The 117,888-nt window shown below is 37.3% G+C and overlaps 1 protein-coding gene and 1 non-coding gene across 6 annotated transcripts; both read right to left on the bottom strand.

Annotated features, from left to right (window-relative positions):
- Positions 1–28,528: 28,528 nt before the first annotated feature.
- On the bottom strand, positions 28,529–28,700 carry LOC114509032. The gene has a single exon (XR_003685599.1). It is a non-coding gene; the product is annotated as a U1 spliceosomal RNA (small nuclear RNA).
- Positions 28,701–30,851: 2,151 nt separating this feature from the next.
- NAA16 (N-alpha-acetyltransferase 16, NatA auxiliary subunit) lies at positions 30,852–110,991 on the bottom strand. Of its 5 annotated transcripts, none has more exons than XM_036011314.1 (21): positions 110,658–110,711; positions 106,414–106,498; positions 104,750–104,854; positions 102,676–102,833; positions 97,875–98,009; positions 91,949–92,102; positions 87,111–87,230; positions 85,533–85,559; positions 83,866–83,961; positions 74,429–74,535; positions 57,547–57,619; positions 55,252–55,421; positions 54,761–54,913; positions 50,676–50,804; positions 44,657–44,870; positions 43,394–43,587; positions 40,142–40,250; positions 39,210–39,308; positions 38,734–38,877; positions 33,017–33,114; positions 30,852–32,215 (listed from the first exon to the last, which is right to left on the bottom strand). In XM_036011314.1, exons 1-21 carry the CDS (start codon positions 110,709–110,711, stop codon positions 32,018–32,020), a joined length of 2,622 nt encoding a protein of 873 aa, XP_035867207.1. In that variant the 3' UTR covers positions 30,852–32,017. The 5 variants fall into 5 exon arrangements, with proteins under 5 accessions (XP_035867207.1, XP_035867210.1, XP_028382318.1 ...); XM_036011315.1 differs by lacking the exon at positions 110,658–110,711 and adding an exon at positions 107,221–108,197 and having other exon boundaries at positions 32,018–32,215; XM_028526517.2 differs by lacking the exon at positions 85,533–85,559 and having other exon boundaries at positions 30,921–32,215; positions 110,658–110,979.
- Between the last annotated feature and the right edge of the window lie 6,897 nt (positions 110,992–117,888).

Genomic DNA, 117,888 nt, shown 5'->3' with positions numbered 1-117,888 from the left:
TGGGTGGATTTTGGCAGTGATAATGGCAACTCTAAAGATCAGTAGAAAATTAGAATTGTAAAAGACTTATTAGCAAAGATCATTTAAATTTCAAACAATAGTAGAGACTATAGATGAAAGAGAACAACAGACCAGACACTGAGAACTGTGGGATCTTTAGCTGTCTCCACAGAGCCCTGTATTTGGTGTGTGTCTACCTCTCCCTCTCTTCATTGTAGCAGCACCAGGATGCTCTGAGAAATACAAAGGTGCAGGTTTAGGACCTTCTGGCTTGAATTTTCTAGGCTGGCTCCAATTTGAAATAATCACATCCTGCATAAAAACCTAAAATCTGTACATCCTTACCATAAAAGAAAACTATAAAATATCACCTAAAGTCATTGAATTTTTATCCTTTGATAACCCTTAAAATAAATATCCACAATTTTAAATAGATTTTATGGGATTTAGTCTGGCTCTTAGTTCAAGAAACACAGTCACTGCATCAGGAACAGTCCTCACCCAGGGAACTTCTGGGCTGTGGGTGGAGCGAGCTGGAGGCTGTGACTGCAACTTCCACTTCATGTGCAAAGAACTTTGAAGAAGCAGGTGCCTCTTTGAACTCATAAATTTTCACCAGTTACCTTGCAGAGAAATAAAAAGACAAGGCCCAAACATTTACTAAACCAAAGCCATAGCCTTCGTGCTAGGCAGGCTGCAGTCAGACGAGACCTCACAGCAGCCAATGAGGCACAGTGGACAAATGACTTGTCCAAAGTCACCCAAACTGAAGGGCATCACTAAGCCTGTCTTACTCCAAAACCTGTGTTTTTTCTCAGTGCACTAGCCTCAGATCATGTGCTGGGAAGAAATTTGGGAAGAACTAGGAAGATGTTCTCAAGAGAAGCCATGAATCCCCTCCTGTGAACCTCTGGCTACTTCTGGCAGCACCGTCAGCACAGGCTCTGTGGCTCTTCGTCTCCTGACGGGCCGTCTCCCAGAGCACAGGACCTCAGTTCTAAGCTAGTTTCCTTTGTTTCTTTGGAGAGCTTCCAAAAATTGACAAAGGCCAGCCCTCACTCAGATAAATTGAATTGAAAGTCTCTCAGGTGACTTTAATGTGCAGCTAAGGTGGAGAACCACTGTCCCAAAGCCAAACACAACAGGTCTCTGCCTGAGCTGTGCAGATTTTTAAAAGAAATATTCTCCAGCTTCCATCCCAGGCCAGTGAAATCTGAATCTCTGAGTGTGCAGTCTTTCAGACTATACCACTTCACACTGTAGTATAGGGTGTTGTTGGAATTGCTCTACTTTGTGTATCTGTCTCCTTGACTTGACTTGTGGGATATATTTAGACACTGATAATTAAAAAAAAAAAAAGAATCTCTGTGAGGGGTCTGGTATAGCTTTCTTAAGCTCCCCACATGATGGCTGTGGGCGTCAGGTAGGGGACTTTGTCTGGGAAGCACTTTATCTGCCCTTCCACTGAATGCAGAGCTGTTTCCTTAAGGGGAACAGAGAACAGAGGGCTCAAGGTCCCAGGAGAGGTGTTGGCCACAAGGCTCCTATTGTCTTGAAAGAAATTCCTCAAGGCACAATGGAAAGCCACCTTATTCTGTGGAATCCATCAGAAGCCTAAGTCCTGGTAGGAAGCCCCAGCAAGGTGCTGCTGGAGATAAAAAATATGAATAACAGCAAATACTGATATGGCACTGACTTGTTCAAGAATTGTTCTAAGTGCTTTGCATGTGCACTCATTTAAAACTTGCTGCAGCCCTATGAGGAAGTTACTATTGCCCCATTTTATACATGAGGAAACTGAGAGATCAACTAACTTGCCAAATATCATGCCACTGCTAAGTGGCAGAGTAAGGATTCAAATCCGGGCAGTGACACTCATCCCTGGGCACAAGGAGATTGCAGTCCAGTAGTGGTGATGAGACAGGCATCCCAATAATGTCCTAGCAAGGTGGAGTGTGATAAATGTGGTATTTAAAGAAGTGCCATAAGAGGACTCAGTGTATGTTTGGGACAGATTAGCTTCATTGGAGGAACCAGGGGAGCATTCCGGAAGGTGGTGGTACGAGAGCAGAGTCGTGAAAGGTTAGGGCAAGGGCCCTTGAACTCTGTTCCTGAGAGCTCTGGATGTGACTTCAGTTAGATGCAAGTGGTTTGCCACTAAAATGAAACACTGGCGAACTTATTCCATTAAGTTCGGGAAATTAAGCAACTAAAGGTATCTTTTCCATTTCAAGTGTTTCTGTCACAAATTTTCCTAAATCTTTGATGCCTGCCAATATGTACATGCTCATAAATGAGAAGAGGAAAAAAAAGAATATGTAACAAATGAATATAAAGGAAAATCACATCAATCCTGCCTAATTCTTCATTTCTTTTGTTGGTTGTCAATGGTTGCCACTTCCTGTTATATAGATAAGACAGTTATCATTTCTGCTAATCAAAGGATCCCCTTTGTAAGTGTAGAATTATATAGACCAGAATCTTATGATGCTCTCAAAGTGTTCCTTAACTCCAGGTTCCTCCCCATGATTTGATGAGAACCTCCAACGTAGGGCAGCATGCTGCTGATTAAGCCTCTCCCCTGTCAGTAAAAATGGAGATGACATGAGAGCACCTAAGAATCTAAGTTACTCAGTCACCCTGGTGACAGTGACTAATGAACATCTCATTTAGAAGAGGCTCACATGACTCTCAGGTCCCCTGGTAACCATGGGTGAAGATGTGCAATTGCACTGTGACAAGTTGCAGCAAAGTTTAAAGGAAGACCTGTGGGCACAAGGAGAGAACCTGGAATCCTCACATGCATAAGCACAGGCAGCTAGATTCATGTACAGATAGAGTTCCTATTGTATTCTAATATGTGGAACAAGCTGGATTAGTGCATTAAAATGCTTAGTTTACTTTTGTTCCACACTTAAAACTCCGGTTGTCTATACTTCTGAGCCAGGAAAAGGACTGATTTGACCATATGGTGCACAGAACCATGACTGCTTCTGACCCTTTAGTGAGGAGAAGGTTGCTGAAGCATGTCTGCTCATGTATTCCTGTATTCTCTGGGGATTTATTCTGTGCCAGGGACGGTAACTGTGGAGTAAGTAAAATAGGTCTGACACAATCCTTGAAGGTTAGGGCCTTCCAGTTTGAGAATACAGACTCATGAATTCTGGTCAACTGGATAACCTTCCTCCCTCTACATATAAGCAAGCCCAGGGTGGTTGTGACCTGCATGAGATCAGTGCCCATTTTTCAACCTTAGATCAGGGATCTCTCACGTACAAAACTGTACCACTTTGAAAACCACTGAAAATGGGCTTTATACTTAACAAATCTGCATACGGGATTTTTTAAAAATATATTTTATTGATTATGCTATCACAGTTGTTCCATTACGCCCTGCATTCCCCTCCACCCTGCACACCCTTTCCCACCCACATTCCCCCCCTTTAGTTCATATCCATGTGTCATGAGTTTTTTGGCTTCTATATTTCCCATACTATTCCTGCCCTCCCCCTGTTTATTTTCTACCTACCATCTATGCTGATTATTCTCTGCACCTTTTCCCCCTCTCTCCTCCTCCCACTTCCCTGTTGCTAACCCTCTATCTGATCTCCATTTCTGTGGTTCTGTTCCTGTTCTAGTTGTTTGCTTAGTTTGTTTTTGTTTTTGTTTTAGGTGTGGTTGTTCATAATAATGAGTTTGCTGTCATTTTACTATACATGATTTTTATCTTCTTTTTCTTAGATAGGCCCCTTTAACATTTCATAAAATAAGGGCTTGGTGATAATGAACTCCTTTAATTTGACTTTATCTGGGAAGCACTTTATCTGCCCTTCCATTCTAAATGAAAGCTTTACTGGATAGAGCAATCTTGGATACAGGTCCTTGCCTTTCATGACTTGGAATACTTCTGTCCAGCCCCTTCTTGCCTGCAAGGTCTCTTTTGAGAAATCAGCTGACAGTCTGATGGGAACTCCTTTGTTACTGGATAAGGTTACTGTCTCCTTATCTCTTGCTGCTTTTAGGATTCTCTCCTTCATTTTTATCTTGGCTAATGTAATTATGATGTGCCTTGGTGTGTTCCTTGGGTCCAACATCATTAGGACTCTCTGAGTTTCCTGGACTTCTTGGAAGTCCATTTCCTTTGCCAGATTGGGGAAGTTCTCCTTTATTATTTGTTCAAATAACTTTTCCACTTGTTGCTTCTCCTCTTCCCCTTCTAGTACCCCTATAATTCTGATGTTGGAATGTTTCAAGATGTCCCAGGGGTTCCTAAGCCTCTTCTCATTTTTTTGAATTCTTGTTTATTCATTCTTTTCTGTTTGGTTGTTTCTTTCTTCCTTCTGGTCCACTCCATTGATTTGAGTCCCAGTTTTCTTCCCATCACTCTTGGTTCCCTGTGCATTTTCCTTCATTTCACTTATTGTAGCCTTCATTTTTTCATCTAATTTGTGACCAAATTCAATTATTCTGTGAGCATCCTGATTACCAGTGCTTTGAACTGGGCAACTGAGAGGTTGGCTATCTCTTGGTTGCTTAGTTGTATTTGCTGTGGAGCTTTGATCTGTTCTTCTGTTTGGGCCATTTTTTTTTTTTTTTTTTTGTATTGTCATGCCTGTTATGTATGAGTGGCAGAGCCTTAGGTGTTCACCAGGGTGGGGCAATCCAGTTGCTGGTTTGTGATGCTGTCTGTGGGGTCAGGTCTGGGAGGGAACAATGGTGCTTGCTCCACTCCATCTTGGACTCCAGTCCCTTCTGCCGCTTCCCCCAAGCAAACTGGGCCTTTCTGGTGCTGATTCCCGTGTGGGTGGGCTTGTGCGTGTTCTAGGACCCTGTGGGTCTCTCCAATGAACTCTTCTGTGAGGCTGGGAGTCACTCCCAGCGCCTCAATCCCCACAGGTGTTTTCAATCAGTGCCCTGAGGCTCTATTTCCCTGTGCTGGGACCCTGGGTTGTGCACAGTGCCTTGCTTCACAATTGCACCTCACTGGGTCTGCCCGTTGCCACCTGGCACCCGGGGTCTGCCAGTCACCTCCTGTGCACCCAGGGTCCACCTGCTGTGGTCTTGCACTCCCAGGATGCCTTATGCACCTAGTCCCTCTGCTTTTTGTGCCCCAACCCCTCTCCACTCCACTGCCAGACTCCACCCCCACTACCGGTCTGGATGAACGTGTCTATTTTAACTCCTTGGTTGTCCGACTTCCATAGAGTTCAATTGTCTGTCAGTTCTGGTTGTTATTCTGTTTCTAAATTATTGTTGTCTCTATCTTGGTTGTGTGAGGAGGCACAGTGTGTCTACCTATGCCTCCATCTTGGCCGGAAGTTTGCATATGGGATTTTTAATCTCTATGGAGGGCAACTATCAGGATATACTGAATCACAAATTTATATATGACACAACTTTCAACACATGGAAACAATTTCATTTCCCTGAAACAATTAAAACACAGAAAACACCTCAGGCCCATGTATACAGTGTTTTTTTTAATTCTTAAGAAATTAGAAAAGTAAGTAAAATTAACTTGGAAAGCTTGCCCTCCAGTGGGGAAACAATGAACTAACCACATACTTCAGAGTTTCAGATAAACAGTTACTGCACTGAACTACATGTATTGGGTTGGCCAAAAAATCTGTTTCATTTTTTCCATAAAAATAAAAGACATATTTTTCATTTTCACCAATAACTTTATTGATTTGGATATTTTGAGTACCAGCTATCTTCCATGTGGTATAACATTGATCATTCTTAATTAATGTCTCAATCTGATTGCCATCAACTTCAAGTGGTCTACCTGACTGTGCAGCATTGTCCAGCTAGAAATCCTCACCATGAAACTTCCAAAACACTTTTGACACATTCGTTCAATCACAGCACCTTCACCATACACTGCACAAATCAGGGTTTTGGTTTGTTTTTGGGTTTGGTGGGTTTTTTTGCATTTCAGTTGCATTTTTATCCTTCTTGAAATAATAAAGCAAAATGTGCTGCAAATGTTGCATATCTTCTTCCATCTTCAATATTAAAATGGCTGCTCGAAAATTCACCAATTTTGATTCATTAGAACTTCCAGCCAAGATGGAGGCATAGGTAAATCCACTTTGCCTCCTCAAACAATCAAAATAAGGACAACAACAAATTTAAAAACAGAAAAATAACCAGAACTTCCAGAAAATCAAATGGTATGGAAGTCCGAAAACCAAGGAGTTAAAGAAACATATACCCAGACTGCCAGAAGGGGTGGAGATAGGCAGCCAGGGAGGAGAGGACTCACAGCAAGGCAGTGGCTGGAGGACCAGGTGAGGCAGTGGCTGGCAGAGTGGGTGGCCCCACATTTGTGTGCAGATAAACCAGGAAGAACTACTGGGGAGCAAGACTACACAACCCAGGGTTCCAGCTTGGAGGAATAAAGCCTCAAATCCTCTGACTGAAAAAACCTGTAGGGGTTGAGGTGGCAGGAGAAACTCCCAGCCTCATAGGAGAGTTGATTAGAGAGACCCACAGAGTCCTAGAATGTACACAAACTCACCCACCCGGGAATCAGCACCAGAAGGGCCCAATTTGCTTGTGGGTGGTGGAGGAACTGACTGAAAGCTGGCTGAGTGCTGAGCAAGTGGCATTGTTCCCTTTCTGACCCCTGCCCCATGTACAGTGCCACCACGCAGAGATATAGTTTGCCCCCACCCCTGCTAATACCTAAGGCTGCGCCCCTTACTACATAACAGGCACACTGAGACAAAAAAAAATATATGGCCCAAATGAAAGAACAGACCAAAGTTCCAGGAAAAATACAACTAAGCAGTGAAGAAATAGCCAACCTATCAGATGCACAGTTCAAAATACTGGTAATCAAGATGCTCACAGACTTGGTTGAGTATGATTGCAAAATAGAGGAAAAAAATGAAGGCTATGAAAAGTGAAATAAAAGAAAATATAGAGGGAACCAATAGTGACAGGAAGAAAACCAGGACTCAAATCAAAGAGTTGGAACAAAAGGAAGAAATAAATATCCAATCAGAATAGATTGAAGAAACAAGAATTCAAAAAAATGAGGAGAAACTTAAGAACCTCCAGGACATCTTTAAATGTTCCAACATCTGAATCATAGAACTGCCAGAAGGAGAAGAGAATGAGCAACAAATTAAAAACTTATTTAAACAAATAATGAAGGAGAACTTCCCCAATCTGGCAAAGGAAAGAGACTTCCAGGAGGTCCAGGAAGCTCAGAGAGTCTCAAAGAAGTTGGACTCAGGGAGGAACACACCAAGGCACATCATAATTACATTAGCCAAGATTAAAAATAAGGAGAGAATCTTAAAAGCAGCAAGAGAAAAGGAGACAGTTACCTACAAAGGAGTTCCCATAAGACTATCAGCTGATTTCTGAAAAGAAACTTTGCAGAAAAGAAGATGCTGGAAAAAAGTATTCCAAGTCATGAAAGAGGAAGACCTACATCCAATATTACTCTATCCAGCAAAGCCTTCATTTAGAAGGGAAGGGCAGATAAAGTGCTTCCCAGATAAAGTCAAACTAAAGGAGTTCATCATCACCAAGCAATTATTATATGAAATGTTAAATTGACTTATCTAAGAAAAAGAAGAAGATAAAAAATAGTAACAGTAAAATAACTCACAACTGTCAACAACTGAACCTAAAAAACTAAAACAAAAATGAACTAAGCAAACAAATAGAACAGGAACAGATCCACAGAAATAGAGATCACACAGAAGTTTAACAGTAGGGAGGGAAAGGGAGAGAAGGGGGGAAAGGAATAAAAAGCACAAATGGTAGGTACAAAATAGACAGGGGGAGGTTAGTAATAGTATGGGAAATGGAGAAGCTAAAGAACTTATATGTATGACCCATGGACATGAACTAAGGAGGGGGAATGATGGTGGGATGGGGGTTCATGGAGGAGGGGAATAAAGAGAAAAAATGGGACAAATGTAATAGCATCAGTAAAATATATTTTTTAAAACTTAATAATTTGATAAGTTTTTTAATGCATGCTCTCATGACAGCTGTCATGATACAATCTAACAAAGTTGTTTCTAGGAAATAAATATAACTTAGAGAAGGAATCTGAGTACTGGCCATGGACTTACCCTGGACCCTGACCTCAAGGAACTGACTGTACTGTTGAGACAGACTAAATAGATGCAAGGTCAGCCCAGTGTGTAAGATAGTACACGACTAATGAGCCTTCATGACAGAGAACAAGGAACCCAATGAAAAGCTGAAAAAAGTAGGTTTGGATTCTGCTCTGCTTTTGAGAAGCTCCATAACCGTGGGCAAAGCTTGTATCCCTATTAGTTTAATGTCATATAAAATGAGGATGATAATAATACCTCTCCCACAGGGGAACTGTGAGGGTCACATGAGATTAGTGACAGAACTTAGTGACTGTAAGCATTCATCAACAATATCATGGATACTTACTTTGTGCTGTTCTCATGCTTCATGTTCAAGACAGACCAAATTGGTGGCCTTAGGGAGCAAACCAACAAGCTAAATAAATGGAGTACCCAAATAAGTGGGTGAGCCCTAGCACACATTGCTGCCTTGAAGGATTTTAAAAAGGCATCCCTCTGGTGGACCAATTAGAAAAAGATGTGCCTTGTGGGAAGAGCCATTAGACGGATGTCACTAGCATGGTAGCCAGTATCCACCTGTGGCTATTTAAATTTAAATAAAATATCATTTAAAATGCAGTTCCTTATGCAAACTAGCTACTGTTAAAGTGCTAAATAGTTACATGTGTCTGGGGCTACCAAATTGGACATTGCAGCCTTATCCAGTGTGGCTCAGTTGGTTGGGTGTCACTCCACAAGGTGAAAGGCTGCTGGTTGATTACAGGTCAGGGTACATGCCTGGGTTATAGATTCACTTCCTGGTCGGAGTGCATACAGGAGGCAGCCAACCAATGCTTCTCTCTCACATCAATGTTTCTCTCTCTCTTTCTCTCTCCCTTCCCCTCTCTCTGAAAATAAATAAAATCATTTAAAAATAATTGAACATTGCAGGTTAGACAAATAGTTGGTAGGTTAGATTTTTTTGGTCTTCTACTCCTTTTTATTAAATTTTCACCCAAGAACATGTTTATTGATTTTAAAGAGAGAGTAAGAGATGGAGAGAGACACAGAAACATCGATGTGAGAGAAACATTGACCAGTTGCCTCATAGACACAACCCTGGCCGCAGATCAAACCAGACACCTAAGTGTGCCCTGACTAGGGATCAAACCCACAGCCTTTCCATGTATGAGATGACACTCCAACCAACTGAGCATCTGGACAGGAATGGTCTGCTACTCTTTTTTTTTTTTGTCTTCAAATAGAGTATTCCAAATTCCTCCCTCACAGCTCTTATGACATTGTTGTTACTCATCCCACTTATCCATGTGCTAAATAATCCAATATATTGTTGTTGTTATTTTGAAAAAGTGTTATCTGTTAGATTAACTAAAATAAGAATTACAAAATAATAAAGAGCAACAATTAAGAATAATAAAATATTTTATATTACCTTCATTTATATCATCTGTAACACTCTTCCTCTTTTTATGTAGATCTGAGTTTTTGTAATTATATTTTATTAATTATGCTATTACAGTTATCCCATTTTTCCCCGTTTCCCCCCTTCATCCAGTACCCCCTACTGTCTCAGGTAATCCCCCACCATTGTTCATGTCCAAGGGTCATGCATCTAAGCTTTTATGCTACTCCATTTCCTATGCTGTACTTTACATCCCTATAGCCATTCTGTAATACCAATTTGTATTTCTTAATCCCCTTACCTCTTCACCCATTCCCCAACACCACCCCTTCCCACCTGGCAACCATCAAAATGCTCTCCATATCAACAATTCTATCCCTATTCTTCTTGTTTGCTTAATTTGTTTTTTAGATTCAATAATTGATAGATATGTATTTATTGCCATTAAATTGTTCATATTTTTTATTTTTATTTTTCTTAAAAATGTCCCTTAACATTTCATACAATAATGGTTTGGTGATGATGAACTCCCTTAGTTTTTCTTGTGTGGGAAGCTCTGTATCTGCCCTTTCATTCTAAATGGTATCTTTGCTGGGTAGAGCAATCTTGGTTGTAGGTCCCTGCTTTTCATCACTTTGAATATTTCTTTCCAATCCCTTCAAGCCTGCAAAGTTTCTTTAGAGAAATCAGCCAACAGTCTTATGGGAACTCCCCTGTAGGTAACTAACTGCTTTTCTCCTGCTGCTTTTAAGGTTCTCTCTGTATCTTTAAACTTTAACATTTTAATTACGATGTGTCTTGGAGTGAGCCTCTTTGCTTCCATCTACTTTGGGACTCTCTGTGCTTCCTGGACTTGCATGTCTATTTCATTCTCCAAATTAGGAGTATTCTTTCATTATTTTTTCAAATAGATTCCCAATTTCTTGCTATTTCTCTTCTCCTTCTAGCGCCCCAATGATGTGAATGTTGGCATGCTGGAAGTTTTCCCATAGGCTGTTTACACGATCCTCATTTTTTTATTCTTTTTCCTTCCTGTTTTTCTGATTGGTTGTTTCTTCTTCCTTATGTTTCAAAACATTGATTTGACTTTCGGCTTCATCCACTCTACTGTTTTTTCCCTTAAATTGTTCTTTATTTTAATTAGTGTATCCTTCATTTCTGATGGGTACTTTTATGCTGTTGAGATCCTAAGTTCCTTGAGCATCCTTAAAACAAGTGTTTTGAACTCTGCATCTTATAGATTTCTTATTTCCATTTTGTTTATTTCTCTTTCTGGAGTTCTGATCTTTTCTTTCATTTTCTTCCATGTTTATTTGCCTCCTTGTTTTGACAACCTCCCTGTGTTTGTTGCTATGTATTAGGTAGAGCTGCTATGACTCCCTGTCTTGGTAGCATGGCCTAATGTATTAGGTGTCCTATAGGGTCCAGTGGCCCAGCCTCCCTATCACCCAAGCTAAGTACTCAAGGAGTACCCTTTGTATGGGCTAAGTATACTCTCTTCTTTTAGTTGAATCTTGATAAGTGTAGGCAGGTTAACAGAAGGGATTTACTTAGGCCATCAACTGCAGGGACTAGCTATGACCACTGACTACGAACCTCTGCCTTCCATGAAAGATCACCTGTGCACAGGCAAGGTGATGGTATTCTGACATGGGCTGTAGCTGTCCACTGAGTACACAGTATGGGGGTTGGGGGCTCACTGAGGCTCTAGGGTGTCCCAGGTAATGCAGGCCAAAGTCAGCCCCCACTCATATTCTGCCTGTGGCCACCCTGCATGACCTATAAAGCAGTCTAAGATGGCTTCTACTTGTGCTGGGCTTGGAGATTCCCAGGTGAAGCCAAGCTGTGAATCTAAGTTGACTAGTGCTAGTGCTAGATCTGGGGTCACTAGCAAGAGGTATAGGGGCTGGAGGCTCACTGAGGCTTGTTGTTGCTTGTTTGATAGGATTTAGGAAGTTGTGAAGCATGAGCTAAGACCAGCCATTCATGTGGAAAAGTCTCTGTTAATAGCTTGGGTGATCCTGTAAGTTGTGTGAGATGGAGTCTGAGGGAATCTCCAGGTGGGGCAAACAGTCTTAGCCAGGTTGATGAAGCCTCAGATATGACACCTGTCTGCCAGCTCTGTGGCTCTGTGGGGAGAGGGTTCAGAAAAGGGACAATGGCTTCTGTCTGCCTTTCTGTCTGGGAGAAAGCTATCTCCCAGCTCTCACCTTGATGCAAGGCAGTTCACTTCCTCCCCATATACCCCTGGTGCCTTTCAAGCTGCTATCACAGTGCTGAAGCTCAGATGGAGTAAGTCTGAGTCAGTCTGTGTGTTGGCTCTTTAAGGGGAACTGCTTTGGACTTCAGAAATTTCTCCCACCAACTCAATCCCCACTGGTTTTCACAGCCAGAATTACGGGGACTTATCTTCCTGGCACTGGAATTCTGGATGGGGGGCAGGCCTGGAATGGGCCTGGGACTTCTCATTCCTGAGATATCCCTCCCCAATTTTTTTATCACAAGGTAGTTTTATTTACTTGCACAAGTAAAGGAGACAGGGTATTCATATTAAACACTCTGTGTCCTGAAAGCCCTCCCAAAAGGTTACATACTACACATGGGTGTGGGATCAGCCCATTCCATCTCCTCCCCTCCTACCACTCTGGATGGATGTGGTTTAATTCTGAACTTGTCAGACTTCCATTCAACTCGATTTTTGACAGTTCTGAGTGATGGCTGTTCTACATTTCAGTTGATATATTGATGTGGATGTGCAAGGAGGTAAGCTATGTTACCTATACCAACATCTTTACTGGAAGCTTCCAGATCTGAGTTTCTGACCTACAGAATTTTTCTTCTCTCTGAAGATTTTTTTTAACATTTCTTGCAAGATAGGTCTACTATTTACAAATTCCCTCAATTTTTGTTTGTTTGAGAAAGTCTTGTTTCTTCTTCAGTTTTGAAGAATACAATATTTTTCCATGTATAATGCACAATTTTTGCCCAAATTTTTGAGGGAAAAATAAGAATGCACATTATACATGGGTAGTGCCTGAAACACCTTATATCTGTTCTTCTGTTTTGTAATTATTTGTTACATAAAATTTCTTATACCATAATATGTTAAAAAATAAATGCTAAAATTCCATTATAATACAAAAAACAGGTATCTAAATACAAATTAACAAATAATTGAAATTAAAAAATTTTTTCCTGAAAGTTTTGGTAAAAAAATGTGGGTGCACATTATACATGGCAAAATACAGTATTTTTCTGGGTATAGAATTCTTGGGTGGTAGGGTTTTTTTTCAACCTTTAAATATTTCACTCTACTGTCTCTTACTTGCATGATTTCTAAAGAGAAGTCTGATGTAATTTTACCCTTGTTTCATTATAGATGTGTTTTTTTCATTTCTCTTATTCCAAGATTTTCTCTTTATTTAAATGCTGCAATTTAAATATAATATGCTTAGGTGCAGTTTTCTTCATATTTACTCTACTTGGTGCTCTCTGAGCTTCCTCTATCTGTAGTTTAGTGCCTGTTATTAATTTAGGAAAATTTTTAAAACAAAGGATATGGCCAATGAATAGAAAAGTTATAAATATGGACAATATTAACCCAGCTATATCAATAATCACTTTATAAGCATTTTGTCTAAATACACTAATTAAAAAGAGACTATTAGAGTAGATTAAATAAATAAGACCCAACAATATGTCGTCAACAAGAAGCCCACTTTAAATGTAAAGACACAAATAGTTTAAAAGTAAAGAGATAAAATATACCATACTAACAGTAGTAAAAAAAAATAAAAGCTGGAGTAGCTACATTAATTTTAGACAAAGCAGACTTCCAATCAAGAAAAGTTATCAGAGATAAGGTGGGGTGGGGGCATTACATAATGATAAAGAGTAAATTCCCCAAGATGACATAACAATCCTGAATGTGTATGTACCTACCAGCAGAGCATCAAAATACATGAGACACAGGCTGTGAACCAAAGTGTCGCAGGTTCGATTCCCAGTCAGGGTATATGCTTGGGTTGCAGGCCATGACCCCCAGCAACCACACATTGATGTTTCTCTCTCTCTCGCTATCTCCCTCCCTTCCCTCTCTAAAAATAAATAAATAAAATCTTTTAAAAAAAGGTATCCAAGTAGACTTAAAAATTTAAAAAAAAATACATGAGACAAAACTGATAGAACTACAAGGAAAAATATACAAACCCACTGGTATAGTTGGAGACTTCAACATCTCTCTATCAGTGATTAACAGATCCAGCAGCCAGAAAATCAGGGTATAGTTGAACTAAACATCATCATGAATTGAATAGATCTAATAGACATTTATAGATCCAGTGACAGCAGAATACATGTTCTCTGAGTTCACATGGCATATTCACCAATAGAGATCATATTTTGGGTCATTAAACATATTTTAACAAATCTAAAAGAATGGAAATTACAGAAAGTATGATATCTGACCACAGTGGAATTAAATTAAGAATCAGTAACAAAAAGATAGCTGGATCCCAAAATGTTAAACAACACACAAATCAAAGAATAAGTCTCAAGAGAAATTTTTAAATATTTTGAACTAAATGAAAGTGAAAATAAAACATCAAAGTTTATGTGATGCAGCAGAAGTAGTGCTTATAGGGAAATTTATACCAGTGAATTTCTATATCAGGAAAAAAGATCTAAAGTCAGACTTCCGGCCAAGATGGAGGTGTAAGTAGACACACTGTGCCTCCTCACACAACCAAAAGAAGGACAACAACAAATTTAGAAATAAAAAACAACCAGAACTGACAGAGAATCAAACTGCATTTAAGTCTGACAACAAAGGAGTTAAAGAAGAAGCATTCATCCAGACTGGTAGGAGGGGCAGAGAAGAGCAGCAGGGTGGAGAGGACTCGAGGCAAGGTGGTGGCTGGTGGGCAAGCTGGTGGCTCATGGACCAGGCAAGGCAGTGGCTTGCAGACTGGGTGGTCCCACATTCGAGTGCAGATAAACCAGAAGGAACAACTAGTGAGCAAGATAGACTACGCAACCCAGATTCCCCTTTGCATGCTATTTTCATTTCCTTGATTGTACCTAAAATGTAGACAACAATATTCTATATAATAGATAATAAATCTTTCTCTGATGTAAGTCCCGAGAAAAACAATAAAAGCCTGTCTAGGCAAGGGTTGGGGTGCTCTCCTTTTGAGAGAGTGGCTGAGGCACTCATAGACACTCTCCCCTTGAGAGAGTAGCTGTGCTGTCCCCCTTTTCTCCACAGGATTGCTGTCTCCTATGCATTTATTTTCTCTTTCAGCCACAACAGGCAGATGCTGCTGGCTGGAGTCTGCCACATAAGGTAATACATTCAGAGTTTCCAAATATTAGGACATGGATATCCTTTGGAGGAGTAGCTACTCATAAAGATATTATTCAGCCTACAACACATACCTCCTGAGAGTGAGGCAAGAAGGCCAGGCTAAATAGTGGAGAATTTTCAAAATTAACATTGAATGAGCCCTGCCCAAGTGACTCAGTTAGTTCGAGCATCTTCCCAATGTGTCAGGGTTGTGGGTTCAATCTCTAGCACATTGAACCACAACCCTGGCACACAACCAGTGTGCCAGGGCACATACAGGAATCTACCAGTGAATGAGTGGATGGGTGGACAAGCAAATCAATGTCTCTCTCTCCCCTCTCTCACTCTCAAATAAATACATTTTTAAAAAGTTGGGAAACAAAGAGTGGACTCACTGAGGTTGGAGCCCAGTAATATATAGGCTTCAGTGGCTAAAGAACAAGTTGAACTCAACCAAAACTGGGATTTTTTTCCTTGGCATACAGGATGAAACAACAATGGAATAAGAAAGTTGTTGACAGGAGTTTTTGATCTGATGGAACTTTAAAATCAGGAAAAGGAGATGTGAATAATTGAAGACCGGTGGTAAAGCTAATTGGGAGAAAGTCATGGGAAGTTTTTATGAGATTCAACAGCTACAAAAGGAATGACCAAGTAAGCAAGTTAAAAGAAACACACTGTCAGAGTGGCTTTAATTCATTATTTCAAAAGTAAAAGTTCCTCCTGATAAAAAGAAGTGGATGTGGCCAGGGAGCTGGATAGTTGATTATGATGAAGATGAAATTATTGAAGCAAGGGCAGTCAAGGAACTGAGAACCCAGTATTGAATGGGTGCACCAAATAGATGTTAAACCCAACTGAATTTCAACATGGTTGGAGAGAACAGAAAGTTCGTGAGTCAGAACAGTATGTAAATGACAGCAAGAGAGGGGTCTGGGGTAGTACATCCCAGTGACATTAACTCAAAGAAGCACATATTTTTGTACAGTGGGGGAAGAGTAATGGGCTAGAAGCAGTGGTTGGCAGTGAAGATATTATGAACCTTCTCTCCCTACACATGGTGAGAAAACAAACAGCCTTCAACTGAAAGGGCTTCATAATGAGTGGAGACCTCAGTTAAGTTTTGACCTTAAGTTAAGGTCAAAAGATAAAGGGAAATGTTGAGGAAAGAGACTGAAGATGTATAGAACTGTGATAACAATGGAGTAAAATAGTTTCACAGCATAAGTTGCAAAGAATATAAAAAAGAGGAATAAGGGGAGGGTATGACTAAGGAAGAGAAAACAGAGAAGGTTAAGATGAGAGTATGAGACAGGATAAGCAGCCAAAGAAGATTATGCCTTAAGCAGTTACTAAGAGACTGACCAGGGGTCTGCCAAGAGTATACTTCCAGTAGATCCTTGTTAGATTAGATGAGGATAGAGTATCTTGAGCACTTTTAGAATTCAGCAATGACTGAGACAGAATACCTTTCAAAGGCAGTCCTAGCATCTCATGATTAGAAAAACTCTAATCAGTCCTAAATCAGCTAGGAGGTGGGCCAAATACTTGGCTGTAGGTTCAGAGGCTCCCAAGAGCCAAAGGCAACATACAGCCCAATTCAGGTGCTATGAAAACACTTTAGCTAGTGGAGATAAAGAATATTCACTTATCACAATAGTTACCTAAAATGCAAACTCACAAAGTACAGCTAAAATGTTAACAGAAATTTGTGTTCTAGAATTAACATCTACACATTCAGGGGAAATAAGATTGGGCCATTAGGCATACGATGGTGACTAAAACTATTTTCTTTAACAAACAAACTGTTAAGAACCAAATCTATTAATGAAACTACCCCCACATCTAAGCAATTTCACAAATAAAACTTTTCAGACCTCATTAACTATCTTCTCAGAGGACAGGAGTCATTTGGCACTGAAATTGCTTTAATTATGTTTTAAACAATTTCATTTATTTATTTTTAGAGAGAGGGGATGTGGGGGGAGAAAGAGATGGAGAGAAACATCAATGTGAGAGAGAAACATTAATTGGTTGCCTGTTGCACACCCCCAGTAGGGAACCTGGCCCACAACTCAGGCATGTGCCCTGACCAAGAATCAAACCAGTTTGATTCCTTGCAGTTTGACAGATGACACCCAACCCACTGAGCCACAACAGTCAGGGCAAAACTGTTATAATTCTTATATTATCATATTTTGCCATGTATATAATGTATATTTTGCCCAAATTTTTGAGAGAAAAATAAGGATGTACATTATACATGGGTAGTACTTGAAATATCTTGTATCTGTTTGTGTCTTGTAATTATTTGTCACAAAAAATTTCTTGTACCATAATGTTTTCTAAAAACCTAAAATTCCTTTATAATAAAAAAACACAAGTATCTAAATATAAATAAATAAGTAATTGAATTAAAAAATTAATACAAAATATTCTTTTCCCAAAAGTTTGGGCCAAACACATGAGTGCGCATTATACATGGCAAAATACAGTAAGCTTCACAGTTACTTAAATCTACACCACCCTGTTTTTATTCTACAACACATTAAAGAACTTAAATACCCTGTCACCTAGTCATCTATTAATCATTCTCACCTCAAGACCTTGTGCGTTTAATCCTTCTAGAATGCTCATCCCCCTAATATTTGATCTGCAAAGTTTTTCAAATGTCATCTCATTAGAAATGCCTTCTTGGCCCATCCTACTTAAAAAAACTAAACCCTTTCTAATCATCCTATTTCGCACAGGGTTCTATATGCCAACTAGCTAACGCTAATGGTAACTTTGTCTTGAATAACTGCTTTCTTCTTGAATTTCAGTCAAGTTGGTGGAGTAAGTAAATGCTGTACTTGCTTCCTCCCGTGACCACATATTTTCCCATATGGTTGGTTCCCTTTTCATTTTATTGCTCTTTTCTTTAGCTGTGCAGAAGCTTTTTATCTTAATGAGGTCCCATTTGTTTATTCTTTCCTTTATGTCCCTTGCTCTATGGGACATATTAGTGAAATTCTTGCTGTGTGGAATATCTGAGATTTTTCTGCCTATGTTCTCCTCTAAGACTTTCATGGTGTCATGACTTATATTTAAGTCTTTTATCCATCTTGAACTTATTTTTGTGTATGGTGTAAGTTGATGGTTGAGTTTCATTTTTTTTTTTTTTGCATGTAGCTGTCCAGATCTCCCAACACCATTTGTTGAAGAGGCTATTTTAATTACATTTTCTGCGTATGACACCTTTGTCAAATATTAATTGACTACCAGTATTACAAGACATTTTAAAGGAGCCTCTTTAGGAAGAAGAAAAAAGATTAAGTTATAAAAATAAAATGGCAATAACTACACACCTATCCATAGTTACTTTAAATGTAAATAGGTTATATGCTCTAATTAAAAGACATAGGTGACTGAATGGATAAGTAAACAACACCCATACATATGCTGCTGACAAGAGATCCACTTCAGATAGAAAGACACTTTCTATCCACTTACAGACTGAAAGTAAAGGGATGTAAAAGATATTTCATAAAAACGGAAATTAAAAAAAAACTGGGGTAGCAATACTTTTATCAGACAAAATGGACTTTAAAACAAATGCTATAACAAGAGACAAAGAAGGATCCAGCAATTCCACTTCTAGGTGTTTATCCAAAGCAATGCAAAACACTAATTCCAAAAGACACAGGCATCCCTATGTTCACTGCAGCATTATTTACAATAGCCAAAATATGCAAGCCATTTAAGTAAGAGTCCATCAATAGATGAATGGATAAAGAAATGGTACATATATACAATGGAGTGTTACTCAGCCATAAAACGAGTGAAATTTTGCCATTTGTGACAATATGGATGGACCTCAAGGGTATCATGCTAAGTAAAATAAGTTAGAGAAATACCATATAATTTCACTTATATGTGGAATCTAAAAAACAAATTAAACAGACAAGACAGAAACAAACTCATAGATACCAAGAACTTTTTGATTGTTGCCAAATGGGAGGTGGGTTGGAGAGAAGGGTAAAAAGGGGGAAGATGTGCAAATTGATTGCCAGTTATTAAAAGTCGCAGGGATGTAAAGCACAGCAATATAGTCAATAATATTATAATAACTATGTATGGTGTCAGATGGGTACTAGACTTATCCAGGTGATCATTCTGTAAGTTATATGAATGTCTAATGACTATATAATATTGTATATCAACTGTAACTGAAAAATAATAAAAATTTAAAATTTTCCCTGCTAGATTTTTCATCTTTTTTGAGGGGGTGAAAGGTATTTTAAAATCTCCAAGTACAGTTGTTGATATTTCCATTTCTTTAGTTGCCTGTTTTTGCTTGATATAATTTAAAGCTATGTTTAGTGCACGTGAGTGGAAATAGATGTTATTTTTTGTACTTTTTGATATAATTGACATATAACATTAGGTTCAGGTGTATAACATGATTTGATATATTATATATTACAAAATATTACCACAATAATGCTAATTAACACCCATCACCACATAATTACAAACTTTTACTGTTAATTTACCATATAATTTTTACTGTTAACATTTTTTTAACCAATGTGCAGTAATTTCTCTCTCGTATTTTGCATTAAATTGTATTCTATTTGAACTGCTTCATCTTTATTCTCATTCATATTAGCCTGTTGTATCTATTTACATTTTTTTATTTCAAGTTTCCTGTTTTTTGTTTTTATTGAACCTCTATTTCAGTCTAATGACAGCAGGTTTGCTGGGTGATGTCACCTTTTTTTTAAAGACTTTATTTATTTATTTTTAGAGAGGGAAAGGAGGGAGAAAGAGAGAGAGAAACATCAATGTGCGGTTGCTGGGGGCCATGGCCTGCAACCCAGGCATGTGCCCTGACTGGGAAGCGAACCTGCGATGCTTTGGTTTGCAGCCCAAGCTCAATCCACTGAGCTATGCCATCCAGGCAAGTTTCCTGTTCTTAAGTGAGTTTCTTGTACAATCTTTAATACAATCTAAAAATCTGAGTCTTTTGTTAACTTAATTCATTTACACTTTTTGGTAATCAGTGTTATATCAGAATTTCTGCCATCTTATTTTCCATTTGCTGTAATATTTGTTCCTCCTTTCTGCTTTCTCTTAGATAAACTGAGTTCATGTTTCATTTGTCTTACATTTCCTTCTTATGGTAGTTTTTATAATCATAGTAACATTTATTCAATTTCTTAATCTTTTCCATCACTGTAACTTCCTCTTAACTAGAGAAGCATTTTAGTTCTCTTATGTCACAGTCTATATTTCCAACTCCAATCTGTGGGTGAAAAAGGGGTTCTATGGAGGGTAACCTCACAGGGTGATCTGATCATAAATTCCTAGCTGGGTAGGTTATGATGGGTAGTCATGCCCCAGGCTTATAACTTTAGTGAAAAGTTTTAAGCCAGTTCTGTCCATTGTTCTTGTGCAACTGGGTTAACACACCTTTGAAATACCAGAATACCCCTCAAGGGAAGGTATTAATCCTCAAGAAAGGACTTACTTTTGTTATTCTTTGTTGGGAACTGCCCTGCCTGGTTTCAGAAGCTGTGACCCCCCACCCCGCACCACCGCCCCCCCCCACCCCTCCCGCAATGGCTAAGGCTGAGTGAGCGACCTTCGGACCATAAGCCACTAAGGAGACAAAGCTTACCTCCCTGGCAGGGGCGCCACCTCTGCCCCTTTTACTTCACTCTGCCTGGCCCCCAGTGCATGATCAGTTAGCCAATGATGGGTAAGATTCCTCATGGGAGAGATGGCTTAAGACAGGCATGATCACAGGGGATCCCCAGGAAAGGACTTGGGGTGCTACATCAAAAGGGGATGATGGACCCTCACCCCTTGGCTTTGACATAGCTTGAGTGCTCATTGTGTCTGCAAGAAGTCTCCTAATCTCTTGGCTGACTTACATTCCCTGCTTGACTTAAGCCTGAGACAATGCTGGTGGTGGGTACCGCCTTGTGCTGGAAAAGTTGGGTTCCCTAGGGCAATCAGGCCTAAGAAAGAATAATTAAAATCCTGTGAAACCTGCTTTGTTTAGAATGTTCTCAATTAAATGATAAAGGTCCAAGCAAGAAGTGAGTTTGTTTCTCAAAGTTTTACAGCTCTGTAGCTATCTGACCCTGACTCAAAAGAGGCCCTCAGAGTTCTTGTTATCTATTGTTTGATCCTTACTGCTTGACAATGATTAACAAGCTTTACCTGTATTCCTGTGCAAAATGAACCCAATAAAAGCCCATTGAGGAAAAGGCTCTTGACCCTTCTCCTTTGAGAGATTGTCCACCTTTCCTCCCCAAGCAGACCCCAAGCAGATCATGTCTTGGTAGACTTATTTTCATCTGTGGCAGCTGGGGGGGGGGAGGGCATGGACCCTGTGGGCGGAGCCTCCCACAATTCTTTAGGAGCGAACAGCAATTTTTAACCAGTGTGCCACACAAACTTTCAAAACATGAAATATCTATTTAGTCAGGGGCATTGATCTCTTTCCCTTCGACTGTCAAATTAAAAAATTACAACAGCCAACACAACAACAGCCATCTGGGATAAATGAATCAAATTTATACCTAGGGTCAGAGTCAGTGGGAGATTTGAAAAGGCTACACTGTTGCTTTTAAAGATTGCAGAAGGGAGACCAGAAACCAGAGAATTCGGGACCTCTAGATGCTGCAAAAGGATACATTTTTGTCTTATGCAAGGACATGATGTCCTGAGGAGTGACATCAGAGGAATGGCAGCATGAGGAATACCCAAGGTCTCTCCTGTTGAAGTTTCAACAATTTGAACAGCTATAACTCAACAAAGGATTCCCTGCTCAACACACAAATACACCTGAGAGATCTGCGCATGAAACATCTAAAGGTGGGTAAGTGGAGCAAAAGGGGGAGGTGAAAAGGAAGAGGGGGGGATCTGGTTGTGGCTGACACACCCTTCGGTCAAGAGGAGCAGAGAGACTCAGCAGGCACTGCTGCAGGAGTGAGCAGTACAAGCGCAGCTGATCCTAGAGACCTGGGCAAGGACACACAGCACAGAAGTCAGGTAATCAGCATTTCAGAGAAACAAAGCCATTAGCCACCCCTTAACCTCCCAAGGCATACCTCCCTTTGCCCATGGTGTTGGGTTGCCGATCATCTGCTAATCTGAGAACTAGTACTACTGAATTATATTTCTCCTTGAGCAAAGGGGGTAAGGGTGTAGAGGGGGCTCCACAGAGGACTGAGGTCACCAATACTGGAGGGAATGAGGGAACAATAAAGAAGCTGGCAGATTCCCCCAGACCTCCCAGCACCTACATATCACAGCTACACTGATGGCAGTCAAAGACAGTGGATCAACATTGGGATTTCATAGAGGAAAAACAAAACAAACAAAACAAAACAAAACAAAACCAACTTTGTGATTCAGCATCACCTATTGGAAAAGATCAGAAAGACATGTTTGTATTAATCTGTTGGAGAAGTGCCACTCACATATTGATGCCTAGTCAGAGAAGGAATCCATCAAATACCTGAATAACCAAGGTAGCAAGGCAGATCAAAAAAAAATTTTAAGTCACCTGAAAACAAACAAGGACATGGAAATATGGGACATAAATAGCAGAGAATTCAAGATTGCAGTTCTGAAGATACTCCATGAGATGTGAGAAAACACAGAGAGGAAATTTAGAGAGTTCAGAAAACAATGAACAGAACAAGTACTTCACCAAGGAGACTGAAGCTTAAAAAAAAACAAATAGAAATTCTAAGGATGAGGAATTCAATAAAAAGAGATCAGGAATGAACTAGCGAACATAGAAAATAGAGCAAACCAAATGGAGAAATGGATCAGTGATATTGAAGATAGAAATACAGAAATGATGAAGAGGGAAAAGGAGACCTGAGCACTGAAAAAATAAAAGAGTTCTATGAGAATTATCTGACTCCATAAGTGCAGTATACAAATAATAGACATACCAATTCAAGAAGAGAGGGAGAAGGAAATAGTCTGTTCAAATAATTGATGAGAACTTTTCAAACCTAGAGAAAGAACTAGATCCTCAAATCCAAGAACCAAACATAACACCTAATTCCCTCAATCCAAAGAGACCTTCTCCAAGTCACATTGTATTAAAACTGTAAAAAATTAATAAAAAAAATTCTCAAGGCAACCAGGAAAAAAAGGAAAGTAGCCTATAAAGGAATGCCCATTAGGTTATGGGACTGCTCAGCAGAAACTCTACAAGCCAGAAGAGAATGGAACCAAATATTCAAACTATTGAAAGAGAGAATTTACCAGAGAAGAATAATACCCAGCAAACTAATCCTATAAATATGAAGCAGAAATAAAGACTTTTTCAGACATACAGAAGCTGGGGAACTCATCAACAGAAGATTTCTATCACAGAAAATACTCCAGCAGGTTATCCTACCTGAAACAAAGAACAAAAGGCCACAAATCTATGAATAAGATGACCAGCAAAGTTACAGTGAAAACATGAATAATTTGTGACAACAAAAACATAATAGGGGAGGGAGAAAACATCTAGGGAGGGAGGACAGAGATCAGATGCATTTTAAAAAAAGCACTAGTGTATATATGAAACTTTCTTTTCCATAAATCTAATGGCAACCACACACACACACAAAAAACAAACTGAGACACACAGCATAGGAAAAGAGGAGACAGAGGAATGATGTATGGAATACCATCAAACAAAAACAATAGACAGAAACACAAAGGAAAAGAATGAACAGAGGCACAGATCTATCAGAAAACAAAAGCTAATATGGCTATATGAAATCCTCATAAATCAATAATTACCCTAAATGTAAATGGACTGAATTCATCAATAAACAGGCAGACAGTAGGAGACTGGATCAAAAAACAAAACCTAAACATGTCCTGCCTTCAGGAAACACATCTAAGCTGCAAAGACAAAGGTAGATTCAAAATGAAAGGGTGGAAAATGATTCTCCCAGCAAACAAAAGACACAGAAAATCATGATATTTTGTCAGATGTAAGTAGCCATACTTATATCTGACAAAATAATTTCAAGATAGCAAAGGTAACTAGATACAAAAATTGACATTTTAGGATGATAAAAGGGGCAATGCATCAAGAAGACATAACACTTCTTTATTATACACACACACACAATCAAACAATCAGAGAGCACTGAAATATATATATAAAGCAACAATGAACAGTAATAAAGGGAGAAACAGACAAGAACACAATCATAGTTGGGAACCTTAATACTCCATTGACAAGTCTAGACAGATCATCAAAACAGAAATCAAGAAATAGCAGCCTTAAATGACACTTAGGCCAAATGGACATCATTGACTTTAGAGAGCCTTTCATCCCAAAACATCAGATTATACATTCTTATCCCAGTGCACAAGGAACATTCTCTAGAATAGGCACAGTTTGAGTCACTAAACTAGCTTCAACAAATTCAAAAAGACTGAAATTATACCAGGCATATTCTCAGACCACAACGCTTTGAAATTAGAAGTCAAATGCAAAAAAAAAAAAACAAAAATAAAACACACACACACAAATATGTAGAGATCAAACAACACACTACTAAAAAATGACTTGATCAAAGAAGAAATAAAGGGTGAGGTCAAAAGATATATATAGACAAATGAGAATAACTATATCACATACAAAAACTTCTAGTGTGCAGCAAAAGCAGTAATAAGAGTGATATTTATATATTGCAGGCCTATTTCAGTAAACAACCTAAGATTACATCTTAAAGAATTAGATAAAGAAGAACAAAAGCAACCCAAAGTTAGCAGATGAAAGGAAATAATAAACATTAGAGCAGAATTGAACAAAATAGAGAAAAAGACATATAAAAAGATTAATACAACAAAGAACTGGTTCTTTGGGAAAAAATTAATAAAATTGACAAACCTCTGGCTATACTAAGGGAAAAAAAGACTAGTGTAAACAAAATCAGGAATGAAAGAGAAGTTACCACAGATATCACACAGATGCAAAGGATCACACTAAAATGTTACGAATGCCTATATGCCATCAAATTCAATAATCTGGGGAAAATGAGTAAGTTCCTATAAATATATAACCTTCCTAAACTGAATCATGAAGAAATGCAAAACCTAAATAGATTGATAAACAGTGAGGAAATTGAAACCATCAAAACCTCCCTAACAGTAAAAGTTCAGGACCAAATGGCTTCACTAGGGAATTTTACCAAACATTGAATGAAAATTTGATACCTATCCTTCTCAAACTTTTACAAAAAATTGAAGAAGAGGCAATACTTCCTAACACATTTTATGAGGCCAATATAACCCTGGTACCAAAACCTGGCTAGGATGACACTAAAAAAGAAAACTATGGACCAATATCTCTGATGAATACAGATGTAAAATTCCCAAACAAAATACTAGCAAATCAAACACAACAATACACTGAAAAAAAAAATAACACATTGCAATCAGTGGGGTTCATTCCAGGGGCACAAGGATAGTTCAACATACACAAATTGATCAATGTAATACACCATATTAGTAAAAGAAACATAAATATCATATGATCTTATCAATAGATGCAAAAAAGCATTTGATAATATACATCCCTTTTTGATTAAAACACACAATGAAATAGGAATAGAAGGAAAGTACTTTAACATAATCAAGTCCATGTACAACAAATCCTTAGCTATGATCACACTCAATGGTGAAAAACTGAAAGCATTTCCTCTAAAATCAGAAACAAGACAAGGAGGCCCACTCCTACCACTCTTATTTAACCTAGCCCTAGAAGTTCTAGCCAGAGCAATCAAGCAAGAGGAAGAAATAAAAAGCATTCAAATTGGGAAGGAAGAAGTAAAAGTGTCATTTTTTGCAGATGACATGATTCTGTATATAGAAAGCCCTACAGACTCCACCCAAAAACTATTAGGAAAAAATAAATACAGTAAAGTTGCAGGATACAAAATCAGTGTACTAAAATCCATTGTTTTTCTATTGGATTAGCCAAAAAGTTTTTATTTTTTTTCTGTATGATGGCTCTAGTAGTGTTTAGTTGTCTTTAACTTCATTTGAAACAATTTTGTTAGACCATACTGTGACAGCCGCCATGTCTGCATGCATTTTTTAAAAAACTTATCAAAATTGGTGAAATTTTGTGCAGCCATTTTAATATTGAAGATGGAAGAAAATATGCAACATTTTTGGCATATTATGCTTTATTACTTCAAGAAAGGTAAAGATGCAACTGAAACACAAAAATAGACTTATGCAGTAAGTGGAGAAGTTGCTGTGACTGATCAAATTATGTCAAAAGTGGATTGCAAAGCTTCTTGGTACTACTGACATTTTTGCCACATAATTCTTTGCTGTAGGGCTGTCTTATGCATTGGAAGATGTTAAGCAGTACCCCTGACCTCTACCCACTAGAAACCAATAGCAGGAGACAGCTGACATACTCAAAATATCCAAATCAATAAAGTTATTAGTGAAAATGAATAATCTGTCTTTTATTTTATGGAAAAAATTAAATGGACTTATTTTATGGAAAAACTAAAATGGCCAAAATGGGCAACGCAATATATACTAACAGTGAAACTTCAGAAAAATAAATGAAAAAAATTCCTTTTGCAATTGCAGCCAAGAGAATAAAATACCTAGGAATAAACTTAACAAAGGATGTGAAGGATCTATATACTGAAAACCTACAAACCATTATTAAAGAGCTTGAAAAAGATACAATGAAATGGAAAGATAGTCCATGTTTATGGACTGGAAGAATCAACATAGTTAAGAAGGTCATCATTACCCCAAACAATATAGAAGTATAATGCCATTGCCATCAAAATCCCAATGTTATTCTTTAAAGAAACAACAAAAAAAATGTTAAATTTGTATGGAACCACAAAAGACCCCAAAAAGCCAAAGCAATCTCAAGAAAAGAAGAATGAAGGCATAGGTATCATACTACCTGACTTCAAGTTACACTACAAAGCTATGGTATCAAAACAGCATGGTGTTGGCAGAAGATCAGACACACAGACCAATGGAACAGAACTGAGAACCCAGAAATAAAAGCACATGTATATGGGCAAATAATTTTTGATAAAGGAGCCAAAAATACACAATGGAGAAAAGAAAGCCTCTTCAATAAATGGTGCTGGGGGAATTGGAAGGTCGCATGCAAAGGAATGAAAAGTACATTAGTTTGTCTCCATGTACAAAAATCAATCCAAAATGGATCAAAGACCTAAATATAAGATCTGAAACAATAAAGTACATAGAAGGGAACACAGGTACTGAACTTACAGACTTTAGTTGTAGAGGACATTTTATGAATTTGACCCCAAAGGCAAGGGAAGTAAAGGCAAAAATAAATGACTAGGACTGTATCAAACCCAAAAGCTTCTGCACAGCAAAGGAAACGAACAACAAAACAAAAAGGCCACCAACCAAATGGGAGATGATATGTAAACAACAGCTCTAACAAGGGGTTAATAACCAAAATATATAAAAAACTCATATAACACCAAACAATCTAATTTAAAAAATGGGTAGTGGACCTGAACAGATACGTCTCCAAAGAAGATAAACAGCCAACAGGTATATGAAAAGATGTTCAACTTCACTAGCTATCAGGGAAAAGCAAAACAAAAAGCAAAAAGCAAAAGTCTATCATCTCACACCTGTTAAAATGGCTATTATCAACAAGACAGGTAATAACAAGTGTTGGAAAAGTTGTAGAGAAAAATGAACCCTCATTCACCTCTGGTGAGAATGTAGACTGGTACGGCTACTATGAAAAACAGTATGGTGGTTCCTTAAAAAAACTAAAAATAGAGTTACCATATGACCCAGCAATCCCCCTTTTGGGTACATACCAGAAAAACTCAGAAACATTTGCAGATTTACACACCCCTACATGGAGACAACCAGTGTCCTTCAACAGAAATTGGATAAAGATGATATGGTACATATATACTATGGAATACTACTCAGCCATAAGAAAAGATGAAATACTGCTATTTGCAACTTTGAGAATATTATGCTGCCCTGGCACGTGTGGCCCAGTTAGATGGAGCATCATCCCATGCACAGAAATGTTGCAAGTTCAATTCCCAGTCAGGGCATGTACGTAGGTTGCACGTTCAGACCCTGATCGGGGTATGTACAGGAGGCAACTGACTGGTTTCTCTCACACATCAGTGTCTGTCTGTCTGTCTGTCTGTCTGTCTCTCTCAGTGAAAGAATGTATTATTCTTGGGTGAGGATTGAAAAAAGAGAGATTATGCTAAGTCAGTCAGAAAAGCTAAGAATCTCATAATTTTACTCATATGTGGGATATAAAACCAAAATTCATAGACAAAGAAAACAGTATGGTGGTTACCAGAGGGAAAGGGTTGGGGGAATACCAAAGGGTAAAGGGGGCCAAATATATGGTGACGGAAGATGACTTGACTTTGAGAGGTGGGCACACAACATGATATACAGACTATGTATCACAGAAATGTACACTTGAAACCTCTACGACCCTATTAACCAATGTCACCCCCAAAAAATTGTTTTTAAAATTATACTTATTTTTGTCAGATTGGCAATAAATTCATTTTTTTTGGTGTGTGGCAGAATTTTAGTAATTAATTTAGGTGCATCATGAGATGAAAAAAGTTGAAAATCACCATCTCAAAGTATTTTCTTTCTTAACAGGAGAGAGCACGACAGTCCCCTGCTACCACCAACTATGCATTCCAGTTTCCCACATTTGGAGAAATTGCAGGGGTCAGCACATCCACAGTACAATGGACAAGTCTCGCCCTGGGAAAACCACTTTTGTGATCATGGCACCATGGTGGTACCTTCCCTACCAGGTAAGTATATTAAGTATTTCCTTGAGGACCCTTGTAAGGCCAATCTTCTGAGGTTTGCATACTTAAAAATATTTTTAAATGTTGTGATCTTCTAATGCTAATTTGGCTGAAAATTTTAATCTTTTTTCTTTGATACTTATATTCAATAATGCTCTGGAGAAATCTTACGGCAATTCAATTCATTCCTTTTAGAAAAATCTTACCTGTAAACTTTTAAACTATTCTTATTCTTTGAAATTTTAAAATTTCACTATAACCAACACTACTCTCTATACTGTGCTTGAGTTTTCTATATAGTAACTAACACTCATATTTTCTCTCTCCCCCCACTGGAATAGAATAAGGTCTTAGTTTTGTTCACTATTGTATACGTCACACCTCGAAGTCTGAAACAAAACAGGGATCAATAAATACAGACTGAATTATGGTTTTCTATTCTGTAATAGAAAACCTTTAATAAGCTTTGCCTATTAAATTCATAACTTAAGAAAATTCACAAAAACATGAAACCAAATTCTTAAACTTTCATACTATACCTTGAATCTTGGTGTTTTGTTTCTTATGTTCTGATAAACTTGGCAGGACAAAGGCCTTTTTGCTCTTGAGACTTCTTTTAAGTACTTAATTTTTTTTTAAATATTCCATTGATTTTCCTGTTACAGTTGTTTCTATTTTTGTCCCTTTGTCCCCCTTCACCCAGCACCCTCCACTCCCTCAGGCAATCCCCACATCATTGTTCATGACAACGGGTCATGGGTGTAAGTTCTTTGACTACTCCATTTCCTATACTGTACATTACATCCCCACAGCTGTTCTGTAACTACCTATTTGTACTTCTTAACACCCTCACCTCTTCACCAATTCCCCCACATCCACCTCCTGTCTGGCAACCATCAAAATGCTCTCCATATCCATGATTCTATCTCTGTTCTTTCTCAGTATTTGATTTTAAGGTATCTCCCCTTTTGGCTTGTTTATTCTTTAGCTTTACAAAACTTAAAGGCCCTCTGCCAAGGTCGGGGATAGGGTAGAAGCAGAGAGTAAAGGGACATGATACAACCCTCCTCCCGTATCTAAAAAAGATCCCTGACCATATCCCAGGTTTATTCTAGATGTAGGGAGAAGAATAAACACAACCTCTATACACAGACTGACACCACTGGATTTCACTAATCCACACCACCAATTATCCTGCCTTCTTCCTTACCATGAACCAAACTTCTCACATCTCAATTGTATCTGCCTATAACTCTCAGAAACTTAATGATGCCAATGGAATACTTTTAAAAATACTATACCTGATTCCATATCCTGGCGATTGCAAATAACACTGCAATGAACATAGGATGTTCATTCATAGAATGAATTCTTTTAAATAGTGTTTCGGGTTTCTTGGGATAAATTCTCACGAATAGCTTATTTCTGTAGCAGCTGCACTAATCTGCATTCCCACCAACAGTGCAAAAGTGTTCCCTTTCCTCACAGATGAGTGGATAAAACTACTATGGGATGTTTACACAATGGAATTCTACTCAGCCATAAAAAAGAAGAAAATTCTACCCTTTGCAACAACATTATGCTAAATGAAAAATGCCTGTCAGAGAAAGACAAATACCATATGATTGCACTCATATGTGAGATCTAAGGAACAAATTGAACTAATAAGCTACACAGAGACAGACTAATAGCAGGCTGATAGCTCTGGGAGTGGGGCGGGGTAAGGGGGTAGAGAGATCAAACAGGAAGGAAAAGGGTTCATGAACACGGACAACAGTGTGGTGATTTCGGGGGTGGGGGCAGAGAAGGGAGTATAAGGGGGACAGATGGTAATGGAAAAAATACAATAAAAATAAATTAGAAAAAATAAAATACCACAGCTGAAAGCACAATTTCACATTAACTGTGAATTGCCATCTTTTATGCAAATGGCATCTTGCTGAAAGCAACGTGACCAATTACATACAAAGACTGTCTACTCCTAAAATTATTAAAACAGTAAAAGGATAACAATCTGCTGTAGCACCAGAATATATTGGTAGGTGATTTTTTAAATAAACTGGTAAGAATTAAGATGATTAAAAGTTTTTACTCCCCCCCCCCAAAAAAAACATTTTGCACAATATTTTGATAGTGTGCAAATAACCCAAATACAAATAAGCAAGTGTGTACAAAATAATTTATTACAGCATTATATAGGTTGACATTGTTTTACAGTGAGTGTTTCTCAACAATTATGAATCTAAAATACCTTTGGGTGAAAGAAAATCATTTCAATTAGAACTGTTTTTCTAAATAAAATCTTTTTGAATTTATATTTGCCTTAAAGCATTAATATTACACATATTTACACAGTTCTGAAAGAAGCATATCGAATGATGCCATTACTGTTTTCTATACAAGATAGAAAACACTATCCCTCCCCCCAAAATTGCCCAATATTATGTTTTAATAATTAAACCAGAAAGAGTTTAAATTCCCATTCTGTTGATTTAAAAACATATTTAATAGTCAATATATGACTTTTAAGAGTAAGAATGCTTCATTATAATTTGTATTCTGCCTAGTTATACTCCCTTGATACCACTCAGATATAAACTATTTATTAACACGCAAGGCAATTTAGCCAAGAGAGCATAATTCTTGCCTATGGGTCTTTAAAACTAATCTAGGGGGAAAAAAAAAAGACTAATCTGGAGATACAAATTTACCAGTGAATTTCAGTGATTAAAAGGCAAACCAATACCCACATTCTAAAATCAATAGAAATTATCACTTTTATGGATATTAAAAAGAAAATGACAAATCAGGAAAAATTAAGGTAGACAAAAACAGCAAACTAAATTTTGAAATAAATCTCAATATTGCCAAAAGAAGTTCCATATTGTTTTTTTACATATATTTAACACTTTAAAACAGATGTACTTTAATTAAAAAGGAAGTAAATAAACAATAATAAAACAAACCAATAAGGGATTGAAACTCAGATTCTAAAACCAAAATAATAATAATAAAAAAACACAAAAACCCCAGTCTTTATATAATTTACCAAAACAAGAAACTGTCACATTTATGATGTAGAAGTAACCGCACTCATCACAATGCTGATAATTCTAAAGTTTAAGAAACCTGTACAAGTATAAACAGGTAATTTTAACACATGTTTACGTATACTGGCAGAGTCAGATAAAGAATAAAATAAGCTTACAGAATACTCTGTTGAAAAATTCTATCCAATTATTTCATTTCATATCTATATACATCCTGGAGAAGAAACTCTGATCTGAAGTCAGCTTTGAATCTACAGAAGTCAGTTTTCTGTGGGATTTCAAATTTCATTTGCCAAGACAGCATAGTTAGCCGTGTTGTTTAGGGCCACACTGCGACTGCTGACTTCATTCACAGCAGGCAGAAAAGCAGACGTAAAAGGAAGCAGGTTATGACAGGCCATCCTGTATTCTTCATATTGGGAATTACAGCTCCCAAAGCTGCCATCGAGAAGTGCCTCAGAAACCTTTATTAAAGTCTATTGAAACAGAAACAAAAATTATTTTTTTAAAAAGTTTGGTTAATAATCACTTTAATCAAGGTGCAATCTGTTAACTAAGAGAAGGCCAACAAGCCCTAGTCCAAAATAACTTCTTCCTATCTATAGTAAGTAATCACCTCAAAAAAGGAACATTTAGAAAATCAGTTCTGCAAAGCCTTAAAAAAGCAGTAAAATTCCAATACCTGAAAAGGCAAACCTGTGAAACTGTGACCACTAAAATAAAAACTAGCTCCCATATACTAAGTGCTTTCACGTGCCAGGCAGGTAGTAATCATTTCAGTTTATTATTTCAGTTAACCCTTATACCAACTCCATGACAAGGAAACTGAAAGACATGCGTTGTCTAAAGTGACATAGCCCATAATTAGTAGAACTGAGATTCAAATCCAAGTATAACTCAGAAAGTCCACTCAAGAATTATATTATAAAGACATGTTTGTTAGATCATTCATAAGTTTGCAGAAATCAGACTTTTGAAGAATCTTTTAAGTTTTAATTTTTATTTTAATTGTTGTTCAAGTACAGTTTTCTGCATTTTACCCCCATCCCTCCCCACCTCCTTCTCATTTCCACCCCTCTTGTTACTGTCCATGTGTCCTTTATACTTGTTCCTGTAAACCCACCCCCTTTCCCCCTGAAATTCTCTTCCCTCTCCCCTCTGGTCACTGTCAGCCTGTTCTCAATTTCAGTGTCTTCAGTTATATTTTGCCTGTTAGTTTGTTTTGTTGATTAGATTCCTGTTAAAGGTGAGATCATATGGTATTTGAAAAATCTTACCTTTACATTTTTATCTTTTATAGTTTCATCCAGTCTAGTGGCAATGGCAATTGCTTTCTCTTGCCTTGACTTGTCCAGAAAATACATCATTTTAGCACCTGAAATAGCATGGCATTTCAAAATAGGTGAACTCCTATGGCTATATTTGATCTGATCTACACTGACTAGTGACTTATAATATGGTTTCAAGTGGTTAATCAGCAGTGGGCTAGAGTTGGCTCCCTCTCTCAGGAGGCAACTGTGACATCTCTTTCCACTCCCCCTTCAGTGACATCCCACAGATAGCTTGGGGGCACAATGAAAGTATTTATATCATGTCAAAACACTACAAACCAGGCTTTTCCTGTTACAAAGAGATGGTTGTTAAACATTTAATAGGAGACCAGATTTAATACTCCCCTCCCCAGGAAATGATATAACTCAAAATGTAAACAGAGGCCACCTTGTAGCATTAATTTTTTTAAATGATACCCTAAATTAAAACATCTAAGAAACAAATAATTACCAGAGTGTGGTAGAGGGAAAAAGGAAAATGTTTGCATATTCACCAAGAAAATAATTCTTAAAGCTTTAAAAAAAACCCAGTTTATATTTCTCCAATAAATTACATGGTCCATATTCTGTGCTCATTTTACTATTGGGATTTTGTTTATTAATTTATATTAATTGTTCATTTATAAGACTCCATATATATTATTAGCTTTTTATCAGTTGCATAGTCGTCCCTCACTATATTGAGGTTCACTTATCGCAGCTTCACTGTACCACGGGTTTTTAAAAATATATATATATCTAATTCTGTATTGTGGAGTTTTCGCTATATCACGGATTTTGTGGTATATAGGTATTTATATATTTATTATTTTAATTATTTTGCCAAAGAAATTTAAAATATAAAAAATATTAAAAATTGTAATTCAAACATATTAAAAGGATATTAAATCTAAATAAAATACAGTATGTATTTCATCAGTGGATGAATACCGTACTGTACACAATGGAAATGCAGTACGCCACTACAGGTTGCACAAGTTTGCCAACACGAGATTGTACACGGCACACTACTGGCTGATGGAATGGAAGGCAACCAACCACAGCACTGTGTTCTGTATCCTGGGTGCTGACTGGCTCACTGACCGTAGCATTGGTCTGTTTGCTCTCCTGCACTGTGCCCATATGTTCAGCATCTGTCCTTGTCCACTTCACATCGATGTCTGATTGCTACACGTAGTGTTGCTCTGCAGTGTTGTGTTTTTGTGAAATTTTTGTAAAAGTCTGGATTTATTTCAAGCCCTACGATGCCACCCAAATGTTCTGTGCCTTTTAAGGCTTCGGCAGTGAAACCAATCATTGGAGGAATATCCTTACCATCAAAGAAAAGGTGGAACTTTTCAACATGTTAAAGGCAGGCAAAAGCTACATGGTTGCAGGCTGCCATTACAGGATCAACGAACCTACTGTTCGCTACATAAAGAAAGACGTGAAGAATATTAAGTCTACAGCAACAACGACTTTTAACAAGACTGCAAAGAGGGTGGACACTTCCCACAATAAGGCCACTGTGAGGATGGAGTAGGCATTGGGCCTGTGGAAAAATGACTGCAGGAAGAATATCTCGCTGGATACCAACACCATCCAGATGAAGGCCAAGAAACTTTATGATAGTTTTGCAGAAAGCACGGACGTTCACGACGGTGACAAGGATGAAGACGAGAACGACAACGCAAAAGCAGGACCGTGGAGTGCTTCTCCCACCAGATCAATCCCATTCAGTGCCAGCAAGGGCTGGTTTGACAAATTTCAGAGACGCTTTGGACTCAAGAGCATTTCCCTGCATGGAGAAGCTGCCTCTGCAGATAAAAAGCAGTGCCAGCAACTCCCCGTAACTATGTTCATCACTTGGACGGAGAGATCAGTTACACCTATGCCTTTATTGGAAATAGAAGTTACAGCCCAGGACGAAGATACTGCACCACCTGATGCTCTTCTTGGCTGTGCAGTACATTCATCTCATTGTCATCACCTTCATCACCATCATTACTACACAGCTACATAACTCATGATCTTTATCATTCAAGTTGTAATGTACTTCACTGGTGAGTACCCATATAGAATTTCATATGTTATTAAAATTATGTTGGTTTAAGAGTGTAGAAAGTGTTTAAAAGCATATGAAGTGTTTATAAGAGTGTGGAAAAGATTAATGAGAGTGGGAAAAGTTTATAAAGCCTTAAAATATTTTGAACAATGATTAAAATAAAATTTTTTAAAAAGCCTTAATATATATATAAATACTAAAATAAATATAACGCTGCTACTTCGCAGATTTTCACCTATCTCAGGAGTCCCTGGAACATAATTCCCGCAATAGGTGAGGGATCACTGTATCTGTATTTTTTCCAATTAGTCTTTTGAATTTATGGTGATTGTATTTTTTTAATTAATTTTTTAAAGTATATTTTATTGATTATGCCATTAATTTTCCCAATTTTTCTCCCTTTATCCCCCCCATACCTCCAACCCTCCAGCATACCCCCCAGTTCATGTCCATGGGTTGTACATGTAAGTTCTTTGAGTTCTGTTTCCTATATCATATTTTACCTCTCCCCATCTATTTAATGCCTACCAATTATGCTTCTTCTTTCCTGTACCTTTTCCCCCCTATTCCTACCCTCCTCCTCCCCACTGAAAACCCTCCATGTGATGTCCAATTCTCTGATTCTGTTCCTGTTCTAATTGTTTGCTTAGTGTTTGTTTTTATTGTTTTTTTTTTTTTTTTTGGTTCACTTGTTGATAGTTGTGAGTTTGTTGTCATTATACTGTTCATATTTTTTATCTTCCTTTTCCTAGATAAGTCCCTTTAATATTTCATATAATAATGGCTGGGTGATGATGAACTCTTTGAACTTGACCCTACCTGGGAAAAGCACTTTATCTGCCCTTCCATTCTAAATGATAGCTTTGCTGGATAGAGTAATCTTGGATGTAGGTCCTTGCCTTTCAAGACTTGGGATACTTCTTTCCAGCCCCTTCTTGTCTGCAAGGTTTCTTATGAGAAATCAGCTGACAGTCTTATGGGCATTCCTTTGTAGGTAACTCTTTCCTTTCCTCTTACTGCTTTTAAGATTCTCTCCTTCTCTTTAATCTTGGGTAACTTAATGATGATGTGCCTTGGCGTGTTCCTCTTTGGATCCAACTTCTTTGGGACTCTCTGGGTGTCCTGGAAGTCTATTTCCTTTGCCAGATTGGGGAAGTTTTCTTTCATTATTTGTTGAAATAAGTTTCAATTTCTTGCTGTTGTTCTCCTTCTGGTACCCCTATAATTCAGATATTGGAATGTTTCAAGTTGTCAAAGAGTTTCAAAAGTCTCTATTCACTTTTTTTGAATTCTTGTTTTTTCATTCTGTTCTAGTTGGGTGTTTATTTCTTCCTTTTGTTCCAAATTGTTGCTGAATCCTGGTTTCCTTCCCACCACTGTTGGTTCCCTGAATATTTTGCTTTATTTCATTTTGGGTATCTTTCATTTGTTCTTTCATTTTTTGCCCAAGCTCAATCAGTTCTGTCTTTTTTGACTACCAGGACTTTATATTCTCCATTATATCTCCTCATTGTTTCGCTTTCTTTCTGAAGTTTTGCTCTGTTCTTTCATTTTAGCACTATTTCTTTATTCAGAGCCCCTGTTAACTTGTAAGTTGTAAGGGGGCAGGGCCTTAAATATTCATCAGGGCAGGGCAACCCTCCTTGTTGTGCTGTGTTGCAGAGATGCTAGTGGGGGAGGGACCAGAGAGGGAACAATGCAGCTTGCCTGCTCGAATCTAGCCCACTTTTCACTGAATTCTTCATGTGAGACTGGGAGTTTCTCCTGCCATGGCAACTGACATAGTCCACAGCCCATTCTGAGTCTCAGCTTCCTCTTAAGTTGGCCTGCCCAAACAGTCCGCCACCTCACCATGATTTCTCTCTGTCCACCACCTTACCTGTCTAGTTGCTTTGTTTGACTGTTTCTTTAATTCTGTGGTTGTCAGAGTTTCGTGCAGTTCGATTCTCTGGTACTTCTGGTTGTTTATTGATTGTTTTTTTTGGGGGGGGGTGGGTTTGTTTATTGAGGAGGTTGTTATCCTCCTTTCAGTTGTGGTGAGGAAGACAGGGGTTTCTACATATGCTTCCATCTTGGCCAGAACTCCTGATTGTATTTTTCTGTGGTAAAAATGATCTTTTCTTTAGAATTTCATATAATGTTTGAAAAGGCATTTCCCATCATTATAATAAGGAAATGTTGACCTCCATTATTCCATGTTCTTAAAGAGAAATTCTTATCTGCCTTTACCACCAAAAAGTATAATTTCTCACATGAATTAACTCTTTTCCATAGATATCAAAACCAAAAAGTTTCCCTTTACAATAAAAAAGTTTAAAGTATTTAAATACAATATATGGCTTAAAGCAGGAACAGTTAATTATATACTTCATTATGTCTCCAATTCCCTTCTATAATCTTTTGTTCATTTTGCACTTATGCCATCTTGCCATTTTTTAAAAATTTTATTTATCTATTTTTAGAGTGAAGGGAAGGGAAGGAGAAACAGAGAGAGAGAAATAGCAATTGAATACCTCTCATATACCCCCAATTCAGGGGCCCAGCCTTCAACCCAGGCATGGGCCCTGATCAGGAATCGAACCAGTAACATTCTGGTTTGCCAGACAGTGCCCAACCCAGCTGGGGCATCATCTTGTCATTTTATAAATTTGTATAAATGGCCTAAATTCCTTTCTGTAACCAGGCAGAATATGAATACTCAAAATACAAAATATATAAAGTAATAAAAGTACAAGAAAAAATAAATCACTCATAACCACAACACCCAAAGGCAACAATTAAAACTTTGTTATACACTTCTTTTTAGCCTTTATCCTATGTATATTTTTGCATAGTTGATATTTATTTGTTAATTCTGCATAGATATTAAAAAGTATTTGCCCTCTTTAAAATAAACATCACTTTATAAAATTACCTGGTATTTCATCCTACAAACCTACTACTTCTCCTTATTATTGGAAATACATTAAAAATTTGTTTCTACTCTTTTCCCCACACACACATTTCAATTAACATTGCTGCACTTAAAGTTCTTTTTCTGCTTTGGAATAATTCTTTAAAAATATTCACAAAAGACACTAAGAAATGACTACAGCCAAGACACAGATAATGGGAAGCCCTTGCTAAGAATGACAAATTGCTTTCTTAAATGGCCAGGCCAATTTACACTGTGGTGGCAAAATACAAGAGTAGTTTTTAACTACAACTTGACTAAACTTTAATCTCTTTTAAATAAACAAATAAAAACTTTCCTAATTTGAAAGACCAAAAATGGCATTTTGCCCTGGCTGGTGTGCCTCAATGGACTGAGATCCAGCCTGCAAACCAAACCGTTGCCGGCTTGATTCCTAGTCACAGTACATGCCTGGGTTACAGGCCAGGTCCCCAGTTGGGAACATGTGAGAGGCAACCACACTTTGATGTTTTTCTCCCTCTCCTTCTCCCTCCCTCCCTTCCTCTCTCTTTAAAAATCAATAAATAAAATCTTTATTAAAATGGTATTGTGTTTATTCTTCTTTGATAATTAGTGAGGTTAAACATCTTTCCAAAGTTATTTTTAAAAAATCATAATCTAACTTTTTTCCATAAACATTTTAACCCTGGGGGTCATATAACCAACCTGAAAGTAGATGCTGAAGAGAGGCAGCATTGCGTTTGAGAAAATCCTCATTAAAACTTTCCAAATCCTTATTCAAAAATATTTTCTGCATTTCCTGAGACAGAACTTTACTCACAATGTCTGGAAGATTACTATGATTGGACACTGTAAGAACAAAATATTTGGAATTTTTAAAAATTCAGGTCTGTCCTTTGAAACAAAGTCACTTGAGATACATTTATTTAAGTTCTATATATTTTACATAGTAAAAAATTATTGCTTCTTTGGAATATAAGTACATTCTAGCTTAAAAATGCACTAGTTTCCAGCATATCTTTGCTAGCATGTTTAATTTATAAACATATCTTCATTTAAATACTACATATAAACATTTTTTTGCTTTACATTTTTCAAATCTCTTTTAATGTGTAGCTTAATGGAAAAAAGCTAAATTGTTACATTTGCTTTTATATAAATATTACGTTATTTATACTTACCAGATTTAGAAAATTTAATTAAACATTCATGCAACCATGGGTTATTACTGTTGATGGCAAAAGCTCGTTTGACAGATTGCAGCATTAACAGAAACTTTCCTGTGTGTCAGAAAAAAAAAGATCAATATTTATGTATATTTTATTCACTTTATTTTAGCCTCACTTAAAATCTAGTAACGAAGTGTTACCTTTCCTAAAACATTTGTAAGCAAAATTCAAAATTAATTTTGGTTATCAAAGGTAACTTTTATTTTCTTAAGAATACCTTGAACAATCATGAAGAACTGCTTCAGATACATGATTTGTGTGATTGTTCAAACTATTCTTAAAATGGATTTGATCATAATATTCTAATTTATTACCCAGTATAGTTTTATGTAGCAAAAGAAAAAAGGATTAAGAGCCTTTGTAGAATGGTGAGATGGAATGCTAAGCCAAAATAGGTCTAACTAGCCCTGGCTGGTGTGGCTCAGTAGATCAGGCACCAGCCTGCAAACCAAAGGGTCTCAGGCTTGATTCCCAGTCAGGGCACAGGCCTAGGCTGCAGGCCAGGTCCCCTGGAGGGGTCACTCAAGAGGTAATCACACACTGATGTTTCTCTCTTCCCCTCTCTCTAAAAATAAATAAAATCTTATTTTTTTAAGATTTTTTATTTATTCACTTTTAGAGAGGGAAGGGAGGGAGACAGAGAGATAGAGAGAAACATCAATGTGCGGTTGCTGGGGGCCGTGGCCTGCAACCCAAGGATGTACTCTGGCTGGGAATCAAACCTGCGACAATCTGGTTCGCAGCTCGCACTCAATCCACTGAGCTACACCAGCCAGGAAAATAAATAAAATCTTGAAAGAAAAAAAAAAGGTCTAACTAGTAAGATTATACTGAATACAGTCACCAAAATAATTAAGAATTAAAAACTGAATTCAAATCATTACCTTTTCTAAAATATATTTCAAATGCTAACAGATGAGTGTCAATGTTATCAGCAACAAGGTTCTTAAGAGGTATAAGGAATTTGATAGCTTCTTCCAATGGATTTTCTATCTATTTTGAAACAGAAAGGAAAATTATTACATTTAAAAAACAGTTACACAAGTCAAATTTCTCCCCAAATTTTATACTAATACATATCTGAAGTAATTTTGATAGTGTGGAGAAGGAAAAAAACTTTCCTCTACCCTCAAGGTATTTCAGTTGGTCTAATAATCAAGTAAACATGAGACAGATTAACAAGAGAAAATGACCAAACTTAATTACATACACAGACACATATGGGAAGGAACCCCACATACATAAGATAGTTAGAGACCCCACATACATAAGAGGTTCAGAGAGAAAGGACAAATGAGGTACACATTTACATATGACATTCTGAGTTAAGGATCACCTTGGGGCTTCAGAAAGGAGGAAGGTAAGAAGACCAGATGTTCAATAATTAGTAGTTTGTCCTGCCCTATAGAAAGGTCAAAAAAGGTTATTTCTGATAATGTCCTATTGTGGGAAAGGCCCATAATTCAAATTCTTTTAGGTAGTTAAGGAAGGAGTAAAGAGTTTCTCTTAAGCCCACAAGGTCCTGGCTGCATCTAGGCACATCTTGGAATGACTTGTTCTGAACTCCTACAACACTTCTTTTTATATAACTAACTGAAGGAGATAGTACACAAAGTACTGACAGCCCCTTATACCTACAAACATCTAAAGTGCAGAGACAAATATAATTTTATCAAGTAACAAAAAAAATAACAACACATTTAAAATATTTGTACTAGATTCATGGTAAATAAGCCAGAAAAAAAATATGTCCTTATGTCTGGTCCCCAAATAACTAAATTCTGGAGATGAGGTGCTAATTCTTTGTAGCTAAAACATACCTAGTAAGATACATAAAATACTTCCATATTTAACAGACAACTATATTGCTGCTGTACAAATAACCAAAAGTTTAATGCCTTAATGAAATGGGGTACAAAGCAAGGGCCCCCCAAAACATTCCCCACAGCCCATGGTTAGATGATGGGGGAAGGAGATGATACAGCAGTTAAGATAGTTTGCATAACAATGGCAAGTTGATAGCTAGTTGATAGCTGTGCTGCTGCCCCAGATAAAAGGTCTACACGACTTTGAGCTGGTATAGTAACTGTTGACTTGGTGGTAGGGAGTGCAGGTGCAGCAGGGAAACTTATACAGGCCTCCTCAAGAGGCAGGAGCCAGAGGTGCCTGTGCCTCGGGGGTACTCTTGCCCTGACTAAAGATGGCAGCCAAAAGAGGGTAAAAGATACAGGCAAAGTGGTACAAGTAGCACATTGTAGGAGGAGCTGGATATGAGTCATATAGAAAGCTCTGGGTCAGCATTTAAAAACAAGGGTGGACTGAGAGAGAGGAAGATAGCAGTCATGCAGTTTGAAACGATGTAGAAGAGCTACCCTTCGGGCCATGAGAGCTGACAGGAGGAGGCAGTCATGAGGCAGGAACCATAAAGTAGGTGGATTGGCCATGAGGTCTGGTGTGTAAGGAGGTGCCATGTTGTTTGCAATAAGGACATGCTACACAGTTTTGGATTAAGAGCTGGAGTAAAAAACCCACTGGGGTTTTATTATCTGGGAGACCCACTGGGAAACCTGCCTGGAGAACACAGAGGCAGAGTGAATGGAGCTGCATAGAGACCTGACTGGAATGCTGAACTGTGACTGGGAATGCTGGGCCACAGATTTCTGCTTTTCTGAAAGACAGTACCTCTGACTGGTGTATTCTGAAACTGGCCTGATTGAGCAAAGAGGGGCAGGATTATGTATTTTGGGGTGTTTTAAAGGCAGTGGGACTTAACAGCAGAAATCCACCACTACTCTGAACCTGTATAACCTGTAAATAAACAATCCCTTTCCTTTTTCATCAAATTCTTGCATTGGGAGTCACACTTCCTGGGGGTGGGCAAACCCCACAGCTGTTCCAGAACAGCATAGGTGGGGTTCTGTAAGAACACATGAAGAGAACACAAATTTATTATCTTGCAGTTCTGAAGGTTAAAAATTCAACACCACTCCCACTGGACTTAAAATCATCAAGTGTCAGACAGACTGCATTCCCTTCTGGAGGCTGTAAGGGAAACTATGTTTCAGTGTCTTTTTCAGCTTCTCAAGGCTGCCTGCCTTCTTTGGCTTATAGCTGCCTCCTTCCCTTCCCTCCCTCCATCTTAAAAGGCCATCAACCAGGGGTGGAGTCCTGACACCACTACTACTTACTTTCCTCTTCTACTTTCAAGGCCTCTTATGATTACATTAGGCCCACCTGGACAATCTAGGCTAATCTCCCTATCTTTAGGCAAGCTAATTATTGGGCTGGCCAAAAAGTCCACTTAGTTTTTTTTGCAAAATAAGACAGATTTTTCATTTTCATTAATAACTTTATTAATTTGGATATTTTGAACATGTCAGTATGTCAGCTATCCCCTGCTATTGGCTTCTAGTGGGTGCTAGGGGTGCAGCTAAACATCTTCCAGTGCATTAAGGCAGCCCCACTGCAAAAAATTATTTGATAAAAATGCCAATAGTACCAAGAAACTTCACAAACCACTCTTAACATGTTTAGTCAGTCACAGCCCCTTCTCCATACACTGCACAACTCTTTTTTTGTGTGTTTCAGTTGCATTTTTACCTCTCTTGAAGTAATAAAGCATAATATGCCAAAAAGTTACATATTTTCTTCCATCTTCGATATTAAAATGGCTGCACAAAATTTTACCAATCTTAAGTTTTTTTAATGCACACTGATATGACAGCTGTCACAATACAACCTAAGAAAATTGTTTCGAATGAAGTTAAAGACAACTAAGTGCTACTGGAGCCATCATACAGAAAAATTAAACAAACTTTTTGGCCAACCCAATACCACCTTGAATTCTATCTACCACCTTCATTACCCATTGCCATGTAATGTAACATATTCACTGGTTCCAGGGTTTAGAACATGAACACCCCTTTAGAGGGTCACCATTCTGCCTACCACAACTTCTATTCTATGTATAATATGCATTAGCAAAAGTTGCATGCCTTCATTTAAAAATAACGACTATCATAACCTTGAAAAATTATAAATGGCTTATTATTTATAAATTTAAATAAAACATTTATGACTAGCACAGAACTAAATAACTTAAATTTTACCAAATTAACATAGTAAATTCATCTTACCCTTTCTAATTTTTCAGGTATAAGTTCTTCTTTGAGACCACTGGCTTCTTCTTCATCATCATCTCTTTTTTTCTTCTGATTTTTTTGTTGACGTTCCCTTTCTGTGTGCTTTCTCTCTTCTTCTAATTTAGCCTTTTTCTGAGCTCTTCTCTGCTTGCTAAGCATTTTCTTCAATTCTTTGGCTGACAGGTTTTCTACAAATATCCAAATGCATAAGCATCCTGAGTAAATGTTTCCATTCTTCCTCATATTCTTGTGCAATACATACGATTAGTATATCTCTTTGGGGGAAAGGGGGGAAAGGCAACTATTTAAAAAGTTTTAGAAAGTATATTCTTAATGATTAGCACTAAACATGGCACACAAAAGACAACCAGCAAATGCTGCATTGATTAAAATTAACCAATTCTAGCCCAGTTCTGTCTCCTATACAATACATGACTTTGGACAAATCATCTCAGTATCAAGTTTCAAACTGTATAAAGTGGAGCTGTTAATACCAACTATTCTCTTAGAGTATATCAATGATACAGACACACTTAAGCTCTCTAAACACTGCATAAATACTATGAATGAAAAATAAGAAATTTTTCTCTATGGAATATTTTCTATGTAGGAATATTTTCTCAAATATTCCTAGATATTAACATTTTAGTGAATAAAAGCTATATTATTCTCATTAGCATTATTATTATTTTCAATTAAGTAGGTACCAGAAGTTGTAAGAAAAATTACTGTTCCCTATAAGGCTCAATACTATTTTCAGTTACAATTAAAAAAAAAAAAAGAACCCAGTCCACAGACATTTCTATTTTTCCTGAATTGGTCTTAGTGAAGATAAAAATAAAGATTGCAAGTCATCCCATTAAGGTGATTTAGAAGCATCAGCTACAGAACATCATTTTGTCAGCCTTTTCTAAGTCTTCCCCTGCATTTTTTTTTTCACACAAAGGTATATTGTCAATGCATCCATTTGAAAACATACTTTTCTTTCTTTCTTTATTTTTTAAGCGAGGGAAGAGAAGGAGAAAGAAAGAGAGAGAAACATTAATGTGCGGTTGCTGGGGGCCATGGCCTGCAACCCAGGCATGTGCCCTGACTGGGAATCGAACCTGCGATGCTTTGGTTCGAAGCCTGCGCTCAATCCACTGAGCTATGCCAGCCAGGGCTGACAACATACTTTTCTATGTATTGTTTATGTTAATGACATTCTGAAATTCAGTATTTGTTCCATATTTTTAAAAATAGTTCCTTGTCAGTTACCTGAATTTATTTCTTGTTGTTTGCCTTCACTGGTTAAGGGATTATCATACAATTTCAAGTATATTTCAATTGCTGATCTAGCAGCCTTGAAATAGAAGGCATGTCTTCTGAGCATATCTTCTAATCTTAGAAGGTCAACATAGGCACGAAGGGTCATCTTTCTCATGCAGTATGTATGAAAGTCAAATTGATCATCAGTTATCTCCAAAAAATGCTTAAAAAACAAAACCACAAAATTATCTCTTACATTTTGTCAATAATATCTTCTGAAAAGAACACCATAAAAAGCCCCCAAAAACATTTTTAACAGTCACAATTTCACTTAGTTGCCACCCTCTTCAGTGTTTAACACTGTGAAAGATATCAAGTTGTTCTTTGCATGTAACAAATGTTTCTTTTTACAATTGATGATCATTCAATATAAATCATGTTTTGTGATGAAACTCAATTTCTATGTAATAAGCCAGATTTTTAAGCCTGGAAATTAGTACATAGTGATATCTTAGTTTTAATTAAACATTTCTCCTCAGTGTTCCCCCAAAATGAGCATGGCAGAGTTAAACAGAACTCCAACTGAATCCTAAAATATATACTACTATAGGTTCACACGAAATGTTTACAAATCAGACTGCTCCACTCAACTGTCAGCCAGCTCTTCAAGGGCAAGACTTGTTATGTCTATCCCCACTGACTGGCAGAGGGCCTAACATAGCAGACATTCAATAAGCACAATATTTGCCAATTTAAGAGATCAGATGCTTATCAGACATACGACCTCAATTATCTTCGACCTCCATTACTTTCCTTAAGTTAGGAAATCTGTACAGTCAATTTCATAAGGTTGTTAAAGATCATATAAGAACATATTTCAAAGTTCATTCTAAACTATAAACTGCTATACAAACACAGAGCATTTTGGTTTTCTCTCACTCATAAGTTACCATTAATCTACCTACATTCCATTTTAGCAAAGATTCTTAGTCTGGAGTCTAGGTATAAACATAGCATTTTGAGGCTTTTCTCCAATTCTCAAAGGGTCTATGGCTCCCCAAAAGCTTAAGAACTAATCTCTTACATAGAAAGGAGATGATTAACTCCCTACAAAACAATTTATACTTTTATTTTCTTCCCCACATGCATCTCTACCACTTCTTTATTTTCTCCCACTTTAGCTTCTCCAAATATATATATTTAGAAAAATAAACTCAATATAGCAATACAGAACAAGCTCTTCTATCATTTCATTTTCCTCTATCCTGGGAACTAGCAACTCATTATGCAGAGGACACATCATTTAGTAAGTGTCCATATCATTTGATAATTGTTGATGTCTTGGCAATTAGAAATACACCATACACAGAATTACATTAAGTACTGAGACTTAAAAAAAAAAGAATTTTAAGGTAAAAGTACAGTGTAGAGGGAAGGAAGTAGAAAAAAATGAACACATTAGTTTGTATTTAAGAATCATGCTTTAATAATTATATTTAAAAATTACATTCTTCCCATCAATAAGACAAATCAATTCATAAATAGTAACAAACTCATTTTTAAAAAAAAGGATTACATATTTCATAAAGTTGTTCATGGTCCTCCTTATGTCAATCAAGTTATATCTAGCACCATAAGAATATCTTAAAATTCAATACAGCTAAGAAAAACAACAGTGTCAAAAATCATGGAGATAAAAACTTTGAGATTACAGGATCTTTTTGAGGTTGAGAAACATTTATGTATAAAAAGGCAGACAAAAGTTTTAAGAAATATTCCTAGCAGCGTTAGTAAATAGATTTTAAGTTAAATCTTAGAGGGAGCCTTTGGAACCACAAACACTTAAGCCTCCTCTTTATCAGTAATAGCCCACAGGCTGCCTCTCTCCAGTAATTGTCTTCCATAAATAGGGTAACCAACTTATCCCACTTTGCCCAAGGCTTTCGGTTTTTCCATGGAAAGCCTTGTCTCAAGAACTTGCTGAGCCCTACAACCCAGATGTTGATCACTCTATAATAAGATAATGGTGGTGGACCAGATATGACTAGATTAAATTAGAAAATTTAAGGTATGATGAAATAATTTTGCTTTTGGAAGAAATGTTTAAAGAATCCTACTTTTAAACAACTAATCTTGGTTGGTTTTCTTTTTTAACTTTTTACTTGGAATAATTATAGATACAAAGGAAGTTGAAAGGTACTATAAAGATGTTCTGTACACTTTTCCCTTAGCTTCCTCCAAATATAGCCTACATAACTGTAATATGACACTGGTACAACTTTTGTGTATAGTTCTATGTGATTTTATCATGTGTATATTTGAGGAACTAATGCCACACAATCAAGATACAGACTGTCACATTACCACAAATATCTCCCTTGTACCACCTTGGGGTGATTTTTAGGTCTCCGAATTTATAAAACATAAAAATGTTAGATAATATAACCCTGTAAAATTAGTTTCCCTAAATTTTGGCCAAACACGAACATGGTAAGACCACTTAGCTTGCTGTAGACTCTAGGTACTTAAATTTTAACATACTGGCTCATGCCCTTAACTCAGTGTTCCCCTCATCACAAACACTAGTTCTCTTTTTCTTAGGGGTAGGAGAGAAGTAATGCAGGAATTGCTCAAATTGTCAAAATTAGGCTTCAATCAAAGAGAAGTCAATAAAGAATTAAAAAATGCTATTCACAGCTTAGAGTGCAGTTTTTGCCCTGGCTGGCGTGGCTCAGTTGGTTGGAGCATCGTCCCATAACTGAAGGGCTATGACTTCGATTCCAAGTCAGGGCACATTATCTAGGCTGCAGGTTCAATCCTCGGTCCACATAGTCTGGGTGCATACAATCCCCAGTCCGAGCACATACAGGAGGCAACCAATTGGTGGTTTTCTCACATCCATGTTTCTCCCTCTCCCTTCCTCTCTCTTTAAAGCAATGAAAAAATGTCCTCTGGTGAGGATTTAAAAAAGAAAAAAGAATGTGGAATTCCCTATTTGTCCCTCTCTTCTGACCCAGATTCATCTACCCATTCCTTCTCAGAGTTCCTGGAGCAGGCTAATAAGCATGACAAAAACCTCTGGACTTAAAAAAATCAGTAACTAGACCAAAGAGGGTAATCCACAACCCTATGTCCTTTATAGAGAATCTGCCATTATAAAGCATGTGCCAATTTGATAAAAATTACGATGCACTAGAAGTTATGAATTTTCTATGGGTTTGAGCTATCAGAAATCCTATACCTTATCAAAGAGTTTTAGGAATGTGTATTGTTATTCTGTTTCAGATACAAATTAGCACATTAAAATAATAAGATATCAATCATCTGAAAAGGGGAAAAAGAAAATTCAGTTCTTGAAAGATAAAGTAGTTGTAAAAAATTATTCTGAACATAAGTTTATAGCCAACACTTTACAGACAGTTGTTTTGCTATGCTTTGAATAAAACTCAGTTTCTAAACATCAGATTGGAATATATATACATCTCCTGTACATATAATCCTATGGGGAGGTGGCAAGATAAAGACAGAAAAGTGCTATACTAGGCCATTCCAGAATTCTAACATTTCAAATCCAGTTACTAAGAGCTCACAGCAATATGTATCCTAACTGAAACAGCTTTCAGGGAAAGAATTCTGGAAGGAGCTCTTGACGGCACAAGACTCAGCCTTTATTTGAATTTATCTCGGTACTCACTGACCTTCTATTTAGAAAGAAAACTGAAAAGATTTTTTTAAGTGCTCATTTCTTTATTCTTTACTAAAGTATCTTAAACTTAGATACAAAGTAACTCATGTAGATAACTATCATAATAAACCTTTTAATTCAGTACTTATTCCTAAATCCTTACAATTATAAAAAATTTTCTTTTAGATTACATTTTACTAGAAGTTAATTTTAGAAGAATTAATCAGTCAGAAAATATTTAATCATCCTTTTTGTACTAAGCACTCACATTTCAACATATAACCATTAGACAAGTCTTACTTTTGGTATGAATTTACTTTTTTTTCTTTTACTAATTTATAAGTAATATGCTCTTGTTTTATTTGTTTCTAGTATTTTTCTATTCAACAGCACCAACAGCAAACCCTAAATATAGTAAAGAATCTAACAATAACTATGTAAAATGACCAGAGGGTGACGTGTACTAATCAAATCATGTTTTCTGAACTAAAAGTACAGTTGACTCTTGAACATGGGTTTTTATAATTTTTAAGACTTTATTTATTTATTTTTAGAGACTGGAAGGGAAGGAGGAAAAGAGGGAAAGAAACATCAATGTGAGAAAGAAATATCCATTGGTTGCCTCTCACTTGCACCCTGACTGAGGACCGAACCTACAACCCAGGCATGCTCCCAGACCCAGAATTGGACTGGTGACCTTTTTGCTTTGTGGTATGACACCCAAGAGCCATACAGATCAGGGTGGTTTTTATAATTTTTAAAAATCTGTGTATAAAAGTGGACCTGTGCAGTTCAAACCTGTGTTGTTCAAAGGTCAATTCTATTTTTCTATTTTTGATCCCTGATTAGAAATCCACATATGCAAAGGATGGATTATAGTTACACAAGGATTTTCGACTGCACAGTAGTTAGAGCCTCACCCCCTCACTGTTCAAAGGTCAACTGTATTTTACCTAACATTACAGAATTTTACTTCATGTTACTCAGCCAAAATCACTAAAAATTTAAGGGAAAGTATAATCTAAATAAAATTTAGTGACTGAATAGCTATTAATCATAGTCTAACAATCATCAAAAAATGTTAAAAAGAAATCAGTAATATAGTCATTAATATTAGGAGGAATGGAACTGAAGCTGGAGAAGTTCACAATTATAATGATTCTAAGGATGTACAGAAAATCTGATAAATTTCCAGTTATGGTACTGCTGGAAGTACTGGTCCACAAGTAAACAATCTGTCAATTCACCAATAATGTCCTGGTTAATAAAAATATATCTTTCCTAATAACAAATAGAATGTTTTAAAGTGATAGTCATCAAGTTAATGATCTCTGGTTTTATCACAGAAGAGCCTGACTTATACTACAATGCCTGAATACTTGACTTATTATCCAAGGGCTTTTTATATTTTCAAGATGAGAATTTTTCCCAGAGATATCCATGGAGCCCAAGCTAAGAATAAAAACAAAACAAAGCAAAAACTAGGTTATTTGTAAAAGGGCTCATATGTAATCCTAGTTCCAGTTACCATCAAAAGCCACCCCCTAAGGTTTAGCCTTTCTTTTGGGTAATCTCAGAAGTTTCACATGGGAAAAAGGCCAAAGTGACTGCCAGAGGGCAGACATCAGGCTCACCTGACTATGATGCCTGTGGTTTTATACTGCGTCAGCATGGGAACAGTGGTGCCGATTGACCCCAACTGAGGGCTGCTGAGGACTGCCTCAGGGGTGCATTTGTGGCTCTTTTCCTCCTGTTGTCCATTGGAAGGAGAGTGCTTCAGAGATGACAAAGAACAGGAAAACAAAAATTCACACAAAGGAAAAGAAAAGGCCCCTCACTAAGGCAAATCACACACATCATCCTAAAAGCAAGTAATAAAATAAGGGTGCAAACCAGTCAGACTGCTGTCCAAAGTACTGAAGTGAGAACAAATATCCTGGGAAGACAAACTGGAGAGAGGCTGACTACTGAGCAGATCCTGACATAAAGGGGAAAGAGGTGGCCATCTGCTTGTGTATCCTTCTCGGCTAGTGATGAAAATCAAATAACGGCCCGATTATGGAACAGATAATTTGAATATATGTTACTAACAGCAATAATGGTTTACTAAATGTATCTCTTACTTGTTCCTTCAGACAAAGACATGGAGACATGTTGAAATCACAACCATCTGAGGATCAAACAAAAGCAACCATTTATTCACAACCTCTGAATGTGTGAAGAATTTTTCACAATAAAGTTTCCAAAGTAAATAAAAAAGGTAGATGTTACCATGTAGAAAAAATACCTGCTTTTTTCATCTACTTACCAGAGAAAAATAGAGTCAAAATTCTATCAACTTACCCTTTCTACTTCATGGCACTTTTTTAAGGCATCCCCGTATCTTCCCAAACGCTGATAAGCAGAAATGCACTCTGTTTGAAACCACATGCACTGCATCTCATTTAGATTTTCCATGGCAGATGTTCCTTCCTGAAATAGAAGCATTCATTAACATAAAAAGCAAGTAATAAGAGATCCTAAAAATCTCATTTTCTCTTTTACAACTATAGCTACAAATATTTTGACAACAGTAATTAACAAATATACCAAATACTACCAAAAAGCTCCTATTGATTTAAAATTGTATGTCTTATTTATCCAGCTGTATTGGGGTATTCAACATTCTATATAAACTCCAGATTACTAAAGCTAAGTTTTTAAGCAACAAAGCTTCTATTTAAACCATAGGTGGCAAACACAAGGCTCAAGGGCTGAATCTGGCCCTCCACCTTGTTTTATCTGGCCTGGCACCTTGTTTCTACCCAGAGGCAGCACCAAGCTCCTTGCCCCTAGGTTAAGGAGAGTTACATTTATACAGTCCTAAAATTACATTTGGCCCTTTGAAGGCAACCTCAAGGCTGATGTGGCCCCTGATGAAAATGAGTTTGACACCCTGATTTAAATTATTTTAGATAGCAGCCCCGTGAAGTACTGCCTATTTTCTCCTTATTAAGTAAAAGCTACTTAACCTTTCTTTGCTGACACAGGGCTATGTATATCTATTACTGTCAAGTCCCTCAGTACTAGGGCCCAAGCCTGCTTTTCAGTTTCCCAGTCCCCTCCCTGCACATTAGATTTAGGCTATCAGTTGTCACTTTTTTGTGCCCATGTGTCTGCTTCTAACAGCATTTCCTATTCTATGCCAACTCTTCCCCTTGAAGCTGACAAAACCAAACAACAGACTTTGTTTAAAGTATGTTAATTCAGGCTCAGTGTGAATTCTGGGAACAATATAAGTCATAAAGTACCTAGTCAGAACAGTGGCACTGGAATGTTCCCACACTTTTAAGAATATTTCAAATATATTTTATGTGACCCCAGGCAAGATGGCAATGATATATTTACATAGGTAATTTTAATCTTCAGTTCTTTGTCACACCATTTTGTGTTATGAGTTCAATTTTCAGAATTCTCATTAAAAGGATAAAAACTGGTTAGGTGAAAGTATGAGTGTATTTTATTGTTCTTTATGGTTACATATATTTTACATTTTTTGATGACTACCTATGTTTATAAGAAATCTACATTATATTTCATTTCAAAACCGTTACCAACTAGAACTATACAACTTGCATCAATAACCTCATATAGGAATTTCAAACTATGAAAAATCTTCAAGAAGGAATCTTCAAACTGTGAAATATGAGCACTTTACTCAATGAACAAGCAGATACAAACTGGTTACTCAAAATCATTTAGCAGTTTTCCTGCTCTGGCTCACTGTGTTTATCTACCACATGTTACAGACATATCTGGCCAAGGAACCACTTTGGATAAACTGAATACAAGCTCTCCATATAGCATGGCAACTTGTCAAGAATGGACAACTGAGAGCAATTATGATGAGCAAACTAGATTAGTGACTACTCTCAAACAGCACAACTTTCCCCTTCTTTCATTTCCCTGTGCCTTTTCAGACACAAGGAAGTAATAAACCAGTTGTCTCTGGTTTAGGGTGTGTATGTGTGTGATTGCGCTTATTACCTAATTTTAAAAGTTTTGTGTATTCATTTTTAATTGTACTTTACTTCTAATCTCTACATTGGCCTTCAAGGTGGTAGGTACTTTTCTCTACAAACATCACTGTTTTCATATCTAAACTTGTACTTTCTTCTAACCTTCAAAATTGTGACTCAGTGGGAAGGGCACTGAAAAGTCTGAGCCCCAGCAATATTCACTATGTGACCAAACATGATTCAAGTAACCTCTTCAGAAGCCCAATCATACTGCTATAAAATTTCAGACAAACACATAAAAAAAGTGCCACATGAATATAAGCTGTATTACTATCTTCCTAGTTTTTTTTCCTAATACTCATCATTCTTGCTAATACTTCTTGCTGACATTTCAACTGCCCCTTTGCATCTACTGTTGATCCTATGGCTTCTGACCTTTAGAAACACTAGTCACTGCAGTTTCTGTTCCTACAACACAATCCTAAAACCTAGGTTTTAGAGTCAGAGACACCTAGTCTAGAATCATGGCTCCAAATAAATGACAAAGTGGGTGATCTCCAGATGCCACAGTATTTGACCTCTCTAAACATTTCCTTAACTGTGATATGAGGGCAACGGTATCATAAGATTGTTAAGATTAAGTGACATCATATACCTATATATGTAAAACATATATAAAGAATATATAAAACAGATTCTTTGTCAATACCTAATAATGTCAGACTTAAATTTAATGTGTACAAAATAATATCTTATAATTTCCCTGATTACTGTTGGAGACATCTTTTTTTGGCCATTCCATTTACCACTTATGTGAACTGTTCTTATCCTTTGTCCATACTTGCCTTAATTTTATTGAGTTTTGTGTCTTTATGTTTCTATGACATGATCCTTGTAAGTAGTTAAATTTTCACAATAAAAGTTCAAGCTTCTAAATTACAAGGGGTTTCCATTAACAATCAGACACAACCAGAATCTAGTTAACATTTAAGGAAGGTGGTACAGTGGTGCTGTAGTAGCGATACATTATTAGCATCACAAAGCACAGTGGTAGCTTACGTTCATCCCAAATACCTCACCTGTAAACATCAGCACTAAAGCCCTCCACTTCACATGTAATGTGCACTTGGACATACATTTATTTCAAAGAATCTTAATTAAAATTTGGAAATCAAACTTGCAGCTATGGTTTCCTCATGATGCCTCAATGTTACAGTCAATATGTACTATATAACTGTATCAGTGAATTCTCTGGAGTTCATTATAAATTTTTTTTCATTATATGGATTAGAAATATCTTCTCCAATTAATTCTGTGGTTTACCTTCTCACTTCACTATTGTTATGCTATTATAGATTATCTTGATTTTTAATAGTCAAGTGTTTCAACTTACTCTCATACTTTACACTTATGGTGTCCTAAGAAATGTTTCCTACCTCAGGCCCTAAAGATAAACTTCTATACCTTCTTCCAAAAGTCTAAAAACTGTGCTTCCATACTTAGATCTTCAATCCATCTGGAATTGATTTATTTGCAGCAGCACAAGATAAGAATGTCATTTTATTCTTTTCAACACAAATAACTAATTGTCACAGCAATATTTTTTCATCTCTGATTTTTTAAGATTTTATTTATTTTTAGAGAGGGAAGGGAGGGAGAAAGAGAGAGAGAGAAACATCAATGTGCGGTTGCTGGGGGTCATGGCCTGCAACCCAGGCATGTACCCTGACTGGGAATCGAACCTGCGACACTTTGGTTCACAGCCCATGCTCAATCCACTGAGCTACGCCAGCCAGGGCTCATCTCTGATTTTTAATGTACCTCTGGTAATATACCAAGTTTTCAAATATATATGAATGTGTTTCTGAGCTTTCTGAATGTTCCATAGTCTACTTATATTTTTAATCATAAACATGTAAAATATTATTTTTATAAAACAGAAAGTCTATGTTGAAAGGATATAAAAGGATTGTGAAGGACAGAAAGGAAAGGAACAACATTTAGTCCCACCATTTCAGTGAACTTAAATTCCCAATTGGCACAGAGACCAGTAGTCCACGAACCTTAATTTTATATAGAAAGAACTTCATGAACAATTCTGAAGTAACAATGTAAAAGAGAAATTAAACAGCAGTCACAAATTTCTAGTAAGACAAAAGAATAGTAAACTGAATATTACACACATTCCCTGAAGTACAGCATATTGCCTATTTTTGTATAAAGGTATTTGCTCCTGCTGTTGCTTTTTAATCAGCTTCCCCACCCCTCACCCCAGAAGCACCTGTACACACACACTGAAACCTCAGTAAGAACCCATGCTTAGGATATGAGCTAAATGGGATTTAAAAAATAACAAAAACGAATTCTTAAAAACTTCAGTGGCAAACTTCACAAATCATCACAGAGCGGAAGTTTAATGCTATTTCCTACCCTTGTGAACTTGGAGCACATTTCCTCTGCTTCTTTTATCATATTTGCTCGAAGCATGTATTTTGCACATTTGGAATTGATGAACCTATCAGCCGTGTCTAAAGACTGTGCTTCATCCATCCACTTTGCAGCTTCTTTGAGATTGCCTATATGCTTTAAGAGATAAAAGTATTAAAGAAATTATAGTTTATGGTTAAGATAATATGGGAGCACTACAAATAGCAACAGTTTATAAAGACAAACTAGAAATTTGGTATTAGTTTTGTACAATTCATCTAGAAATCTTTAAATTAGAATTCACCTTTACTAAGAATTGAATCAAATAATTAACACTGAGTTCAAAACTATGCAACCTATAACTCTTTAAGATTTTTAGACTATTAGAAATAGATTATCAAAGTACCATAAGTTATTTCTGCACAGAAATAATTCCAAGTGTTCTTAAATAGCTAACTCTTCAATTATTAAAAAAAACATATCTAGGATTTTACCTTGTAAATTTTTGCTTTCATATAGAATAATTCTATTAGAGTTGGAGTACTAGCAATAGCAGCATTAATATAATCCAAAGCCAAAGAATATTGCCCAAGTTTATCAAAGTGCTGTGCCAGGAAATACTGAACCCAGAGAAGTGTTGTTGGGGGTTCCTTCTCCTCATTCTCTGGAATCAAACAAATACAAAATTATTATAAAGAAGAAGGCAAAGTAAAGGATATCACATACACTCTGTCCCCCAAAGCATAATGAAATGAATAATTATTACAATAATAAACACTAAACACCCAGCAAAAATGACAAATTTCAACAGAAAGAGGTATGACTGCATGCCATCAAGTTCAAAAAACGGCAACCAAACAGAGAAAGAAGATGCTACTTTCAAAGGTTTCTAGCGCCTCACCTCACTCCAAAGAAACAGTGCTGAGGATAGAAGATAATCTATGAATCCACAGGCCGGGGGCAAAAGGCAGCAGACCCAGGAAAACATCTTGGAAAAAAGATGTCCCTCACTACCACCACAAGATTTCCACAAAGGCAAGAACTGCCAAGGCTTAGCCTTTTTTAGGCCTCAACACTAAGTCAGGGAAAGGTGAAGGATATGAAGAAGATACATTCCTGGATAAGGTAAAAAGAAGTAACCCAATGTGTCAAAAGCAGTCACATACTATCAGCTAAGCTCTATGCTGTCTCCCATGCTGTACCCTCAAGCTGTAAAGAGTAGAGGAATACCAAGCTCTCAAATTAGATTTCAGAAGGGAACACATACAGGTACAAAATGAGGAAGAAAGAGTGAAAAAGAGAATTTACCCACACTAAATCAGAAAAACACAGGTCTCCTAGACTAGGTGACCAAATAAAATGACAACATGCAGACAAATTAGTATAAATTAAAACACAATGAATCAATAAAGGCAAAGAGTTTATCTTGCTCCTCTTCTATGAAGTATAGTTCAGGGAAACCAAATAGTTGATGAGGGCAAGTTTTTTACTAATAAATACAGATGAAATGAAGTCTAAGTAACTAAAAAATACAGATGAAATGATTACTTGAATGAAATACGGGATTGGGGCAATGATTTGCATTGACTGCTAAAATCATTAGGTGAGAGGCCAATGAGGAATCCTTTAATGGGCAGATGGCTAACAACATCTGAACCCTAAACAACATAAAAAGAGAGACAAATAGAATGTCTTCTGCCTCCAGTTGTGATATAATGGGAAGTACCGTACATCACATATTAAGTATTCACATGGAACCTGAATCTAATCAAGCCCATAAATCTTACTGAATTCAAAAGAAATATATTAAATGATACCATTAGAAAGCAAATCAGCCAAATGCAGAATATGGGACATTCCACAAGACAAATAACCTTTCAACAAATAACATTTTTTAAAAGGGAGGGGAGGACACTACTCAAAATTAAAAGAATATCAGAGACATAAAAATCAAGTTGGATCCAAACTCAAATAAACAAATTATATAAAGACAATTTGTTAAGATAATCAAGGAAATCTGCATGTACACTGGGTGTTAGATATTATGGTATGAGAATTAATTTTGTATAAGATAACACTGTAGTTACCTCATCTGCTTAAGTGTTTTAAATAGAGATGTATACTAAAGTACTGACAGGTAAAAGAGTTATGTCTGCTTTCAAAATACTCCAGAAAAACTAGACAGAAGATACTTCAAACAAGTCTAGGAAAATATAACAGAAGCTGGGTGATGGAGACAGTGTTCATTATTCTATTTACTTCCATGTCTGTTCTCTTACATGGAATTTGTTTCAAACTCGCAAAAACAAGAGAGCAATGACATGTAAAAGGCACATGAAGAAAACAAACCAAAGTTGGCATCCACACGAATAAAAGCAATCTACAGTGTTTTCTACAGTTGCCTTGATTTACATATGCCCCTATAAACAAGAACAAATTTTAAAGGATTTAAAGAAAAAAAAGAAAGAAAAGTAGGGATTCAGTAAAAATACATTTCAATATAAACTAACTGAGTCATCTTTGGCAAGCCACTCAATCTCTCGAGTCGATTTACTTGTGTTAAAATAGGGTTAATTCCCACCTCACAATATTATGGATAATTTAAATAAAATAAAATTGAAATGTACTCTTCGCATTTCAAAAATTATACTTCATGAATTCAAAAATCATTCAGTAAATACCTATCACGTAGTATTTACATAATAAACATTAAGATGGTCTTACTGTAAGTGATTACAAATGGACAGAAATAAGTAACTAAATTCCAACAGAAACTAATTTAAACTTACCATAAGAGCTAAAAAAGTCACATGTTTTAAGAGAAGCTTCATAATTAGTAACAAGTTCCTGGATTATAGAAATCTGTTAAAAAGACATAACATAGTTTTAAAATTTAAAAATATTTTATTAAAGGTATTTACATTTCTTGTGGGTTAAATTAGATGTGGAAATAATATACATCTTATTTCAAAATTATTAATTAACTTATTAGGGTGTCCACCCTTCCTGCATGTAAGTTAAATTAGATGGTTAAATAAACTTGATTTCCTTTTCCAACTTTGTTAACATTACAAAAATCTAAAAATAAGCAAATGTAAAATTAACAGAGACATATGCTTATGAATCACTGTTAGCATGTCTACAAAATATGAAAGTTTTGAAAAGTGTAAGTAAAATTTAAAATGAGTCTAGTTGGCTTGTTATGGACAGCAGCCCTGCAAAAAGGCAGAAAGTGAGAATGTGTATTATACAATAGGTTTTCCTACCAAATTCACCTATCTACCTACTAAATAATAAGGTCTGACACATTACTTACTATTTTGTGAATATGAAATTTAAACACTTTTATTTTTAGAAACACAATTGTTTCTTTTCTTCCCTATGCCTGTTTAAAAATAAAAATTCACTATAGTTCCATTGCCATTGAAGAGCAGACCATTGATCCCAAAGTCCTGAACAGATTTTTATATGTATCATATTCATATATATGTATATGTGAATGTATATGTATGTATAGCACATATACTATATATGACTACAAAAGAAACTTCTTCACACTTTCCACAGGAGGTGATGTGATTAATTAGTTTAATTCAGAATGCAAATTAGAACCCCACCCACAAAATCACATAGTACACAGTATTCAGGAAGCCACTGACCATCCCACTGGCACCAATCAATAAACAAAACAAAACACTGCTCAGACCTACACAATGTCTTTCTCATATAATGTTGCATGATATGGCATAATTCTCTAGGATACAAATGCAACAGGGAAATAGGTAGGACTATACATTAATAGTGGGGAAAAACATGTTAAGTAACAAATACAAAAACATGAAAAGAATTTACACACATTATGACTTGATTAAAACATATGTATAGATACATTTGCAACAAAAATATAACCAAATGGATTAGGGCAGTAGAATATGGTTATTCTTTTCAAACACAGTAATAATGCTGTATTATTTTAATGCTAAGGCTTTTAAAATCCAGATTATTTTAAAACAATGATTCTTAAAATCTGAATAGACCCCTAACTAGTAAGCAGATTAATTCAGTAATAAAAAATCTGTGAACAAAGAAAAGCCCAAGAACCAACGGCTTCACTAGTGAATTCTATCAAACATTTAAAAACACCAAACTTTTCCAAAAAAGAAAAGAAGATGAAGAAGGGAACATTTTTTAACTTATTCTATGAAGCTAGCATTACTGTGACACCAAAGCCAAATAAAGACATCACAGGAAAAATACTGAATATTCCTCATGAATATGGATGCAAAAGTTCTTAACACAATACTAGCAAATTGAATTCAGCATATTAAAAGATTATGTACCATGACCAAGTGGGATTTATTCCTGGAATGTAAGGATGGTTTAACATGTGAAAATTGAGCAATGCAACATGCCACATTAATAAAAGAACAGAGGGACTTCCGGCCAAGATAGAGGCAGAGGTAGACATACTATGCCTCCTAGCATAACCAAGATAGGAACAACAATTTAGAAACAGAATAACAACCAGAACTGACAGAGAATTGAACTGTATAGAAGTCAGACAACCAAGGAGTTAAAATAGACACGTTCACCCAGACCAGTAGGAGGGGCGGAGTCCAGGGGCCAGGCAGAGAGGGGTGGAGGCACAAAGAGCGTTGGGACCAGGCACATAAGGCATCCAGGGAGCACAAGACCCCAAGCAGGCAGACCATGGGTGTGCAGGTGGTGGCTGGCAGACCTGGTCACAGGGTGGCACCTAGCAGACCCAGCGAGGTGGTGATTGGGAAGCAAGGCACTGCACACAACCCAGGGTCCCAGCACCAGGAAACAGAGCCTCGGGGCACTGATTGAAAACACCTGTGGGGGTTGAGGTGCAGAAGACTCCCAGCCTCAAGAGTTCATCGCAGAGACCCATGAGGTCCTAGAACACGCACAAGCCCACCCACACCAGAAAGGCCCAGTTTGCCTGGGGGAAGTGGTATAAGGGACTGAAGTCTGAGAGACCGGAGCGAGCGCCACTGTTCCCTCTCGGACCCCACCCCCACAGACAGCATCACAAACCAGCAACTGGATTGCCCCGCCCTGGTGAATACCTAAGGCTCCACCCCTCATACATAACAGGTGTGACAAGACAAAAAAAAAATGGCCCAAATGGAAGAACAGATCAAAGCTCCACAGCAAATACAATTAAGCGACCAAAAGATAGCTAACCTATTAGATGCACAGTGCAAAACACTGGTGATCAGGATGCTCACAGAATTGGTTGAATTTGGTTGCAAATTAGATGAAAAACTGAAGGCTATGCTAAGTGAAATGAAGGAAAATGCACAGGAACCAACAGTGATGGGAAGAAAACTGGGACTCAAATCAATGGAGTGGACCATAAGGAAGAAAGAAACAACCAAACAGAAAAGAATAAACAAACAAGAACTCAAAAAAATAAGGAGAGGCTTAGGAATCTCCAGGACATCTTGAAACGTTCCAACATCCAAATCAAAGGGGTACCAGAAGGAGAAGAGGAAGAGCAACAAGTGGAAAAATTATTTGAACAAATAATAAAGGAGAACTTCCCCAATCTGGCAAAGGAAATAGACTTCCAGGAAGTCCAGGAAGCTCAGAGAGTCCCAAAGAAGTTGGACCCTAGGAGGAACACACCAAGGCACATCATAATTACATTAAGCCAAGGTAAAAACGAAGGAGAGAATCCTAGAAGCAGCAAGAGATAAGGGGACAGTAACCTACAAAGGAGTTCCCATCAGACTGTCAGCTGATTTCTCAAAAGAGACCTTGCAGGCAAGAAGGGGCTGGAAAGAAGTATTCCAAGTCATACAAGACAAGGACCTACATCCAAGATTGCTCTATCCAGCAAAGCTTTCATTTAGAATGGGAGGGCAGATAAAATGTTTCTCAGATAAGGTCAAGTTAAAGGAGTTCATCATCACCATGCCCTTATTATATGAAATGTTAAAGGGACTTATCTAAGAAAAAGGAGATAAAAAACATGTACAGTAAAATGACAGCAAACTCACAATTATGAACAACCACACCTAAAACAAAAACAAAAACAAAAACAAACTAAGCAAACAAGTAGAACAGGAACAGAACCACAGAAATGGAAATCACATGGAGGGTTAGCAACAGGGGAGTGGGAGGAGGAGAGAGGGGGAAAAGGTGCAGAAAATAAGTAGCATAGATGGTAGGTAGAAAATAGACAGAGGGAGGGCAAGAGTAGTATGGGAAATATAGAAGCTAAAGAACTTATGACACATGGACATGAACTAAAGGGGAGGAATGTGGGGGGGAGAGGGTGTGCAGGGTAGAGGGGAATGAAGGGGGGTAATGAAACAACTGTAATAGCATAATCAATAAAATATATTTTAAAATAAATAAATAAAAGGACGGGAAAAAACTACATGATCATCTGAACCGATGCAGGAAAAAACATGACAAAATTCAACACCGTTTCATTATAAAAACACTCAAACTAGAAATGCAACTATCTCAACATAATGAATGCCATATATGAAAAACCCACAGTGAACATCATACTCAATAGTGAAAGACTGAAAACATTTCCACTAAGATAACAAGAAAAGAATGCCTGCTTTCATCACTTCTATTGAACACAGCACGGTAAGTTCTAGCCAAAGAAGTTAGGCAGAAAAAGAAGTAACTGTAAAAGGCATTTAAATTAGAAAAAAGTAAAAACATCTGTTTGCAGATGATATGATCTTATTTATAGAAAATCCTAATGATTCCATTAAGAAATAAAACCTGTTAGAATTAAAAATTTCAGGAAAGTTATCTGCTAATTTTCTAGCAGTTCTGGGTATTTTTTTGTTTTGAGAGTAGCTATGATCTTTCTTATGGTTGTACAAGGTAGCAAAGCATGTCTACCAATGCATTCATTTTGACAGGAAGTCTGACATGTCTATAAGCAGTATTTTTTCTTATATATATCCTCTGGCAGAGAAAACAAAAGAAAAAATAAAACAAGTTGGACTACATAAAATTTAAAAGATTTCGAACAGCAAAGGGAACCATCAACAAAACAAAAAGATGACCTACTGAAAGAGAAAAGATATTTAATAATGATACATCTGATAAGGGGTTAATACCAAAAATTCTTAATATAACCAATCCAATTAAAAAATAAGCAGGGAACCTGAACAGACATTTCTCCAAAGAGGACATGCAGACAGCCAATAGACATTTGAAAAGACGCTCAACATCACTAATCATCACAGAAATGTGAATTAAAACCACAATGAGGTATCACCTCACACGTGTCAGAACAGCTATTATCAATAAATCCACAAACAAGTGTTGTCAAGGATATGAAGAAAAGGGAACCTTCCTTCACTGTTGGTGGGAATGCAGACTGGTGCAGCTACTGTAGAAAGCAGTACGGAGTGTCCTCAAAAATTTTAAATTACTGCTGCTTTATGACCCAGTGATTCTACTTACTTCTCAGTATTTATCCAAAAAAACCCAAAACACTAAATCAAAAGAATACATGCACCCCTAGGTTCATCAAAGCATTATTTCCAATAGCTGAGCTGAGGAAACAACCAAAGTGCTCATCAATAGATGGGTGATAAAAAGGTAGTGGTACTTATATACAGTGGAATATTATTCAACCATAATAAAGAATGAAGTCTTACCATTTGCAAAAGCATGGATGGACCTAGAGGGTAGTATGCTAAGTAAACTAAGTCAGAGAAAAATAAATATATTATTTCACTTATATTTGAGCTCTAATGAAAATATAAACAAACAAAACAGAAACAAACTCATGGATACAGAGAACAGATTCATGGTTGACTGAGTTGGGGTTACGGAACTGGATGAAAAAGTTGAAGGGATTGAGAAGTACAGACTAGTGGATACAAAACAGTCATAGGGACAAAAAGTCCAGCAAAGGAAATATAGTCAATAACATTGTGGTGACTGTACAGTGTCTGTTGAGTACTGGAAATATCAGGAAGAACACTTTGTAAATATATGATTGCCTAACCACTATGCTGTACCCCTGAAACTAATACAAAATAATATTGAACGTAAGCTATAATTGAAAAAAATATTTAAAAAATAAAAAATAAAAATAAACATTAAAAACTTTAAAAAGCCTACAAGCAACAAGAGTTGGCAAGCACTCGGAGAAAAGAGAACCGTCATCTGTTGGTAGGAATGAAGATTTGTCCAGATACAATGAAAGACAGTATGGAAGGTCCTCAAAAAATTAAAACTAAAACTGCCTTACAACCCAGCACTTCCACTTCTGGGTATTTATCCAAAAAAACTCAAAACACTAATTCTCAAGAATATATGCACCCCTATGTTCATTACAGTGTTATTTACAAGAGCAAAGCTATGGAAACAACCCAAGTGCCCATCAATAAATACATAATGGAATCTATACAATAGAATATGACTCAAGCATAAAAAAAAAATCTTACCATTTGAGAGAGCATGGATGGACCTAGAGAGTGTTATGCTAACTGAAATAAGTCAGACAGAAAAAGACAAATACCATATGATTTCACTTACATGTAGAATCAAAAAAGGAAAACAAACAAAAATATAGTAACAGATTAATAGATACACAGAGCAGATGATTACCAGAAGAAAGAACACAGGGGGGGTTTGGTGAGAAAGGTAAAGGGATTAAGAAGTACAAACTGATAGTCACAAAATAGTCCCAAGGAAGTAAAGTACAGCATAAGGAATATGATCAATAGTATTGCTAGGAACCATGTAGATGCCAAGTGGGTACTTGCATATTTGCAGTGGGGATGGTAGGGCAGCAGGGTGGCTTCATTAGGTATATGACTATCAAACCATTATGCTTATACTTGAAACTAATACAAAATAATATTAAATATAACCTGTAATTTAAAAAATTAAAATATTAAAAAACAAATTAAAGACGATCTAAATAAATGGAAAGACATCAAATGTTCATAGACTGAAAGACTTAATGTTGTTAAGATAGGAATATTTCTCAAAGTGATCTATGGATTCATGCCATCCCTATAAAATCCCAGCTGGCTTCTCTGTACAAATTGAAAAGCCGTTCCTAAAATTTAAGCAGAAATTTAAAAATCTTAAATGGCCAAAAAGAATTTGTAAAAAACCAAACTAGGCAAATTCATACTTCCTAATTTCAAAACTTACCCCAGGGCTATAGTAATGAATGTATAGATGATGTATGGCAGGGCTGTATACCAGAAAGCTACATAATTCTATTAGTAAATGTCACTCTAATAAATTCAAATAAAAAGAGAAAAAATAGAAAAGACGAATGTTACCAGCATAAGGATAAGCATACAAATCAGTAGAACAGAACTGAGACCAGAAATGAACCCTCACATTTTTGGTCCATTTACTTCAACAAGGCTGCCAAGATCTTTTAATGGAGAAAGAATATGATCTCTTCAACAAATGGTGCTGGAAAGAATGAACAGTCACATGCAAAAGAAGCTGGACTCCTGCTTCATACCATATACAATGATGCATTCAAAGTGTATCAAAGACCTCGATGTAAAAACCAAAAGTTAAAACTGCTAGAAGTAACAATGTAAATCTCCATGACCTTGGATTTGGAAATGATTTCTTAGATACAACACAAAAGCAAAAGCAACGAAAGAGAAAAAAGGTAAGTTGGACTTCATAAAAATTTAAATTTTGCAAGATGGCAGCATACATAAGCATGGCTCACTTCCTCAACCACCCACATCAAAATTACAACTAAATTATAGAACAAATATCACTTAGAAATGTCAGTAATTGAGTTCAATGGAAGTCTGACAACTACGGAATTAAAGAAATCACCTCCGTCCAGACTGGTAGGAAGGGAAGAGACATGGAACAGGCTGGTCCTATATCAACATATGGACCACAAGTAAATTCAGAGGATAAAAACCTTAAAAGGAATTTACATGAAGAATGTTTTCTTTAATATATATATTTTTTATTTTTATTTATTTTAGAAAAGGGAAGAAAAGGAGAAAGTGAGGGAGAGAAACATCAATGTATGAGAGAAACATCCATACGTTGCCTTTCACATGTCCCCGGCTGGGGACCTGGCCCACAACCCTGACATGTGCCCTGACTGGGAATCAAACTGGTGACCTTTCAATTCTCAGACCAGCGCTCAATCCACTCAGCCACACCAGCCAGGACAAAGAATGCTCTTAATAGTCTTAAATTATATATTCATTAAAATGCTGGAGACATTTTTTTTAAATACTTTTTTTTACAATCATACTGTATCCTGCACTAACTTCAAAAGATTATTTTATTTTCATGCTACCTGATGTGGCTTATTCTTCAGACTTGGAAGGTTATAACACCATAATGTTTGTTAAACTTAATCTCTTTGAAATCCTCCCTCAAGCATTAAAATACAGCCCTTAGCTAAAAACAGGACTCATTGCTGATTACAAATATGCACATTTTGAAATGCATTTATCAGTAATCACAAATATATGTGGCCATAATCATTTGAGAAGTATTTCCCATACTTCTGAATTTTTTCTCACTGTACTAAGTTCTGGTAACTAAAACTCAATTTTCAGAGCTTAATTCAACTCTTAAAAGCACTTGGTAAAATGTCTGTTGTGTGCTTTAAAAATTAAAGAAATGTGGAGCAAGGAGACTTCAGGTATCTGGGTTCTTGGCTTATGACTCTGGGCAAACTCGACACAGGAGGGAAAGGAATAAAGCCTATGTGGGCCTCATTTCTTTAAACCAACTTTGCTGGCGATAAAGACAGTGTTCCAACAAACCCTATAAGCTGTTCATTATAAAACACACCTCAATTTCAGAAATGTGAAAATGAATGTGTCTTTAAAAAGACACGAGGGAGAGATCAAGATAGCGGCTTTGCTTGAGGGAGCGTGATCCCCTTCCTTTGTGCAGGGGAAACTCTCGGATCTCCGGAGGAACGGAGCAAGGGGCCTAGGTTACCGAAACATTTATGAAAACAGGAGATCAAAAGTTACAGCAGACATTGAAAAACCAGACAGTAAGGAGACTGCTTCAGGACACCAGGGACCTTGGGATCAGCTCCAGGACCAGGGGGATTGCAACCCCCAGGCCCAGTGCTCCTGGGTCTGCCTCAGGGCACCCAGGAGAGCGAATTTGCTGCTCCCTCCCCAAACACCGGGGTTGAACAACACCAGGGGAGACCTTGTTGCTTGAAGGCACAGAGAGGGGAGTTGGACTGGGAGACAGTCGTGCAGGGGCTGCGAGCACCCACGCAGAGCCCTGGGAGGGGTGAGTGCCCCCAGCCAACGAGACCAGGGGCGGCCTGGACATGCGCCCGCACCCCCAGCCGGGTGGGAGTCTGGATCTCTGGAAAACTCAGACCTTGCAGCCCTGAACAAGGAAAGGGCGCAGGGGTTCTCGGGTTTCTGGAGCCTGCGGTGGTGAACTTGGGGAAGCACGCGCCCCTTCGGGATTCCTGACTCTTGAGCTGTGAACCCAGAAGAGACGTGGCGTTTCTGGGGTTCCTAGAGCCCACAATGGGGAAATTGGTGCAATGCGTGCCCTTTCTCGATCCCTGGAGCTTATACCGTGAATCCAGAAAAGATGCAGGTGCTTCCCGAGAACCTAGAGCCTGCGGAGATGAAATTTGGGGGGAGGGCGCATCTCCTTACGATCCCCAGAGCTTGCACCATGAACCCGGAAAAGACACAGGAGCTCTGCGGGACCCCAGAGCCCCGAAGACCCTGGCAGTGAGCTCCAAAGAGCGAGCTCCAGAGTGCCCAGGGTCCTGCAGGGGGAAGTCAGATTGGCTCTGGGAAGAGAACCCTGCTGGCCCTGGAGGCAATACCCGAGAGACTTACTGAAGTTTGACTGGGAAGAGTGGTAAGCATTCCAAATGCCCCTCAAGCCTGCTGAAGCCAGCAAGACCAGAAAAACTGGTTTGGCCAGTTAGAAACCAACAAGAGGTTTTTTTGGTCTTTTTTTTTCTTTTTGGCTGTTGTTGGTTGATTGTTTGATTTTATCTTGTTTTTAAGTGACTTTTTATTTTTTAATTCTTACTATTTTTATACCTCTCAATTCCTTATGTTTCTCTTCCTTTCATTCTAGTATTATTCTTTCCACTCCAAATTTATCTCTCCTGCACTCCATCTTCTACTTTTTTTCCCTTATTTTTTTTGAGCTTCTAAGTTACTGCAAATTTGTATTATCTTTTTCTCACTTTTCTGACATTTTTTAATTTAGTAGTATTTTGGTATTCTTTTTCTTTCTGCATAATCTTCTTTGCTTGGCTGATTATACTGTCATTTGATAGGTTCCCCCTGGTATCTCAGTCACAGTGTGTTGATAATTTACTATCCTTCATTTGTGTTCCATTAGTACACTACTCAAGGTTCTATACTCCTTATTCTTGTTATCTAGGTCTCATAGATTCTGCCACATGATTGTTGCTTTAATATTACTGTAACTAAGACCTAGTTCATACAATTGTAAATACTACTCAACACCCCTCCCTGATCTCAGCCCACTTCGCAATTTCCTGAACTATATTATTGTGGGGGTTGTCTCTATTCTTTTACACACTAATCCTACTTACTATTCTTTACTCCCACCCTAACTCAGAATCTGACCTCCCACAGCCTCACAGCTTTCTAGATACAACTAACAATCCTTTTGTCCCCAAAAACAGTCTTATCTTCTTTCCATCCTTTCTGAAACATGGCTAATATGGTGGAAGATCACGGTTAACACTGTAAGTAGCCAAAGGATAGCCCATCTCTTCTCTACTGGCTGCTAATGTAAATATCATAGAATACTGTCTTGCTGTCTTCAACCATTTTGCCTTACTCCTCCAACTGATCACAAAAAAGAGTAGGGGAGGCTGTGAACACCAGGATACATGAAGGAGACTGCACCACTGAATCTTACAGGTATTCTACCACAGGAGTTCGTACCATAATCACAGGGAACAAGAACACATCAAGTTAAGAAACAGAGGCTAACAAGAAGAGTCTCACGAACAATGAGAAGACAAAGAAACAATCCCCAATTGAAGGAAAAGGAGGAAGCCTCAGAAGGAATGCTAAATGAAATAGAGGCAACTCAACTATCAGATACTGAGTTCAAAACAATGATTATCAGGAAGCTCAATGAACTCACAATAAGCTACCAGAAACTACAGGGAAGCTACAACAACCTCACTGCAAACTATAAAAACATGAAAAAGGAAATAGAAGCTATCAACAAGGGCCAAGAGGAAATGAAGAATGCAATTTCTAAACTGAAGAACACAGTAGAAGGAATGAAAAGCAGGATCGATGAAGCACAAGATCGGATTAGTGAATTGGCGGACAAAGTGGAAAAGAACACCCAGAAAGAGCAAGAAAAGGAAAAGAGGCTCAGAAAAATGAAGAGGGATTAAGAGAAATGCAAGACAATATGAAACGTAATAATATCCGGATTATAGGGATACCAGAAGGAGAAGAAGAGGAGCAAGGGATAGAAAACCTATTTGAAAAAGATTTGATGGAAAACTTCCCTCATTTGACAAGAGAAAAAGTCACACAAATCCAGGAAACACAGAGAGTCCCAATCAAGAGGAACCCAAAGAGGCCCACCTCAAGACACATCATAATTAAAATGGCAAAATTTCAAGACAAAGAGAGAATCTTAAACGTAGCAAGGGAAAAACAGGAAGTAACATACAAGGGAGCCCCAATAAGGCTTAACAGCTGACTTCTCACTCGAAACACTCCAAGCCAGAAGAGAATGGCAAGAAATGTTCCAAGTAATGAAAACCAGAGGCCTGCAACCACGACGACTTTACCCAGCAAGGCTCTCAATCAAGATAGAAGGCCAAATAAGAAGCTTCTCAGACAAAAGAAGTCTAAAAGAATACACCTCCACCAAACCAGCTCTGCAAGAGATGCTAAAGGGACTGCTTTAATGAAAGGAATGAAAAGAAAGAGAGAGGAACACACGTACATAAAAGGCAATGAATAAGTACCTATCAATAATAACCTTAAACATAAATGGATTAAATGCTCCAATCAAAAGACATAGAATAGATAATTGGATAAGAAAACATGACCCACACATATGCTGTCTACAAGAAACCCACCTCAGGATAAAAGACCTGCACAGGCTGAAAGTGAAGGGCTGGAAACAAATTTTATAAACAAATGGACAGGAAAAAAAAGCCGGGTAGCAATACTCATATCAGACAAATAGACTTCCAAAAAAGGGCCATAAAGAGAGACCCAGAAGGTCACTTCATAATACTCAAGGGAAGAATTCACCAAGAAGACATAAATATTGTAAATATATATGCACCCAACACAGGAGCACCCAAATACATACAGAAAATCTGAGAGGACTTCAAGAAAGATATTGACACAACACAATTATAGTGGGGGATTTTAAAATCCCACTATCAAAAATGGACAGATCTTCCAAAAAAATATCAACAAAGATATTGTGGCATTGAACAATACCGTAGATGAAATGGACTTCACTAACATATACAGAACCCTCCATCCCAAAGAAGCTAAATATACATTCTTTTCAAATGTACATGGAATATTTTCAAAGATAGACCACATGATAGGACACAAAACAAGCCTCAAGAATTTCAAGAAAATTGAAATCATACCAAGCATTTTCTTGGACCACAAGGGACTGAAACTAGGAACCAACCCCAAGGGAAAAAACCCAAAACACTCAAAATCATGGAGATTAAATAGCATGCTATTAAACAATGAATGGGTCAAGAATGATATTACGGAAGAAATCAAAAGGTTTCTGGAAACAAATGAAAATGAACTCACAACAACCCAAAACTATGGGACACAGCCAAGGCAGTCCTGAGAGGGAAGTTCATAGCAATACAGGCCCACATAAAAAAGTTAGAAACACTTCAAACAAACAACCTAACCCTACGTCTACAAGAACTCGAGGAACGACAACAAAGACAGCCAAGAGCAGGCAGAAGGAAGGAAATAACCAAGATCAGAGCAGAATTAAATGACATAGAGACGAAAAGCACAATTCTAACAATCAATAAATCTAAGAGTTGGTTCTTCGAAAAGATAAAATCGACAATAAGCAGACTCATCAAGAAAAAAAGAGAGAAGACCCAAATCAACACAATCAGAAATGAAAGAGGAGAGATTACAACAGATACCACAGAAATACAAAGGATTGTAAGAAATTACTACAAAGAGCTATATGCCAAGAAATTTGAAAACCTAGGTGAAATGGACAAATTTCTAGAAAAATATAATCTTCCAAAACTCAATGAAAAAGAAGCAGAAAGCCTGAAGAGACCAATAACAGCAAAAGAAATTGAAGCAGTAATCAAAAAACTCCCAACACACAAAAGCCCTGGACCAGATGGTTTCACAGGAGAATTCTACAAAGCATCTAAGGAAGAGCTAACCCCTATCCTTCACAGACTATTCCAAAAAATTCGAAAAGATGGAAGACTCCCAAACTCTTTTGATGAGGCCAAAATCATCCTAATTCCAAAACCAGATAAAGACACAACAAAGAAAGAAAACTTCAGGCCAATATTGCTGATGAACATCGACGCTAAAATCCTCAACAAAACACTGGCAAACCGCATCCAAAGATACATTAAAAAGATCATACACCATGACCAAGTGGGATTCATTCCAGGGATGCGAGGATGGTACAATATTTGCAAATCAGTAAATGTAGTACATCACATAAACAAAAGGAAAGACAAAAACCACATGATCATATCAATTGATGCAGAAAAAGCATTTGATAAGGTCAGCACCCTTTTATGATAGAAACACTCAGCAAAGTGGGAATAGAGGGAGCATTCCTCAACATAATAAAGGCCACATATGAGAGAACTACATCCAACATCATACTCAATGGGCAAAAATTAAAATCTTTTCCACTAAGATGAGAAACAAGACAAGGCTGTCTACTTTCACCACTTCCATTCAATATAGTACTGGAAGTTTTAGCCACAGAATCAGACAAGAAAAAGAAATAAAAGGCATCCAAATTGGAAAGGAGGAAACAAAACTGTCACTGTTTGCAGATGACATGATAGTGTACATAGAAAATCCTACAGACTCAGCCAAAAAACTGCCTGACCTAATAAATGAATTTGGCAAAACAGCGGGATACAAAGTCAATATCCAGAAATCAAAGGCATTTCTGTACACCAACAATGAAACAGCAGAAGCAGAAATCAAGAAAAAAATCCCATTTGAAATAGCAAAAAGAAAAATAAAATACCTAGGAATAAACCTAACCAAAGAGGTAAAAGACCTGTATTCAGAAAACTACATAACACTGAGGAAAGAAATCAAGGAAGACACAAACAAATGGAAACATATACCATGTTCATGGGTTGCGAGAATTAATATCATCAAAATGTCCATACTACCCAAAGCAATTTACAGATTAAATGCAATGCCTATTAAAGTACCAATGGCATATTTCACAGACATAGAACAAACACTTCAAAAATTTATATGGAACCATAAGCAACCCTGAATAGCTGCTGCAATTTTGAGAAAGAAGAGTAAAGTAGGAGGGATCACAATACCTGACACTAAACTATACTACAAGGCCACTGTAATCAAAACTGCCAGGTACTGGCATAAAAACAGGCACATGGACCAATGGAACAGAACAGAGAGCCCAGAAATAAACCCAAGTCTCTATGGTCAATTAATATTTGACAAAGGGGGCAGCAACATAAAATGGAGAAAAAATGGCCTCTTCAACAAATGGTGTTGGGAGAACTGGACAGCTACGTGCAAAAAAATTAAACTCGAGCACGAACTTACACTTTACACAAAAATAAATTCAAGGTGGATAAAAGACTTAAATATAAACAATGACACCATTAAAGTCCTAGAGGAGAACGTAGGTAGGAAACTCTCAGATACTTCCTGGAAAAACATTTTTACTGACTTGTCCCATAGAGCAAGGGACATAAAGGAAAGAATAAACAAATGGGACCTCATCAAAATAAAAAGCTTCTGCACAGCTAAAGAAAATAGTATTAAAATAAAAAGAGAACCAACTGTATGGGAAAACATATTTGCCAATGATATCTCAGACAAGGGTTTAATCTCCGAAATATATAAAGAACTTACATGACTCCACTCTAAGAAGACAAGCAACCCAATTAAGAAATGGGCAAAGGACTTGAACAGACACTTCTCCAAGGAGGACATACAGAAAATCCAAAGACACATGAAATGATGTTCAATATTGCTAGGTATCAGAGCGATGCAAATTAAAACCACAATGACATACCACTTCACACACCAGTGAGAATGGCCATCATAAACAAAGCAACAAACAAGTGTTGAAGAGGTTGTGGAGAAAAGGGGACCCTAGTGCACTGTTGGTGGGAATGCAGACTGGTACAACCACTATGGAAAGCAGTATGGAACTTCCTCAGAAAACTAAAAATGGATCTGCCTTTTGACCCAGCAATTCCACTGCTGGGACTATATCCTAAGAACACTAAAACACCAATCCAAAAGAACCTTTGCACCCCAATGTTCATAGCAGTACAATTTACAATAGCTAGGTGATGGAAGCAACCTAGATGTCCATCAGTAAATGAATGGATCAAAAAACTGTGGTACATTTACACAATGGAATTCTATGCAGCAGAAAGAAAGAAGGAACTCCCAACCTTTGCAACAGCTTGGATGGAACTCAAAAGCATTTTGCTAAGTGAAATATGCCAGGCAGTGAAAGAGAAATACCATATGATCTCACCTTTAACAGGAACCTAAACAACAAAACAAAGAAACAAGCAGAATATAACCAAAGACACTGAAATAGAGGATAGACTGACAGTGACCAGTGGGGAGAGAAGAGGGAATTTCAGGGGAGAATGGGAAGGGTTTACAGAAAGAAATTTAAAGGACACATGGACAAAAACTAGGGGGAGTGTGGTAATGGGAGGGAAGTGGGGAGGGTTGTGTGGGTGGGCCGGATTGGGAGTAAAAGGCAGAAAACTGTACTTGAACAATGATTAAAATAAAAAAAATAAGATACGAAAGGCAGACAAAAAAAAATTAAAGAAATGCCAGCCCTGGCCAAGTAGCTCAGTTGGTTAGGGAGGGTACTGACCTGATACACAAATGTTGCAGGTTCAATCCCCAATCAAAGCAAATACAGGAATCAACCAATGAATGAATAAATAAGTGGAACAACAAATCAATGTTTGTTTCTCTCTTTCCCTTCCTTGTGACCTCTCTCTCTCTAAAATAATAAATTAAAAAATAAAATAGGTCTCTACCACCTTTAAAAAAAAAAAGGTTAATGGTTCCTATGTAAATACATTATCAGTGCCTCCTTTAAAAATGCAAATACCATGCTTTATAAAATATCAACAAATACTTAACACCTTTATGATGGTAATTTTGGATCAATATTGGAGGGATTTCAAAAAAAATAAAAAGCCTATACCCCTTGTGATAACTGAGAAAGCCAGTGAAAGTCTAAGGGAAATAAATTCTTTAATGACCACTGTATTCAGCAGTTGCTGGAAAAGTATGTTTGTTATACAAGCAGTATTCTAATTCACATACATAAGTTATTATTTCTGACTTTCCATCTCACCTTTCTTCCCTGTCACCTTTGCCAAAGGAAAAAAAGGAAGTTTGCCAAAAGTAATTTTAAATAACCCACAGAAATGTTTGGTAGCCACTGCTACATGTTTTCCTGAGAATCAATCACTATTTATTAAAGATAGACAGTATCATTACAGTTAAATAAAGCATACTACAGATATTAAAGAAATGCAATTTCTTAAATGTAAATGACAATTTCTACTAACCAGTACTAGATACAATCAGTTGTCACTTTTAGTTCATGAAACCTGCTGCCATGAGGAAGAAAGTGCCAATCAATTATACCTATTATTGACCTTGTTTTCAATAGTTTATTATTCACAAATATTATGGGTTGATGCTAAATAAAATGACACAGTGTTAACTAAAAGCATCATGAAATCTTTTTCTTATGCACTAGTAACTTTCAAAAACTCTTAGCTATAGAAAACAAAATTTTAGAACTTAATAAGCAATGATTGGAAATAGAATTACAACTTGTACTAACTTTTAATTTTCTAATTATCTTTCTAATTTAAGACCAAGTGCCTCTTTTCTCATTAAAAAAATGCAGAAAAGTATTATACTCTTTATTCAAGAACTACCTAAACTATATTTATTAAAATGTAGCCTTATGAGTTAAAACCAATAGTACCAAATGGCATTTTACCATTGCACTAACTCAATTATTCACACTCCCTAATTTTAAAAGCATGCATAACAAATTAGAAAATCCACAATCATACTATAAAACAATAAGTGATTAATCACAAAACAGTTAAATATAGACCTCTGGTGACAATATGTCCAATTTATATGAAAGTATAGTCGTTAAAAATAACAACAATCTTTAATCATCTTAGTGCTTTTATAAAGCCTTTACTGTGTAAATTTCACATTGACATTCCTTTTTATAGAACTTTCACCACATGCACATAATTTCAAGTGAATACCATTATTAAAACAGAAAATCATTAAATCACAGCATATTATTTATATGAAAATCTTTCTAAACAATTTAGTAAAAAGTCTATTGCAGAACTGAATGAAGACCAAATTTTACCTTTTCTGTATTGTAATATAAAGATTTCAAAGTAGTAAACAAGGGTGGGCAGCCTTTACTGAAGTTAACCCTCAGGAACTTATCCATTAGTTCTCTAAATTTTTCACCTAGAAACAAAAGTGCACTTTGATTAATGCAAACAGTTCTCAAAATGATTTTATAAATAAAAATCAATTCAGCAACAATTTTTAAACCCTATCAGTCAGCATGACTTCTTGCTTGTTACCACCAAAAAGCCTAATACCACCAAATATCTCAGACAGCAACTATAGTTTTCCCTAGACCTAGATTCAAAATAACTTCAAGTAACACTTCCAGAGAGATAAACAAAACTGTGCAGCCTTGAGTAAAAGTAACCTACTCTATCCATTCTAAATATAGTCTCCATAGCAAATATCTTTCCTAATCTCAATGACCAGCACAGACTCAGTCCTACTATCAGCAGTCAACTCATGAAGCACTCTGAAGACTATAAAATGATTCTACTGTAATGCGTACTGTATTCAGGCAGCAGCAAAAATACATTTTAAAAAAACTAAAGCAGTATTTACAAATGTTTTCCAAAGTAACTAGTGATTACTTCAATATTCATTCATTCCACAAACATCTGAAAAGCACCTATTGCCCTGACTGGTGTGGCTCAGTGGACTGACTGCCCATCTGCAAAACAAAAGGTTGCCATTTAGATTCTCAGGGTCAAGGCACATGCCTGAGTTGCAGGCCAGATACCCAGTTGCTGGTGTGTGAGGGGCATCCAATCAATGTTTCTCTCCCATTTCAATGTTTTTCTCCTTCTTCCTCCCTCCCTTCTACTCTCTGTAAAAATACATACATACATACATAAAATCTTTTTTTTAAAGCACTTCCTATGTACCAGGCACTGTTCCCAGTATTAGGGATATAGCAGTGATTAAAATTTAAAAATCATGAAGTTAATATTTCAGGTGTAAGAAAGACAGTGAGAAAAAAAAAAAAAAAAACAACAACATAGGCATTAGATTGAGCCCTTGGGCATTCTAACATTAGAATTAAAATACCCTATTTGCAACATTGAGTGAATAATTCTTTTACTGTTAAAACCTTACCAAGTTTTGAAAATGGAAATTCCTTTTTGAAAGTGCAAAAAAAATTGAAAAATTTTAATATTAAATACAAAGGCTCTAACTCAGATATATGAACTTTCTGACAGTAATATATATAAAGGCATGGATTTGTCTACTCATTTTTTTAAAAGATTTTATTTATTTATTTTTAGAGAGGGAAGGGAGGGAGAAAGAGAGAGAGAGAGAAACATTAATGTGCGGTTTCTGGGGGATATGGCCTGCAACCCAGGAATGTGCCCTGACTGGGAATTGAACCTGCGATGCTTTGGTTTGCAGCCCAAGCTCAATCCACTGAGCTATGCCAGCCAGGGCTTGTCTACTCATTTTTTTAAAAAAAGATACATATATGTCATAAATGGTTTACTCTAAAGTAAGATTAAGGAAATGAACTCTTAAGGTTTCTTTATGAATCACAACACTTTATTAAAAAAATACCCAAAGTGGTTATTTCTATTTGTTTTGACTAATCATACTGAACAAAATATACATATACTCAATATTAGATGTCACCAAATTTAAGAGCAATTTAAATTTTGAGTGGAAAATTTATCAAATATAAAAAGATACATCTGCGTTTTTTTAAGATTTTATTTATTTATTTTTAGAAAGGTAAGGGAGGGAGATAGAGAGAGAGAGAAACATCAATGTGCGGTTGCTGGGGGTCATGGCCTGCAACCCAGGCATGTACCCTAACTGGGAATCGAACCTGCGACACTTTTGGTTTGCAGCCCACGCTCAATCCACTGAGCTACGCCAGCCAGGGCAAAAGATACATTTGTTACCTCAATTTACTACGCAGACTTTTCAGATTATCATTAATCTTTTATTAGAGCATATACAAAGAATAGGTCTTCTGAAAATCACAGATTACCAAGACAATACAAAATTTCTCTTCGGTAGCTCTGACTAGATCTCAGTTGATTAGAGCATAATCTCGATATGTCAATGTTGTGGGTTTAATCCCCAGTCAGGGCACATAAAATAATCAACCAACATAAGTAAATAGAAGAGGAAATTGATGTTTCTCTCCCCCTCTCCCTAAAATCAATCAATAAAAAAAAATTTAAAACAAATCTATTTGGGTTAAATATACATCATTACTTCTTTTAAAGCAATTTCACAGATCAAATCTTTCCAGCACTTCCTCTGATATAAAGCAAGAGTTAATACTGCGGTAGACAGGAAAAGATGATGTTACTTACAGAAATGCATAAATCTCCAATTATTTTGTATGGCCTTGCATAAATAACTGTCCACTAAAAACCTCACTTTCTCTACTGTGGAAGATGAGGATAACACCATCACTAGTCTCAAGATACTGTTATTATCACTCAAACAAGTTAAGTATATAGCAATAAGCAGTGTGTATGGCACACAGTAATCACTCAATACGTGTTGTCTATCATTATATGCCTTGGTATCTGACAGCTATTCTATTTCTGTGGTTAAGAATCCTTTCCATATTTGCTATCATCCACTGAAAAAACAAGCATCTTATCTTCATGTCAGAAGCTACTCTAAACTCTACTTCTTGGTCAAATTTCTCAGTCTATGCAGATCACATTGGCAATTGGATATAAAATACTATAATATACTCAACTCCCAATTATCCACAATATTAAAAGCCTCTTTTCCCATACCTGTGCAGCTATGAGGAAAAAAAGTGAGGAAGCTCTTATGTGCAAATACAACTAAACTCCAGATAGTCAGTTAAGTGGGGGGAGGGGAGAAAGAGAGCAACGTATGTATGTACTACTTTTGTACAAAATGGAAAAATGTATAAATAAACTTGCCATACATATTTTTGTTTGTCTGAGCACAATGGACTTCTGGAACTGCACACCATCCACCGGTAACAATGGCTATCTCTAGGGAAGTAAACTTGGTGGCCAGGAAACAGAGGCACAAAAAAAGACTTTCACTTAAAAAAATCCTTTTGTAGTCTTTTATTTAAACTGTATGAATGTATTATCTAAACAAGAAGCCAACACAGCTACTCAACTACTCAGTCACACTGTGTCCAAAAATTACTATCTACCCATCTTACAATTTTTTGCCTTAGGTATAAGAAAAACCCTTTCAAAAAACAAATAATTTCCTTTCTTGCTAGTTATTTTAATGTAACTTTTTAGTAACTCCATAGTCTTTCCTTGAGAGGGGAAAAATGCCCATCAATCATTATCTGCCTGCTTAGCATTACAGTTTACAAACCAGTTATGTGACTACATAGATGCTATGCTAATTCTCTTCAGATGTGTAGCATAGATTCACATAAAAATTGATGTCCCCAAAATGAATGCTAAAATAATTTAACATAAACATTAATATGAGACTATATCTGATTAACTGAAAATATATTCTAAATTATGGAGCATGTTCTCACCTTAAAACACAAATGATAATTATGTAACCAGATGGAGGTGTTAGCTAACATTACACTGGTAATATTGCAATATATAAATATATCAAATCAATAATTCTGCACCTTAAAATTTCCCCAGTGTTATATATAAATTACATCTCAAAATAAATAAATGAAACAAAAATCAACAGAGCAAAATTTGACTAGCATTCTGTGTCTAATATTCTCCATTATCACCTTCCCTCTCTCCACCTTGGCTAGTGAAGAATAATAGAACATGATGACTAATTATTTTTTAAAGACATGATTTATTTTTAGAGAGGGGAAAGGAGGGAGAAAGAGAGAACAAGAAACATCAATGTGTGGTTGCCTCTCCCAAGCCCCCTACTGGAAACCTGGCCTGGAACCCAGGCATGTGCCCTGACTGGAAATCGAACCAGTGACCCTGTTTCGAAGGCTGGCACTCAATCTACTGAGATACCTCAGACAGAGCTGACTAATTGTTTTAAAAAGGGGCTATGTCTCTGCATTCTTCTCTCAGCACTTAAAATTTTAGGTTATTAAATGACTGCCTCAGGAATTCTGCTGTATTCACTACACTGTATGGTATTACACCTTTAGAGTTAAAAACTAGAAAGCCTTTTTCAAAAGTTTCATCTTGTGTTGAGTCCTATGCTTTTTAGAAAAGCTCTTAATTTGTTTTTGATCATGGTGAGATGCCTTTCTTATTACACATATATTTTTTCTAGAGAGGTAAAATACCTTTATAAAGTATTCAGATTTTCCACAGGTACAGTTAAGTACTTGAACAGTTTCATATATGTTCACTAGAACTTTGTAAATACATGTATCTTATAACCTCACAGTGATCACCTTTGAAGACTATGACCTCAGGCCCCTCTACTGAGACCTATCTTGTAAAATAAAATTCCAGAGGATACAGGGTGATTCCACTTTAACCTACGCACTTCACAATCAACAGTCGGTTCCAGGCTATCTTTCAATAAAAATACATTTCCTTTCATGTACTGAGAGCTTTTATCAAACATCATTAACTGTAAAAATAAATCTAGGCAGTATAAACTTGAAGCCCCATAGTCCATAAAGAAATAACAAAACTAAGAACTCGTTTTGTAATCTTAACATTATAGGCTTTCTTTCCTTTCCTAAGAAGCACAGAAATGCATCTGAAAGTTCCAAAACAAGAAGATATTCCCAACTCCCATTATGAAATATAAAACACCCCCTAAAACCCATTTAAAAGAAGAAAAAAAAAAGCCACACAAAACAGCCAATTATGATAGGGATGAAATGTCCAAAACAAGCAAATACATAAGGAAAGAGAGTAGATTAGTGGTTTTGCCTGGTGCTGAGGGAGCATGGGAGGAGGGTTGAAGGTTAGGGATTGGGGTGGGTGGGTGTGACTGTTAGTAGGTACAGGTTTCTTTCAGGTGTGAATAAAACATCTTTACATTATATTTTATTGATTGTGATATTACAGTTGTCCCAATTTTTCACCCTTTCTCCCCCCGCACCTAGTACTGCCCACTCCCTCAGGCACTCCCCACACCATTGTTCATGGCCATGGGTCATGTGAATAAGTTCTTTGGCTACTCCATTTTCCATATTGTACTTTACATCCTCGTGGCTATTCTTAACTACATATTTGTACTTCTTAATCCCCTGACCTCTTCACCCATTCTTCCCTTCACCCCTCCCATCTGGTACCTATCAAAACGTTCTCCACATCCATGATTCTGTCTGTTCTTCTAGTTTGCTTTGTTTTTTAAGATTCAATTGTTGATATATATGTATGTATTGCCATTTTACTGTCCCTAGTTGTGGCCTTCTTTTTCTTAAATATAAGTCTCTTATTTAACATTTCATATAATAATGGTTAGAAAATAATGAACTCCTTTAGTTTTTCCTTGTCTGGGAAACTATCTGCCCTTTGATTCTAAATGTTATCTTTGCTGAGTACAGCAACCTTGGCTATAGGACCCTGATGTTCATGACTTTGGAGTATTTCTTGACAATCCCTTCTAGCCTGAAAGTTTCTTTTCAGAAATCAGCTGACAGTCTTATGGGACCTCCCCTATGGGTAACTAACTGCATTTCTCTTGCTGTTTTTAAGATTCTCTTTTTATCTTTAACCTTTGAAATTTTAATTATGACGTGTCTTAGAGTGGGCCTCTCTGCATCCATCTTGTTTGGGACTCTCTTGTGTTTCCTAAAATTGCAAGTCTATTTCCTTGGCCAGATTAGGAAATTTTTCTTTCATTATTTTTTCAAATGGAGTTCCAATTTCTCTTTCTCTTCTCCTTCTGGAACCCCTATGACGCAAATGTTAGATCTCTTGAAGTTGTCCCAGAGGCTGTTTATACTGTCTTCCTTTTTTGGGTCCCTTTTTCTTCTTCTTGTTCTAATTGGTTGATTTTTCTTCCTTATGTTCCAAATCATTGATGTGATTCTTGGCTTTTTCCCCCTCTACTGTTGTTTTCCTGTAAATTGTTATTTCAATAGTGTACCTTTCATTTCTGACTGGATCTTTTTTATGCTGTCGAGGTCCTCACTGAGTTCCTCGAGAATCCTTCTGACCAGTGTTTTGAACTCTGCATCTGGTAGATTGCTTATCTCCATTCTGTTTAGCTCTTTTTCTGGAGTTTTGACCTATTATTTCATTTGGATGTTTCTTTGTCTCATTTGGGAAGCATCCCTGTGTTTGTACGTATTAGGTAAAGCTGCTTTGACTCCACAACTTTGTAGTGTGGCCTAATATAGTAGGTGTCCTGTAGGGTCCAGTGGCACAGGCTATCCTATCACCCAAGCTGGATGCTAGAGATTTGCCCTTCATGCAGGCTGGTACAGCCTCCTCTTATAGTTGAGCCTTAGTTGCTATAGGCAGATCAATGGGAGGGATTTACCCAGACCAGTCAGATTACTGACCATCAACCTTCATCCTCTTTGCAGGATCAGAAGTGCAGGAGCAGGGTGGTGGTGTTCTGACAGGGTCTTTAGTTATCCACTGGGTGAGCAGGCTTGGGGTTTCCCAGGTAGTGCAGGCCAAGGTCAGCCCCCACCTGTATTTTGCCTGAAGCCACAGCCAGGGCTATAAAGCAATCTCAAATGGCTGCTACTTAAGCTGGGTTTGGTGGTTCCCAGCCAAAGCCAAACTGTGGATCTAGATTGGCTGCTTCTAATACTGTGCCTGGGACCACTTAGCAAGAGGTACAAGGGCTGGGGGCTTACTGAGGCTAACTGTTGTTTGTTTAAGAGGATTTAGGAAGTTATGAAGCATGAGCCAGGCCAGTCACCCATATAGAAAAGTCACAGTTAACAGTCTGGGTGGGCCCACAACTTGGGTGGGACTGAGTGTCAGGGAATCTCCAGGGCCAGGCTAAATGTGTTAACCAGGTGATGGAGTCTCAGATACGGCACCTGTTTGCTGGCTCTGTGGATCTGTGTGGGGAGGGTTCAGAAAAGGGGCCATGGCCTCTGCCCACATTTCCGTCTGGGAGAAAGCTGTCCCCCTGCTCCCATCTTGATGCCAGACACATCTGTATGCCACTGGGGCCTTTCAAGGTATCCCAATGCTGGAGTTCAGAGGAAGGGAGTCTGAGTAAGTCCATGTGTGGCTCTTTAATAGGAACTGCTTGGGACTCCAGAAGTTTCTTCCACCAATGAAGTCCCCGCTGGCTTCTGCAGCCAGAAGTTGTAGAGACTTATCCACCTGACACTGGAACCCTGCGCTGGGGGGCCTGGTGTGGAGCTGGGACTCCTTGCTCCCTGAATATCTCTCCCAAATTTTTATCCACCACACATGGATGTGAGACCAGCGTATTCATGTCTCCTTGCCTCCTACCAGTCTGGATGGATGTGTTTTCTTTAGTTTCATAGTTGTCCGACTTACACTCAACTTGATTTCTGTTGGTTCTGAGTGATTGTTTTTTTCTTTTCATTGTAATTCTGAAGTGGTTGTGTGAGGTGGTAAGCCATATTTACTTATGCCACCATCTTGACTGGAAGTCCTGGAGAATTTTCTTCAACTAGAGCAGTGACCATGCTAGCACAACTTCATGAATATACTAAATCACTGATTAACACACTTTCAGAAGTGCATTTTATTTTATGGGAATGATATTTCAATTGTTGTAATTTTTTAAAAAAGAGCAGATACAGAAATGAGAGCCCAAGCATCTTCCATGAAACACTTTTATTAGGAAAATGTCCCTCTCTGCACAGTACACCCCATCTTGGAAATTCACAATGCATACAGGGTGGGGCAAAATACAGGTTTACAAATGGAAAATAATACAATAGTTAATAAATAACAAGAATAAACTCTGTGTTTCCTGTACTCACAACTACACACCTACTTTTGCCCCAACCTGTATATTAAAGTTTCTAAGAAGTCCTTAAGAAACCTGATTTTGTGTTTAATCCAGTTTCCCAAATGCACTTAACTAAAGAACAGCTCAGTATACCAGTATCCTCCCCACCAAGCCTATTAATATCCATCTGGACCTAATGTTCCCTGGAAAACATTAGGAATATCTGTGCTCAGTATTTCAGAAATACAAAACAAAACAAAACAAAACAAAAACAAAAAGGATCAGAAGACTATTATTCATCATCTGTGGAACTGAAATATACCAGTGGAAATTTTTTAATGAATCTGTATTTATTGTCTAAACCAAATACATTTCTAAGAAGTAGTTCATATATTTTGTAAGCCAGTTAATAACTAAAGTACTTTCAATTTCCATGAATCTTTTGATAAAAAGAAATTACAGCCCAATTATTTAAACAAATATATCTTCTGTAAAGGAGAAATCATTTAGAAAATACACTCTTTCCAAGCCCTGGCTGGCATAGCTCAGTGGATTGAGCATGGGCTGTGAACCAAAGTGTCGCAGATTCGATTCCCTGTCAGGGTACATGCCTGGGTTGCAGGCCATGTCCCCCAGCAACCGCACATTGATGTTTCTCTCTTCTCTCTCTTTCTCCCTCCCTTCCCTCACTAAAAATAAATAAATAAAATCTTTAAAAAAAATAAGAAAATACACTCTTTCCTTACCCCATGCCTACAATAGAGATTTTTAAAAGTTTTATTAGCTCTCTAGGGTCTGACTTGTATCAAAAGACATGTCAGAAGTCCCAATAAATAACTCAATATTATAACACTTCCAACTAAAAATAAAAATGATTTTTTAAAAGGTAAAATTTTGTATGAAATCAACAAAGACATCAACTATCTGAAGCTCCTCCTATACAGCTCAAAAGTGAATGAGTTCAGGTTCATGCAACAACTTGTATCAAAATTATTAACATATTATTGTTCAATAAAAGCAAATCACAGAATACAAACCACAGTACTCAATTTACAAAAAGTTCAAAAGCAAGGGGTTTTTTAGTTTTTGTTTCTAGGAATATAATATATGTAGAGCTCTATAAAAAGAATGTCATGATAAAAAGCAAATTTCAGAAAAACTGTTAACTAGGGAGAGAGGACCTTTAACAGGAATGGTAGTGATATTCTTATATTGCACACTGTGGGCACAAAGAAGCTCACAACTCTGAATTTATACCATAAAAAGATCTAAAACTTCACATTTTCTATCACTGAAATCATAATACCGCATGTGAAATTTGTCATCAACTTGAGCAAATTTAATTTACCTTCTAAATACTGCATTTAATTTTGAAAGTCACATAAGAAAAAACAACTTTATATAATTTGATAACAATTTTATATAATTTTAACTTTATATAATTTTATACATAAAACCAGCATAGCTATACATTGCACTCATTAACATATGCATAATATATTCAAAACTGACCATTCCCATCCCCAAGAAGAGTATAGATGTAAAGTAAACCCTATACAAAAACAAGTTTTCAAAATGTAAATAGTGATGAGTAATTTTGACAAATAATTATTAGTATTACAAAAGATAACCTAATATTACCTGGGACAAGATTCAAAGGTAATCTTCTAGGTGAAATTGCTCTGGGGTGCTGCTTACTAATTTCTTCATAAATCTGAAGCCTCTCTTCTAAAGTGCCTGTTGTCAGTAAATACGTGTGAGATTCAAAGCATCAAAACCTCTATCTATGATGGAACACTAATACACTTTAAAAATTATGTTATAGAAATTGCATTAACAATACTAAAGCTGCTCTCAATTTTTATAAGAATAACATTAAAAATTCTGTGATGGTAAAATAATATAATCAGTAAATTACCATTTTAAACCCAATCTGGAGAAATTCAAAATTTCTCTAATTACAACAGATTTTATATCCAACTCAATTCATATATACAAGATGCAAAGACTCAAGATACCTCATACTGCCTTTGTCTTATATTCCTTACTGCAGAACCCATGAAAATGTTTCTTTATAAGAGCGATTTTCAACTAGTGTGCTGTGAGAATTTTTAAAACATGCAACACTTGACTATGCAGTCAGGAGCATTGATGTCTTTTCCCTTAGATGGGCAAATTAAAAAATGACAACAGCTATCCAGTGTGAATGAATCAAAATTATACCTCCTTTTTTTCTGTCAGATATATTTTTTGGAGTGCAGCAGAATTTTAGTCATTAGTTTATGTGTCATAAAATGAAAAAATTTGAAAATCACTGCTTTATAATATATCTTACATAAACCTTCTAGCCCAATGAAGCCTACACACATCCCCACAGACGTGTATAATATCCATTGATTAGGCTTAGAGAAGCAACACTTTTAAGATCTTGAATGCAAATGTTTCATATGTAGGATGACAAATTAAATATCTAAGGTAGCCTTGACACTTAATATCTTCAATGAAACTCTATTATAAAGAACCCCATTACTACACATCATGTTTAAAGTAGCAATCATTCTTCCCAAATACAATGATAAAGAGTATACCTTCCAACAGAAAGTTGTATCTTCCCTCCCAAGACCAACCTAATTTTATAGAACTAGATAGAGGCTCTACATACAAACTATATAATACTCTGCAACAACAATTTCCAGAATATAATCTTGATCTGGTTTGTTATTCTAAAACAATATCCTGCATAATTTACAAAGAGAGACTGACTACATGCATTATTTTACATAAAGACTAAGCCAACTCACAGCAGAATTTTCAAAAAAGCAAAAAACTTGTTTTTAAACTATAAGGTTTATAGATTATTTTAATTCGAACAACAGAAATACAATTATTTTAAGAATAACCTTTGGTGTTAGCAATCAAAATATCTCATAATAAACTATGTAGTGTTCAGTATCATGATTATAAACACTGCACTTGTCTGATTTTAAGACTCTTTCCTTCCCCCAATAATGTTTTGGAGCTCCAATGTGGCTGGATTTTTAGAACTTGGGTATGTGAAAAATAATTTTCACAACTGGAGACTTCATGAAATATTAAGGACACTTCCACTAAAATTCACATGAAGGTTTTTTTTGAAAAAGCAACCTCACAGGCCTAATGTTAAAAAATGACAAGCTGTAAGTATAACATAATTTTTTTCACTACATCAGATATAACAAGTCTTATAAATGTAGTTAAATTAACATGAAGCAAAATCAAACCATTTCAATGCCCTATTTCAAGTCACAAGTTGGAGCTCCAGAACTTACCATGGGGAAGAAAAGGTCCTAAGGAACCTAAAAAGATAAAGTAATGTAATTAGTTTTACAAACAATACATTTTAGGTTAAGTATGGATCCTGACATAAGGAATACAATACATACATTTCACTAAAGCATGTAAACAATCTGTATTATTAACCACATGTACAGTAACTGGTGGTTTAAAGAAAAATCATAGTTTTCTCACATTTCCAACTTTCAGACATTATGACTTTAGTCCTTTAAAAAAAATTGTTCTAACCAAAAATTAAATTTTCATCATTTCCTTAAAAATATCTAAGAAAAGTACTTTAAAAATTATAATATTAAATCCTAAATACAAATAGAAAACTTGGATTAATTTATAACAGTGATTAGGATACCACAAATATACTTTTCTTATGGTTCATACTACCATAAACGAATATGGGTAGCTACCTTTTAGCACACTTTTTAAATTTAAAGAGTTCTGCTGTTTGAACACCCCCCTGAGCCATATATTTATCCATAAGTAATATGATTTTAGAAATATTAACTCCTAATAATATCTAATTATGAAAATATTAGGAAATATTTGGACTGCTACTATATATTTCTGAAAGGGGTCAGGGTCATATAATTTTAAAAGATGTAAAGTATTTTCTGCTACACAAATTAACTTAATTTGACATTAAGAGACTAACTTTTAGCCCTGGCTGGCGTAGCTCAGTGGATTGAGCATGGGCTGTAAACCAAAGTGTCGCAGGTTTGATTCTTGGTCAGGGTACATGCCTGGGTTGCAGGCCATGACCCCCAGCAACTGCACATTGATGTTCCCCTCTCTCTCTCCCTCTCTCTCTCTCTCTCATCTCCCTCCCTTCCCTCTCTAAAAATAAATAAATAAAATCTTAAAAAAAAGATTAAAAAGAAAAAGAGACTTTTATGACAATGCTATATACCATATACTCTCAGTAAAATTTCTTTGGCCCAATTCTTATATTAAGAGGTTAAGCCCTGGCTGGTGTGGCTCAGTGGACTGAGTGCCAGCCTGTGAACCAAAAGGTCACTGGTTCAATTCCCAGTCAGGGCACATGCCTGGGTTGCAGCCCAGGTCCCCAGTGCGTGTGTGTGTGTGTGTGTGTGTGTGTGTGTGTGTTGCGGGGGGGGGGGGGGGCAAGAGACAACCAATCAATGTTTCTCTCACATACTGGTGTTTTTTTTTCCTCTCTTTCTCCCTTTCTTCCCCTCTCTCTAAAAATAAAATAAAATCTTAAAAAAAAGAGGTTGAGGATAACAGACCTCTAATTCTTTAAAAACATTAAATAATTATGACATTTCTCAGAAAGAGCATGCTCATTTTCTTTCCCAACTCTCTAAATAGGTAATATTATAATAAGTCAAGGAACCTAAAATTATCTGTACACATTATCAACTAAGTGTAAATATTTTAATATTTTAATTAATTTCCACTTTGGTGTTTAACCAGTAATTTTCCTACACTAAAAACTGAATCTTAGGGCTAAAAATATTTGTTCTCAAATATTATTACTTAAATTTTATTACACTTCAAACACTAAATGTAGGTAGAGGAGAAAAATCATTACATACTAAGCTGTAGAGCTTTTTCCAAGCCTTCATAATAACACCAATTTTCTGCATTCCGGTCAATCAAGTTTTTGAATACTTCACTGGCTTCTTTTAATCTTCCCAATTTCAACAGCATTTCCCCTAAAATTAAATTTAAAGGCATACTCATTTAACTTAAACATGAAATATCCTTCTGATCCCAGAGATTGCACTAAACATTAGGATAATAGATGTTTATGAAAGACAGTACTGTATGTGCCTTCCTCTGGGGCATATTGCAGTTTATATAACTAAACATAGATCAATTTATAGCTTGCCTTCAGAAATAGACTTTCATTTACACATTCTGCTATACTAAAATTCTTTTTGGTTCCTTCCAACATCCCAAATATACATACAGAATATTAATTTATTAGAAAACTCCCCTGGCTGGTGTGGCTCCATAGATTGAGCACTGGCCTATGGACCAAAAGGTCAACGTTTCAATTCCCAGTCAGTGCACATGCCTAGGTTGCAGGTTAGGTCCCTGGCAGGGGGAGTGTGAGAGGCAACCACACATTGATGTTTCTCTCCCTTTCTTTCTCCCTCCCTTCCCCTCTCTCTAAAAATAAATAAATAAAATCTTTAAAAAAAGAATTAAGTCAGTCAGTGGCTACACATCAACAAGTAAGATTTCCATCAAGATGGCCACATAGGCAGACATGGCTCACCTCTTTGCATAACCACATCAAAATTACAACAAAAATACTGAATAACCATCACTCAGAACCATCAGAAATCTAGTTGAATAGAAGTCTGACAACTATGGAATTAAAGAAACCACATCCATCCAGACTTGTAGGAGGGGAAGAGATGTCTAACAGGCTGGTCCCTCATCCATGTGCAGTAGATAAGAATTTAGAAGGTGTATCACAGGAGCAAGGAGTCCCAGTCCCAACCAGGCCCCCCAGCCCTGGGTTCCACTGCCAGAAACATAAGTGCCCACAACTTCTAGTGGCAAAAACCAGCAGGGATTGAGTCAGTGGAAGAAACTTCTACAGCCCCAAGCAGTTCCTCTTAAAAGAAGCCACAGGTGGACTCACTCAGACTCACTCCCTCTGATCTCCCACACTAGGACAGCAGCTTGGAAAGCACCAGTGGCATACAAGGAAAAACTAAAGTGTCCAGCATCAAAGTGGGAGCAGAGTCCTTTGTCCCTTTTCTAAACCCTCCCCCGCAAAGCCAGCAAGATGGTGCCATATTTGAGACTCCCATCAACCTGGTCAGCTCTCAGCACTGTTTGACCTGCCTTGGAGAGCCCCACAGACTCTGCCCCACACAACTTACGGGCCCACACAAACTGCTTTTCCTTATAAATGGCTGGTCTTGGCAAAAGCTTCACAACTTCCAAAATCTCACAATCAAGCAACAGCTAGTTTCAGTGAGCCCCAGGCCTGGCATTAGCAACATCCAGCCTAGATTCACAGCTTGGCTTTGCATGGGAATCTCCAAGCCCAGCAAAATGAGCAGCCACCTCAGATTGCTTTATAGCTCAGGCAGGATGGCTTCAGGCAAAACACAAGTGGGAACTGACCTTTACTTGCACCGCCAGGGAAACCACAGGGCCAGCGCACCCAGTGGACAGCTACAGACCACATCAGAGCACCACCACCCTGACCCTGTAGTACAACTGATCTTCCATGGAGGGCAGAGACTGGTGGTCAATGGTCATAGCCAAACCTTGCAGCTGACTGGTCTGGGTAAATCCCTCTCATTGATCTGCCTACAGCAACCAAGGCTCAACTACAAGAGAAGGGTGTACTCAGCCCACATGAAGGACAAGCCTCAAGTACCCAGCTTGGGAGACAGGGGAAGCTGTGCCAATGGACCCTACAGGACACCTAGTACATAGGCCACATCACCAAAACATGGAGTCAAAGCAGCTCTACCTAATACACAGAAACAAATACAGGCAGGCTGCCAAAACGAGGAGACAAAGAAACATGGCCCAAATGAAAGAACAGACCAAAACTCCAGAAAAAATGCTAAATGAAGTGGAAATAAGCAATCTTATCAAATGCAGAGTTCAAAAAACTTGTTAAAAAGGGTGCTCAAGGAACTTAGTGAGGACCTCAACAGCATAAAAAAGATATAGTCAGAAATAAAGGATACACTAATGGAAATAAAGAATGATTTACAGGAAAACAATAGAGTGGATAAAGCCAAGAATCAAATCAATGGCTTGGAATGTAAGAAAGAAAAAACAACCAATCAGAACATGAAGAAAAAGGAATCCACAAAAATGAGGACAATATTCTTCCAATGAGGAAACAGACAGCCTGTGGGACAACTTCAAGTGGTCCAATACCCAAGTTACAGCAGTGTCAGAAGGAGAAAAGAAAAAAATTAGAAATCTGGACAAATGATGAAAGAAAACTTCCCTAATTTGATGAAGAAAATAGACATGCAAGTCCAGGAAGCACAGAGAGTCCCAAACTAGATGGACACAAAGAAGCCCACTCTAAGACACATCATAATTAAAATGCTAAAGTTAAAGATAGAGAATCTTAGAAGCACCAAGAGAAAAGCAGTTAGTTACCTACAGAGTAGTTCCCATAACACTGTCAGCTGATTTCTCAGCAGGCTAGAAGAAACTGGCAATACATATTCAAAGCCATGAAGAACAGAGATCTACAGCCAAGATTGCTCTACCCAGCAAAACTATCATTCAGAATCAAAGGGCAGATAAAGTGCTTCCCAGACAAGAAAAAACTAAAGGAGTTCATCATTATCAAACCATTATTATGTTAAACGTTAAAGGGACTTATTTAACAAAAAGATCAAAACTATGAACATTATAATGGCAAAAATACATATTTATCAACAACTGAATCTAAAAAACAAATTAAACACATGTGAAGAACAAAGACAGAATCATGGATACAGAGAGCCTTATAATGCTTAACAAATGGGAGGGGGTTGTGGGTAATGAATGAAGAAATGAGGGAATTAAGAAGTATAAATATGAAGTTACAGAATAGCCATGGAGATACAAAGTACAGTATAGCAAATGCAATAGTCAAAGAACTTATATGCATGACCCATGGATATGAACAGTGGTGGCAGGACTTCCTGAGGGAGTGGGAAGTGATGGGTGGAGGGCAGAAAAGGGGGAAAACTCAAGACAACCATAGTAGCATAATCAATAAAATAAAATTAAAGAAAACAAGTAAGTGTAAAGTATAGCAGTTAAAAAGTAAGGGCTCATGAAAAGACATGAAGAAAACTTAAATGCACGTTACTATGAGAAAGAAAGCAATCTCAAAACCTACATGTTGCATAATTCCAAATACACTGACATTCTGAAAAAGGCACAACGATGGAGACAGTAAAAGGATCAGTGGTTGCCACTGTTGGGGTAGGGCAAAACAAACAGGCAGAGCACAGAGGATTTTTAGGGCAGTGAAAACTAATACTCAGTATGATACTTTAATGGTGGATGCATGTCATTATACATTTGTCAAAACTGAGAAGGTGTACAACATCAAGAGCTAACAGCAATGTAAACTATACACTTAGGGTGGTAAAGATATGTTCAGTGACTGCAATAAATGTAGCACTCTGGTAGGAGATGTTGATAGTGGAGGACGTGATGTATGAGTAGGAACATACAGTACATGAGAAATTTCTGAACCTTTAATTCAATTTTGCTGTAAAATTAAATCTACTCTAAAAAAGTCTATTAAAATTTGTTTTAAAAATAAGGGCTTTTTGAGCAAGGGCTGGGAACTAAAGTGTCCCAGGTTCGATTCCCAGCTAGGGATAGTACTCATGTCAGAAGTGCTAAACTTTTAAATTAAATAAAATGATTTAAGCAATTACCATACTCTGAAACACAGGAAGAATAAACAAATGTTAGCTATTATTTTTATTAAGTTTTGGAAGTCCTGCAACTATACTTAATTTAGTTTTAAACTAATTATTTCAGTTGGACATTCTATAATAGAGTATTGCTTATGGAATGGGTAATTGATGAACAAAGCTTTGTTAAGAAAAAAATGTGCTTGACTCTTTGCTGATGAACATATTTAACAAAATATTAGAATCCTGCTTTCATAATTAACCCATAATGAATCTTGCTTTCTTGTTGATCCCAGTCATTTACTAGTCTCATTATATTTTACTATACACGGAGATATACGAGTATATATGGATGGATGGAAAGACAGACAGACAAATAGAAACAGACAGACAGATACATAAATAGAAAGACAGACAGACAGACAGATAAATAGAAAGACTGACTAGCTCTAAAAGCAGTAAAACATTTTGTTTAAGAAAATGAAATCTGGCCCTGGCTGGTGTGGCACAGTGGACTGAGTGCCAGCCTGCAAAGCAAGGGGTCACTGGTTCAATTCCTAGTCAGGACACAGGCCTGGGTTCTAGGCCAGGTTCCCAGTAGAGGGCATGTGAGAGGCAGCAACACACTGATGTTTCTCTCCCTCTCTTTCTCCCTCCCTTTCCCTCTAAAAATAAATTAGTATTTTTTTTTAAAAAAAAGAAAGAAAAAAAAAGATAATGGACTCTGGAGTCAAAATTCCTGGCCTCAAACCAGCACTACCCAGCTTACTTAGCTGTGTGACTATGGACAAGTCACTTAACCTTTCTGTTTCTCCATTCCCCAACTCTAAAGTGAATAAAAGAACAACATCATAAGGTTGTTACGAAGATTAAATTAATTGATAATGGCTTAATGATTAATGGTTTAGAATGGTGCCTGATACATAGTAAGTCTTATTTAAGTGTTAGGACAGAATAAAGTACATGGTTTTTGTTTTCTTTAACTGAGGCCATGAAAAAGAAAAAGCACGTCAACTAACCTTTAATTTCTTCCACCAAAAGTTTATCACATATTTGTTTCTCATATGTTTCTATATGTTCCAAAGATTCTTGAAACAGATCTGCTTCTCTCATCACTTGATTCTGGTATAATATCAATTCACTGTACTCATAGTCTATTTTGTTGAGAGGAACCTAAAAAAAGAAATGACCAAATTATCTTATACAATTACACAAAGCAGTTTCAGATCTTTAATTTCACTCCTTTCTCAGGAAAGTAATTCACACGAACTTAAAAATGCAGCCCACAAACAATTACAAATAGAACAGTGATTAACAGCTAAGATTAATACATTTTTTTAGAGTTCATTTATTTAGTTTTAGAGAAAGAGGAGGGAGGGAGAAAGGGAGGGAGAGAAGCAACAGTGAATGGTTGCCTCTCACACAACCCCAACTGGGGACCTGGCCCACAACCAAGACATGTGCCCTGACTGGGAATGGAACTAGTGATCCATGGTTTCACAGGTTAGCGCTCAATCCACTAAGGCACACCTGCCAGGGCTAATACATTCTTTAAAATGAATGAAGGGGTAGAACTTCAGTATATAGCAAAACAAATAGGTTCTATACCCCCCAAAAGTATAAAAATGATTAAAATCCTACAGAATCTATATTTAAAAACCTATTAGAACTCATTGAGGAATTAGGCACGATGATAGAAAACAAACCAATATGTCATACAAAACCAATTATGTTTCTATACACTAGCAACAAACAACCCCAAATTAAAATAATTTCATCCACAATAGCATTAAAAAGAACAAAATATGTAGGAATAAATTTAAGAAACAATATCTATATACTGAAGACTACAAAATATGCTGAGAGAAATTATAGACCTAAATAAATGGTGAGATAGTGCATCTATATTTATGGATCAGAATACTCAATAATATTTTAGTGGCAATTCTCCCCAACTTGTTCTATAAATTCATTGCAATTCCCACTAAACTCTCAGCAAGCCCTTTTTTTTTAAGAAATCTTTAAGCTAATCCTAAAATTCAGATGGAAATAAAAGAACCCTACATGACCAAAAGAATTTGAAAAAGAAGAACAACATAGGAGGACATGCATTTCAAATTTCCAAGTTAACCACAGTTACAGTAATCAATACAGTGTGGCACTGGCATAAGGATATACATATGGAACAGAATACAAGGTCCAAAATTAAGCTTTTATATTCTGGTCAACTGATTTTCTACAAAGGTGCCAAGGCAATTCAATGGAGAAAGGGTAGTCTTCTCAACAAATAATGGTGGGACAATTAAATACCCACATGTAAAAAATGACCTTAGACATACAATTCATACCTTATACAAAAATTAATTCACAGTGGATCACACACCTAAACATGAACACTGAAACTATGAGAGAAATCTTAGAAGAACAGAATAAATTCTTTGTGACCCTATGCATAAAAGAAAAAATTAGTAAATTAGACTTCATCAAAATTATAAAAGTTTTCTTTTTCAGAAAACACCACTAACATGAGAACACAAGTTACAAACTGGGAGAAAATATTTGTAGATAATATACCTGATAAGAAACTTGTATTAAGAATATAAAGAACTCTTACAATTCAGTTGTAAAACTAATAACCCAATTAAAAAATGGGCACAAGATTTCATCAAAGAAGAAATATAAATGGCTAATAACATAAAATGGTCAATGTCATTATTTGTTAGGAAAATACAAAAATATCATTAAAAAAGATACTATTATGCACCCACTAAGATGGCTATCATCAAAATTTTAGACAATAGCTCTAGCTGGTATGGCTCAGTGAATTGAGTGCAGCCTATGAACTGAAAGATCACCAGTTCAATTCCCAGTCATGGCGCAGGCCTGGGATGCAAGCCAGGTCCCCATTTGGGGGCATATGAGAGGCAACTGATTGATGGACCTCTTGCACATCGATGTTTCTCTCCCTCTTTCTCCCTGCCTTTCCTTCTCTCTAAAAATAAATAATATGTTCTTTAAAAAATCAGGCAATAACTGGTACTGGGGATGGGTAGAACTGGAACCCTCATACATTGCTGAAGCCACTTAGGAAAACAACTAAGCAGTTTATTAAAAGGTAAATACATAGTTACCAAAAACCCCAAAAATTTCATTCTTAGATATATACCAGAGAGAAATTAAAACATAAGTACACACAAAAATTTGTGCACAAATATTCACAGCAGCATCATTCATAACAAACTAAAAACAACCCTTATGTCCACCAATTAAATAGATAAGCAAAGTGTGGTATATCCATAATGAAACAGTATTCAGCATTAAAAAAGGATGAACTACTAATATATGCTCTAATATGGACGAATCTCAAAAAGATGCGAGAGAATAACAATCTAGAGACAAAACACTACCTTATGATTGCCTTTATATTATTGCACATGCATTATTTACACATATGGAGAACTATGTTATTCTGTAAGTATTAGCTGAACTAGGCTCTGGGACAGAGATAGAACAAAGGACTTACTATACAAACTCTTTTTAAGAATTACTTGATAAATGAAAGGAGAAAGTCTATCACTCTAGCAGGTAAAATTACTTTGGCTATCATTTCAAAAAAAATACTTTGCTTTCAGAGTAAATATCAAAGACATTTTCATCAAGGAAATATAAAGAGGATGATGTTAGCAAAAATACCTCCAAAAACTCATCTCTCCATAAAAGCAATAAAGAAGCTGGCAAAAAAACTCTCAGAATCACCTTTTTCAGAACTCTGAGAATTAACCAAAGGCCTACAGCAACCTGGGGAGCACTTACTGAAGAAAAATGGCTGGATCTTGGTAAGACCAGTGAGCTCTCTAGTGTTTTAACTTGTCCTAGTTCTATCCCATGCTCTCCAGCTATTGATACACAGTAGCCTTGAAAAATATGGCCCTGACTGGTACGGCTCAGTTTTCTAATCCAGATTAGAAAAACTAAAAAAGCTGACAAGTGACAGCAAAGACATTGAGGAAATAATTGTAAAACCTTGCTGGTAGGCATGTAAGGTTAGTGACAGCTACTTCAGAGTGATAACAATACTAAGGATGAAAACACACAGCCACAGCTCTGCAATTCCAGTTTTAGGTATATACTGAAGAGAAACTCACAAATATAACAGACAAGAATATTCATTACAGCATTGTTTTTTAACAGAGCCAAGCAGAATGGATAAACTATGATGTTTATATAAGGAAAACCAAGTAGCAATTAAAAATGGATAAACCAGCTAACCCTACATGTATCAACACAGACACATCAAGAAAAGCTAAATGAAAAACTGTATTTTCATAAACATTCTTAAGTATACAAAATAGTAACTTTCATGAACTTATGAACATAATGTAAATGCACTAAATTGATTTATACCAATTCCAGAATAGTGACTACCTCTAGGGAAGTATATAGGAGGACCTCGGCTGTTTCTGTAAATTTATTCCTTTAAAAAATAATAAAATCCGCCCTGGCTGGCAAAGCTCAGTGGATTGAGTGCAGGCTGCGAACCAAAGCATCACAGGTTCGATTCCCAGTAAGGGCACATACCTGGGTTGCAGGCCACGGCAACCGCACATTGATGTGTCTGTCTGTCTGTCTGTCTCTCTCCCTCTCTCCCTCCCTTCCCTCAAAATAATAATAATAATAATAATCTGGAGCAATATGACAAAATGTTTACATCTATTTAACTTATCATGTCTGTTTCTGTACTTTTCTATTTTACATATATATTAAATTGTAGTTATTAATGTTCATATCAAATATAAAGCAACATATATTAGAGAAACAACTCCTAGTCACAAAACTACTTTTGTTTTTCTGCAGTCTTTTATCACTTAAATATTGCTGAAATTATAGTATACAAAAATTTTTATATACATTTTGATTTAAAAATTCTGTTTTTTCCCCCTAACCACAGTTTACAATTAATGCTGTTCCACACCAGTTTCAAATGTATAGCAAAATGGCCAGAAAGCCATGCAGCCTAGAGTGTCCCTCCATCTCACCCCCACCACTGCCCCAAGCATCCACCTGATCCCATACCCAGTTATCTCGACATCACTGACCTTATTCTCCATGCAGCAATCTATGTCTCTGTGGCTATTCTGCAACTACCAATTAGTACTGCTTAATTCCTTTACCTTTTTCACCTAGCCCCCAATATCCATCCTACCTTCTAACAGCTATCAATCTGTTCTGTTATCCATGAAACTATTTTGTTTACTTTTGTTCATTAGAGTCCACATATAAGTGAAATCATATGGTATTTGTCTTTCTCTGAATGGCTTATTTCACTGAGCATAACACCCTCTAGGTCCATTCATGTTGTGGCATAAGATTTCCCTATTTTTCATGGCTGAGTAGTATTTCATTGTGTAAATGTACCACTACTTTTTTATCTACACATTTACTGATGGGCACTTGGATTGCCTACAAATCTTGGCTATTGTAAATAGCATTGCAATGAACATAAGGGTGCATATATTCTTTTGAATTAGTATTTTGGGTTTCTTCAGATACATTCCCAGAAGTAGAATCACTGGGTCATAAGGCAATTCCATTTTTAATTTTCTGAGGAACCTCCACACTATTTTCCATAGTGGTTGCACCAAGAAATTGTATTGTTTTAACATGTCAAATTTTTTCAAGTTTTTCCATAGGTCTCAAAGACTTTAATTCACATTTGGGGGTGGGAGTGTAACAGTGCAGCTCAAGAGGGATTTGTAATAAGGTCTAGAACTCAGGGTGTCCAGTAAATATAAAAATATAGGATGCCCTCACCCCCATAAGTCTGAACTGAAGGATAAGACACATGGAGCAGGGCCATTGAGTTATTTTGCATATTAGCAGCTGGCCAGCTTCATAGCTGATATGCAAAAATGGTTATTTTGCATATTTATAACAGCTGGCTAGCTTCATAGACATGTTAAGTAGCCGTGGCCAGGCTTTGAGCCAGGGGGATGAGAGTGACTTGGGCCCATAAAGTAGCTGGGAGGCAGTTACCCCTGGTTACAGCGCTTGCGTGAGAGCTTGGAGATGGTTAGTTCAATGCAAGGGGGCCATGCCTGCCTGGATTTACTATGGCAGCCCAGAAAGGCTGGAAGAATACAGGAGTGTTAGCAGGTATAATCAATTGTGGGAGGAGTTAGAAATGGGGTTGCAGGGGGAGATTTGCACAGGGATTTAAACCCAGACACAGCAGCCACATGGGGAGGAACCATGTGGTTTTGTGGGGGCTGACCACGCAGTTTTGGGGGCGGCGTGGGGGCTACCTTTACCACACAGCTTAAGAAGCAGGAAAGCAAGATGTAGAAGACATGCAGAGCTCTCTCTTAGCTGTTCGGAAGAACACAGGAAAGACAATGTGGGAAGGAAAGGGGTGAAAGAACTCTTGCTGGTGGGCCATGAGATGGTGCCATGTGGGTTTGGATTAAGAACTGGAGAAAGAAGCGACATAGTTGATGGTCCTGGGAACCACGGGAGGCCAGCCAGCCGAGCACAGATTACTGGGAAGAACTGGGAGCTAGCCGAGCCGTGTACTTCTATTTTTTTCTTCCTGAGCTATGGTACCCCCGACTGGCCTGACTAGGCAAAGGGGGGAAGGAAGGACTGTATATGTTTGTTGGTGTTCTAAGGGACTTTGGGATTTTAACAAATACATTAAGTCATTACTCAAAACCTGTATAACTTTTAGCCAAAACTCAGGCATTTTCACCAAACTCTGGCATTGAGAGCCATAATTCCTAAGGACAGCGGGCAAGATGAATCTAGTACAGAGGGACCCTGGGGGGAAGGGGGTCCATTCAGTAACAGTATCTTATCTCCCATCACGAGTCTATTCTGTAACAGAGGCAATACTGAAATCAGCTATTTTATTTGTGAAGGTAGGAAAAAATGTTAAAATTAATTCCTTACTTGCTGAGTTTGTCTAAATTCTTCCAGTAGTTTTAGTGCCATATCATAATCTTTCAGCAAATGGTAAGCAATAGCATATCCAATCCAGGAAGCACGCTGAGTTGGGCGTAACTGAAGAAGCTGATACCTTGTCTCCTTAAAAAAAATAAATAAAATAATTGTCTTTTTTACTTTTTTAACTTTCTTTAAAATATTTATTAAAGCAATACCTTTAATTCCTTTCTAATGAATTCAATTAACAAATATAAGTTCCACAATAAAGTATACTTTTTGAGTTTATCTAAATTACTTAAGTTGTAAAATACCCCATAATGCTCATTGTAAGGCTGTCACAAAAAAGCTGTCCTTGGTACCCATGTTTTTGGGCTAACTTATAAAATTACCTTTACATAATAGAATTTCTTTTGGCAATGACACATCTTAGAAGAAAAAGATAGTTTTTTACTGAACTAAATTTTGCTGTTTATAAAATTATTATATGAAACTATAAAGGACTTGCACTATTACAGCAAGCCCCAGAGACAGGATGGACACAGCCAGGGGGAAATCTCAGACATCTGACAGGACTTTGCAAGCAGAAACACCACTGCTGCCACTTTAAGAGAGGTCAGTATCTATGACATTATGAAGAAAACACCAGAAGTTCCACAATGCTGCCCTAGAATAATCAACATCTTTTCACTAGCAGAAAAATCTAACCTGCCTACACAGGCCTCACTTCTTTGTTGCTCATATTGCCTCCAAGTTTTAGGCACATGCAACTGCTTGGAGGAACAGGATCTCATGAAGAACACCAACAGCAACGGAATTTTGAAAATGTAGTGTTTAGCTTCCATGACTCTGTTGTTGGAATGGGTACCATCCACAGTATATGCCAAAAGGAGAAACATGATCAGATTTTTTTTTAAAAAGATATCTTTGACAAAACAACTGAGTATCACTCCACTACTTTCATGTGTGTCTAGATCCTTTTAGGCATATTAATTTCATACACCTAATAGAGCTAAGGAATGAGAGCTATTAGCACTCTCATTCCTTATTTTTATTGTTGCTCCTGTCACTCTACTCTTTTATTAAAGTCTGAATCAGTTTTCCTCACTCTGCCAAATCCTACCATCATCCTAAGCATTACAGATCACCCATCCAACATCCTATCTTCTTAGACCTGAGATTGCCTCATCTTTAATGAGCTCCTCCACGCCTTTTCAGAAACCCGCTCCCACAACCACATCCTAGACCAGCAATTTTCAGCTAGTGTGCCACAAGAAGTTTTAAAACATGCAATACCTGACTATTTAGTCAGGTGCACCAACCTCTTTTCCCTTATACTGTCAAATAAAAAATGACAACAGAATGACTTCCAGCAAAGATGGAGGCGTAGGTAGACACACTGTGCTTCCTCGTACAACCAAGACAGACACAACAATTTAGAAACAGAATAACAACCACAACTAAGAGAAAATTGAACTACATGGAAGTTGGACAACCAAGGAGTTAAAATAGATACGTTCATCCAGACTGGTAGGAGGGGCGGAGTCAGCAGCACGGAGAAGGGTCTCGGAACAAAGTGTTGAGACCAGCTAAGGCAGCCCAGGCACACAAGACTGCAGCAGGCAGACCCTGGGCAGGCAAGCAGCGGCTGGCAGACCCCGGCCGAGGGGTGATAATGAGCAGACCCAGCAAGGTGGCAGTTGTGAAGCAAGGCACTGTGCACAAGGCAGCTGGCTAACCAGGCAGTCCCAGGGTCCCAGCTCCAGGAAACAGAGCCTCAGGACACCGACTAAAAACACCTGTGGGGGTTGACGTGCAGGGAGAGACCCCCAGCCTCACACAAGAGGTCGCTGGAAAGTCCCACGCGGTGCACAAGCCCACGCACACAGGAATTAGCGCCAGAAAGGTCAGTTTGCTTGGAGGAAATGGTGGAAGGGACTGAAGTCCCATGGAGAGTGGAGGAAGTGCCATTATTTCCTCTTGGACCTTGCCCCCACATACAGTGTCACAACCCAGCAACTGGATTGCCCCACCCTGGTGAACACCTAAGGCTCCACCCCTCATACATAACAGATGCGACCAAAAAAAAAATAAATAAATAAAAAAGATGGCTCAAACAGAAGAACACATGAAAGCCCCAGAACCAATACTTTTAAGCAACTGAGAGATAGCCAACCTATCAGATGCACAGTTCAAAACACTGATGATCAGGATGCTCACAGAATTGGTTGACTCTGGTCACCAATTAGATGAAAAAATGAAGGCTACAATAAGTGAAATGAAGAAAAATACACAGGGAACCAATAGTGATGGAAAGAAAGCTGGGTCTCACATCAATGGAGTGGACCAGAAGGTAGAAAACAATATAATCACAAAAGAATGAAGAAACAAGAATTCAAAAAAATGAGGAGACGCTTAGGAACCTCCAGGACATCTCGAAATGTTCCAACACCTGAATTATAGGGATACCAGAAGGGGAAGGGGAAGTGCAACAGATTGAAAAGTTATTTGAACAAATAATAAAGAACTTCCCCAACCTGGCAAAGGAAATAGACTTCCACAAAGTCCAGGAAGCTCAGAGAGTCCCAAAGAAGTTGGACCCAAGGAGGAACACACCAAGGCACATCATAATTACATTAGCCAAGGTAAAAATGAAGGAGAGAATCCTAGAAGCAGCAAGAGATAAGGAGACAGTTACCTACAAAGGAGTTCCCATCAGACTGTCAGCTGGTTTCTCAAAAGAGACCTTGCAGGCAAGAAGGGGCTGGACAGAAGTATTCCAAGTCATACAAGGCAAGGACCTACATCCAAGATTGCTCTATCCAGCAAAGCTTTCATTTAGAATGGGAGGGCAGATAAAGTGCTTCTCAGATAAGGTCAAGTTAAAGGAGTTCATCATCACCAAGCCCTTATTATATGAAATGTTAAAGGAACTTGTCTAAGAAAAAGATAAGAAGATAAAAAACATGTATAGTAAAATGATAGCAAACTCACAATTATGAAAAACCTAAAACAAAAACAAAATAAGCAAACAACTAGAAAAGGAACAGAATCACAGAAATGGAGATCACAAGGAGGGTTAGCAATAGGGGAGTGGGAGGAAGAGAGAGGGGGAAAAGGTAGAGAGAATAAGTAGCATAGATGGTAGGTACAAAATAGACAGGGGGAGGGTAAGAATAGTATAGGCAATGTAGAAGCTAGAGAACTTATGACACATGAACATGAACTAAAGGGGGGGAATGTGGGTGGGAGAGGGTGTGCAAGGTGGAAGGGAATGAAGGGGGCAAATGGGACAACTGTAATAGCACAATCAATAAAATATATTTAAAAAAACAAAAACAAAAAAAAAATGAGAACAGCCAAAACAAAAATAGCTATCCAGTGTGAACGAATAAAACTTATACATATTTTTTTGGTCAGATCAGCAAAAAATACATTTTTTGGTGTGCCACAGAATGTTATAATTAGTTTCTGTGTGCCATGAGATGAAAAAAAGGCTGAAAATTGCTGCCTTAGGTTGTCAAATAAAAAAGTGACAACAACCAACACAGTAATAGCCAACCAGTGTGAACTCTGTCTTAAACCATAAATATATAGGTAATAAAATAGAGTTGCATCTTATTGGTCACAATGCATAATCAAGTTGCATCTAACTGGTAATTCTTGCTACCAGAAATTGTTATATATAAGTACAGGCACCTGCCTTTTTAAAAAGTCACTTCAGAGCAAAAAGAGTAGGTGATTACCATTTTTTTTGGTGTATTAATCAAAATTATATCTTTTTGTCAGGTCAGCAAAAAGTGTATTTTTTTGGTGAGCCACAGAATTTTAGTAATTCATTTATGTGTGCCATGAGAAGATAAAGGTAGAAAATCACTATCCTAGGCCTTATTTGCCCAGAAACCATGAATTCAAATATCTCACACTCTGGCCATAGTGCCTATGCTGTCAACACTCTCTTAGTGACATTCCTACCTTTGTTCTTAAGAGGACACCACCAGTAACTCTAGTTCCTTAGGTCCTTCACTTCTAACTGCTGGTTCTTTTATCTTCATTTATTTCACCCTCCTTCTTAGGAACCACTCTCTTGCCAGTATTCTTAATTTCTTTGCCTCATACATAAATATAACTGATTTTAACTCTCACCATACCCAAGTTGCTAAACAATGCTAAAGAAAAACTACACAACCTTGAAAAATGTTTATTATTAAGCTCAGCAAAACTCTTGAAACTTCTGTAAAAATTTAGGCATAGGGTATAAACACTTACATGGCAATAGAGGACAAAAGTAAAAAGTAAAGGAAAGAAGAGTTATTTAAGGAGAACTGTTAAGAGTTGAGTTGGTTGGTGGCCTCCTTCATATAAGAAAATAAAAGAATTCCATTTTGAACATAATGAATTTAGGATACACAGAGATGCCCGGCAAAGTTCAAGATGCCAGTTTGAAGAGATCTGGACTATAGATAGACTGAGGTATGGCAATCCTCACATTAATAAGAAAAGCTAATTAATCTTTACTTTTAGATTTCAAATATAAAAGTTGTTTACCAAATTTATAAATGTCAAACCCACAAAGAATCTGGTATAGCATTTGCACATAGGAGACAGCCTAATGTTGTAAAAAGCATTAAATGAATAAAGTTATCCTTTTTTGATGATCAAGTAGGCAGTTTTACAACTATAACTGGGAGAAGGTCCCAAGTGACCGTCCCCTTCTACAGACTATCATGAACAATCAAATCTTCATGATCACATGCTTTTAAATTGTATCTATTGTAAAAATGTGTACACTTAACACTAAAGTACTTACTCGGTAACCTTCAAGATCTCTCATTTGGATCTGCAACAGAGAGAGATCCCTCAAAATTTGCAGATTATCTTTATCTAATTTGAGGGCATTTCGGTAACACTTAATAGCTTCATCATATTTCTTATCAGAACGCTGCAAGAGTCCATATACATGCCAACCTATTAAGTTAAGGAAATACAAACATTCACAGGTACTAGAAAATACTATGCTGCATATCTATCTAATATAAAGTATACTTTAATAAAATAGAATTTTGTCTGAAATTTACTTCAGGATGATCTAGGATCAGAGGGAAGGGGACAGTAAGCAAGTGGTAAAAGATAAAATGAAATCAACTTTGACTGACAACTATTAAAATTATTGAAGCCGGGTTCTGGGCACAGGAGGGTTCACTGCTCTATTCTATTTGTGTACATGTTTGAAATTTTCCATAATATTTTTAAAATAACCTTAGAAAATTCTTGGTAAAATTCTTCACATTCCCTACCTTCTACCCCTCACTCTCCTACCCAAGTACCCCAACATTCATTTCCTACGTACTAAAACAAAACATATACAAAAATTGTAATTTTTTAAAAGATTTTATTCATTTATTTAGAAAAATGAGAAGGGAGGGAGAAAGAGAAAGAGAGAAACACTGATGTGTGAAAGATACATTGGTCAGTTGCCTCCTGCAAGCCCCCAACTGGGGGCCTGGGCCATAACCCAGGTATGTGCCCTGACTGGGAATCAGACAACCTTTTGGTTCTCAGGCCAGCACTCAGTTCACTGAGCCACACCAGCCAGGGTGCAATTATCTTTTAAAACAAGTTTATATTCAGTCAATTCTAAAACATTAGTCATTAGTTAATTCACTAGTAATATTAAAAACCAACAAGATTAAATTTTTATTTATTGTAATGAAATTCTTAGCATTTCTTGGAGCCAAAAATCCTGTCATACTTACATGCACTCTCTTTACTCAGGAGTAAGCACTGGGATAAAGAAATAAGTATTTAGTATTTTGAAAGAACTCTAAGCTAAATATGTGAGAATACTACTAAGACTATTGATATTCAATACTGGCCCACAAATAGATAAATTAAGCGTAAAAACATTAAGAAACAGGACAATATATAAAAAGGTTATGAATAAACATATAGACAAGCAAAACAGAAATGAAGATCATTTTAAAAAGCATTTTTGTTTTTTTATAAGCTGGGACAATAGACATAGGAAAATACACTTATGACTATCGGTGAAAATAGCTATGTCCCTGGGCAACAGAAACAAGCTTCAGAACCAATACAATATCATATGTAACACTAAATAAAATGTTTTAAAGCAAATTTCTTCTAAATTTCCTTCTTAAATTTCTAAACAAAAGTTTAAAAAATACAAATTTTACTACACAAGTTTACCATACAGATAAGTAATTTAAAATGATGGGAAAGTATCACTTGGTTTATGGTATCACTCCTATGGAAGCATAGGAGAAACAATGGGTTTCAAGTCACATATAATTATCAAAGTTACTCTTCTCACCCTGGCCAAGTGATGCAATTGGTTGGAGTGATGTCTCATATACCAAAAAGGTTGCTGGTTCAATCCCTGGTCAGGGCACATACGTTGGTTGCAGGTTTAATCCCTGATTGGGGGGGGGGGGGATGTGTATGAGAGGCAACCAATCAATGTCTCTCTCTCACTCTCTCCCACTGATGTTTCTTTCTCTTTCTCTCTCATTCTCTCCCTCCCCCTTATCCCCCCACCCATCAATGAAAACATATCTTCAAGTGAGGATTACTTTTCTCTCACACTAAGCACAACTGAAGTAAATACCGTATATACTATATAGAGATTCTCTTTAAAATATTCCAATAAATAGAAAATGAGGCATAGGGCACAGATTAAACCAATACTACAAAATGTTAATAATTACTGAAACTGAGTAATCAATACACAGAGTTCATTAAATTCTCTTCTGTATAGGCTTTAATGTTTTCATAGTAAAGTTTTTAAAATTTGAATTAGAAAAAACTAGTAAATGAAAAATACACATATGAAATTACACTATTCAACCACTGCAAAAGGATACAGACATGACTCTTGACATCATTACGAAGTCCTTTACGAACAAACTCATATGCTTCTTCTTTTTTTCCTAAACAGTTCAATGTTAAGCCTTTCATAGCCAAAGTCTCTGAAAAATATTTTTAACTTCTATTTACACACAAATGTTTCAAATTATCTTAGCACTACTTTAACCTTTGAGATCTGCCATGCTTATATTAACCTTTTTAATCCCATAGTTATAGCTTTTCTCCAAAAACTACTTTTTAATATTTGCTTAAAGCTTAGCCCAAGTCCTTTCCTAAAATTCCTTAGTGTGAGACTAAGTTGCTACAATGCTTTCCACTCTAATGAAGATTCTTTTTAAAGGAGGCTGAGATTAGTCTTCTGAGAAAAGGTAACAGGGCAGGCACCTGAACCATGTTGAGTTAAATCCACTCCATTAGTCCACACCTTTCACCTGAGATCAACTCTAATCAAGACTCCAATCTGATTTACACCCCACAAAACAATCTACCTTAACAAAGAGACACACACAATTTAAAAATAACCTTATTCAACATTGGAACAGACTGCATTTTTGGAAAATGTATTTCAACTAATCCTAATTAGGCTAATTAACATTATTTTGCATTTCAGGGATACAACACTCAGACTACAGGAGTGGCAACCCAAGAAAATGTTTAAGGTAGTTAATGAAAAATGGTTTAGAATGAAGTAACTGTGAATGATCCACAAGAAATAGTCCACAAGGGAATTAGACATGAACAATTGCTTTCAAATTGATCTCTGTGGATTCTGGTTTCCAGAACATGGTGGTACAACAATCCAAAACCCTGTAACCAAACATTTCTTTTATCTGTTGATACATAAAGAACTCCCTCATATGCTTCCATTTAGATAATGGTTCCACAGTGAAAAAGCTTGAAAACAAGCTTTACATTTCTAAAATTTATGAAATCAAGAGTTCTTTCCATTTCCTTCAAAGAACATTGTTAGAAAGCTGAACCAGGTCAGCCTATTTTCCCAATAAAATAGTCTCAAGAATTACCCAAGTCTAGTAATCAGAGATTCCAGTTAGCTATGCTTTGCTATAGGATTGTAATTTGCATATCTAACCTGATCCATCCTTTTAACAAACAGTGGTCACCAGTGAAAAAGAGTAAGACAAGCAAATATAGACTTATTAATACAGTACTAAAAAAAACCTCTCAAGATAAACAATCTAATAATAAATCAATAGTGTCATATTTATATATAAAGATCAGTAAATATATAAAAGATGTCTACCAAAGGACAAAATACATTTGACTGTATCTTTATATAGTATTGCAAATATTGTCCTAATTTTATACATAGAAAATCAAAGAATAAACTTCTAGTCAAAGTAATAGATGAAATCAGGTCATGAAAATACTGGTATATATTCCAACTGATCTGCAACTGACCAACCAACCACTTCCCATCTAATAATAAAGACTATACATATATAAACATAATAGAAGTAAAGTAACCTAGAATAAAACTGATATGAGACATAACTAAGACTGTTAAATATTTATATACTCTAGTAGAGAGCTACAAGGCCATGGAATCTGGGAAGTATTCTTCTTTCACTGTTAGGAATCCTATCTATCTGATTTCAGAATTAGACTTCCCCAAAGCAGTTTCTCACAGGTAAGACAATACCTCCATGTTCAGCAAATTTTGGATTCGAAAGAATCATCTTGCAAAACTTGAGGCCATTTTTGTATTGCTTCTGTTCATAACATTTCTGTAAAGAAATATGAACAAAAATTATTTTATAAAATGAATATACATGGAGCAACTTTTCATTGCATAATATAAGTTTTAAATTCAAGATCCAAAATGAGGTCTAGAAACGTGTGATGGAAAAGTTTTATGTTAATTCATATCAAGTTGATAGAGAAAAAAGACACTTAAGAAACAGGGAATTTAATTGTCAATCAACACTGCTATAGCTTTTTAAAATTCAAAGTCCAAAAGCAAAAACATATATAACAACAAAGAAAAATACCAGAAACTTTATTAAAAGCTTTTGCTACTTCAAGAATGGAACCAAGAAATACACAAAATACTGCCCTTTATTAAGCAACTTATTATGTGTCTCTACAGAACTTGTTATAACTCATATTAATCCCTTATACTACATGTCATTACCACCACCATACAGATGTGGAAGATGTTCATAAATGTGTTTGTGAGTGACTCAGCTTAGCTGCAAACTCTGGTGTGACTCCAAAGATCATGGTCTTTCCATCACTTGTCTAATACAACTATAAGCAACCTCTTTATTCCTAAATTCCACCAGCCAGGCTAAGCAATCAGTGACTGTCCTCCACAACCAGTGATTATGAGAACACCTTCTCTCCTTTCACTTGCATTCTCCCTTATGTTGTTATGGTTGGTTTTCTCCCAATTTTAAAAGTCACTATTTATTAATAGACCAGATAACAAAAATAACCATGGTAGAACCTTAGTTGGTCCTTCTAATAAGCCTGTTGATCTGGTCTTCCCTGTTACCAACATATCTATCTACCTTCTGTAAAATGGGTGGTCTGTTTCTTCATTCCATCTCATGGAAAAGGCAATTTGAAGGGCCACCGGAAGTGGTTTGCTTCTTTGAAGCATTTTCCAACAGTATGTATCTCATGAATCTGATCCTCCATGCAGGTGATGCCATATTTACCAAGAGATCGAGCAATCAATGTGTTATCTGTCAGGGCAGTTTGGTTTCTGTTAATTTGTTGTTATGGTTATTCTTTCTACTACTTATATGCCCAGCTTATTCCCACCTTAGGGCCTCTGCACTTGTGTTCCTTCTACCTGAAATATTCTCCCTCAGATATTCCTGGGGCTAGTTCCTTATGATCTCAGTGTCACAGATCACCTACCTGGCCACTCTAGCTAATATTGACAGCCTCCTACCCCCTCCCCGCCAACAAACATTCTCTATCATATTACTTTACTTTCTACACAGCACTATCAACTCCTAAAATTTCTATTTAGGTGATTACTTATTTAGTATCTTATTATTACCATATTGTAAGCTCCTTGAGAACAGGGATCTTGCCTATTTTAAACACTCCTGCATCCTCAAGTTCTAGACAAATAAGCATTGCTCAATAAAACAGCCTACTAAGTTCAAAGAAAAACAGTACCAGCAAAGGAGGAAGAATGCTTAATCCTTGCAGCAGGAGTGGAATGTGGAGAAGAGAATTAAAAAAGTGTTAATAGAAAAAAATGTTTATATTAAGACTTCTTGATTGCCTCTGGGAAAAGAAATTTAATCGTTGGGAGAAAAGAATAGGACAGAAACCTGGATTTTGAACCATGCAAATACATTACTATTCCAAAGATATTTTAAAGTAAAAATTAAAACATATCTGAGTTTGACTATAGGAATTCACCTGGCAAATGGCAAGAACAAAAAAGAAGCAGAAGGAACTACTGGGGAAGACAAAAAGAAGTGTGTTTTCCTCTTGATTTGCCAAGTGGCCTCAAAAGTAATAATCGTCATACTACCAGTAACAGTAAAAATAATAGTTAACATTTATTGGAACCATTTACTATGTGCCAGGCACTGTTCTGATTTAATCTTTTGTTAAATCCCAGGAAAGCCTATGCGATGCATGTTTATCCCCATCTTAGACGGAGCAGCTGAGGTACACAGTTATTGAGTTTTCATGGCTAGTGTCAAAGCCACAATTCAAACCAAGGTAGTCTGTCTCAAGTGCTCAAGTTAAAGTCTTAGGTTCAGTCAGGAATACATACTTAGAACAAAAGACAGATTCTAGTTTTCAACTTTGCTACTAACCAGAGAACCTTAGCCACTTAGTCATTTACCATTCCTGGATTTGATTTTCTCAACTGCAAAAGAGAGTATGAAGTAGAGCTCGAATATTCAACAAAATGTAATCCCAACAGCCAGTTTGGGTAATAAGGTAGGAAGGCATAAGCTACGCAGACCATGTAATAAGCTAGCTGGTGAATTTGTATGAGTGTGTTTATATACACTGATAATTAATAAAAATTTACTGTTTTTGAAAAAACACTTTGGTTTAGCAACCAAACTTAATAATAATTATACTACAGAGACTTCAATTTGCCATGGAATTTGTTGTAGCAAAATTTACCCACATTTATTGCAATTGTGAGATGATGAAAGCATTCACTTTTGCAGTACCCTCCTAAAGTCATTTAACCTTATAATAAACATTACATACCCAGATAAGAAAATGTTTAGCATTTCCCAATTTATCTGAGGATAACGTTAACTCAGCATCAGCTTTAACTTTTCTGTAACTAGAGCATAATAAATCATGAAATTGTTTTTTGTTATTCTGCTGATAACATGATCTGAACTACAAGTATCCACATATTGAGAAAGTAAGTGTTCTGTCATCTTTTAGATATAATGTCAAATGTCCTGAAGTCTAACAAATTATAGATGATTTTTCATTAACATTTCAGATTCCCTAAAAATAAAAAATAAAAAAATCCAACTGAAAAGGGGACTTCCCCAATTCCATACTGTGAAAAACATAAATGTGTGAAGAAAAAAAATTAAATTTTTTAAAAAAGTATACTACAAAGCCGAGCGAACAATCTGCCACAATGCATTAATTACAATTTTTTGCTTTTACACTTGCCTCATTATTTGCTCAACACTAACACCATTTAAAATTAAGACAAAGTTTTTATCCCATCTATCATGTATTGTATCTTTTTTAACATTCTGAGTACTAAGTGTGAAGTTTCTATTGGCTAGAAACTGAACAGCTACTAGGAATTTTCATCTGCCATGGATAATACTTATAACATTCTAAACTCGGTGATTTTAGTAAAGGTAAGCAATAGCTAAGTTACATAACACAAGCTCTCAATAATAAATTCACCCTTAAAATCTAAACACTTATGTTCAGATGAAAAGACACACTAGGAAAAAACAGGTATTTACAATATTATTTTAAAAGCCATAGTCCCCAGTGTATTATAATATATTGAGAAAATCAAAGGCATGCTGCCTCTCCTCTCGGGAATAACAGGAACCCCTGGAAAACCTTGAAGGCACCCGGGACGCTGGCCCTCAACCTACAGAAAACACTTCTAGGAGGGCCAGTGGTCACCGCTACGGGCCACTATTCAGGTTACTGCTCACAGAGTAAACGCGTCCCTCAGGTGCAACACCAGCCAGTTCGCAAAGCATTTAACCACTTTCTCAAAGCCCGGACTGTGTGAATTAAAAGCAATGGGAATCATGTTCGCCTTCGTAATTTAGAAATGCTGTTCATGTCACCTTTTCACCTCCCTAAGAAAATAAGTACATCAAAAACAAGCTAAGCCTCCCCCAGCAAAAAGCTTGAACTCCCAGCGCTCCCTAATTTTGCCCTGGCCAGTATATACATCCGAGCACTGCTCCACCACAGGATCGCTCCAGCTTTAAGGGGTTTTAAGGGGTTTTGGGGCAACTGTTCAACAGATCAAACACAAAGCAGGAAATGTACACCACTCCGAAGAGAACCTGGCAAAGGAAACCAATTGGGGAAGGCAGAAGGAGGTTGCGGGTCTGGCCGCAAGGCTCTGCAGAGGGCACGGGTACCACTACTTGACCTACGCGCCCTCGCCCGGAGTAACAGCGGAGGGCGATGTGAAGTTTCTGGAAGGAGCGCTGCGGGACCCAGGCGAGCAGCCACAGAGGAAGGAGGCGCGCAGTGGAGGCCCGGGTGGCTGGGGACGCAGGCGGTCTGGCGGCCCGGCAAAAGGCGGGTAGTCAGGTCTTGCGGGCTCCAACGCAAACAAAGGACAGAACTGGGGGGCCCCCGTCAAGTGCAGGCGCTGCCGCTTGACCATTCGCTGCAACAAGCCCCGGACTCCCGGGGAGTGGAAGCACGCCCCCCCCCGCCACTCACCAAAAGGCGTTTGAAGAGGTTGCTCTCCTTCGGAGGCAGCTGCACGTTCGGCATTGCTTTGGAGGACGAGGAGGCTGGGTGACTGGGCGCTCTGTTCCGTAGGGGGTGGGCACCAGGACGAACTGCTGCCAAAAGTCCCGTGGGAGCGATGGGTCAGTTCATTGGCCTGGAGTTTGGGGTAGACAGATTCAGCAGGACTTGTGCGCAGCGCTGGGAATGGAAAAACGGACGAGGTCTGAGCAAGACACCCTCAGCTCCTGCCCCAGCTTGGGGCCAGCAGCGGCTGCCCCAGCGCGTAGCAAGATGGCAGCCAGGGCCTGCCCCGCCTGGAGCTGGGCGGTGTGCGCTTGCGCGAGGCACCCGGCTGCAAAGACCTACGGGGAGCTGGTGAGGTCAGGAGGACAGTGTTGCGGGCAAAGAGTTGTCAGATGGTCGCTCTTGTCTTCAGAACCTTGATGCTGAGAGGGGTTCATGCACCTAGGCACTCATAAATTGCCTCTATTGTGCGTTCATTGTTAGTGTCGTGGCCCAAGATAGTGTTAGTTACATCAGAGTTAGACTGGATTTCTCTCCACTCAAACTTAAAACAGTGCTGGAACTCAAAGTAAATGCTTGATGTAGGACGAAGTTGTGGAGACCAACGATGTATTCACCATGTATGTGAGGTCGTTGGGCAGACCTTGACATAAGCTGATGTAAAAGGACGTTTGAAATGTCTCAGTAAAAGAGCATTCCCAGCAGTTTAGAACACCTAACACTGTCAGTGAGAATTATGGTGGTTTTATGGGGCCACTGATTCCCCAAGTCTACCTACCCTGTCTCGTCAGATGGTTCACCTTTACACAAGACATATAATAAAGAAACAAGATTCAAACCCAGGGTCTTCCAACTCTGGGACACTTTCTATCATACATAGAAGGTAGAATATCCCAAAGCAAAAACAAAGCAGGAAAAGGTAAAATAGTGGCATAACATATGTGAGTGTAGAAAGATATGGATATGCGTAGTTGACAATAATAGTCATACATACAATGTATGTTTACATACATACAATGTAGGTTTAATATTAAGGAATATGTAGTTCTGACCAGTGTGGCTCACTTGGTTACGCATTGTCCTGCAAAGCAAAAGTTTGCTGGTTCGATTCTGGCCAGGGTACATCCCTCGGTTGCAGGTTCCATTCCTGGTTGGGAGTGTGTGAGAGGCAATGGATTGATGTTTCTCTCTCACGTGAGTGTTTCTCTCTCTCTCTGTACCCCTCCCTCCCCCTCTCTGTAAAAATGAATGTTTTAAAAAGAAATATGAAAATATTAGGTACACAAACTTGTTTATACATGTTTTGGATATTGTACATGGTTGGGAGACTACAGCATAATTGATGGATAATTGCATTAAATGGTCTGTAATTAGAGCCAGGTTGCAGCTTATTTAAATTTTTTTCTCTAACCTTGTTTGAGATGGTAGAAGTGAGAGTTCTAGGAACCCATCTTTATCAGTGTACTAGCTGTCATTCTTGTGAGAGGCTGGGTTTGGCTACAGTGAAGTTTTTCTGAAGACTCTTTAGCACATTTGCCCATTTCATGATGACTGACTTACAAGTGCACCTGCCCACACTGCACTGAGTATTAAGCAGTTTTTAATCAAAAATAGATATGACCTCCATGCTCCATCCTCCCTATTCACCTGATCTCTGCCCGAGAGATGTTTTCATTTGTTAGTTTGTGTGTGTGCTTCCCCAATGAAAAAAGTCCTCAAAGGGAAATAGCCTGCCAATGTGGAAGAGGTAAAACAAAAAAATGGTAGAGGCACTAAAAGACATCAAAATCAATGAGTTCAAAAACTGTTTTGAGCAATGGAAAAAAATATCTTCAAAAGTGTATTGCATCCAAGTGTATTGCACCTACTTTGGAGGTGACTAAAGTTTAAACAAGTAAGAATACACAATTTTTTATAAATAAATTCTGGGGAGTTTTGGGGTCACCCCTCGTATATATACACACACATACATACAGTATAGATTACATTGTATTCCTCAATTTAGACCACTTTGAATCTAAATTGGAAAACACTTTATAAAAGAAAAAATTTTTTAAACTTTAATGCTCATAATGGTTATTTGAAAACTACTTATGAAGGACATTTGAAGGAGAAAAAGATAGAAAATAAAATTATTGAAATAAAGGTTTGAAAATGTACAATTTAGAACCAAAGTAAATTATCTGAGACTTCCAGCCAAGATGGAGGCGTAGGTAGACACACTATGCCTCCTTGCACAACCAAAAGAAGGACAACAATTTAGAAACAAAAATCAACCAGAACTGACAGAAAATCAAACCATAAGGAAGTCCAACAACCAAGGAGTTAAGGAAGAAACATTCATCCTGACCGGTAGGAGGGGCGGAGACAGGCAGTGGGGCAGAGAGGACTCACTTCAGGGTGGTGGCTGAAGGACCGGAATGGGCAAGGTGGTGACTGGCAGACCCAGCAAGGTGGTGGATCGTGGAGCGGGGCGGGCAAGGCAGCAGCTAGCGGATCTGGTGAGGCAGCGACTGGTGGAGCAAGTGGTCCCACGTTCCCACTTAGATGAATCAGGAGGAACATACCGCACAAACCAGGGTTCCAGTGGAGAAATAAAGCCTCAAACCTGTGATTGAAAACACCTGAGGGGGTTGAAGCAGCAGCAGGAGATACTCCCAGCCTCACAGGAGTATTCATTGGAGAGACCCACAGGGTCCTAGAACATTCACAAAACCACCCACCCAGGAATCAGCAACAGAAGGGCCCATTTTGATTGTGGGTAGCAGGGGAATTGACTGAAATCCAGCAGAGAGCAGAGCAAGTGCCATTGTTCCCTCTTGGACCCCTTCCTGACACACAGCTTCACAATGCATCAACGTGACTTACCCCACCCTGATGAAAGCTCCACCCCTAAGGTTCCACCCCTTACTACATAACAGGTGTGTCCAGACAAAAAAAAAAAAAAAAAAAGAACCAAATGAAAGAACAGATCAAAGCTCCAGAAAAAATACAACTAAGTGATGAAGAGATAGCCAAACTATCAGATGCACAATTTAAAAACTGGTAATCAGGATACTCACAGAATTGGTTGTATTTTGTCACAAATTAGATGAAAAAATGAAGGCTATGCTAACTGAAATAAAGGAAAATGTACAGGAAACCAATAGTGATGGGAAGAAAATTGGGACTCAAATCGATGGCGTGGACCAGAAGGAAGAAAGAAATATCCAACCAGAAAAGAATGAAGAAACAAGAATTTAAAAAAAAATGGTTTAGGAACCTCCAGGACATCTTTAAACATTCCAACATCCAAATTATAGGGGCACCAGAAGGGGAAAAGGAAGAGCAACAGATTGAAAATGTATTTGAACAAGTAAGAAAGGAGAACTTCCTCATCCTGGCAAAGGAAATAGACTTCCAGGAAGTCCAGGAAGCTCAGAGAGTCCCAAAGAAGTTGGACCCAAGGAGGAACACACCAAGGCACATCATAATTACATTACACAAGATTAAAGATAAGGAGAGAATCATAGAAGCAGCAAGAGAAATGAAGACAGTTGCCTACAAAGGAGCTCCCATCAGACTGTCAGCTGATTTCTCAAAAGAGAACTTACAGTTAAGAAGGGGCTGAAGGAAGTATTCCAAGTCTTGAAAGGCAAGGACCTACATCCAAGATTGCTCTATCCAGCAAAGCTTTCATTTAGAATGGAAGAGCAGATAAAGTGCTTCCCAGATATGGTCAAGTTAAAGGAATTCATCATCACCAAGCCCTTATTATATGAAATGTTGAAGGGACTTATCTAAGAAAAAGAAGATAAAAAGTATGAACAGCAAAATGACAGCAAACTCACAATTATGAAAAACTACACCTAAAACAAAAGCAACTAAGCAAACAACTAGAATAGGAACAGAACCACAGAAAGGAAGATAACATGGAGGGTTGTCAACAGGGAAGTGAGAGGGAGAGAGAGGGGGAAGAGGTACAGAGAATAAGTAGCATAAATGGTAGGTAGAAAATAGATAGGGGGAGGGTAAGAACAGTATAGGAAATGTAGAAGCCAAAGAACTTACATGTGTGACCCATGAACATGAACTAAAGGGGGGAACGTGGGTTGGAGGGGGTGTAAAGGGCAGAGAGGAGTAAAGGGGGGAATGAGACAACTGTAATAGCATAATCAATAAAATATATATACAAAATAAATAAAGTAAATGATTTAAGAAAAATATTTAGGGTGATAATGGAGAAGAAATTTAGGATGATGGAAGAGATGAAATTACCAAGAAGTTGTAAGAGACAATACTAAATGATCTTGTTAACAAACTAGACTTGAAGCAAGGCTAATACTAGTTTAGAGGGAGTTACCAAGGTTATTCTTTGAACTTTTTTTCTTTAAGTAGAAGAAGGTAGCAGGTTGACCTTTTAAGCCCTCTTAAACATCTTGACAGAAAATTGTTTCAATAATGCCAGCAGGTGGCGCATTTCATGTCTTTTTTTTTTCAAGCTAAGAAAAAAAATTGAGAACAAGAATAAAAGAAATGCTGCCTTTTTATCCTTTGTATTCTGTTTGTCTCAGGAAAAATAATAATAATATCAAGAAAATAATCTTTGTTTTGCTACTTCCTTTCCACCTTAGTGTTACCTTAAATTTTATATTAAATTTGTAAATAATTCCCGATTTCATTTTTTTCTATAGTAAAATAAACCTGATCAAAATCCCAAGCTATTGCTAATCTTCACATTGTGAGATTCTTACTGAATGCAAATCCAGCAACCTGCCTCTACGAAACTCAATACTCAAGAGGCAGGTGTTGATGTAAAAGAAAGTTGTTTATTTGCAGATGCTGGCCATCTGGAAGATTTGGGACTCATGTCACAAAGCCCAACTCCACTTCTCAGTGGAGGCAGAGGTTTTTAGGAGGGAGAGGGCAACAGAACAAAGAGATCAAGGGAGTGTGTGTTGCAAAGTTTTCTACATGCAGACAAACACAGTCCATTCCAATAAGGCAAGTGATTGTCCAGTGTGCATCATCCTGGTTTAGTCATCCTGGCTCCACGGTTGAAGGTCAGCAAATCTCCCAGAGCTGGAATGCCTGAAGGTCTTTTGAAATTAGTTTCTAGGATTCTTATACAAACATGTTCATCTATAAGCTACATATTAGTCAGAGTCAGCACTTACAGAAACAATGTCAAAAGAATGGTTGGTTGGGTTACAATTTCCCACTGTTAAAATTTTCCATTGTTGCAGGATACCTCAAGATGTGGTCAAGAGCCTAAACTCCAGAGAACCAGAAAGCCAAGTGCATCTTCATAATGTGCTATGAGCTATATCCCCAGAGTGCTATGGCCTGCTTCAGAGACTTTATGTTGCTTTCAGTGCCTCTGAAAATTTCCCAAAGGTTTCAACTTAGCCTAGAACAGTCTTTACACCCACTCTTGTCTGTTTCCTCTCCAAGATTGCCTGGATCTGAGGAAGTCCTGATGCTCTGCTTCTCTCAGGGAAAGCCCTGCGGACAAAAAAAAAAAAAAAAAAAAAAGCGGGGGGGTGGTTCACTGGGAAGTAACTTCTCAGAGTGATATGATCATAAAGTCCTACCTGGGCAGGTAGTCACACCACAGGCATATAACTTCTTTAGTAAGAGGGGTTTTTTTGTTTGTTTGTTTTGGTTTGGGGTTTTTTTGTTTTGTTTTGTTTTGCCTATAGTAAGCCCTGTCCATTGTTTCTGTGCACCTAGGTTAACACACCTTTGAAATAACTCTTCAAGACAACACATAATCTTGTTAACTGACCTGTAATCTAGTCCCCATCTTCATGTACTTTCCTCCTTAACTTCAAATGCATAAAAGAAAATGCAAAACTGTATTCTTGGGAGCATTTGAGATCTCACTCCCCAGCATATGTCATCAGTTTGGCTCAAATAAACTTTATAAAACTTCCTTACAGCAGCTATTTTTTTTTTAATTTTGAGAGGATATTTATTAAAGCTGGGGACAGTGAAACAAGGAAGGGCTTAGGATAGAAGAAGCAACAGGAGAGAGCCTAGGCAGAGTTGTTTTGGCTCTCTGGTGATGTTATAGGGGAAATAAAATGATCATAGGACCGCTTTAGGTCACTGGTAAGTCCAAGAAACGTGGGCCTTGGAGACAGGTTCCAGGGCTTAGTCTGAGATGAACTACTGCTGCCTATTGCTCCCCTGGTTCCAAGTCTTCTGGAGACCCTTAAAGTTTAGGAAATGCTTGCCTTTGAGGGAAGAAAGTCATTGGCATGCTCCCTGGAGGGAGAGCATGCTACAACAGCAATTTTCAAATGGTGTGCCGTAAAAAATTTTAAAATAAGCAGCACCTATTTTTCCCTTAGACTGTCAAATAAGAAAATGACAACAGCCAACACAATAGCTGTCCAGTGTGAATGATAATTTTTTTTTGGTGCATGCAGAATTTTAGTAATTAGGTTATGTATGCCATGACATTGTTGTGGAAAATCTACCCACACGTGGGGAGATAATGAAGCACAAACTTGATTACGGGCGTGGGGCTCAAGGGAGTCAATTCCCAAATCCTGAGCGGAAAAGGCTGGGTTAGGGGACCTTTTTATATACCAGTTACACAGGCAGAAAGGGAGGGGGACCAGCTGCTGAAAGCAAGCATTCAGAAGCAGGAACGAAGGTCAGCATTTCGGCCTTGAGATACCGTTACCTGGCAACCCCGCTAGCCAGCTCCTTACCTAAAAATAAGTTTTACTCAGCTTTTGTCCCGACAAAACTTGCAAGTGTTACAGAGAGCAGTTTCTTTTCCTGCCACAACATGACAAAGGTTGAAAATTGCTACTATACAGTCCAAGGCAGACACTTTATTGATACAAAATCCCTACAGAAGGATACAAATCAACCATGTCATTACTGCAGACATGAGTGTCCTTGGAATCTTTAAAATGATCTGGAGGTCTCTGAGAGGGAAAGTTTGCTAAAATCCCTATTCTCTGCCTTTTTGGTTTTGGGACTGAGTTTGCTTTAAATGGATCTGAAAAACAGCCCCACCTATTGTTGTTTTAGATTGCTTCCTTTTGGAAGCTGGGGACAGAGGATCATATAGTTTCTCAAAAGGATACCAGATTGTCAATGCCCATCACAAATTCATTCAACAACAGCAAAAAAAAAAAAAAACCCTATAGTCAACTTTACTGTGAGAAATATTTCAGACATCGTAGCTCTTGTTTGT

Source organism: Phyllostomus discolor, chromosome 11 (genome assembly GCF_004126475.2).
Source record: "Phyllostomus discolor isolate MPI-MPIP mPhyDis1 chromosome 11, mPhyDis1.pri.v3, whole genome shotgun sequence".
Classification (NCBI taxonomy): Eukaryota; Metazoa; Chordata; class Mammalia; order Chiroptera; family Phyllostomidae; genus Phyllostomus; species Phyllostomus discolor.
This window is presented reverse-complemented; position numbering and strand designations above follow the sequence as displayed.

Bases quoted from the DNA above. Each gene is read 5' to 3' on its own strand.
- NAA16 (XM_036011314.1), bottom strand. From the start codon at position 110,711: ATGCCGAACGTGCAGCTGCCTCCGAAGGAGAGCAACCTCTTCAAACGC. The intron at 104,855-106,413 runs GTATTGTCTTAC...AATATTTTTCAG, and splicing joins AAAATTTGCTGAACATGGAG to AGACTTTGGCTATGAAAGGC. The intron at 102,834-104,749 runs GTATCCTTTTGC...TTAACTTAATAG, and splicing joins TGATGTCAAGAGTCATGTCT to GTTGGCATGTATATGGACTC.